Below are 125176 nucleotides of genomic sequence, written 5' to 3'. Positions count from 1 at the left end.
CACGTGGTGAGGTCAGTTCCCCCCTCCCCCTCCTGTACCAGAAAAAAGTTCTATTTGTCGCCTGAGGAGAGGCCATGCCAGAGTGGAGGGTCCCTGGAGCAAAGGGCCAGCCCCACAACCCCAAGGCGGGAGCAGAGCTGGAGAAGGTGACAAGGATGTTGCCAGGAGCTGGAGCGCTAGAGGTTGGTCTCGCAGCCTGGGGACCAGGGATTGGCTTAAGGCTCTGGTCTTTTGGTTTGTTAACCTTTGTTTTAAGAGCATAGACTGGCTGGCCTGGGCCTGGGCATGGCAGCATGTTTGGGACAGCAGTGGTGGCCCACCCCTAACTGCCAATCCAGCATGCCATGCAAAGGCCATACCAAGCATGAGTCAGCAAGGCGATGCTGAAGTCAACGAGTTTGCAGGTCCTGGGTCTTAACTTATCTGAGATACTGTCTGTTTGCAGGCTCTGGCCTGAGGTGGGTTTTACCGCACATCCTGCCAGAGTGAAAGCCGGAGGTGTTCGAATAATGCCCCCCGTCACCCCGATGCGTAAGGAGGAAGAAATTGCAGCCTGGATCCTCTCCCACATCTTCTGCAGCCGCGCAGAGGAGTGGTGGGCCGAGCACAGAGGGAGGAGCTGCCAGCTCCCCCAGTCTCTTCCTGACTGCAGCCCTATGATAGGACAGGCAGTTCAAACGTGTGGCCCAACCAGCCCCTCTCAAGGGGCAGGCCTGCTGTGCTGAGACTCCTGGAGGTGGAAGTACCTGCTCAGGAGGTGGTATGTCACCTGTGCACTCTTCCATGCAGGGGGAAATCCCAGCCAGCAGAGGAGGGGAGCCTCTGCCCCGTTTGTGCCCCTCATGGGTGAGGATGTGCTCCTTCCTGTGCCAGCTTATGGTGCTCAACTCTCACTGGCTCCTGGCAGCATAACGTTGCTCTTCCTGGACATCTATCTAGGTCAGATACATACATGGCCCCAGGACCGAAGTGTCTGAGTGTCTCACTCTTTTAATGTGTTTATCTTCACAGCCCTCAGTGAGGCAGAGCAGTGCTGATATCACCATTGCACAGAAGAGGAACAGAGACCTAGAAGGGCTAAGTGACCTGCTGACAGCCACAGCCGGCCCGGGGGCCTGGCTCCCCGCCCCCAGAAGGGGTGGGGTTAGGGCAGTCAGCTCTGGACCTCCCCATGCTCCCTCAGAACCACATGTGGAACAGTGACACACTGCTCCACAGCATTTCAAAGAGGTCTCTGGGCAAACTGACCCTGCCCCATCGGCAGGCCGGCTTGCTCAAGGTCACGCACGAAGGCTGTAGCAGAGCAGGGATTTGTGGCCAGGTTTCTCAAATCCCAGATTACTCATCCCTGGGACAGACCTGCTATAATTTACCTGCACAAGCCCTTGCAATATTTACAGGTTGAACCTCTCTTGTCCGGCACCGTCAGCACCTGACTGGTGCCAGACGAGAGAATTCGCCGGACAACAGGAAGTCAATATTGTCTAGCAACATTACCAACACTTCCACTGCTTACTGGGCTCTTAGAAGACATTTAGGAGTAAATTACAGCTAAATAACAGCATAGAACACAGGACTGGTGGCGGGAAACAAATTTTATGGGACTATGGGAAATTTGGCCACACCCATGATTAGTGATCATCTGGCTCACTGAAATCATGCTGGATTATGGAGTTTGCTGGATGAGAGAGTTCCAGATTAGAGAGGTTCAACCTGTGCCACTACTTCAGCGCCTTCTGAAAAATGAGAAAGCCCTTCTAGCTAGGACACGTAAAGATGGTAGTGAAATTTTGGGTCTTAAAAATCTTGAATGTGTCTGATATTCATTCCTGTAATGGGCTTCTAGTTAGCATGTTGGTTTCTGCCCAGGTGGCATTTATTGCATCTCCTGTCATTGGGAGTTCCAACCAAAGCTCCAGTATATGCCATGTTAGTAACAGCACAGTGTGATTTTAACTAATTCAGCCAGCCTACAGGAACTCTGACTCCCCATAAGTGATTTACTGGTGTAAATTCAGGTCTAAAGAGAGTGGGTGTGAGGGTAGAGATGGAAGGGAACAAGCTGTGTGTAGCGCAGTGACTGGCACTCGGACAACCCACAGGTGGGGCTTTCACAGAGTCTCCAGAATTGTAAGTCACTTTGTTACTCTTCAGCCTCAGCAAGAATGATATTTGCTGCTGCTAAATTACATTAGCTCCCTGCCACTCCAGATGGTTAGCCAGCCAGCGAATTCTTCAGGATTCGCCTAGCCCTTTCTTGTCTTGCAGGTGCCTTGAGTTCCTGAACCCCACTGGAAGAGGCAGCATCCAGGCCCCCTTGCTAGAGACATGGGAATCACCAATTCTGCTGTCTCCAAAGAGAGAGAACGCACATCAGGTGGCTGGCTCAGCTGCGGACGGCCATGTTGCTCTGATATAACCACACCGAGATGAATTCATAATAAAGCTAGTTTAGTTTGTTAATCAACAGATTTAAGTGATATCCAGCAGAGCTGGTGGAAACAGAAAATGGTTACAAAGAGAACAAAAGTATAATCTGCTTCTAAGGGCTCCCTAGAGCCCTTGCATGAGCCACACTTGGTCTAAAGCACTTTTCACCCCTACAGTTTTGCTTCAGCGTTACCAGTCCATATGCACGGGGAACTCACTTTTCAGAGGGCAAAGCTGGCTGGTCTCTGCTGACTCAATGTTGGAGGCTCAAATGGTCTTTTCCTCCTTATATTTTCCAAAACTCATTTTTGTCCCCAGAGACAGGATGGCACCACCCCCGCTCACCCCCCAACCCCACTGCAGTTCTTCTCTTCCTCCTCACTCCTTTGTAAATGGGGTTTCCAGTGTTTTGGGTGCACAGTATTTAATTTATGGCACAAACAGGGAGACAGCTGCCTGCTCTTCTGCAGCCAGGATGACCTGTTTCTCCCTTTGTTTGTTCATAGACTTTCATGCATAATGTCCTTAAGTAGCCAGAATGCATCAGATCATGCTGACACCTTCTCGCTGGTTACGCTTTTATAAGACAACAATATTGTATGCAATCAGTCAATTCAATTGCTTGTCCTCTGGGGTTCAGACCCCTGCTCTCTCCGTGCAGTATATGGCGCCTAATTGTCACAACTCCCTTGTAAGTCTGAGGCTGAAGTTTTGGCCACTGGCCGTGATGCTTCACCTCTGCCCTGTCTTTTCTAGACAGGGCATCAACTACCTCCTTCTGCAGTCTCACAATTGGTTTAATGACATCAGAAATTATCACCTTAAACCAAGGGCTACTAAAGGGCATCGTTCTCCCACTTCCACATCCTGACTTCCCCAGCAGCTGTGTCCAACCCACCTGAGTCACTCAGGGTTCAGCCAGCTCTCTTATGAGCCCTTCCTTACTTCCAGTGAAGTTCTGGGCCACAGCATCTTCTAGGTGTGCCTGATCCCTCCCTTAGACTTGTAAAGGGTCCTATCTCTCCCATAAGGTGTGAAGCCAGATCTTGTTCCTCTCAGAATCCGCCCTGCTCCCAGCAGAGTCCACAGCTTTATTAGCTAAAATTCGGCACATTAACACGTGGTTTAAACCAGGACGGGAACTTTCTGAGTCACTATAGGGGCTTGTCTGCATACTTGGTTTAATCTAATTCTTGACCTCCCCCCCACCCCTCCACTCTCTGAGTTGTTCACCTTGATTATCTTTTTCTGATTTGTCCTCCTTGCTTACTGTTTTTGGTTTTCTGTGCCTTAAATATTGAGTCTGTTCTGGTCTGGCTGTGGTCTGAAGAAGTGGGTCTGTCCCACGAAAGCTCACCTAATAAACTATTTTGCTAGTCTTTAAAGTGCTACTTGACTGCTTTTTGTTTTGCTGGTGTATAGACTAGCACGGCTTCCTCTCTGTAGCTTTATTAGCTATATCAGTAACTCCCTGCACCCAGCAGCCCACTCAGAGCAGGGAAGGCTGCTGGAAGCAGTGAGATGCTGTCGCAGCTGGGAAAGCTGTGAGCTAGCATGCCACTGAGAACTGGGCAAGTGAGGCACAGATGGCCAGGGCTGCAGTCCAGAATTTGCTGTGTCATCACTCAGTGCATTTTTGAGCAGTCGGTTCCTGATTCTGTTGAACGGGGATGCTGAAAAATAACCAGGTGAGAAAATTGCTTTGGGCCAAGCTTGGACCAACGTCATGCTTCTGATTTATTTGTAAACATGTTCTATTTCTATCCTCTCAGCTTGGCATCACATAAATCTCTGCTTTTTGTTTACAGACTTATTCTTGTTGTAGTATAAATCCCTCTCACTGTCATTACATTCAAATGAGATGCCCATCCTTAGCTGAGCCAGGTGGCTGGTGTGCGTTCTGTCTCTTTGGAGGCCATAGGCTTTTTAATTTTGGAGAGTGTCCAGTGAGTGGGGCTAGAGGGATGAATGCTCTTCCACCAGGGATGACACCTGGAAGAACCCCCAGTTACCCACAAAGCAAAGCTTGGACTGGCAGAGTCACAAAGGGTTCGTTTGGCTGGCTAGTAGACATGGGCAGCTGGGAGCTATTTTAACCCATAAACCTATGTAGGATTACCTGTCCCATGTGTAGTACCTACACCACTTTGCAGAGGAAGAGTAATTGTCCTCTACAGCCTGTGCTGTGAGCCTGTTGGCCTTTAGCTCAAGCTGCAGAGATGCCTGCTCTGAGCTCTAAAAGTCACAGGTTCAAGTCTACCCATGGGCTGTTACACTTTCAGCATGGTGTACAAGCAGGCCTCTTGCTGAGGCAGAGGGGTGACAAGGTGGCTTACAGCTCAGGACTGGAGGAGAAGCCTCTCACATGGGAACACCAGGAAGAGGCAAGCTTGTGTTCTTTGATAACACTTGTTGTGCCTGATCTGACATCAATGAAAACACTCCTGCTGACCCCTGAACTGGATACTGACCAGGGCCAGAATGCTGTAAACCCTGCTGTTGATACTAGAAATAGTGAGTTTCAAGGAGAGGAGAAACACACCAGCCCTGGGCTTGGCTGTGAGGGGTAGCGGAAGAGGGACTCAGCATAGGTGCTTAGGCTGCACTGCATCCAGAACCATCCTGAAGAATGCAGGGCCACACTGGTGTTTCCTGGCAACCTGTGAGGTTTGGGTATTTGTTTTTGCTGCACTTGGTAAGAGAACACCCGCTCAGAAGGCTGCATGAAAACAGGGCTTTTGTCCCAATAGACCTGAGCATTTTGGGAGGCAAAGGGCCCACCACACCCTCTGTTGAGGTTCAAGTCCCTGCACTCCCCGCCTCAGAGCCACGGAATTTGTCCCAGCCCACGAGAGAATGCGTCTGTTTTTCTGCTCACTCTTCCCCCAGCAGCTTGGCCCGTGAGTCCCAGTGCCTGGGAGCCAGTGGCCCCTGTATACGCGAATCTCTAGGGGAATGGAACCCTTCTAAATGCCCGGTCTTTGGAGACTCTCTCTTGTCTGATGGCTTACTGTGGTTGTCAAGTCTGTTTGAAACGCTACCATCGCCTTGCTCCCATGGCAGCGGAAGAAGAGCATGGCCACAAAAAACCCAAATGGCAGCAGGATGGGAATTCCCCTCCTTTAGCTCGTACTCACTGAGCCTGGCTTCCCGTTGCCCTGAACCTTGTGCAGCCATTGACAGTGGAGCAAAGGAGGTGTCAGGCTGCGATTCATTCCCTGCCCTCAGCTTTGACAGAGCCGCAGCTGGACCATGTCTGGTTCTGGGCACTGCCTTCAGGGAAGGCGTGGACAGACTTGGAAAGCCAATAAGAGAGCAGCGAAAAGGCCTGAAGGTCACGAAAACACGGGAGCTGAGAACAGAACTCCTTACTCATGGACTGAACAGGACAGCCTGCAGGCTCCCATTCAGAAGAGAGTTCAACCCTACATCTACTCTGTCACTCTCTGTGCAGCTTGTAAGTTCTCTGGGACAGGATCTGGTCCTATTTCATGTCTATTAAACCTCTGTCATTCCTTGAGGGTGTAATGGGCCTGATCCAAAACCTGTACAAATGAGTAGGAAACCCCCATTAGCCTTTAGCTGAGACCTAGCACAAATACATATACAATAGGAGATAGTTTCTGTTTCCTGTGGAAGGTGGTGCTGCATTTACAGCTCTGCTGCAGGGTTTGTTTTGGGGATTTTTAAGCCTATGTTACAACTGCTTCCACCAGTCATCCACAGAAAGTGAGTCTGCTTCCCCACTAGCTTTACACTTCCCAGGGCCTATTTCTTAGTGCTTTTGTCATTTGTATTTCTGCAGTGCCTGGAGCTCCCAGCCATAAACTGCAGCCTCGGTTGTGGAATGAGTTGTACAAACACGTAACTAAACAGTCCTGGTACCAAAGCTCTCAGTGCTACCTACAGCCGTCAGAGCTGGCACATTTAAACTGCTACTCAGCTGACATTTTCCCCATTCATTGATGTTATCAGTCTTGTGGGGTTTTCCACCCATATTTGGCAAGGCCATGCACCAGCAATGCTAAAATTCCTTTGAGTATTTCTTCCTCCTCTTTCCGCTCACTCTCATGGATCCCATTGTCCCACTGTAAGCATTCTGGCTCTCGCAGGTGGCTTTGGTTTCCAGACAGTTTAACAAACTGATCAAAATGAGGGTGATAATGCAGGAATGAAAATTAAGAGAGATGGGCACCAAGACGTATCCACTCTGCAAGGTGTTGGGAGCAGATGTCACCACCTCCCCACGCATTTGCATAGAATATTGTAAGGGAAGTGGTGCTCTTTGGATTTGACCTTTTGGATCTAGCCCTTACAAAGAACTGTTAGGTTGAAATTTTAGTTTTCTGGTATTCAAGATGGCTTCCAAGTTGTCCTCCATTTTGGAAGGGGTGCGACTGCCTCTTCATCCCCTTGGAAGAGGCGGGAAGTTTTGGTGCCGAGTTAAGGCAGGAATCAGTAGAAATCTGCCTAGCAACCAGAGGGCATATAAAGGGGTGGCGCCTACCCCTCAGGGACCCCCGCTCTCTCTCTGTCCTGTCCTCAACTTAGAAGCTCTCCGAGGAGAATTCTCTAAGGCCCCTTGTCAGAGATGAGCAGCTAAGGCACAGTGCGTAGCTGTTAAGCCTCGTAGGCTGCCTTGGCGGGGAGTTAGGGAATTCGGGCCAGCTGATAGCTCAATAACAGCAGTGTAGTCACTGATCGGCTTTGTAGGTCAGCTGAGCTGTTTTGTTTTATTTTGAGTTATAGATCTATACCATCCACACCTGCACATACCACCACAGGTCATTTTTCTAGGTATTCCACGCTCAGGACGGCGGGTCAAGAATAGAAGACAGAAGAACCGAAGAAAAGGAGATCTACGCACCCAACTGTTTCTGTTAACTGCCTGAAACATCTCTGCAGTGATTCACAGACTGTTCCAACTTCGGATATGGTATTATCGGTTCTGTTGATTTGTGGTGATTTCTTTTAATTTTGACTGTCTGGGCTAACATCCGAGCCATCTAAACATTTGTGTATATAGTTGGGAGTCCTATTCTTAGTGTTATCTGGTAATATAGTTTGATAAATGTTATTTCGGCTTTATCTCAATGTGTTATAAAACCTATGCACTTGCCGTTGATGGACGCGGGAGGGAGATGGATCCTGCAGACCAGCCCATCTTCTGGAATGTGTAATAACTTCATTTAGTTTAGTCCATCTCGGGCTAACAGAACTCTGTGAGTGTTGCCATATTAATTCTTGACTTTCAGAGCCTGTTATAACTGTGATGGGACAAGGTGGCAACAACAGCTGCAGACAGTACCTTTGTGCCTGAGCAGTGGCACTTTCAACCCGTCTTCATCCCAGGTCTTTAGGCTCTTTTAGATGTCCTGGGTCCATGCCACAGAGTGCCTTGATCACAGCATGTTCACTAGACTTGCTATCAGCTGTTGCAGTTGATATGGGATATTGTCCCATAACACCGTTGACTGCGGTAGAGACCTGGTGAAAGTTCCTGCTTCAGTACCTTGATCTTCTGCCCTGAGGGATCTGCTGTTCATTCTCACTGAACCCTTTTCACTGGGGTCTCGAGTTCTACGACCACACGAAATGCATTTAACCCCCCACTTTAGTTTCCATTGCACTAAATAGCCCATCTCGGTTTTTTGCTTTCGTTTTTTAATTTTAATATTGGTTGTTGAATTGGGGAGGGAAGTACAAGAGGGGCAAAGCAGGGCTGGCAAACAATTAGAGTGGGAGCAGCTGGGGAGGAAGCCGCCCTGGGTCAATTGGAGGCAGTTGGTCCCACTCAAGAATGCCTTTAAAAACCCCTTTGCCCAGTGGGAGGGGAGGGTGATAGAGGAGAGTATAGGAAAGGAGAGAGGGGAGGGGAGTTTTCTGGAAGCAGCAGAGGAGGGGAGGAGTACTCAGCAGCAAGGGGCTAAGTCCTCTAACTGGCTGATGGTGGCTGGTGCATATATTTGCACAGTTATTGCAGAGTCAGTGTTCAATTAAGATTCCTAGGATCAGTCATTGTGAAGAGAATTTTTAAGCAGGAGTAGGAGAACTGTAGCTAGGTATGCATTTGCACTGTGATTGGCTGAGATACTATCACTTTACCACTTACATTTGATGAAGTGATTTTTTTGCAGCAGGAGAAAGTTTAAGCAAAAGGAAGAGCTGAGAGGAAACTCGGACAGAGCCACAGGAACGACGTGGATAAAACAACCAGTGGCATATTCTGAGCAGCAACAGAAAAAAAGTGCAAACCCCTGTCAAACTGCAAGAGTACATATAACGTTGAGTGTCATGACTTCTGTTAGGAAGACAGATACAGTATGCGGCGGCATAAGCACTCAGAGACGTGAGAAATGTTCAACAGTACAGAACCATGCACCAGACCCAAAACCAGAGTGAGAGGCTCCGACATTCTATTTTTTTAAAAATGCAACTGCACTAAAATGCCGTGTTACTTTTTTTAACTTAGAAAGGGCATGTCCTTTGTAATACGACAGCGTGCAGAACTCTACACCACTAGTAGCGAGACCACAAATTAGCTGAGCTCTGGGATGTATAAGCAACGTGGTACTTCCTGTTAAGTTCAGAACTCAAACTCAGTAGTGAGGAACCAACAGCGCCGCACAAATATCACAACAATCATGTTTATTCCTTGCCTGCGGTCTGGTTTTTTTTTCTCTTTTTTCAATGCAGCTTTGAGTTGTTTTCTCCCTTTGTCTGTGACTCTAATACAGCTTTAATTAAATAAATAATTTGCACACAATGCCACGAACAAGAACGTTTCCCTGACTCCACTCTCTAATAACGTTACGCCAACAACACTGTACATTAAAATATTGTAAAATGAGACTGGCAGAGTCTGAGCAGGCCTCCTATTGACATCAGTGGGTGTAGCGTCAAGCCTTAAATCCAGAAACATTGGTATTGGAAGGTTCTGTGTATAAAGACTATTGCTTTCTGACCCAGTACTGGCTGCGTATTGATGATGGAGCAAGAGATGGTGGTATATTATATGGGCGAATCTGGCACTGTTTAGTCAGGTAAAAATCCTCTGTTCCAAGCCTGCAACCCTTTATTTTATTTACTTTATTGGGGTTTCTTCCATGAGTGAGTGCTACTTGAGTGATTCAGGGTTCCAGGATCAGGCCCCTGAAAAGTCTCTTGGAATTTTGGACCTTTGGGTGCTTTGTAAATTTATTAGGGCCCAGATTAGCCTCCCACAGAGTCCATGACAGGAAGGACTCCCCAAGGACATCCCCATATTGCCCATTGTTCCCACATGGAAAAGGCTCTGGGGCCTATCCATAGAGATATGGTCCCTCTGCACCAGGTATAGCCCCAGTGACTCCTGTGGAGCCACTCTGCCAGGATATACTCTGGCTGTGGTAGCCCCAAGGTGCCCAGGGGGACTACATCATAGATAATATAGCTTGGAGGTGTGTCGTAGGGCTGGATCCTGCGTGGTCCAGCTTTCTGTCCTCTCAGTCCTTCTCCCAGTGTGGAACAAGAGTCCATGGAGGAGGGTTGTCCAGGAGGTGAGGAGAGAAGGCATAGTGGTGTGGGGAGGGTGCCTGAGGTCCCCTCCACGTGGGTGGGTGTTGTTCCATGAACAGTACCCCCTCTGCTCACAAATCTACACAGGACTGTCTAGGCTTGTGGATGAAGTTCACCCTGGGGCAGAGGCCTATTTATACCTCACTGAAGCCCTGTTCTGAAGACATGAGTGACGCATGAGCCTCATCCAGGCCCTTCTCTGAAGTGACTTTCACTCAGAGTGAACAAGCCTCAGCAAATCTCACAGGATTATAAAAGGTACAAGGCTCTGCTGTCTGCATGTTGCACATACAGCGAGAGTTAAAAAGGGAAACTTCAGGTGACAATTTAAATGATAAACAGGCATCTTTGGCAGTTCCTGCTTAAGGACAGCAATGGGCTGATTGCTTTTTTCCTAGAGAAGATACTTCTGAATCTTTAAAGATTTGCCATTGTTATTTTATAAGCAGATTGAAAAAGAGGTATATCTACTCTATCTGTCTGGAGTCCCCTGAAAGATACATAACGTTGTTTGGAAAGAAACACTCATATTATGTTCTACTAAATAAGCATATCCACTGTGCTGGACAAGTATCAGCACACACGGCATGGAAGGCTTAAATACATATGATACAGATGTGTATGGACATTCCACAATGCAAAGGGGAGAACAAAGTGCACGCAAGTAACAGCTCCAAACTTTGTTCTGTTTCTCTTCTAAGGGCCCGTTCTGGCCCCCTTTCCATTAATAAATAACAAAATATACAGAACTAGATACAAGAAAACTAAAGATACAGAGGGACATAAATATCGGAAATCAGGAAAAGTCACTTTGTTCCACAAAGCTGGGCCTCCTGCAGCTCCATCCTTCACAGCAGGTCACGTCTCAGTAGAGTTTAAACATACCAAAGTACGTGTTTCCAGGGTCATAGTTCACTTTCGTCGAATCTGTCACGTTCACAAACACCATGTCGCCTTGCCGGAGTTCAAACACTCCTCCCAGGTGAGTGGATTGGAGGGCACAGTAAGCGCTGGATGTACTGTGTGTGTCCTGCCCCTTTAATAGGAGCCGATCAAATTCCGACGGCAGGTTCAAATAAATAAACACAGTATATGGCGCTCCAGGAGCTGGCGTGGTGCAGAAGCTGACCTGAGAGTAGATGTAGTAGCGCCCTGCTTCATTCACCTTCAATTTCCCGCCTGTGTAGGATATCAGGTTACTCCTAGGGGCGTACCCCGTTTCCTGCCAGTGTAAAACTGTGGAGGGAAAAACATCATTATGGAGTTGAATGAATCAGCAATCACATTACTACAACAAAGTACCCTTTGAAAGTTTCATGTGAATATACTCATTCCCACCTTGCGTCGCTCTTGTCTGTGCAGACCCCAAGAGGATCTGAGGGCTCAGGCTACAGGGCCATTTCATGGTTGTGGTGAGTCTAAACTCAGCCTGGAACCTAGGTCCTGGGAGATGAGCTTGGAAGCCTAAACAGCAATGAAACAGCCCTGCAGCCCAAGCCCCATGAGCCAAAGCTGGTCCAGATGCTGTGTAGACGTACCATTGAGGGGAGGGGTTCTCTGAGGGCCTGATCCTGTGCCCATTGAAGTCAATTACAAAAGTCTGATTGACTCCTCTAATGTAGAATCAAATCCTATTGAAGATCACTGCACATTTTGAATCTTGCACTAAAAAGAGTCTTAAGAGTAGTAATCAGATATGGACGCACAAAATAAGGGACTAAGATTTTTGGAAGCTTGCTAGACCCAATGGAGTCCTGAGAATGCCATTATCCCGGAGACTAGAATGTAAACAGCCACAGGCTGAACTCATTTGGGGACACAAAATGAATCCCACTGAAGGCTTAGGCCCTATGACTGCTCCAGAGTAAGCTATGTGTTGAGTGACCAGAAAAGAGGAGAGAATGAACACCAGCCTGGTACGTTAATATGAAAATAATATCCACCATCACTGTTTCTAATGATCTAACAAAGAATCCTACCCTGCATAAACAAGAAAAAAACATTCACTGCAATGGGAGCAGAATGGTTATCTTCTCCTTTGATAGCAAGTTCTGTTAGTAATAATAATAACAAGGAATAATCCAACACGTGCAAGTTAGTCTTGTTTTCTGAATCGAGTTCCAGACAAACTAGTTAATTTCTAGTGTTAGTTAGTTTGCATCAATAGAATTACGAGAATTTTTAACATAGTAACTTCTTACCACTGTGATTTTTTTCTGTTTCAAGCTTTCCCCAAGCCTATAGGTTGAGTTATAAAGTGGAATAATGTCTGCGTGAGCTGTAGCGTCAGAAATGGAAACAGCAACGACTGTTTACTGGTAGTTACTCCAGAGTATAATGAAATATGCTTAGGGTTACAGATTTTTACCAGATTACAGGTCTGAGCTCACCAACTCTTACTCATGTACCTTGGCTCTTGCAGGATGTCTCCTTGGCTACAGATACACTAGGAAATTTAACTATTCTTAATTTAGCCAAACCAATGCTGAAAATAGTATAACTGCAAGTACAGGCAGGACCATGATGTCCTCTGCACAGTTTCAGAAAACTGCTAGAGGTAAAGATAATTGAGAAGGTACAGACCATATCTCAGGGCTATCTACATTGTCATTACAGAGACTAAGGGTATGTCTACATGGCAGTTACACATCCCGTGGCTGGCCTGTGCCAGCTGACTCAGGTTTGCAGCACACAGGTTAAGGGGACTCAGTAACTCTCCCCACCTTGCAGGCCTGGCTCCAGCATGAGCCCAAAACATCTTCACAGCTGTGGGGCTTTAACTGCAGTGCAGCCATATCCTTTAAAGCCAGTGATCAGCTCCTTAACTAATGAGCGCTCTCACTGTTGGTCTCAAGGGTGGGAATAAGTAGAGACAGCCCTTTGAAGGGTGAGATGCTTTGAATGAGTGAAGACTGCACGAAGGGTTTGCAGGATTAGACCTTATTTTGCTCTTACAACGTAGCAAAGGGTATTTCAGAGTCTTCACATGATGAACATTACTCCTCTCTTCAACCAGCCCTGGCTCTTGCCATTCACAGTCCCTTGATAGGATGCGATTCTTCATTGAGCTGTTTTTCTTATAAAAATGACCAGCCAAAATAACCCTAGGAAAAGTGCGTGCATGTATTCTACACACCCGTACACCCCCAGCACACTGGCTGGGGAAAGGCACCCAGTTCTGCACTCCTTCCAAGGGCATGACATGCCCGCAAGATCAGATGTGTTTCAACCAGGCTTCAGCAGCAGGAGGGTGGTTCTTTTTGAAAACAATGGCATTATTTCCTTTTCTTCAAGACCATCCAACATTTGTTTCTAGGAAATATGTTATTTAAAAAAATAACCCCAGAAAACAACCCGTAATGAAACAAAAGGAAAAAGATTCACGGGGCAGTGCTGTTTATGCTGCAGTTATTGCCTTCTGATTCATTGTAGCCCTTCCATTACACTCACATCGGACCAAACTCAGCCCACCTTACTCGAGTGCACTGTTACATTGGAATCCAGTGGGTGGATGAGTATGAGCAAGGCAAGAAGGAGTTAGCTAGATGCACTACCATCAAGAACAACACTCGACGTCAGTGTTTCCCAAACTTAGAACATTTGTGTACCCCTCTTGGGACTTCGGCCTTATTGGCGTATCCCCTCTCCCAGTGCTCTCCCAGTGCATATCTCCTGATTTTTAGTCATTTATTTTCTGCTGTGTAACCCTTGAAATCCTTTCTTGTTCCACCAGTGTCTGCGTACCACATTTTGGGAAACACCGCTCTATGTAGTTACTGCTGAGTTTGATTCCCTGAAGAGTAAAACCCCAAAGAGGAAAATGGGTGCCCAATGGTTAGAGCAGAGGACTGGGATTCAGGAGAACTGATGCCATTCCTGGCTCTGCCTTTGGCCAGCTAGGTGACCCTTGACAACTCACATCAATTCTTCATACCTCAGTTTCCCTGTCTGTAAAGTGGGGATAATGCTCCTTTCCTGCTTTACAAAGTGTTTTGACCTCTATAGAAAAAAGCACTACAAAAGAGCTAAATATTACAGAATCATGGATATGGAGGGTAGAAGAGAACTAAAGAAGACTTTGTAAACCTAGACTATCCCATAGGTATTGGTCCAGCCTGTTCTTAAATGCCAATGACAGAGATTCCACAACATTCCTTGGAAGCTTGTTCTGAACTCAAATTGCTTTACAGTTAGAAAGTTTTCCTAACCTCTAATCTGCATCTCCCTTGCTGCAGATTAACTCCATTATTTATTATCCTACTGCCAGTGGACATGGAAAACAATTGGTTACAGTTCTATTCTTAACTTGTTTGAAGATTTTTCTCAGGACCCCTTTAGTCTTCTTTTCTCAAGACTAAACATGCCTAGTTTTTTAAACCTTTCCTCATAGATCAGGTTACCTAAACCTTTTATCATGTCTGTTGCTGTCTTCTGGAGTCTCTACAGTTTATACACATGTTTCCTGAAGCATGCCAGCCCAAATTAGGACATAGTACTCAAGCTGAAAATGACTGGATGATTACTTCCCGCATCTTAACACACTGCACTCCTGTTAATATGCACCAGAATATTAGCCTGTTTCATAACTGCATAACGTTGTTGACTTATACTCAAGTTGTGACCCAGTGTAACTCCAAAATCAGGATTTGGGTACTACCACTACCTGGCCAGTTATTCTCCATTTTCTACTTGTGCATTTTCTAGGTGTGCATTTAATTTGTCCTTCCTAAATCCATTACATTTGTCTTTACTGAATTTCATCTTATTAATTTCACACCAATTCTCAAATCTGGATACACCCTCCCCCTTACTCTAATTATTATGATTATTCCACCACTTATAAATCCCATTCCCCTCTCCTTCTCCATCCTCCCCAGTTGGTGAATAGGGTCTGGCAAAGCTGGGTTACTCACCTGATACTGGCTTAGTGCTGTTCTTCAAACCCACCAGATGAGCTGAAATTGGTTGGTGCCTGTCATCTACAATTAAACAAAGCCCGTGATTTATTGCTGTATTTATCCTTATTTGTTACCATAAACAATACAGTGACTGCACTATGTAATAATATTAAAGTGTGTGTAATAATAGCACAGTGCAGAAGAACCAGAGAATCATCAGAACTGATTTTGAAAAGGTCCATCCCCCACAGAAAACTTGCCTATGCAATAGAGTCAAAGCCCCCGATGCTGCAATGAGCCCCATGGAAACAGACCCCAGTGAACATGCTGTCAGTGTTCCCTCTAATTTGTTCCATCCAAGGGCAGACTAAATTTTGTTTATGTGCACCAAGGGAGGTGCAGGTGTGCACCACCATAGAAACATGCTGGCAGCTGAGGGTGCTGTGGTAATCCGCTGGGTGGCACCTTAATCTCTTCTGGGTGGCTGCCCAAAAACTCAGCCTACAACGAACACAGGTTGCTGGTTGGTGGCACAGCACAAAGGTGTTATGTGCTCATAGAAAACAACAGTGGGCTGATGTGTTCTGCAGGGACTAACCACTTCAATAACCCTTTCCCTGCCCACCCCAACCAGGGTGTGTCAGGGTTTGTTTTCAGTGCAGAGACAGCCCAGAAATGGCCCCTAGCTCCCCTCCCATCCACACCCAAAACACTCTCACCCAAGTTGGGTGGGGCCTAACTTTGGCCCCAGGTTAGCTGGGCTGGCCGTGATGATTAGAGAGCCTGGGTTCCACTTTCACTCAGGCTGGTAATACTCCCACTTCGCAGAGAGGATGTAGGCTAAGCTTGATATTCCTCCAATGCCCTTTCCATCGCTTCTCATATGCCCAGAAGGACAAACCTTCCCACAACTTATTGAGAAAGGAGTATAGGGTGGCTCAATGGATTGCCGTGCCACGCGTTATGCAACGGACCTCGGAAACCCTAGAGACACCCACGGGTGAGTGTGGCACAAGTGAGGATGCAGGAATACAGGCACCGCTTTGCTATGTGGCTGCTCACACCTGCAGTAGCCTAACCTAGACACCCGGACGCTGGTGCTAATCGCCTGCCTAACTGCAGAGAAGACATTCCCTGACAGTCAAAGAATACGACAAATGCACCGGAGACAATGCACCACCAGGACTGTAAAGTTCACACCACCAATAAGTATTTGCACCGTCTCCTGAATGGGTTGTGTTTCAATCCTCCCTGAGGCTGCAGGTGCGGCACTGCCATGACTTCGGAAAGCTTGGCTTTGACGTACTGGCTTTAATCCACAGCAGGATCTCTTTAGTTTGTCTGGTACAAACACTGACCTTACCGAGATGGTGGGCAGAGAATACGTAAGAAATTGCATGGGGTAAAACAGTCTCTGCCTGTGCCACCTGGGTACCTAACAGGGAGATATCTCTTTAACAGGCTGGGAGGGGTAGCAGTGAGTTGGGTGGGGGGTCATTGTTGCTAGGCAGATTTAGCATTCCACAGCCAGAAGGGATTGGGCAGGGTAGTTATGGGGTCTGCCCTCATAGACTCTGTCTCTGGGATCAGACTCCAGTAGGGTCAGTGGCACTAACAGCTGCTGCAGGCCCTGGGGCAAGGTGGTGGAGGGCTGGGCTCATCCCCTCAGAAGGGGCAGGCCCAAAGCGGGGGGGCCTAGGGCGGTCAGCCCCTTGCACCCCTGGGACCATGGTGCTGGCCCTGCTTCCCTGCACTTCTCAGCTATGTTCAGCAGCGCTGTTATGGCCTGTGAAAGGGGCCTGGGGCAACAACCCCCACTGCCCCCCTCTCCTCCGACTTCAGCAGGTCTAATGAGGCCAAGCAGCCAGGGCAGCTGCTCTTCTAAGGCCAGGTGTCCTGGGTGAGTGGGGAGCATTTAAGCTCAGCAGCAGGCCGGTGTCCCTCCCTGCAGAGCACTTTTCAGCAGGTTAGTGCTGTTACTACCCTCAAAACAGGAACATGGGCAGTGTGCGTGATAGCAAAGGGAAACCTGGAGGGAAAAATACCTTTTCCTGTTTTACTTGTATGCTTTGAATGTTGCTTTGATTTTTAGCCAAATGAGTCTAGTTAATTTGACCAGCGAGTGTGATTCACTTTTCTTTAAATGTAGAAATGTGGGAAGCGTCATTTCTATTTTGTTGTTCTCTGTTTTTGTATTTTCTTGTAACAGGGTTTCCTCACAGGGCTTTCTTTAACTCTATAGCTTGTGACTTAACTGAGTGACTAGCTAACCGGTTAGCTGGTTGGCAAGTACAGATCCACAGCGGAGGAAGAGTCTGCCTGGATTCCAGATGGGGAAGTGCATGGAGGGAAGATGTTTCAGCCTCAACAAATTGGGCAGATTTGGCAATCAAAGATGCTAACTGAGACCAATATTCTCTGTAAATTTAGTGCTTGGGTGGCCACCCAGGAGAGACTCAGGTGCCATCCAGCTGATTACCAGAGCACCAGCAGTGGGCAGCCTGTGTTTCTATGGTGATGCAGATCTGCCTGTCTTTTGGAGCAGATAACAAAACTTATTCTGCCCATGGATGGGGAAGAAATCAGAGGGAACAGTGACTGAGACTTAGGTGAACTAAACCTAAGCTTTTGGGGTGTCCGTTTCTTCTTATTGAGTTCAGTTTGGACTGATCCGTTCACATTTAATTTTGGTGTTCTTTGCTATTTGTGTTTGTAGTAACTTTGAAGAATGTCTGTGGGCTATAAAATAGTTAAGCTGTGATGCAAAGTTAGATTTGTGTTTTCATCATAAGCTTTTGTAAAGTTGCTTAATTAAATCCATGTATTTAGTTCCTTTTTGTGACTTGAATGGGAGGAGGCTGACCCTGGCCAACCCTGGCTGAAAATCTGTAGAGGCTTAAGGCTCTCCAGCTACTTTTCTACGAGAGTTGATTTTTTTTATTTTTTATTTTTTTTTTTTTTCTTCCTTAAGGCACTAGCGAGAGGCAATGAAGTGAAGCCTGGCCCATCCCAGGCTACACCTGTATAAACTAAAGACTTAGCAGCATTGAGACACTGGCACAACGGTGCTTCCCTTGTGATTGCTTTCCCGGCAAACACTTCCATGGCATCCTAATTCTTCTCACGTTTGTAGAGATGTTCTGCTGTCTCTACTAACAGGGCATAATAGCACTAAAAGAGCTGGATGCAGAGAAGAGGAAACCTCAAATCTCTTTCCAAAAATGACACACACAAGCTAAAGGATTGTCATAAGTATTAAGAAACTAACTCTAGATGCTCTGGAACGTCATGAGGAACAAAACCCCTTCTGCCTGGGAAAGTTGCTATGGACTTCTCTGGGAGTAAGATCAGGCTCCCAGCATGGTGCAGGTTGTCAATAGACTTCCTCGGTTACCTATGGTGTATTCAACAATGCAAAGAAAATAGCCTCTTGATAGAGCTAATTTCCCCTTTATTTTTCCAGAATATTAAAAAATGTACCTTTTTGCATTTCAAATGTTGCAGAATCCTTGCTGACTTCTGCATCCTAAAATCAGAACATTTAAAAAGTTTATTCATAGATCCATAAATTTTAAAATCACATGTAGTTTTCCAAATGTAGCACTTCTCATCCTACACTGAGTGATAACCAGGGCCCCATCAAATCTACACTCCATTTTGATTAGTTTCTTCGTGATAGGATTTTAAAAATTACAACTGTCATGATTTCAGTTATTTAAATCCAAAATTTCACTGTTGTAATTGTAGGAGTACTGAACCAAAAAGAATGGGGGAGGTGCCACAAAGTTATTCTAAGGAGGGGTGTGGTACAGCTATTTTTAATACTGTGCTGCTGCTGGCAGCAGGCTGGGCAGCTGGAGAGCAGTGGCTGCTGGCTAGGAACCCAGCTCTGAAGGCAGAGCTGCTGCCAGCAGCAGCGCAGAAGTAAGGATGATAGGTATGCTACTGCCACCTTTACTTCTGGGCTGCCACCTTCAGAACTGGGCCTTCAGTCAACAACTGCTACTCTCCAGCTGCCCAGCTCTGACTGAAGCACAGAAGTAAGAGTGGCAAAAGTCCAACCGCGCCCCCCCCCCAACTTAACCTTGCAACTCCCCTGCAATTCCCTTTTGTGTCAGGACCACCCCCGCCTGCAGTTTGAGAAACGCTGATCCTCCCCGTGAAATCTGTATATCGGAGAGTAAAAATGCACAAAAGACCACATTTCATGAGGGGGTAGGCGGGGAACAGATTTCATGGTATGTGATGCATTTTTCATGGTCATGAATTTGGTAAGGCCCTAGTGACAAACAGAGGTATCGGAATCTTACCCTTGAAGTTATCTGTGATCCTATAATGTTGTTCTAGTAAAGAGCATCAGCACAACTGAGAACAGAGTTTGACCCACAATATTGTAGATTGATGTGAAACTTGCCATCCTAGGATTGCAGGGACGTACAAAAGGAAATTCAGCCAACCTGGAGTACTAAAGGCTGGGACGGCTACCAACGTGGGAACAATACGTTATATGCTAATTGGTGTTTGATTCCACCATGAGTGCAGGGGACCGGACTTGAGCTTTCAAGGTCCCTCCCAGTTCTGTAACTCTATAGCTCTATGATTATATGATGATAGTGACAGGGTGGAGATGTAAATATCCATACAGAGCAAAACAGTTTGACCACCCTGAAGGCTAACCCATATTAAACTGCATGTATTTCCTTTTATCTGACAGGAGGGCAATGAGCTGCTCACATTGAAATCTGATGTTTAGAACACTACAGCATCTACCACCTACAAGCCTTGTTATACAGTAAAAATTGAAGAATAAATCCCTCGGTTCTTGTTCTTTCTGCAAATCGTCCTGACTTGGCATCAGTAGAATCAATACAAAAACAAAGCATAGCACACATCGGAATATAATACCGTTCTTCTTCAAAACAGACACTCTTCTAGTGACGCTGGCTTGAATAAAAGAAATGGACAGCTCATCATGGAGAGCAAACAAATATTTGAGGAAGCAGAAAGAAATATGCCACAAAGTTCCCATTTCGTCACTTGTGTTGTGAGATATTTTCTTCCCTGCAGTGCAGCCCATTGAAGGTCATTTTTTTGGTAAGTAATAGTTTTTCATTACTTTGGTACAACAGACAATTTAGGCTGAATACTGACTTCATTTATTCCTGTTCCCCAGCACTGGATTCAAAAGGGTTTAATGAGGTTACAATCTGGCCCTGAGAGCTCTATTGGCTTTTGGGTTTGGGATACCCATTGCCACGTAAATTGTGAAAACGGCACTGCTGAGGTCACACTCAGCAGAGGTTTGACTTGATGGTTGTAGCTCACAGTTTAAAGAGACTTTATTTTAGGTTTTATCATTAAAATCTTGTAATGGGGCATGCAGCTTTACTGCTGGACTCCTCCTACCCATGCACATAGGAGGTATTGATGAGGCTGGTTAATTTCACACAAGATTTGTTTTCAGTTAGAGTTTGATTGAAAACCTTCTGAAGGACTTCTGCTTGACTTTGATGGCTTTTAGTTAGGCCCTATGTGTGTGTGCCACCAGAATCCATTTAACGTAGGTAGGAAATGCCAGTTTGTTATGGCTACGGAACAGAATAAATGCTGCTAATTAATTATTCCAAGGGGGCAGCAGATTAAGGTCATCTTCTCTTAGCCTGACACAAATTGAGAGTTCATTAGCTTGTTCTCTTCACTAGGAAATTCCAGAAGGAACTTACTGACTACACATAATGGATCCTAGTTAGTGCTTCATGAATGAGCTCATTGTTATAAAAGAATACAAAAAAAGTGTCCATGCAGCTGGTCTCCAACATCTGGAGCCATGTGCTATCTTAGCTGTATGCATGAAACTCTCATTAACATTAATGGCATGCCACTTTCATGTGCAAACCAAGAACTGTGCAACATCAAGAATCCATGCCAGCTCAACTTTTAGTCTCCAACACTGCTCTCATGCATTGCAAATAAACTGCTGCCTTGCTTCCCTGAGAACAGCAGACTTTTTTTTTTTTTGTCATGCCTCGGATGTTGCACCTCAGCCTCAATCAAAATGAGCACAGTGTCTGGGCTCAGTTCTCAAGCACAGTGCAACTTGTGTAGTCATTGATACCTATCAAGTGTGGGTGTAAAAATGCTACCAAATTTCACACTGGTGGCAGCATTTTGCTCACACCTTCCAGAGGCATTATTACTGCACAAGGCAGAAGACAGAGGAGAATCAGACCTTCTGTGCTAATCAGTACACAGGGTCAGATCTCACCAGCCACCCACAAACCGAGGTGCCTGCACAGTTCTGCATGAAAACTCACAGCAGAGCAATGTTCATAAATCATAGAACTGGAAGGGATCTTGAGGTCATCTTGGCTAATCCCCTGCCCTCGTAGCAGGGCCGAATATTCTTGAGACCATCCCTGACACATTTGTCTAGCCTACTCTTAAAATCTCTAGTCATGCAAATTCAACAACCTTCTTAAATAAGTATCAGAGAGAGCTGTGTTGGTCTGTATCTTTGAGAACAACAAGAAGTCCTGTGGTACCTTATAGACGAACCGATATTTTTGGAGCATAAGCTTTCATGGGCAAAGACCCACTTTATTAGATGTGTCTGAAGTGGGTCTTTGCCCACAAAAGCTTATGCTCCAGAATATCTGTTCGTCTACAAGGTGCCACAGGACTTCTTGTTGTTCTCTTTTTAGATGTTGTTCCATTGGTAAATCACCCTGACAGGAAGTTTTTTCTAGTGTCCGACATAAGCAGCCCTTCCCACAGTTTAAGACCATTGTTTCTTGTCCTATCTTTAGAGGTGAAGGGAATAATTTTTTTTGCCTTGGATACAATCCAAGATCAACTTGCCGGGCTGCAATTCCATTGTTCCAATTAAGCCAAGGAACATTTGGGTGTCAGTCCTGACTCCTGTACTGAGAAGACAAGCTCTTGTGTGCACTTTTGTAACTGCTGTCTTGTCTGTTAAATAATGGGTGGGATTTTTGTTATACAGTGTAACTCATTTTAAGGTAAAAAAAGAGCAAATATTGAGAAGGGCTTAGAGTGCCCCAGTTTTTGGTTGTTTATATTTTTCCTGCTTGGTGCATTGTAAATACTGTTATGGATAATTTGTCCCTCCTGTGTAGTAATTATGTTGTATGCCAGTGGCACTAAATTCTGTGCCCCAGGGTACTGGAACTAGTGGTGCTGGGGACTGCATCACCATGCCCTGACATAACTTGGTTTTTATCACCTACAGGACTTAGTTTTGTTCAATGACTTTCAGCATCCTCACTGCAAAAACTTTTCCAGCACCGCTGCCATGCACTAAATTTCATGTGGAAGAGATGTGATCTGAGCCCTCTGGAGCCAATGTGCTAAACAGACACAATAACTGAACTCCGGTGTAAAATGGCCTTTCCTATAACTTTGGCTTCAGCACATGATAAATACTTACATTTCATTTTATCCCATGTCTGCTAAAAGTTTCATTCAGTGCATATGATCCTGAAACTTTTTCCTTGACAAACATTATATTGTCAACTGGGGCAGACTGTGCAAGCCCAAACTCAGGTTAATAATTTTACTGGCACAACCAGCCTCTATAACATTTGTGTTGGAGGACCAGATTTAGATACACTTATATTAGAAACAACAAGAAGTCCTGTGGCACCTTATAGACTAACAGTTATTTTGGAGCATAAGCTTTTGTGGGCAAAGACCCTCTTCATCAGATGAAGTGGGTCTTTGCCCATGAAAGCTTATGCTCCAAAATATCTGTTAGTCTATAAGGTGCCACAGGACTACTACTTGTTGTTGAAGATACTGACACAGCTACCTCTCTGATGCTTATATTAGAAGAATTTCATTTACTTCTATGGAGTTATCATGAATTTAACTCTCATTTTAAATAGGACTGGCATCTGGTCCAACTTGTGGAAGTATACAACTGTTACTTTCTAAATATGGCTTTGCAATTTTGTGTGTATACATATGTACACGGCACTGCAAATCTTTACCAGCAGCTTTGTTTACTTAACAACATCTTACCTTGACTAGCAGATCCTGGAATCTCTTTATGATCTCTTTACAGTCCAATAATGAGGCACCTGCACCTTCTGGTTTCTGACATTTCTGTAGTCTTCTGAGGAACAAATAATCTTCCTGTAAGCTCAGCTCCTGCTCCAGCTGTCCAGGAGATAAGAGTGGGTAAACAGAATGCTAGTGGTCAAGTGGCAAAGGCAAATAAGCTCACTGCATTATGAAACCATGTCTCATGAGACAGTAGATCTCTACACCATCCCTTAAGGGCCAAATCCTGAAGACCACACTTAAGCAAAGCTCCCACTAACTTCAGCTGGAATTCTGCCCAATAAATGCCTGTGGGGTTAGAAGGAATAAATTTTAAGTGCAACAAGGCACGTGCAGATTTGCACCATCAATAGAAATGCATGAGCTGCCAGTTGTGGGCAACTGTGGGCTCTTTGCTAATCAGCTGGGCGGCACCTGAATCTCTCCTGTCTAGCCGCCAAGCACTCTGCTCACAGGGAACAGTGGATAGTAACCCACCTCAGATGTGTTTTTGCATAAAATAAGTAACACAAAGGATCTGAGAGCAAGCTTCAATTCTATTTAATTTACGTCTTTTCCCCCTTTTCCAAAGGCAGAAGGAGGTAAGACTGCATCATTTGCTACAGTGTGTGAGCTTGATTTCTACTGCCCTTACTCCTGTGGAACAGAATCTTGACTGGCTAAGAAGTCCCACTGAAATCACTGAGGCTGGAGTTAGATGGAAGAACAGCCTCCTGTGTCCAATCCACATTCCAGTGACCCAAGTAGACTTATTCATGGTCCAGGCTAGTGGATCCAAATGCAGTGTCAAACCTTCAGGACCTTTCCGTCATGAGTAAGGGTGGCAGACTCAAACTCTCTCTGGTGTACACTTGCATTTCATCTTCTTTTAGACCAAAACAGTAACATAAGGGGGAGAAGGAACATTTTGTTGCAATAACAAATCAATACATTCAGTGAGATAAGAGTGTGATGCCTTGTTTCTTTTGAGCAGCACCCTACTACATTCCATTCAGATCAATAGGACTATTGTATAGTAAGGTGCCTTTAAAGGAGAGTAAAGAATTCAGACAGATCCATTGCATGCAAATTAACTCAGTCTTAATCTTCCAATCTGTTTTTGCCTCTTGTATTTTACCATCTAGAGCCCTGTTATTCATTCAATTACTAGGGATCAGGATTAGCTCGTTTAAATGTAAATTATAAATATGCAAAAATGTGTGATTTCAATGAGAAACTAGTGTGTTCTGCTTAAGGAGAATACACTTCATCCTATTCTAAACCCGGTTAGTTTTACTTGATGTATGAAACGCAGCAGGCTCGCTTATTGTATATCTTTTATTTGACAAAAATTAGCTTTAGTCAAGTGACTTCAAGCATATGGTAGCCTGGCAGTAGTTTGAATATGAGCAAACTTTTTGAAAATTGCTTTGAAATTTTGAATTCTTTAAAATATTGTTAGAAGCATGAAGCAGAATGATTTGATTATGCTTATTTAAAAAACTCCACTCCCCTCAATTGAAATTTATTCTAAATTTATCACAGTCAGATATTACTTAAAAAGCTTCCAAAATCTTTTCCTCTTGCTAGGTGTTATTGTGAAGCTCAATACTAATGAATCTAAAATACCATAAAGAAAATATTTCACGTTAGTGCCAACAAACAGCACAAAATAGTCATCAAACTATTCAAACCAACCCAACAATATATCGTACTACAGTCACTGTGTTTCATCAGACTGAATAAGCAACTTGGCTTGATTAATGTACGCTGCCCTTTCCTACTCTATCATGTTGTGAATTAAAGGTGAAAACTGTTTGACAATGTGTCTTTCATCAAGTGCAAAATGAAGACATAAACACATACTACTTGCATTATTGTGCCTCAATTTCCATCACTGTTAATCAGTTTTCTTTGTACTAAATGTAAAATCATTGTTAGGACCAGTTATTTCCAACCTTACCTTATCCAGCTTCATCTGAAGATATAAAGAATAAAGTACAGTCCCAATAGTCTGTGCTATAATTAATACGGTAAGAAAACACATAAAAATTTTCATGATGTTAGGTGAGCTGGTACTGATAGGTCGTGGGGTTGTTGGGCTGTAAGGTTCATTCATTCTGTGTTCAGGTGGCTGTGGCCGTCTCTTCAAAAGCTGAGTGCAGGAGCAGCATGAGAACTAAGTTGTTAGCAGACTACTCAAGATAGTTAAGGGACAGATAGATGTGACAGCCCACACTTCCTGGAAAAAACCCCATCGTAGTGGGTAGGTTTGTTCATTGCCATCTCCCACAACAAAAAGTGACTTGAACTTTCTTCTGTCGTTGACTTCCATAATTTTTCCTATTTTTCTGTCTGAAGTCAGTTGAATGTTCTTATTCCATGTATTCATATTTGCCTCGCAACTCTCCAGAAGCTAACTCAGTACTTTTTCTGACGGAGGACAAACATTTCGTGGCTGATGGCTTCAAAGACATGAGGAGAACAAATCCACAAGCAAAGCTGTTGAATTTCACCCTGAAAAGTAAAAGATTGGGAACGAGTCAAAACCACCAACAACAAAAGACTTACTTGAATTTTTGTTTTCCTCAGTGAGGAAGGACGATTTTGTAGTTAAGAGCCTAGACAGGACGCGGGAGATAGGAGTTCAGTTCCTGACTTTATCACAGTCTCTCCCTTTGCAACTGTAGCAAATTGTGTAATTTCTGTATGCCTGACTTTGCCGTATGTGAAAAACGGGGGTGGTAATATTTCTTGTCTCCTTTGATGGCCTCTCTTTAGGGCCAGGAATGTCTCTTACCATGTGTTCGTTCAGCATCTGGCACAATGGGACACTAGTCTTGGGTGGGACCCTTTTGTGGCCTGGGCGTTGGGTGCTACATTGTCCAATATCAATTTGCTTTTACAGCCAAGTTTTCAGTGAACCTTTTGACTTGCTGGGACGGCAGAGCTGGTTTTAGGGAAGATCACGTCTCTGGATCCCCACTCCTTCCATCACTCCACGGCCTCCCTTTCCATTTCCCAGAACTTACTTCTACTGCCTCGGATCCAATACCCACCCCACCACTTGTCTCTTGAACTTGTTATCCCCTGACTATGGCATTCTGGTTGGTTACCCACATTTACCTCCCCCCCCCCCCCAGCCACCTCATGTAAAAAAGTATCCACCCCATAACAGGCCTAAGAGGCCAAAAAATTTCAGTCACCCCAGAGGGTGTGCCTGGAGTAAAGCCATCATGTGCTAAGGCCTAACTGTTTGGCCTAAGAAGATGAATTGATGGTGGAAGATCTGGGTGGGGTTTATAGAGACAAGAAGTTGGCAGCAGAAGAGCGCTGCAGAGATGAAGTCTGGGAGGAGGAAGGTGTTTGAGGTCTACAGAGCTAAGTAGCCTGTGGTGGCTCCTGGGAGGAGGGAGTTTGGGCTGGTATGCCTAGAGCAGGGAGAGCCGGAAGGCAGAGCTAAGAATTGGATAGTAGTCCATAGAAACAGCAAGATCGTCTGAGAGTGACCGCACAGGCCAGCATTACTGGAGAGTGAGTCCCTGGACTGGACTGTCTAGTGGAGGGTGGGCCTGAGTTCCCCTTCCATCCACAGAAGGAGTGTCAGTGAAGGGAAGGCTGCCATTTTTATAAGGAAGGACTTAATACTGAGAAGAGGTGGAGTTTATTGACTTGGTTGGAGGGCTGAGCCGCAAAGGGCCATCCTGAATTCCATTGGAAGGGAGAGGCCATTGGGCAAGGAACTCTCAGAAGGGGCTATCAGAGCTGGAACCAGGAGGAGGCGCTCCAGTGTGAGTGGACATGGGACATTTGTGCAATTAAGCTACAATCCTGTGCACATTGAAGACCGTGGAAGTTAAATAACTGAATTCAGTAAGGCCTGGTCTTGAGAGACAGCGGAAATTTAGTCCCAAATATTCAGTCATCTGAGGGCCAAACCCTGGACACTCTGCTCAGGCAAAACTCCCCAGGCTTTTCACTGGGATCTCCAAGAAAAGAGAACCTCCTTCCCCTAGGTTTGAAGAAGTTATCTGTGAATATCGCCCTTTCACTCCTGCTGTCTTGGGAATGAAAGCACTGAAAATTGACCAATTGTTGCAGACTTGTTGGCCATACTCTCCTCCTTCCTCACCCCACAGCCCTTGGTTTGCGCTGATATGGAGAGAACTGTCATAGAGCTGAGACTCTTGGTGTCCAGGTCCACGCCGTGTCCTTTTTGTGGCTTGACCCTTTTGGAGAGCAAACTGAGCTCATGAGCCCCAGCAGATGGGGGAGTGGGTGGGATCAGCATGAACAGTGAATAGCAGCCCCCTCTGTTAGGAGAGAGGAAAGTTGATCTAATGGTAAATGCATTGGCCTGAGATGCAGGAAATCTGCATTCGTTTCTTGGCTCTGCAAAAGCTTGTCCTGTGACCTTGGACATGTAGCTCTAAATGTCACTTCATTGTTCCGAGCCTCACTTCCCCTCACTTCCCCATCTCTGACAAGGAAATTATACCCTTAATTTGTCCGCCCTGTTCATTTAGACTCAAACGATGGTGTCCAGTAGGAAGATTGCCACGCTTGTGGTTATCGTCTTTCCATATTCCCCCCATTATTTGCACTCGCAGCCGCCCCCCCCCCAAATACATGCCCTTCCCCTCCTCCAGAGCCAGGCCTGTACACCCCCCGAAACTCCCCCTTCTAATTCAATGTCGGCGACTCACCAGAGCCACTGGAGCCTCCACCAAAGCTGCCAGCATTGCCACCACGTGCTTCTCCCACTACGTGGTGGGGCGTGTGTGCAGAGCGTGCATTCGGCACTCCCCCTGGGCAGCTCTCAGGAGGAGCCACGTTTAAAGCTACAAGAGCTGCCTGTGGCTTGAGATCCACGTTGGCTACAACAAGGTGTCCTATTCGCCAGAAGTGGCGAAATATATTGGACACTGCGGGACTAGAGGCTCTTCCAGGTAGAGACTGATACCTGTTTGTGTCGCATTCAGGCCAGCAAGGCTTTGGGCTGAGTTGAGGCCTCTTGGCTCTGCTGTAGCAAAATCATGGGAATCCTGTGGCTCTTAAACCACTAGCAACTGATGGGCGGGAGTGCTTGGATTTTATGTGGCAGCTGACAGTAGATCACACCGCACACGGAGCTAGGTCTGCAGTAGCTGTCAGGTGGGATTAGATGTTTGCAATGTAAATCAAAGGGTTAGGTCTCTGGTTCAGAAAGTGATCAGCCCTATCGTGTCAAGTTGTTTTGAAAGGAATATGTTAAATGAAACAATCTTATCTGATGTGCACATGGCAATTAAAGAGCCAGATCCTGGAGTTTGAGTATCAGCTGTAAAGGGCTGAGTGCTGCTCCACTCCCATGGACTGTAATGGGAGTTGAGGATGCTCAGTGCCTTGCAGGGGTGCTCAGCAACTTGCAGAATTGAGCCGGTAGCTTGCTGCAGCTATACACCCACTCTCCAGCATCCTGTCTTGTGTGGTTGGGGAGCTGTCAGCTGCATCTGCAAACACTGCTAAGCACCAGCACCACCTACCTTGGTTTGACCTTGGAAAGGCCAATGAACATTTCTGTACCTAAATTTAGGATCATTAAAAACGATGTCCTATTACTGCCTGAGGGCTCTCTATTCTGAATGCAATAGAATAGCAGCGGAAGGCTGGATGGCCTTATGGTTACAGCACTAGCTGCTCTGCACAGATTGACCCCAGGCAAGTCCCTTATGTAAGGATTCTCCATCAGTGAAATGGGCATTGTTATCCTTGTCTATTTAGATCATGGTAATGTGAGTTCTTCTGTAGCTCAGGAGTTTTTACGGTGAAGGGAAGCTCCCCTGTTGGCCAACCCTCCTCTATTCTGATGGGGAAAAGTTTAATTTGAAATGGGATGACTTGAGTCACATGGCAACAGAGAAGCAAGCATGAAGAATGTGGGTAGCCCAGTGGACTGAAAGGCACGGGATGTACTAACTGCTCCTGAGATCCTAAGAGCTTTCGGGCTGGGACCATCTTGCTACTATATAGACACATGGAGCTCCTGGAACAATATTGCTCTTTTCTGAGCTTGGGCCTCTCAGCATACCCAGGACACAAAAACCAGCACCCCTGAACTCCTTTCTGAAAACCCAGGGAGAGCCTGGAGGGTGGCAGCAGAAGGGCCAAAACTAACCATACTTGGTTCGGCAAACTTCCTTGCTCAGGACCGGTGAGGTCCTGAGGGTGCTGGACCAGGAAGGATTAACCAGTATTGTCAGTGAGTCTGACTGTTCATAGCCCATTGAAGTCAGTGGAACGATTACCATTTCCTTTGGATTCAGCCCATTGGTTCCAACTGAGTCCAAGGCCCCACTTGGCTAGGCATTGTACATGCACATTGGGGGTAGCTGGAGACCAGTATTTTGTTCCTGTTAAATCCAAGTTGACTAAAACCTTTGCAAATGCTGATCTAGACACTCGGCAAAAATTTGTGCCAGAACACAAATGTTTGCGCCTGTTTTAGACATGCTGTGAGCTAGTGACTGCCCCCAAGAGTTTACCATCTACACAAACAAAGCCCCACAGAACCTGCTTTCTGTCTGCAATCTCCATTTTACAGGTGGGGAGCTGGGCTCCCAGAGATTAAGGGATTTGGTCGCACTGGGAGGCTGTGGCTAGTCCCTGAGTCCCAGTTCGGTGCTTTCACTACAAGGGCGTCCTTCCCCTTGAAGCCCATTGACAATAAATTCAATTTTCCTGACTTCTTTGAAGTTTCTTCTGATTTTTGAGACTAGTTTTCAGGGGAACTGTTTAAATGAGAGAAAAAAAAAAAAGTGTTATGTTAAGTCATTAGTTAATACTTTCCCCGAATCCTTCAGTGTTAATAATGTGTGAAACCACAGCGAAGCATTGTGTAAAGAATAGCTGTTGAGGTTTTGCACAGATATTCCTAAACCCTGGCTGTCACCTGCAGATGAAACTTATTCAAGTCAGCTTTTGGATAAGTACCAGCAGCTATTTCACCGAAATGAGCACAGCCTCTGAATAACACCGGAAGCTTTTAGAGCCCTTCACATGTACTTTATGGAGTAGAGAAGGTACTTTCTAGAACTTAGCTCAAAGCGGTCAGGTTTTCAAAAGTGGTTTAGGGTGCCTTCTATTTTGGGTTGCCCAATATGAGACCCTTATAAACTAACTGAGGTAGGTATTCAGTCCTTTCTGAAACCAGGCCCCTTTTGGTGTTGCTCGAGGCGTGCCCGGAATCACTAGTCACTTTTGAAAGTCTTGGCATTAAGTCACAAGAACGGAAGAGTGGCACATCTAGGATTTGTTAGTGTGGCAGCAAACATCAGTGGCCCCCATTAAGAGAAGGAAGGTCGACAACTTCTCTTAAGGAAGCATGGCCATTGCTCGCTTTGAATTGGCAGTCTGGCCAGTCACCATCCTGTATCTCATCTGCCTTTCCTGATTAAGATTTTTCGAAAAGCTGGTGGCAAAGCACCTCTGAGTTTCTAGCAGTCTCAGGTCTTGGACTGTTGTAGGGTTAGGGCCAGAGACTGCTCAGGCAACAACACTCCTGTTAAGGAATTAACAGGAGTGTTGAGAGCAAAACACAAGAAGTAATTCTTCCACTCTACACTGCACTGATCAGGCCTCAACTGGAGTTTTGCATCCTGTTCTGGGCCACTCATCTCAGTAAAGATGTGGAGAAATTGGAAAGGGTCCAGAGAAGAACAACTAAAATGATTAAAGGTCTAGAAAATATGACCCATGAGGGAAGATTAAAAGAACTGGGTTTGTTTAGTTTTGAAAAAAGAAGGTTGAGAGGGGACATGACAGCAGCTTTCAAGTAACTAAAAGTGTTTTACAAGAAGGAGGGAGAAAAATTTATTCTCCTTGGCCTCTGATAATGGGACAAGAAGCAATGGATTTGAATTGCAGCAAGGGAGGTTTAGGGTGGATGGTAGGAAAAAATTTCTAATTGTCAGAGTGGTTAAGCCCTGGAATAAATTTTCTAGGGTGGTTGTAGGCTCTCCATAATTAGAGAAATTTAAGAACAATTTAGGTAAATGTCTAACAGGCATGATCTAGATGGTACTTGGTCCTGCTGTGACTGCAGGGACTGGACTTAATGACCTCTTGAGGTCCCTTCCAGTTCTAGTGTTCTATGACTCTGTGTTGTCAGTAGGTGATGCCAGCAGTGGGTCTGCTAGCTGGCTGACGCTGGTGACCATGAGGTGGTGGTGTCTCTTTTGTGGCCTTCAATGGGACTGGGCATAGCTGCTCCTGGGAGTCTCCATCCTTTTCTGATGGACAATTCCCAAAAGCTGCTGTGCTCCCGCGACCTGTGGGAGCTCTCCTGGGATGTTCCAGAAGTCTCCACCTTGTCACAAGCAGGCCGCTGGGGAAGAGGCGGAGGATGTGGTGGTTTCAGTGTGCAGTTTATATCCGTCTGATGGTTCCTTCCCACTGCGGTCTGCCAAAGCGTTCAGTTCCCAAGCCCAATGTTTGATGAAATCAGGGCAACAGAGAGTAGGAAGAGGTATGTCCTGTCCCCTCAGGGCCATCTAGGAGGTAGAAAGCCAGGCTGCATACCTCTCCAACCATGCTTGGGGGAAGAAGTCACCCAGCCATATGGAAGTCCAGGTGGATGTAACAGATGGGCCCTTGGGCCTTGTGGATGGGTTAGTTGTTGAAGGGGGAAGCGCCTTGGGAGCACAGAGAGGGCAAGGGAAGGTTTAATTGTTTAGGGGTCCCCATGGGAATTTAAATCTGTCAAGATGGAACCCATCAGTGCAAACCTGCAGGGGTTGGGGCATGAAGTCGGACAGAATCCTAGGGCCCAAATAACAACCCTGCTCTGGCACCAAAGCGGGCAGGGTTCTCTCAGCCAGATCACCACCTGCTGTGTGACACGATGGGAAAGTGTGATCCATCGCTTGGATGCTGAGTGACCTACTTAGGGTATTTCCACTGATCAGCACAATGTCACAGTTATGGTTAGAGCATGCAGCTTTGTTTACTAAGAAAATATCCGGCAGCCTCCTCTGGTGTTCTGGCAATGCTCTTGTGTTCTGCCTCAGATCCCTGAGTATGTTAATGAAGGCTCATGCATTTGAAGGCCTTAGGTTTAACAATATATTTGGAAAACTAGGTATTAGCCCCAAATTTCTAGATGGTCTCTGCAAACAGGACAAATATAGCCAGAAACCAACAAAATGCTATCAGCACAAAGATAAATGTAATGTTTGACTCTCCCTAAGTATAACCATAGAAAGTTATAGCGGACCCACATTAGCAAAAGAAAGGACATTCAGGAGTGATTGTAAAAGGGTCTGATGCTCAGAGCTCTATGGGCTTTTTTTATTTGGAAGGTTTAATTGTCATGGTAATGCTAGGCACAAACCAAGAATTGCACTTACAAACTGCCATTTGAACATGGGAGCCCATAATTTGTGCATGCAGTTATAAAATTGTAACAGCCCTTCAGCAAGACTGAAACCTCCACCTGCAGTGCTTCAGCAGAGACCTCTGCCACTTGACCTAAAGAAGTAACTTCGCTGGCTAGCAGCAGTTGTAGGTTTCTGCTTTAAGGGAACACAGCACAGACTCTGCCAATATGGTACATATTGCAGCCCTGTCTGTTGGTCCCAGTGTTAGCTCCACATTTTAAAGCAGGTGGGCTGAGGTCTGGAGAAACACTCCCTCCGTCACCAACTGGAGTTGCCGAAAGTGACTGAAAAAGAACTGCAGAGTGACGTGCAGACACCACAGCATCAGAACTTTGCTCCCCGAGGTCTTTTGTAACTAAGTTTCCCACAATTGCCTATTCTTTCCTGCCCCTCTTCTGACTCTGTCCCTCTTTCCTTCCACCCTTTCTTACTCTGCACCCTGTCTGCCTGGAGGGACTGCGCCTGCAGGCTGTTTACTCAGCCCTGCTTCCAGGGAGTCGTGGGGAGTGTGAGGATGGCCCCCAAATGGTGACTTGGTCTCTAACCAAAACCAGGCACAGAAACGGTGCTCAGGCCATGCATCTGGCTTTGAAGACAGCAGAAGGTGGGCCCCCAAAGGCTCAGGACATGGCTTTGATGCTGCTGTCTGAGTTTCTTGCTTACAGGAGTAAACCTACCATCTTTGCACCATGAAAGCACCTTAGACCTTAACCAGCACAAAAGTGATGCCGAATCCCACTGCACCTGCCGAGACAAAAATAGCATCAGAAACTGCTCACTGAGATGACTGTACCTAATGCTCCCTGCTTCCTAAAAATAGACCCTGGAAAAGCTCTCCTCTGCAACGTGAGCCTTGCCAAACAAGCCTTGCGGTCTGAGTCACAGCGGAAGAACCCATCAGGCAGAGGCTCCCCAAGCAGTGCATGGCCAGGCTTAGCCTGTGCTGAAAGCAACTTTCACCAGCACTGTTTTCAGAGGCTTGCGCGCATCAAAGCTGAAGTGAAACATGCAAGTGGGGCTCTGCTCTTTTATCTTGTGACAGAAAAGAGTAGGTGTGTGGAAGAGCAAAAGCTCCTGGAGGCCTCTGGCCTTGCACAGTGCCAACACTGTCTTCCTACAGTGCGGCTCTGCAAGGTGGGTGGGGAGGGTCCCAGCATGACACAGGAACTCCTACTCCCAGGCCTCTCCTACTCCTAGGCCTCTATTGAAATAGAGACATGACAGGGCTCTTATCTCTGCCTTGCTAACCAGCAAAACAAAAACAGACAGAGACTGAAAACACAAGCTCGGGTGCAGCTGCCACAACCTGGCAGTGACTAGGTGTGCCCCTTCTCCAGAGACGGGGGTCAGGCATGGTGTATTTAGAACTGTGGTCTGTTGTGGCCCCCATCACCAGTGCCTGAGGTTGTCATGCTGGAAATGACATTCAAAAGGCCAGGGTTGTTTACCCCCTGCCTCATGCCCTGTGTAGTGATTTATGCTTGCTGCAAAGTGGGTGTAAAATGCTACCAGGTCAGAATTTTCCACTTGTTGACATGGTGGGAGCTCTTTACATCCACTTTACACTGGGTTTTCTTGTGACATAAGGGGCAGAGCAGGGCAGGATAAGACTTAAGAATGTGGGAAAGGTTTGTGTGCTGGTGTGGTGGGCAAGACACAAAGCCAATAAGGGCTCCACCTTGTGAGACCCCGAACGTCCCCCAAGCCCCATTGTCTTCAACGTCAGGTGTGAAAGCAGGAACTGTGTGAATGCAGATTCTGCAGATTCAATGGGAATCTGTACAGGTTTCTGTACTGGGACTGGTCCTATCCAATGTATTCATAGATGATCTGGGGAAAGAGTGAGGGGGCAGAATGTGCAGATGATATAAAACTACTCAAGATATTGAAGCCCCAAGCAGACTACAAGGAGCTCCAAAGGGATTTCACACAACAGGGGGACTGAGCAACCAAAGGGCATGGAAAAAGTGCAAAGTGATGCACGCTAGATAATATAATCTTGCTATACATCTCGAATGATGGGGTCCAAATTAGCTGTTACTGCTTAGGAAGGAGATCTTGCTATCACTCTGGATAGTTCTCAGAAAACATCTTCTCAGTGTGCAGCGGCAGTGAAAACAGCAAACAGAATGTTTCCAATTATTAAGAAAGGAATAGAAAATAAGACAGAAAATTTCATATTGCCTTTATAAAATGAATTGTATGCCCACGTTTTGAATAATGTGTGCTGTCCTGATCACCCCATCTCCAAACAAGATATTTTAGAATGGGAAAAGGTTCAGAAAACGGCAACAACAATGATCAGAGGTATGGAACAGCTTCCATATGAAGAGAAATTAGCAAGTGGGGATTCTTCATTTTGGAAAAGAGACGGCTAAGGGGGCACCGTGATTGAGGTCTATAAACGCATGATTGGTGTGGAGAAAGGAAACAAAGAAGTGGTGTTTATTCCTTTTCGTAACATGAGAACTAGGGGTCACCAAATAAAATTAATAGGCAACAGGTTTTTAAAAAAGGAAGTATTTTCCACACAACGCAGAGTCAACCTGTGGAACTCTTTGCCAGCAGATGTTGGAAAGGCCAATACTCCAGCTGTAACACAGGAATAATATCTCCTTTGTGTACTTCATCCATATAAAGTGCAAATTCCTCACAGCAGGAACAGGTGAGGTCGGTGCTTCTGAAGGGAGGAAGGATGGTGCGAGGCTTAGGAAGGCAGCCTGGGATTCAGAAGTCCGGAATTTAATTCCCTGATCCACCGTAGACTAGAGTTATATAGAAAGCAAGTCACATCGGCCCAGATCCTCAGTGGTATTTAGGTGCCTTGCCCCCATGGAAGTGAGGCAGCTAAATACCTTTGAGGACTGGGTCTTAGTCTCTCATTGCCTCTGTTCCCCATCTATACAATGGGGCTGATTGTACTGCCCTGCCTCCCCAGGAGTTGAGGGTGACTGTATTAAAGATCAGGAAGTATTCAGATACTACAGTGTGCGGGACAAGATAAGCACCCCCGGCAAAGAGAGTAATAAGAACGAGGAGGGACAATAAAAAAGTCTGTGTGGTGAATGGTTTTCCAGTGGAGAGGCCACCACAGAAGAGGCTCCCCTGAACAGGACTAGCCCTGACTCTGAGAGAACCTGTTAACTGTGGAGTCAGGAATGGGAGGGGAACTGCACCGAGCAAGGACACCGAGGGAGCTGAGTCTGTGCAACCAGCTGCTCCTAAAAGCTGTTTCCACCTGGAGACTGTTCTGGCATCCCTGTGATATGAACCTGCCGCTTCACCCCACCTTCTGGTGGGCAGATTTCCACGCAATGAGAATTACTCTCACTGTCAGCCACGCTTCAGCAGAGTGGCTAAGGACCAGCTGAGCCCTTTATGCCAAAATATCCTGTGAGCTCTGAACAGCTCATCCACGTGAGGGGCCAAACATGCTGGTCCGCTGAGGAAGGGACGCAGTTTTGTGAAGAGACAATTGCTCTCAGTAATTGCACCAACACCCTTTCATTTCTTATTACTCCTATTTCAAACTTGCACATTGGCACAGGTTGAACCTCTCTAGTCTGGAACTCTCTCATGTGGCACCATCTGTAATCTGGCATGATTTTAATTATCTGGATGACCACTTATCATGGGTGTGGCCAAGTTTTCCAAGGCCCCATAAAGTTTGTTTGCAGCCACCAGTCCTGGCTCTCGGTGTTCTGTGCTGTTATTTAGCTGTGATTTACCCCTAAATGTCTTCTAAGAGCCCAGTAAGCAGTGGAAGAGTTGGTAATGTGCTAGACAATATTGACCTCCCATGGTTCAGCAAATTCTATTGTTCGGCATCGGTCAGGTCCCACGGGGGCCAGATGAGAGAGGTTAAACCTTTAGGTGCAGCAATGTTTAGATCAGGGGTCAGCAAGCACTGGCATGAATGCCACTCATGGCAAGTGAGCTGATTTAGGGCAGCATGCCAGTAGGAACTCAGCCCCACCCCTCCCATCCCCCATGCATCGGGGAGGGGGCTGGCACTCCAGACAGAGCACAGGGTCATCTGGAGCCCCAGCTGCAGAACCACCACAGCAGCAGTCTCAATAGTTGTGGACTATTATTAGAGTATCATGCACCATATTTGTTTTGCCCCAGCATTGTCTTGCAAGTGGTCCTGTGAAAAAGGAGCATTAGCTTTGACTCAGATCGTGCTTGGGTTGTGAGGTAAATTTTCACGTTAGTGCAGTGATCCCATCCACCTCCATATTAATCCTCATGTTGAGTCACAGGCAGGTGGTGTGGCTTTTATGGAGTGGCTTAGTTGGGTAGGATGGTTCTCCAACATCTTTGTGACCAGGGTCTATTAGAATATAACAGAAGAATGTAAGTAGGGCCACACTGGGTCAGACCAAAGGTCCATTTAGCCCAGTATCTTGTCTTCTGACGGAGACCAATGCCAGATATCCCAGAGGAATGAACAGACCAGGGAATCATCAAACAGTCCCTCCCTTGTCACACCCTTTCCCAGCTTCTGACAAAAAAAACCTTGGGACACCATTCATACCCATGCTGGCTAATGGCCATTAATGGACCTATCCTCCGTGAACATATCTAGCTCTTTTTTGAGCCTTGTTAAAGTCCTGGTCTTCACAACGTTCTCTAGCAAGGAGTTCCACAGGTTGACTGCATGTTGTATGAAGAAATAGTTCCGTTTGTCTGTTTTAAACCTTCCACCTATTAATTTCATTTGGTGAGCCCTAGTTCTTGGATTATGGGAACAAGTAAATAACTTTTCGTTGTTTATTTTCTCTGCACCAGTCATGGTTGTACAGACCTTGCTCACATCTCCCCTTAGTCTGCTCTTTTCTAAGCTGAAAAGACCCCGTGTTTTCAATCTCTTCTCATATGGCAGCTGTTCCAACCCCCTAGTCATCATTTTTGTTGCCCTTTTCTGAACTTTTTCCAATGCCAAGATACCTTTTTTCAGATGAGGAGACCACATCTCCATGCCGTATTCAAGATGTGGGCATATCATGGATTTATACAGAGGCAATAAGAGTCTCTGTGTTATTTTCAATCTCCTTTTTAATGATTCCTAACACTCCATTTGTTTTTGACTGCTGCCGTACATTGAGTGGATGATTTCAGAGAAATTCCACCTCTGGTGCTAAATTGCACTGACCCATTGATTTCCCACCTTTTCTGGTGGGCTGAGTTACCTTTTTAAATTCAGGAACATCTCATGTTCGTGGAAGTGTTCTGTATTAGAGAGATTCAACCTATACTACTGCCACAACTTAATCCCTGCATGCTCTTTCCAGCTCATCTGGTTTGCCGCCGGCTGTCACTGAGAGCCTGCCTGCTCAGCCAAAGCTGGCCATTAGCCCCTCATTTTCCTTTGCCTTCAGAAAGTGATTCTAACAGAGATCCCTTGTAGAGATGCTTGACTGCAAATGTTGAATCACAAGCAGCACCTCAGCTTCCAGCTCAGCTCTGCCACCTGCCGACTCATAATGCGCCCATACATCCAGCTCATACTCAGCTACACATTGCCTGGTGGGAAAAGAGGTTGCTGAAAAGAAATCAATAGTGCAGTGACTGTGGTGCACCTGTATTGGAGAGGTAGCCATGTTAGTCTGTATCTTTCAAGAACAATAAGAAGTCCTTTGGCACCTTAAAGACTAACAGATATTTTGGAGCATAAGCATCTGATGAAGTGGGTCTTTGCCCACGAAAGCTTATGCTCCAAAATATCTGTTAGTCTATAAGGTGCCACAGGACCTCTTGTTGTGGTGCACCAGGTGACGCTGGGGAAGACTGTAAAGGAGGACACACGAGTAAACTCATTTTCCAAAGGCTGTCTAAAGAGGACTCTCAGGAGTACACTAGAAAAAGAGTGCTGCAAGGGGCTCTGTTGAGAGGCAAATGTAATAATGCTGCATTATGACACATGCTGCTACAGGCAAAACCACTTTTTGCTCCTCAGTCCAGAGGTTAAGTGACCCTTCAAGCAGATCTCAGATCTCCGCCATCACTACGTCCAGGAGAGTTTCTGGTGCTCTGCACATTTCAGAATGTGCCCCTTGGAGCTGTCTGAGGCCCAGTCCTGTGAGGCTAAGTATACTGAGATTGAGGATTACCCAGCATATGACAGAATCAGGGCCAAATGAGCATTCCCCAGATGGTGCGGCAGTGTCCCGCAGAAAACATGTTAAAGGTCGTTGAGAGGGTTTGCAGGGATTCCACCGTTTTCTCTCCTTTACTTCCTTCTGCCATCTTCACAGCCTCTTGTGGAAGGCCCCTGGCCAACTCGGTAGCAGACAAGGGGCTTTAGCCCCTGGCTGTGCTATTGCAAAGGCTGGCAATGAGAGGAGGTAAAGGTTGGAATCTCAGGAGAGCAGCACCCAGGCGTTCACTCCACAAGGAGCTAAGAGGCCTGTGATCCCACCGATAAGTGGACTCTTGGCTGGCAGAATAGTCCCTGGGTGAAGGAAACTCATCCAGACTGAGCATCTCCCCACCACATTGACTCTAGCAAGGCTGACTGAAGTGTTTGGCTGTCGATCTGACCACATCTGTGCTGGGGGTTAGGGCAGCATCACTGCAGGGCTTGGGGATGTGGCTTTAAGTCCAGATTTATGTAGATTCTATACATTAAGTGTAGAAGGAGCCTCACTATGCTTTGAGTTGTGTGAACTGCTCCAGTCAGCACAGGGAGGTGTTAACTCAGGGGCCCCAGGAAGATAATGTAAATGCTGGGGGTGGAGGGTGTCACGGAACTGTGCAATTTCTTATGAATGTCATCTCTCTCAGAGCCAGCTGTGCGAGACGGCGTCCAGCCCATGCTGGGGTGTAAATGTAGCAAGGCAGAGAGCACGGGGAAGATCTCTCTGCACAGTGTGGGACTTGGTCACAGTGGCAGCCTTAGCAGGGAGCTGAAGAATTCAGGAAGCTACTTCCATTGTTCACATGGGCCTGATCCAAAGCCCATGAAATCACTGGGACATTGATTTCAAGGGGTTATGGATCAGGCTTCATGTTCAGAGTGGAGCTGACACAGCATCCTGTTCCAAGACATCACAGTAGCTCCCATCCTCCCCCTACTTTACTTCTCTTTGCTGAAGAGCTGCGTGGCCCCAACACCACTTGCTTGCAGGATGAGTAATATTGCAAAGCAAACAAACGCCTTGCCCTAGCCGCAGCGCGCTCTTTGGATGATGAGGTCTTCAGCCAAGTGGAGCTGGGGAAGTATCTGCCCAATGCTTCAGAAGCTGCCCTGCCTCCTCCGAAGCCAACGTGAGCAGTGATCAACATACTGGCAAGAGTTTTAGTGGGTGGGATTTTCTCCCATTTCTCTGGTTTACACAGAGGACTGGGCAAGGGACAGGCCCTTCAATCCACATCCTTTTTCGCTGGCACTTGAACCTTTATTAGGCACATTCAGAGGTGATACAAATCCCAGCTCCTGGAGGTGGTCAGAAGGAGCTTTTCCAGTGTGCCACGCCGCTCCTCCCATGAAGCATTATTATGACAGAAGCTCTGTAGTGTAGGGAACCAATGCCACTGGGTGAAGTTCTCTCTATTATGTGAAGTAAATGTAAGTCTTAGATGGTATGTAATAAAATACAAAGGGAAAGATGAGGTAAAGGCTGAATTTAACTTTATTAATATTAAAAAAAAATCAACAAGCTCTTGCAGCATTGGAAATAAAAAAATAGAGAATAAAGCGCTCAGCCTTTGTGCTATGAATACCAGAATGCTGCTTCTGGGAGGGCGATTTTTCCAAGCTTAAGTATTATCCATCAGTGGATTCATCCCACACCTCCAACATTCAGCTCAAACTGTGTGTTGTAATGTATGCTGATGAGCTGTGTGTAATAGAAATGTTATGTACACACCCACACTCAGCTGTGTACACAGAGTTTCTTTTTCCAAGTTCTTTTCCTCCCCTCTTCTTCTTTATATGTGCCCACTGTAAAAATCCAAGAGTTTGTAAACTTAGAGGTGGGTTGTTTTTTTTTTTGATCCTGGTCTTTCTTTGATATAGTTACATTAATCATGAGGAAAATGTCATAGACTGCAACCTTAAATGTAGCAAAGGATTTGTTGAGGATTCCGGAGAAGAGAACTGCCTTAGTCCATTTTTCAGAGGGGTCACCATATTAGTCTGGTTTAGAAAAAACAACAAGGAGTCCCGGGGTACTGTAAAGACCAAGAAACTTATTTGGACCTAAGCTTTCATGGGCTGGAGCCCACTTCATGAGATGCATGAAGGGGAAAATACAGTTTGGCAGAGATATATACATAGGGTGACCATATTCCCCTAGGTTAAATACGAGACACCCTGCAGGGGACTGTCTGAGCCAAAACGGGACAGATGGTCACCCTGAGTCAGGTGGTGACTGCCCTGTGGGGGCTGCCACCCTGTTAGGTGGTGGGGTGCTCTGTGGCTGCAGGGGGCAGCTGTGGCTCCCATCTGCCCCCTGCCTTGGGGCACCAGGAATGGGCTGCAGCCCCGCGGGTGACCTCTCTGTGCCGGTGTTCCTGCCCACTCCCCAGAGCTGCAGGGAGCCGGGAAAGGGGCAGTAGCCTGCTGGTGTTCCTCCTGGCTTCCCCAGCTGTGCCAGTCTGGTTCCCAGCTCCTGACTCCCGCTAGTGGTGGGGAGCCAGGAGCCAGGTGCAGCCACACTGGACCAGTTCCTGGCTCTTGTGAGTGGTGGGGAGCTGGGAGCCAGGCACAGCGGTGTTGGTCCAGTTGTCAGTTCCTGACTCCTGCAAGTGGCGGGGAGCCAGGCGCCTGGTTCTGCCACGTGGTCCGGTTACTGGTTCCCAGCTCACACGAGCAGCAGGGAGCCAGGTGCAGCTGTGCTTGTCCAGTTACCGTCTCCCAGCTCCCACGAGTGGCAGGGAGCCAGGAGCCAAGCTCTGCAGCACCAGTCAGTTTCTCAGCTCCCCTGAGCTGCTGGGAGCCAGGTGGCAGCCACACCTGCGCACTCCCAGCTTCCAGCAGCCATGCAACTATGGGGCAGTTAGCCCCTTTGTTAAAATAAAATGGGACGCCTTCCTGGCACCCTGAATACAAGGCTGTCCTGCCCAAATTGGGATGGATGGTCGCCTTGTATATACACAGATGCAAGGATGGGAGTGTTCCATTACCACACCCAGCCTTCCACCTAGCAATGTAACACGCCAGTCTTTGTATCTGTGCTCAAATACCTGCTTCACTGTCATTTCCACGTCATGCATCTGATGAAGTGGGTTCCAGCCCACTAAAGTGTCTGACCTTATTCCGTGTGTAGTTTCAATCTGCCTTTCTGATTTCCCTACAGAGGTAAAGGACGGGGACTAGGCAGTCATGATACTGCTTCAGGATGTGAGCTTCCTACTGTTTGTACAGCTCAGGGAGTGAGGGGCTTTGAGAGATACCGGCCAAGAAGAAGGGCTTATGGTTCCACAGGAAAGTGAGAAGAGGGTACAAGCCCAAGGCCTAAGAAGCATGTAAGATGTTGGGGATCTCACTCAAAAGCAAAGTCATGCAGGGTCAGGCTCCCAGGACCTTCTTCTCAACTCCTCACCCCTGCCCAATTCTCAATGGAATTTTGACACAATGAGGGGGTTAAATTTGGTCTAACTTATTTGCCCTCTTACTTCCAGTCAGCCCCACTAGCTAGCATTCTCCTGTAGGGCTGGGGAGGGGATGAGGAATGTCCTCTGCCAGTGGGTGAATTTCACTCCTATTATATGACTTGTGGATATAAAGCTTGGACAAAGATTCTGTCCCTTCCCCAGCCATTTAGAATTACAGAACACTAGAACTGGAAGGGACCTTGAGAGGTCACTGAGTCCGGTCCCCTGCCCTCACGACAGGACCAAGCATTGTCTAGACCATCCCCAATAGATGTCTGTCTAACCTGCTCTTAGGTATCTCCAGTGATGGAGATTCCACCCCAGGGAATGAATAAAAAACAAACTACAAGCACTGAGTTCCTCAGCGTATCCAGATCTGCTGTGCAAGCAGCTTCCTCACGCAACCAGGCCCAGGGATGAAGATATTTTTCTCTCCCATGTAGCTGGATTAGGTCAACATCTAGCCCTTGGGCTCTTTCTGAGGAGATGAGCAGGTCACCCACACACTCACATTTTTATGCTGGTCTAAAATACAATTGATTTATTGGAGACCATGAGCATTTGGCCTGAGGAAGGACCTCAGGATGAGCCCCTACACTAACATCTGGTGGGGGTTCCTTCTCTGCCCGTAACGGGCTGATTCTGCTAAGAGAGGGGAAGTGTATTTACTGAGCTGATGGTTGTTGAAGCAGTACAGATTACAGAGGCATGATCAGGTGTCTAAAGGCGTGGTGGCCGCCCTGTCCATGCTAGCCTGTTTATGCGCACATGCACATTTATACCACAAATGCAGCATTTTATCAAGGTCAGAAATGTCCTTAACAACACCAGGCTTCACTGGGGTCAAAATTACAAGGGTGAAAGACACATTCAAAGGCTCATTCCTATCAGTAATTTTCTTTTCTTTTTTCCCTACTGGCCTAACAATTCGGGGAGGCGGGGAGAAGGGAGGCTGGGTGGGGGCGAGAGGGGAGTATGTTGCCAGGAAAGAGGTCTGATGCACAGCATTTACCATTTTGAGTCTGTTCATTTAAAATGTGTGCTTAAAAAAAGGATCAGAAGATGCTGGGAGGCCCATAGCACCATACTAAACTATTTCTGTAACACAGCCGCACCACACTGCCTGTGTCATGTGTGGAATCTTGTACTGAGCGCAGTGGGGCACTGCCACCCACCATGGGATTGCCACACGCTTTTTTCAGAGGCTGCATTTTCTTTGGTGGCTTCCGATCTCAAAGTGAGGCTGACAGCCTTCCATTGGCTAAGAATTTCTTATTTTGTTACTGCCAAGCCATGAGGGAAATGACACAGGCATGAGCTACAGTAGCTGGCTGAGGGGAAAGTCAGGAGCATCCTGCTCTTAGCAACTGCAGTGCCTGAGGGGTAAGAAATCACTTCTCCTGCAGGGTGTGGTGGACGAGGGTCAGGCTGGGTTACAAGCGGGTGAGGAACCGCACTGGGAATAGGTGGCTGTGCGTATGTTACAAGGCGATGTAGCTCAGGCAGACAAAGTGGTGGGGCACCCATTGCTGTGTCTTGGCTGGCTGGAAGCTTGGCGCCATATCCTGGGTGCAGGGAAGGAGGGCTGGGACAGTAGAGTGGGATGGGGCAGAGGATCCCAGGTGTGCTGCGAACAGAGGGCTGGAGGCGAGAATCCCAACTGAATTAACTCTCCTTCCTCGTGGCAATACTGCACCTTGTTCACAAACAAGAACAGAGAAGAGGGAAGGAGAAATCTTTTATCTTACTAGTGAGCATATGAGACTTTATGTGGCCTTTGAGGTTCTAACAGAAGCCTGACTCCGGAGCTGGAATATCCTATACTGCCCTCACCTCCAAACATACACAGGGCTGGGTTTGGCTGAAGGGCAGTGCAAGTGGCCTTGGCATTTAGTTAAGCATCTACATCCATAAGCCTTTGCTCAAATTCCCCGCCAGTGCTAGTTCAGTCTCAGACTTTGCAACCCTGATACAGACTCCAGGTCATCACAGATCTATCTGACCCAAAGCTTCAAATGCCAGCTGCTGCCTTGTAGAGGTACCGCTCACGGTTGCTACCACCTCTGGAACTGTGCAGCTGGGAACAGTGGAAGGAGAGAGAGACGGAGATGGTTAGCTCCCTTGGAGGGAGGGTCTTGTCCTGTGTACAGCAGCCAAGCACACCACTGACATTTTGACATTTGAGCTCTATAAAATAATACCAGACAAGCCATTCTTTCCTGTGTCCTAGCTTTTAAGGCCAGCAGGGATCATTATGCAGGAGATTGGTATAGTTTATCGTAACACTGGTACTATCACGCAGACTTTAACTCAGCGTATTTCTTGTCTGGCAAGGGAGGATGAAAACATTAAACCAAAAAACAGCCTCTGATTGCTTTTTAAGCTCTGACACACAACGCTGGGTGGCTCAGTTAAGCAATTGGTGTAGTGGAGTCACAAGCCTTTTGCTTAAAAAAACAGTTTGCATTTCTGCATTGACACTTAAGAATTGTGATTTGAGGGGCTGATAAGCAGTGCTCATGCATCTTCCGCTGTTAGGATTTCAAGCCCCGTGGTGCAGCATCTTTGTACGTGTCCAGGAACAAAATGCTGCCAGGTGAATAGAGACAAAGACACTAGAAATATGGATAGGGATTTTAAGAGCCTGTTTCTTGCTCTGTGACTAGGTACCATAGAAATCCCAGGGATTGCTCTCAGTTTACCATGCAACTGTGTCACTGGCCTAGAAGTATTTCCAGGAAAGATGATTTCAGCGCTCTTAAGGGCAATAACAGGTCATCTGCCATTCCAGAAATGATATAAAAAAAACCATTACAGAACATCCCTCACTTCTGAAGTAAAAGAGTCACAAACTTTTTGTTGATGTTTCTAGGTAGTTGTTGGTATTACCGGCAAAGGTGAAGTCTATTCCAGGAGCTTGCATACATGTGGTATTCTTACAATGTAAGATGTAGGGCATGCAAGCAGAAGTGTGAAAAGCTTCTAGCCAACAATCTCCAAGAGTGATCTTTGTTGCATCTGATTCTTCTTGGCAGGCATAAACCTAACATGGTTGAGTACCAAAAGTCCTGTGGCCCTCAGTGATGTGTATTCCATACACGTCATAATGTTTATTTCTGCTCGGAGTTGGAACAGTTTTGTATTGCTGGGCCAACACAGAGGTTGGATAGGGGGTTGTAAAAACTTTGTTTATAATGAACCACGAGAGTTTTCTGGGTGTTTGGACAGCCTTGAGGGTCATTTTTGCTCTGTTTTTCCATCAGCTGGCTTTGGAGACTGGGCATTCTCCATCACCCTGCCATCTACCACAAAGTTGTGGCTCTCTTTTGAATTGAGAATGTTTTCAGGATGTTGAAGGAATAGCCCACACTTTATTAAAGTGGCAAAACTCCTGTAGAACTAAAGAAAAAGAAAACCTGAAACGCAGGAATGTGTGTGCTAAAAACAGCCTTGAGCAGCACTTTAGAGATCACGTCACACAAACCTGAGAGAGGAATACACTTCATATCAACAATAGCTCCTTGTGCTTCATGGCTGAACCCACTCATTAATGTGTGTTATAGGACCCACTCTGCACCATCCATGAGAACATGACTGTGTTACAGCCCCACTTATATAGCCTGGCTTTTTAACTGAAGCTGTAGAGACCTATGATTTTAACTCTAGAAGTTCCCAGTTTAGTTCCCAGGGTCAGTCAATATGATGGCCACTCTCTTTTTAATTACTGCGTTGTTATCCAAATCAGCTGACAGAACATGAACTGTTTCAAAGTAGCACCCTCCAGGCTAAAGGGGGGAATGAATAATGAAGCTGAATATACAATGAAAGGAAGTGTCGCTGTGGAGGAACAATACTCCTCTACTCACAATAGAAAACTAAGTGCAGGCCCCAAGGCAGCCCCTCTCTGCCTATTAGGGGTTTTCCAACCCCTCTCGCCTATTAGGGTTCTTTTAACTTTGTTCATTGATATACATCTGTAAAGACTGATTTCCTTAAAGATGTTCAAAATTCTGTTTGAACTTCACTATCAAGCCACAGCTCAGTTCTGCATGAAGTCCAAGGAAAGAATATAGGTTGCTTGTTTGTAGGATCTACTTCCTTTGAGAGGAACTCTTCATAAACATAGGATTGAACAGATCCTCAGGCAGCCCGTTTATTAGGCTTCTGTCTCTGGTGCAAGGGCTGAAGATCCCTTCTCAAGGGAACCTCACCTGTCTTTCAACAGCTGTCCCCCAGTCTAGGAAATGCAGCAGGCTCTGGTGAAAGGATTACATATTGGACACAGACAGAGTTGACAGCAACAAGAACTGGCCATTTGCTGAAGAAAAAGTCCCCTGCATACAACCCCCCCATAAGTCACCTAAAACCAAAGAGGCCAATTTCTATCACTATTTAACAAGTGGGGGGAATCCTTCTGGGAGAGAGAGGGGCCATGTGCAGGGCTCAGACCTGGTACAATCATTGTGCTGACCCATAAAAACGCTGGACGAAGGAGCTGATCATCCTCGACAATGCAAGTTGGGATAAATGTGTTGTAGTAAATGGACCCAACTAGTGCATGCAAGTGGAGAATCTGCCCAAAGCATGGTCAGTTTTGCTCTCTAATACCCAGCTTCGTTCTCCCGGCCACCTTGGAATAGGTGAGAAACAGAACTGTGACAAGGGACAAGTTTATTTCTGGTTTCTCTGGTATAGTGGGTGGCAGCTGAGGGCTGGATGTCAGGTGCTGAGGTCTAAACTAATAGGGCAGACCAGCCTGCCATGCCAACAGCAGCTCCTGCCATCACCAAATGTGCCCCTGTCCATATCGGACCCTCCCTCAGTTATTAGCCGTGAAATGAAGGAGGGGAGTGGAATTTGGCAGGCGGTAGGTAAGCAGCATAGCCTAATTTGTGACCTTTATTTTGAGGTATAATAATATGTTGAGAATAAAGCTACACTCAGCTGGGCTGGAACACATTCCACACAGAGACGCACTTTCCCAGGGCACTAGCTGGTATCTGGGCACAGAGAGGCCCCCTCAGAGGTCCAGAGAGGCCCGGGCCACTTCCAGCCATAAGAAAGTGAGACACAATTTGAACATTTTCTAACATTTTCTGTGGAGATGCACTAATTCTTGAGTGAGGGGCTTAAAAATCAAGCTGCAAAACTTATCAAATGCCAACAAATTAACAAGTGTTTAAGCTGAGGCTCCCCTTTGAGCTTGAGGCCAGGCCAAATGGCCCTCCTGCCCCTGCCCCCCTCCCTGTTGGCTCTGGGTACTGTTATATCATTTGGAATCACCAAGTTTAGGAAGAAATTGCTTGAAAACCAATAGCTGCTTTTCCATTTATTCCATCCCACACTACAAACTAGACCTAACCAATACCAGCTGGGCTAACCCCCTAATGAAAAAGAGAAGTCCTGTCCGGTTACTATAACAACAGTCAGGGCTATCGCTGTGACAACCCCAATATATGACAGGTACTGATGGGATTTTGGCAAATTTTCCTTTAAATGGTTTGTAAAATATTTTAAAGCACTAAGCCAAAAAGGAAACATCCCTGCTTGTGCCTTGGACAAGCATACAGAAGAGGAGCAGTGGGTCCAAAGCAATCCCCCTGGCTAAATCTGTACACAAGGGTGTTCAATAGCCAATCTTCATCAGTCACCCCTGGGTTTAATCCTGGTCGGCAGTGAGAGGGAGAGAGGGAGAAAACTCAGCTCCAAGCCACCTTTAAGCCTCAGCTGATTCTCAGTCCAGTTTAACTTGCAAGCAGCCTGAGGCTTAGGTTTAAAGATTCTTAGGCCAGGTCTACACTAGGAGAGAATAGGTGCTCTTTCGAAATAAAATATTCCAGAATAGTTTATTTCGAAATAAAGCTGCTATGTAGACATAATATTTTGGATTAGAGCCTCTAATCCTAAATAGGTTCTATTTTGTGTGGACACGCTATTTTGGAATAAAGTTTGCTTATTTTGCGGCCTCCCTGTAGTGTAGTTGCCTTATTCTGGCATAGTTTATTTTGCAGTAATAATTCTGGAATAACTGTGCAGTTTTGACATACCCCTAGGCTACAGCTACACTGTAGCAGTAACTCAAAATAAGTGCCTATTTCGAACTTCCCACTACCCCTCTCACAATGAGGGGTAGCAGAAACGAAATACCGCACTCAAAAGAGCCCTGCTATTTCAAGGGTGGTGTTTAGCTGCGGCGTTTCTATTTTAGGAGACGTTTGTATCCCGAAATAGCAACCACAATGTAAACATAGCCCAATAGCGTTAAGTAGCTCTGAAGAATCACTCCTCATTTGCAAACAAGCAATATGTTTAGTACTGCAGTTGTGAGAACATAAATGTCTGCTCTGGCTTCCTGCTCAGAACTTTGGAATGACCATTGAAAAACAGATGCCAAATTTTAAACCACTCCCCTATTTTCACTGAGCTCATGGTCAGTGAATACCCATGGGGTGTAAATGTGTTCACGGAAGCACATAAATATATATTAAACTACTGAGCCTCAGTGCTTTGGTACAAGGATCTCCCAGTATCCACGGGCAGGTCACAAGCGGGGAGTAAAATTCTGAGGTCTTCTGCTCAAGCTGAATGGCCTGAGAACCCTTCAGCCCTGTCTTTCTTCTTTCCTTTCTTCAGCTCACGCAGACACTTCCTCTTCTGAAACTAAACTTGAACCTTCTTGTTGGTTTTAGTCTCATTTCCTCTGGACAATGCTCAATACAGTGCATTCTTCCACCACCCGACCCTCACTATAACTAAGGTGTCAGTGTGTATCCCTGTAGGAGCACTGGGATCTCTAAGGAAAATAATGAAAATTACCTTTCTTTACATAGTAAGCTCTTCAGGGCATGGACTGGCCTTCTATAAAGTTTGGACAACACCTAAGTTGTTGGGGGCACTACTGTGGTAAATTTTAGAATTGCTGGATACCGCTGGAAGCTCTCCTGAGTTCTATGTCTGTGAGACTGTCTTGCCAGTAAACAAAATGATACCAAAAGGTGCTTCTAGACATGTCCTTCTGTCTAGTCTCCAAGCACCATCTGTTGTCTTCTTGTCACTTGTCTGTGTTCTGTTTTAGTTAAGCTGTGGTGCTGATCAGAAGAGTGGAGTCTGCTGATCGTTCCCCCACTCCGTTACTTGCTGCATTACCACTTCTAAGTTCCATTTTTAGGTCTTGCTTCTGCTTGCTCTTTCAGCAACATTTTCCTTTTTCTGCTCATTTGAGTCACTCCATCCAGTGCCATAGAGAATCGTCTCTATTTATATCTCGGCCAAACCAATGTTTAGCAGGAGGGATGCTATATGCAATGCATCATCATTTCTCCAGATCATGCCAGTGCTGGGAAGGATTTGACTAGGCAAACAAGGAGACTGAGTATGATGCTACAAGTAATTACAGCCTCTCAGCATTCACCACACACTGCCTTTCACTGCAGCCCTTTCCCCTGCTTTTATCTGAGCATCCTCTATTCAGAAAGCATGTGGGGCCATACTCTGTCATATAAGCAAGTTTTTTCTGATCTGCCAGCAACTACCTGCCCTGAAAGCAGCTCAGATGACCACCAGGGGTTTGTCCCAACAAAGGGATATCTCTGACCAGAGGAGAGGCAGGTCTTCCAACATTCCCCTTCCCTGGCTGGGCCTCCCCAGGTGTCCTTGTCATCCCCAGTTGCCATGATGGCATCTCGGGGTCATTAGCAGCCAGCATGTGTGTTCTACCAGCTGTCAGGCTGCTGTCATGTGTACGTGAAAACTAGCCCACTACAGAAACACCCCAAGATCAGGAAATCAGAAATGTGGCTCTCACCCTCCACTGCAACCTGCACTGCTGACTTGCAGGGCGAACTGTGAATCAGGGTTAGAGAGCTGTAGACAAAGGGGAAATGGGAGGGACCATTCTATGGACCCTCTCAAAAAAAAAAAAAGGTTCAAAATGAGGACAGAAAGCTATGTGCCATATGTAACTGGAGAGCAAGTCAGCAGCATGAAAATTATTAGATTCCTCTTGGGTTACTTTTATTTCCAAGAACAATTTTTTTTTTTTTACACAAATGTGCAGTTGAATAAGAAAATGCACTTGTGTGCGATCCAGGACCAAGTGTGTTAGTCACAGACCGCTAATGCGTAATTGCACTGCATGCATCACCGGAGAAGGGGACAAAAGGGTTCCAACACAAGTCACACTTCCAGTTAAGGAGGATGCACAGAATAGGCAGTGGCAGTGCACGCTCCCCTGTAGGGACCCCAGTACTGTGTCCTACTTCCTAAAGATCACCTCCAAACTGGAAAGAGAGATGACGCATCCCTCAAGTAAACCATCGCTATGCTGCTGCAACTTGCATTTAAAGGAGTCCAACCATGAGACTGGGTGTTGCAGTAGTTCGTTAGAAAGGGACTAAGACATCCAAATGCATTTCAGACAGGTTGCCAGGCAAAGAGGTTACGTAGTGTTTAACGATAGCACTTACTTATCACAAATCTAATAGGATGGAGAAAAAGGATTCCAGAGAAAGGACAGACAAAGTGAAAATTTTCCCTGTTTGTTCAAGAGCACGTAGAGAACAGGCTTAATAAATATGCTTCTCTTTGCCAAAATAGATGGGACAGTGCTTACCGTTGGAGTGATTACTCCAGGCTTGCTGAATGTTGCAGTCAAGCTACTATCCCATATGGCATCCAGAAGAAGAGGTAGCAGGTAACCATGGATACCACCATAACAAGTATGTGGTGGTCCCTTTTCTGAACTGTTGTCGTATTAAACCTAGAAGCCTGCTAAAACAAAGACCTGCTTTATCAGACTCAGGAACTGGGGTGGGGGAGCAGTGCTCCCTCTAATCTTTTCCATCCAGGTGCAGAATAAATTTGTGCACCAAGGCCAGTGTGAGTGTGCACCACCAGCTGAAACACAAAACTGAGCTGTGGGCACTCTGCTAGTCAACTGCATTTGAATCCTTATTGAGTGGCTGCCCAAGCACTCGGCTTTCAGGGAACACTGATGGGGACGTGGGCAGCAGGTAGTAGAGGCAAGGGAAAGTACTGCCTTCCCAAAAAAGAGGGGGATGGCTCTTCCTCAGCACACTCCAGCCGGCTGGAAAGGCTGGGCCTCCATTTGTAACGTGACTGCCCAGACAGCCAGCTGGGGTTTCAGTGCATCTGCCTGGCTGCTTCTGAGACCAGGACTGTGGGGCAGGGACAGGGAGAAGCAAAGGTTGCCGGACATTAGGGGGAAGAGAAGGGATGTGATAGCCTGATGTGAGGTCGGGGACAGGATGGAGCCAGTGGCTACGATGGGGGCTGGGCTCTGGTGGGCACAGAAGGGGCTGTGCTGGAGCTTGCCTCCCAGTGCCCGGCCTTTACTCGCCACCCATGGATGGGGGTTATTTCATTCAACAAGTTTATAGGTGCCAAGGCATTATATGACACATGCCGATGATTTTGCTGTGTAAATATCCAGATGAATGCAAGGGGACAGCCCTCCAGTCACTGCTAGTTCTTATATGAGCAACACAAAAACTTCTGTAAAGAATTTCTGTTTCTCGTGCCATTTTTCCTTAGCACAGTGTGTAACAAGCCGAGGGCATACACAGCCAAAGAGCATAGAATACATGTAACGAAGGATCTCTACTGGAATAGGATGAACTTGTTTTGATGCAACAACTTTGCTCTAAATACCTGAAATAACTTTTTGGCTAAATGGAGAGGGAAGCTGATTTGGCAGTAAAGCTAAGGGCAATTCTTGTTAGGGTTATATATGGATGGTTAAGGGTCTGATTTGTATGTCATTTGTTACAGGTATATTTCCACATCTCTCCAGGACCCTGTCCTGAAAAGACACACTCGATGAATTAGTCCCTTTGCTTCAAAGGAATTGTCAACATCCATTGGGTTAGCAGGTCTGAGTCCATTCACTTTGACAGAGCTATGGCTATTTATACCCATTGTGCTTATTTATTGTTTCATTTTAGTGCCAGCTCTGTATGAGGTTGATAATGGCAAGACCCTTTCATCAAAACAGGCTCTTCTGCCACCATCAAGGGCCTGACTTACAGAACAGCACAGGTGGCAAATGGAATGTTTCAGTGTTATTGTCTATTGGGAGCATTTCTGTAGCCCATGCCCCTTTGTGAAGCAGGCAGGATGCCAAAATGGGTTGGAACTAAATGCATATTCTGTTTCCCCCTTGTCATAGGCTGATTAAGCTGCTAGTTTTGAAAGGGACTGCCCAGACCTGGTGGTCCTCATCTGAACTCACAAGCACCCCACGCAACAGAGGTGTGTTCTTCTTTAGATTGCTCTATTTTAGTTGGCTTCAATACAGTGGGAAGATGTCAGTAAAGCAGACGGATATTGGTTTTGGCAAACCTGTAACTGCAAGTGCTGCCTCTCTCTTTTTGGTAGGGTTCTGTGCCATCTAGTGGTGCATCTAGATATCTCTGACCCAAAAGCAGCTTGATCTCCTGCTGGTCCTCCATTGCTTCCAGTGGAATGACTCCTGACTTACACTGGTGGAAGAGCAGATTTAGGCCCAGTGTCTTATTGCATGAGTGAACTGGCAGCATAGTAGGCTAGAATTCTGTGTGCGCTCACTTGCTTTGTCAAAACAAAACAGCAGGCATGTAGCACTTGAAAGACTAACAAAATAACTTTTTAGGTGATTAGTAACAGAGAGGGAGCCATGTTAGTCTGTACTCCAACAAAACAAAACAGTGGAAATGTAGCACTTTAAAGACTAACAAAATGATTTATTTGGTGATGTACTTTAGTGGGACAGACCCACTTCATCAGATCAATCTCATTTCCAGTACAGACTGACATTTATAAGTACAGAGGACCAAAAAAAAAAAAAAAAAAAAGCAATAAAAACTGACAAATCAAATAATAAACCATTAACATCCCCAACCCCTCAGCCCCCTCCTACGTATTTGATTTGTCAGTTTTTATTGCAATTTTTTTTGTCCTCTGTACTTATAAGTGTCAGTCTGCGTTGGAAATGAGGTTGATCTGATGAAGAGTGGGTCTGTCCCACCAAAACTCATCACCTAATAAATTATTTCGTTAGTCTTTAAAGTGCTACACAACTGCTGCTTTGTTTTGTGAAGATAGACTAAAACGGCTAGCGCTCTGTGACTATTGCTTTGTCAAGTGCGTGCTATAGCACAAGTAGCCAAAATTAAAAGAAATGCTAGTCTGTTTATCGAAACAAAAAAGCAGTCCAGTAGCACTTTAGAGACTAACAAAATAATATATTAGGTGAGCTTTCAATATTGAGTCTGTTCTGGTCTGGCTATGGTTTGAAGAAGTGGGTCTGTCCCACAAAAGCTTACCTAATAAATTATTTTGTTAGTCTTTAAAGTGCTACTGGACTGCTTTTTTGTTTTGATAGTGTATAGACTAGTATGGCTCCCTCTCTGTTACTATGTTTATATGATTGACATGTAAATTTCAGCATGGGATTAACTGTACTGATTTGGAGGGGGATAGTAAGTGGGAATAAGAGGCAATTAATTTGCCCATACAGCCCCGGGTCAAAGTTTGCTTTTGCACCAATGGCACATGTTTTTACACATTTACATTTCCCCTTCTCCTTTAAACAATCAGCTTGTTTGGCTAGTAATGAGACTCTTTATCTGCACCTCCAGAAGGCAAGGTATTTTTAACACTAATAAGTGATTAGAAAATGGGGTGGAATAAGGAACCAGCTTCCTGCCACCCACGAAGTTATCACATTATACCAGCAGGAGCTGGAACGTAGCCATCTCACCAGTGAAGGAGTCAGAAGTCTGCTAGTCTACAAAGCAAGAGAAAAGTTAAGACTTTTTAGTAACATAGTCTGTTAATTTGATTGCTTGGTAAGAGTGCAGTGGCTCCCTATACAGCAATCACTGGGATTACATGTCAAACAGTGGTAATGAATTTAACATAATGCTTCAACTTGATGCCTGTTAATGGGACCAGAAGAACAGATCCCTTTTCCACTGTGTGTAAGGACTAGTCTGGAATACTTTGTCATGAGCCTTTCAAGAATTTGTAATAGTTACTTACACATGGAGCGGCAGAGCCATCAGCTGATTTTCACTCATCCCCATGGCTGCATCTACACTACGTTCCCTTTTTGAAAAGAGAATGCAAATGCGGCATGGATTTGCATATTCTCGCATGCTCTCACTTCTGGAAGAGCCTTTTCTGGAAGCAAAAACAGCTGTGTAGACGGGGTTCCTTCAAAAATAAACCCTGTTTTCAAAAGAACCCTTCTTCCTATTTTGTAAACTCTTTCATGTCTGGTAGCCCCACGACTGGGAGGTTGCTGGATGTTCAAATATCCCAGATAACAAAGTTCAGCACCCCGAGCGCTGTTCCCACTCAGTCACTCCCCCATTACCACATTGGTGTGGACGGCAGGAAGCCACTCGCAGGGGACATGTGGGGCTTACGCATGGCCACACCATGCAGGGAGCTGCTTGCAGGGCTCGCGCATGGCCATGCTGCACAGGGAGCCACTCTGGGAAGCAGGCAGCGGGTGGGAGAGCAGAGAAGCCACTGGCTGCACACATACTCAGCATAGAGGGTGTGAGGAGTCTGAGTTGTCTGTGACTTTGTAAGAGCTAACGCTGTCTTTGGAGATAGTATGGTATCCCCTCTGTCTTTTCCAACTCTGTTCTTCCCAAACAAGTTGTAACCAATAATTTTACCATTCCAGGCGTTTGACCCATTCCACCTAGTTTCAGTAATACCATCCATACCACAAGTCTTCTCATGTACGAGCATGTCCAAGTCAATGGCAATTAAACTTGTGGCCCTTCCATGCCACACCGTGCTTGAATTTGTCAAGCCCCCAGAGTGAGAAGAGGAAGTGGGGTTGATGGCTGGGGCAGGGCAGGACAAATGCTGGTTAACTGGAGAGTCTGGTTATTTAATTACCTGTTAAAACAGTTTCCCGTAATTCTTCAGCTTGGGGAAAGATATTCAGTGTCACAGCTAGGGTGGAAAAGATTAACCTGAAAGTCTTACTAGATGTTGTAATGCAAGACCATTCACGGTAAAGTGGGCAGCTAACACCTCTGCAGGTTACAAATTGTAAAAATCAATGATCCATTGTCCTTAGCAAGTCCATGTCTTTTAGTGTTTAGCAAAGTTATGGATTAAGCTCTTAGCCTGACGATACTGCACAGGTTTCTTTGAGGACAAATGGGAGAGGTCAGGAGTGATTTGTTTTGTGAACAACATTTGCCCATGGGCGATATGGTAATTTTGTCATTGCTTTTCTGCAGGCATTCATGCACAGAGCTAACTATTCTGGTTTCACCAACATAGTTTGGGGGGGGATTTGCTACACAGCATAAGGTTACCATACGTACATGGCACATACATGGATTATGGAAGGTGTGGTGCAGGGTAGGAAGGTGTATTGATCTTTGTAGCAGTGGCAATATGTCTAGACAGCAGAGTCCAGTGCCTCTCTGAATTGGTGGGGCCTTGTCAGGAGGTAGTGTCCTTCTGATGGAGATGTTGGTAGAAGGAGGCTCATGAAAGAAATCTCCAGTGTTCCCTCTGTTTTCCATCCATGAGCAGAAGGAGTTATGTGCAGTTGTACACCACCACTCGAAACACAGGCTGCTGGGTGTGGCTGACTATATGCGCTCTGCTAATCATCTAGGGGGCATCTGACTCTCTCCTGGACAGCCGCCCACATGCTCAGCTTACAGGGAGCGCTACCCATTGAACACCACCTATAATTATAACGGGCAATGTTAGCTACAAACAGAGGCAACTTCAGTTATGTCGCCATAAAGCAACGGCAGTAATTAACCCATTTTACAGGTCCACACTATGCGCTTGGTGTTGATGGTGCACCTCCTCTCCCAGAAGCATCTACACTGATTCAACTGTCAGTGTCAGATATTGTGGGGTGCAAGTCAACAGCTAGTGCCCCACTACTCAGAGATGATAGTCTGATGTAAGCAATAGTGTTCTCACTGGTGCTGCACCAGCCTAATTGCTATGCTTCTTGTGGTGGTGGTGATGAGTGTAATGGGCAACTGACAGCAGCAGAAGCAACAGGGTGGTATATATGTTTCCAGGCTGGTTGATGTAAGACAGATTACAAATTCTGCAGCATAGACCAAGCTCAAGCTTTCGTGAGCTCTCCTGTAGGGTGACAAAACGGCTCACCTGCCATGTCTCATATGGAGGGTCTCCTGTAGTGCTTCTCTGACTGGGTCAGTGTTTTAGTGCATATTCTGACCTGGAAAATTCACTTCCTTTGTAAACAGGAGGCTGCTCTTGAGACTGTGAGAGGAAGAAGTTATCCCGTGTTTAATGTCTTGAGACCGGTTTCATTTCCTACCCCTTATCCACTTTTCACCCCACCAAACAGTTTCTGAAGAGGAAGTAGAGGCTGCGCTTGGATTTCAGAAAACCAGAAGCCGTTGGCTGAGGTCCTTTATTAGCTAGGAGTGGCCATGTCTCCGTACTCTTCCCATCACCCTACTTCTTAATCCTTTGGAACTGATGTTGAAATGTGGAAAGCTCCAACTGGCAATATAATATTTTGTCAGGTCTTGGTTAGCAAGAGAACAGAGCGCCTGGGAGTGAAGGCAGATCAGTGCATAAGCAGAAGCAGAAATACAGTTGTGGAAGGAAAGTGGAAAGGAGCAACAAATGAGCAGGTGGATTTAGAAGTGGTAGGAGTCCTTAGAGCCCAAGGACAAGGCTTCACTAGTTTCCCTTGTGTAAATGAAATTGGACAACAATGGCAGGGCCAGAGTTATTTACTGGGAAGTGAATCACTTATTTACAAAATAACATATTAGCATGTGTAGTCACACAGTGGGCTGGTGACATACCACAGAACGGCTGTGATCAATTTCCTCCTGTTTCACAACTGCAAATTATGGGTGATAATAGAAAGAGCTCTCCAGGAATAAAGCAGAAATGTTGATTGGCTAAAAGTCTTGTCTTCTACTGTGAGACTGAATACCTGAAAAACACAGCAATATGAAAGGGGTCAGTATTCTGTGCAGCACAAACATACAGGCCTTCTTAGAACACAATTTGCTTTGGCACCTGGTGGTCATTTCACTGGGGCAATTTTAGTGCTGAGACAGATCAGATCATTGAAAGTTCACTGAAGCCAATTGACCAAAGCGACCCCCAAACATGGGGGACAAAGCAAACATGAGATACAGGCAAAAATAGCAGAAGCCTGAATGAGGTGGGAATTACTGCTCTACCAGCATTAACATTGTCGGTCACGGCTGGAGTCAGGTATGGTGTTTCTAACAGCTCTACTATAATAGGATGTAGGATGAAAGTCAATCTACCCTAGAGGTGGACAGTGGCGAAATAGATATGAAGTGTCCTGGCTAGTATAGCAAACCAGCGTCTCTGCAAAGAAAAATGACTGGTCCTAGACGTATGCAATACCCCATGGAACTAGACCTTGCTGAAGTTTACAGGAGCTCCTTCTAACTTCATTCACACTCATTTGTCCCTTCCATAAATTGGCTCAGTGTAGCCATCCTGGGCAGCAGGGAGGCCTGGTTCTAGCAGCAGGGGTCAAGTCTGCCCTTGTTACACTCACCAGAAGTGGTGGGAGCTGCAGGAAGTGGCATAACCCAGCAGCCTCCTCCACTCCAACCTCTCTCACCCAGCTTGTTCCATTTCACCGCAGTGAAGGGAAGTGAAGCGAAGCGAAGCAGCCACGACCTAGCCCACGCCCTTAACCTGAGCAACATGGCTAGGAGCCAGGCTTCTGTAACCCTACCTTCAGCACAGATAGTGCAGCACCGTTGCATAGCATCGTGCGCTTTATAAACACAAGTATCAGCAGTTCTAGAAAAAAAAGTCCATAATGCACTGAGAAGTATCCTCTTGGTTAGAGCCAAGAACCAGAGGTCAGAATTCCTGAGCCCTGTGCATAGACCATAAGGGGAGTAAGATGCACACATCTTAGGGCTATAATGTCTTGATGAACTTGAGCAAGAAATTTAATTTTTCTCTGCTGGAGATAGCTCATCTGCACTGTGGCATACTTCACAGGGCTGTAGGAGCTTGTCAAACATTATTAAAGACTCATGAGATCCCTAAATGAAAGACGGGCAGAGGAAAATGGGAAGCTGTTCTATCCCCAATGCTTCTCTCTTGACATTTTGAATAAGAACATAAGAACATAAGAACATAAGAATGGCCATACTGGGTCAGACCAAAGGTCCATCAAGCCCAGCATCCCATCCGCCGACGGTGGCCAATGCCAGGCGCCCCAGAGAAGGAGAACAGAAGACAAGTGATTTATCTCCTGCCATCCATCTCCTGCCCTTGTTATGAAGGCTAGGGCACCATACTTTATCCCTGGCTAATAGCCATTTATGGACCTGACCTGCAAAAATTTATCAAGCTCTTTTTTAAACCCTAATAGAGTCCTGGCCTTCACAGCCGCCTCGGGCAAGGAGTTCCACAGGTTGACTGTGCGCTGTGTGAAGAAAAATTTCCTTTTATTAGTTTTGAACCCACTACCCATCAATTTCATTTGGTGTCCCCTAGTTCTTGTATTATGGGAAAAGGTAAATAATTTTTCTATATTCACTTTCTCCACACCATTCATGATTTTATATACCTCTATCATATCGCCCCTCAATCGCCTCTTTTCCAAACTGAAAAGTCCCAGTCTCTCTAGCCTCTCCCCATATGGGACCCTTTCCAAGCCCCTAATCATCTTAGTCGCCCTTTTCTGAACCTTTTCTAATGCCAATATATCTTTTTTGAGGTGAGGAGACCACATCTGCACGCAGTACTCGAGATGTGGGCGTACCATAGTTTTATATAGGGGAAGTATGATATCTTTTGTCTTATTATCGATCCCTTTTTTAATAATTTCTAACATCCTATTTGCCTTACTAACTGCCGCTGCACACTGCGTGGATGTCTTCAGAGAACTATCCACTATAACTCCAAGATCCCTTTCCTGATCTGTCGTAGCTAAATTTGACCCCATCATGTAGTACGTGTAATTTGGGTTATTTTTTCCAACATGCATTACCTTACACTTACCCACATTAAATTTCATTTGCCATTTTGCTGCCCAATCACTCAGTTTGCTGAGATCTTTTTGTAGTTCTTCACAATCCCTTTTGGTTTTGACTGTCCTGAACAACTTGGTGTCATCTGCAAACTTTGCCACCTCACTGCTTACCTCATTTTCCAGATCATTGATGAACAAGTTGAACAGGATCGGTCCCAGGACTGAGCCCTGGGGAACACCACTAGTTACCCCCCTCCATTGTGAAAATTTACCATTTATTCCCACCCTTTGTTTTCTGTCTTTTAACCAATTCCCGATCCATGAAAGGACCTTTCCTCCTATCCCATGACCACCTAATTTACATAAAAGCCTTTGGTGTGGGACCGTGTCAAAGGCTTTCTGGAAATCTAGGTATATTATGTCCACTGGGTGCCCCTTGTCCGCATGTTTATTAACCCCTTCAAAGAATTCTAATAGATTAGACAGACACGACTTCCCTCTGCAGAAACCATGCTGACTTTTGCCCAACAATTCGTGCTCTTCTATGTGCCTTGCAATTTTACTCTTTACTAGTGTTTCTACTAATTTGCCTGGTACTGATGTTAAACTTATCGGTCTATAATTGCCAGGATCTCCTCTAGAGCCTTTTTTAAATATTGGTGTTATATTGGCCGTCTTCCAGTCATTTGGTACCAAAGTGGATTTAAAGGATAGGTTACAAACCACTGTTAATAACTCCGCAATTTCACATTTGAGTTCTTTCAGAACCCTTGGGTGAATGCCATCTGGTCCTGGGGACTTGTTACTATTCAGCTTATCAATTAATTCCAAAACCTCCTCTAATGTCACTTCAATCTGAGTGAGTTCCTCAGATTTGTCGCCTAAAAAGGCTGGCTCAGATTTAGGAATTTTAAAGTTTCAACTAACTCTGGTGTTACCTTCATTGCTTCTCTGTCCTGGTCCTATGCTCACTCACCCAAACTTCATGTAAATCTTCCTGTTAGTGCAACAGTGAGTTCCGCAGGCTCTGATACCCAGAGCCATGCTGCCAAACCCAGCCAGGCCTTAACAAGAGCCCGCAAAGTCCAGTGCACACCTTTAAAGCAGTAAGACCAACACTCAGGGTTTGCAAATGCTAACTCTTGCATGTGTTTCATGCTGTGAGGAGAAATCTACAAAATACACATGCCATGCAAACACAAAGCTAAATCCATCTAAAACAGGTCCAAAACAAAATCTCAGTAGCTGAAACGCTCTGTGTTTTCAGTAGAGGGCTGAGGAAAAAGAAGCATCCTCTGGAGTCCAAGTTGAGACTCTCCTTTTGCCTTTGCGGAGCGACTAATGTTGGAGATAAAGGAAGCCCTAGCAGTGAGGGGAGGACAGCCTGCCCAGGCGGGTTGGAGGCTGAGTGTTCTCCTGCTTTTAGCCCTGACAGGGTATTTTTAAAAACACCCTATAGTTTGTTGCTTTGTTGAGACATCACTGTGCCTTCCAGCTACAGACCACCAGCTGTGTGGCCCAGGTCAGATGTGCTCCCCTTTAAGGAATATTAAGAACTGTTTTCTTGTGATCTTAATGGTTGGGGAAGGGGGCCACATTGATAGCCCTGGTTCGAGAGGTCCTGTATTAAACCTGAGAACAGGGAACACATGGGCAGCAGGACTGCCAGCATCCCCACCAGTGTGCTCAGCCTGGCCTGGTGGGACAAGGTAGAGAGGAAGATTTAGTGTCCATGTCTGTCTATTCCCACAGGGTTCTGAGACTGACAATGGTGCCAAATAATTCCAACTACAGTGGCTGACTTAGTGATGTGGGCACCAGGGAACTGGACTAAACTCATCTCTCATGGGTCCCTTGCTCGTGATTATTTTAGTTGCAAGTTAGACTGTAAACTCTATGGGGTAAGGACCACCTGGTTCTGTGACTGGTGCCTGTCCAATGGGATCACCTCATACAACCGTGTTACAAATACCTACCAGGTTTTCCTATTGATTTTGTCTGAAACTATTGTGTCTTATGTCTCTGGCCCCATCACCAGAGTATTGAAGCACCTCACAGTCTAATGTATTTATTCTTGGGTCAACTCTGAGAACATGGCAGTGCTATCAATCCCATTTTACAGGACACACAGGAACACTGGCAGAGCAGGCACTTGACCCCAGTGTAACTGTCTGCGCAATGTCTCATGAGAATAGGTTTATGAATATTCATAAGAGTTTTATGCAAAACAGGCAATGCAACATAATTTTATAGGTACAATCTAGTAGTAGTAGTAGTAATAGTAGTAGCATCCTTCAGTCTATGTAGACTATGGATCGCGCCCTTCGTAGTTCCATTTGGAATCATCATTTGCAGCGTCGACTGTGACCGTGAAGGCCCACACGAGAGTGACAGTCCTTGCTGCATCTGTTGCATGTGTAATGGGTGTCTGGCAAGTCCTTACTGTGCTTTCTGTGGGCTTGCTTCTCCTCTGCAAGCTGTCCGAGCCTCATCTCACTCTCCTGAAGGCCCTTGTGTAGTTCCTGCCTCCATCTGCTGCGATCATTTGCCAGCTCCTCCCAACTGTCCAGCTCCATTTCTACCTCCCTGAGGTCCCTCTCGCAAACATCTTTGTAGCGCAGCTGGGGGGCAACCGGGAGGTCTTTTGCCAGAGGCTAGCCTGCCATACAGGAGGTCTTTTGGGATCCATCCTGTGGACGTGGCCAAGCCAGCGGAGTCGACGCTGCCTGAGGAGGGTGTGCATGGTTAGGATTCCAGCTTGCTCAAGGATGGCGGCGTTGGACACTCTGTTTTTCCATGATATTCCAAGGATGCACCTGAGGCAGCGCAAGTGGAAGACGTTCAGCCTCTTTTTCTGGTGGGCATACAGGGTCCAAGACTCACTGCCGTAAAGGAGGGTGCTGAGGATGCAGGCTCTGTAGACTTGCATTTTGGTGTGGGTGTACAACTTGATGTTCTTCCACACTCTCTCGCTGAGTCTGGACAGAGTTGTGGCTGCTTTTCCGATCCTCCTATTTAGCTCAGACTCTAATGACAGGGTGTCAGTGATGGTGGACCCGAGGTAAACGAACTCGTGGACGACCTCTAATGAATAGTTGTCAATGCTGATTGATGGAGGGTCAGCAACGTCCTGAGCAAGTACATTTGTCTTCTTTAGGCTGATGGAAAGCCCGAAGTCCTTGCATGCTTTGGAGAACCGATCCAGCAGTTTCTGAAGCTGGTCTTCTGTGTGTGACACTACAGCAGCATCACCTGCAAACAGCAAATCTCTGATGAGGACTTGCCACACCTTGGATTTGGCTTTCAGCCTTGCAGGATTAAACAGTTTCCCATCAGATCTTGTGTGCAAAAAGATGCCCTCTGTTGAAGATCCAAAGGCGTGCTTCAGGAGGAGTGCGAAGAAGATCCCGAACAATGTCGGAGCAAGGACGCATCCTTGTTTGACGCCGCTCCTGATGCTGAAAACATCTGATAATGTGCCGTCATATTGGATGGTTCCTCTCATGTCTTCATGGAAAGACTGGATCATCTTGAGTAACTGTGGTAGACAGCCTATCTCGTGGAGCAGTTTGAACAGTCCATCCCTGCTGACCAAGTCGAAGGCCTTGGTCAGGTTGATGAAGGCAATATAGAGTGGCTTCCTCTGCTCCCTGCATTTCTCCTGCAGCTGCCTCAGAGAGGAGACCATGTCAACGGTAGATCTCTCTGCGCGGAATCCGCACTGTGATTCAGGATACAGCCTCTCAGCAATCTTCTGGAGTCTGCTGAGGATGACGTGAGTGAACAGTTTACCAGTGATGCTTAGGAGGGAGATTCCACAGTAATTGTTGCAGTCTCTTCTTTCTCCTTTGTTCTTATACAAGGTTACGATGTTAGCGTCGCACGTATCCTGTGGAACCTCTCCCTCTCTCCAGCACAGGCACAGTAGTTCATGTAGGGGGATCCAGGAGGGTGTCTGTTGCACACTTGATTACCCCTGGTGGTATACCATCTTGGCCTGGGGCCTTTCCTACTGCAATGCTGTCGATGGCTTTCTTCAGTTTGTCCACAGTTGGTTCCTGATCCAGTTCATCCATTACTGGTAGGACCTCGACGGTATCGAGGGCTGTATCAGCCACAGTGTTCTCTCGTGAGTACAGTTCAGAGTAGTGCTCGACCCAGCGCTCCATCTGTTTGGCTTTGTCAGCAATGACTTCACCAATCTACAATAACTGTACAGTCTACAGGATCTGTATATCCTATTTTTGTACACGTATCATATGTGAAGTTAGAAATATGAAGTGTAGTGCATCTTCATCACCATGACCCTTCACCACGTTGATGGCAAGCTTCCAAATGGTGTGAAGATTGTCTATAGAATGAATGGGAAGCTTTTCAATCTCAGGAGCCTGAAGGCTAAAAGCAAGACCTCCACAACCTCAATCATGGAGCTCCAGTCCAAGTGTGGATCTGTTCTAGTTCTAAATGTGTTAAGAGGGCCGTTACTGGTGCTCTGGATGCTTAATGACACAGCTATCAACTCAACAATCTGTAGACAGCATGGTTTGTTCTGCAAGCCCAAATGTTGGTCCTAGAAGACATGTGACCATACCACCTCATACTGGAATCCATCTTGAACCTGGTAATTTCCCATGGGGGGTGGGAAATATAAAACAAAGGATTCTTTCCCTGTTTAAACAATGGGAGGTAATCAGCTCTTTGTCTTCAGCTGGCTGTTGAAACTACCTGGCACACCCTAAAAGGACACAACAGAACTTTGAAGATGGCTATAGACCCAATTCAAAGTTCTAATCTGATTTGAAGTGTATACCTAAAATAAGAACAGCTGGTTAGGGTAAGAATTTGCATGTCACAAGTTTCTTAGTGCATTAGAATTAGCTGTGTTTTCTCTATTGATTTGAAATTTAGTAATTTACTTTGATCGGACTGTTTTCACTTGCACCTACTTAAATTCTACTTTTTGTACTTAGTAAATGAATGCCCTCTTTTATTAATATGAGACTTTGTGGAAGTAGTCATGCTAAAGGCTGAGTTTTAATTAGAAGTTATTGGATCCAAGAAGCTAAGCCCAGGTCATTATTTTTGCAGTCTTTTGTGTGTGAGTGTCAGACAAATTACCCCAATGATATGGTACATCACAATTATAAAAGTAATTCAGCAATAAGGGGCTCTGGCAATTTGGTGACTATGCAGACTGCATTAATGCATAGGAATTAAATACTTGATGTTAATGAATAAAAACAATTTACGGAAATCCAGAGTGTCACATAAGGATGAGAGGTAGGTATTTATCTTATGTTCAGAGAAACTGATCAACTATGACTGCGTATTCTATACATCACGTAAAGGTGGAGTACAGAACAAGTTTCAGTCTAGGTCCCTAGTTTATGGGTTCTTTGGCTTCCTGAATTGGTGTCAAGTAACTCATGGCCTTAAGGAGTGCTCTCCGTGTATTCTTCTCTAAGTATTGTAAGAATGTACCCTATCATATAGCTTAAAAATAGTTGCTATGTACAAGGGTTTCTGCTCTGTGTGTGTGTGTGTGTGTGTGTGTGTGTGTGTGTGTGTGTGTGTGTGTGTGTGTGTGAGAGAGAGAGAGAGAGAGAGAGAGAGAGATGTATTTAAGTACAAGTCACTGGTGTTCCTCTGGAAAACTAGTGTGAACATGCACACACATCACATCTTCATTACATCCAGAAGTGAAAGCAGCTCTGCTTTTACTCAAGTCACTTTTTGGGTACATTTTTCACCTCTGCTTTTTGGAAGGAACCCATGACGACACCTGATAAGTATAAGTGGATGATTATTAACAGACAAGTGTTTAAAATATATAGTTTCTACTACGATTAGGCTTCAGAAAGAACTGGACTGAATGAGTCTTTTACCACCTTCTGGCCAAGATGTTTAGTTTTATTTAAAAGGGCAAATGAGAGTAAGAAGAGTAGTAAATATTTTCTTACCTCCCCCAGGAATTGAACTTCGGTTCTCATTTTGTAACCTACCTGATCCAGTAATACAGGCTGAGCCAGGGCTTGGCTTCATAGTAGATTGCTGGAGAGATGTTGGGCACCTTTCCTGTTGCAGCAGATCAAGAAAAGAACCATATTTCCCATCAGATATTGGCCCCTGCACCATATCAGGGTCAGGCCAGGAGCGAGGATAGCCTGAACTGGTAAGACTTGGATTATCCATTGAAGGAAAGTGCCACAAATCTGCAGGCTGAACAGTAGGACTTCGCAGAACTGATGCCTGATGGTGGTCAGTAGCAGCAGCCAACAAATTCAGATCAGAATTTGATGTGGTTGTGGCAGAAGGTGACTGATATGACTTGGTCCAATGAGAAGAGAAATTCCACTGATGGGGAGACCCACGGCTACCTAGTTTTAAAGAAAAAAGAGTGCTTTGAAACCTTATTGAAGTCCTTATTTACTTTTCCAAGACAAAATCCAGCCATTTTATGAGAAATTAACCTAAATTTATTTCAGACAAGAGCCTTAACATCACCCACCCCTCATCCCATTCCTCTTTCAGTTCATGTATTTGATTTGTCAGTTTTTATTGCAGTTTTTTTGAACCTCGATACTATGTATCTGGGTCTGGACTGGAAATCTATAGATCTGAAGAAGTGGGTCTGTCCCATGAAAGCTCATCACCTAATTAATAATTTTGTTAGTCTTCAAAGTGCTACATGACCGCTGTTTTGTTTTATTAGTATACAGACTAACAGGGCTACCTCTCTGTTACTAAATTAAAGGCCGCAAAATTTAGTCCAGATTACATAAAAGGAAACTAACAAAAATAGGTTTACTATTAGTTTTAAATAAAGCTACACTAAAATACACTAACCTACAAAGTCAGTACCACCTCTAAATGAATATGAAACATCTCAGGCACTTTCTCTTGAGAATGAGTAGCATAGTGTTCCACAAGGTCTGACATTTTTGGTCTTAAATCTTGCCACTACCTTGGTTAGGTTCCTTCTCTACCTGTCCACCTTTGGCAAAAATTTGCCAATCAGAGATTTCCCTAAAGGCAGGGCTGGAATTTGGGAAAAGGCTAGAGCTTGTGTCATGGCAAATCCTATTCGCCTCAGTTTAATTTTTCAAAAAGTATCTCAAATGATGCAATATATCTTGGTAAAGATGGAGATTTTTTCTTAAGGTGGGGCTCTGATCCTGCAGATTCATCGGGGAGCCACGAACGCCCAGTAGCTTTCCCATGAAATCCAAGGTACAAGATCAGGGCTTTGAAAGCCTAATTTTGCTCTTGAACAGAATTTTGACTGATTTGTGAAAGTGGGGATACAAAGTAGTACATGTGATAATTTGGTCCTCAGACTCTGAATGTCCCAGCAGGACGCCTCAGTGAGTTAGCAGCACTGCACTGAGATACACACTAGTGGAAAACTACTCACCATTCTTCAGGATAATATCCTCCCTCTTGTGCTTTGTGCTCAGATCTTGTGGGTTCTTGGCATTGCTTAGTGCTCTAGAAAAGTGCTCATCGATCACACTGTTAAGGTCCCCTTGAAAATAAGTAAGTACAACACTCTGAGAGCCCCACTCTGTTTTCACAGGCTGTTTGTTTTTACTCAGCTTTGGAGAGTTTTTCCTTACTGCATCCATCTTCGGGGACTAGTAGTGCCTATGAACAAAAACAAGGGTGACTTCTGAACCAAGGTTATATTGCCTCTGTTGGGTTTGATCATCTTGCCCCCTGAACCCTAGGGCTTGAAGGACCACTTGCAGTAGGAACACAGACAGCTCCTGTGTCTGGGCTCATTTTTGCTGACGCAGCCTCTCTCAACCAATTTACACGAGGTTCTGCTTGGACATAGCCGGTCGGTAGCTCAAATTAGATTTGGGCACATGGCTCTTTGTGCAGGCCGATGCCAACTTCCTGGTTTACTCTTTGCAGTAAAGTTTACAATCTGTAGATGCATAGAGTGGTATGGGACTGGATACATTTCTCTCTACCACCTAGTGTCTGTGCATGGGTAGGATCGAGGGCTGGAGCTGCCAGATAAGACTAAGAAAGGGTGGGGCGGGAGGGAACTGATGACACAAGCTTATGCACTGAGCTGTGCTCTCGTGGAAGGCGTTGTGCCAGATATGTCTGGCACGGTACCCTTAGGGTGACCACATTGCCCTATGGCAAATAAAGGAGAATGGCTTCTGGGGATGGGGGACTGCCGTTCCACGTCAGGGCTCCTCAGCGATGGGGGCAGCTTCCCCACAATGAGGCATCAGGGATGGGGGCTCTGCAGCTTCCAGATGAGGGGGAGTAGAAGATGGAGGTTCCACAGCCTCCCAACAGGGGAGTGCTATGGAATTGAGGCCACCCCATGGCAAAGCTCACTGGCAGTGGGGGGCTGCCTTCATGGGGTACCAGGGAATGGGGCAACCACACTATAGAGGAACTCCCTTGTAGCAGGGCCTGCTACCTTGACACACTGGCTGCCAGGGAACAGGAGCCCTGCAAAATATGGGACAGTTTCCCCATATTCTTAAGAAGGTGGGGTGCCTGTGAGACAGCTTAAATAAAGGACAGTCCTGGTAAAAACAGAACAGATGGTCACCCCAGGTATCCTCAAGTCATAAAATGGGAGTCAGATGTTCCACGGGAATTTGCTCTGGGAATGAAAGGGGTCCATCTGGCCAAACTGGCAAAAAGCATTAAGATGATCTTAGCCAGCTACCATGATGCTGGTCTCGCAGGCAGTGGCCTCTACAGGCCTGTGAGGGGCAACCTAGGCTAGTGAATGGGATGCACAAGTGGCCCTTCATCTCAGAGGACCACAAGGCACTCTCCCAAGATACCAGAACTATGCAAACTGCACTCGAATTTTGTTGGTTCTGCTTCCTGACAAAGTAGTTCTGTATGGGTTAGGGTTAGTTTGTAAGTCTGTAACATTCCTCAGACCAGAAGAGCCATCTAGAGCTCAACAGCTTGTCTCTTTTACCAGCAAAAAGAGAGTTTTGTAAATAAAACTTGTGGAGTGTCCACATTCCCAAGGTGCTCTTGGACAGTATTCTGATGCTCCCCCAGGAGACAAACGTAGGTCTTTATTAGATGTTGCTGATGCAGATGCAGAGCTCTGAAGGGCACTTTGATGCCTTAGGATGACCACTAATCTTAGAATTTACAGTCTTTACTTTCTGCTTTCAGTCTATTGTATCCACCTATTTTCATTAATACTTCACTTAATTACAAGTTCGTGGGAGCTCTTTGGGTTAGAGACCATCTTACCGTGTTTGTATGGTATCTTACAAAGTAGGGTCTCTTGCACTACAAATATTGAATACACAGGTTTGGAATTCAAAAAAGCTGCATCAAGGCATTAGTGCCACAGTGGTGGAGCGACTGTTTTAAAATCCTGTTAACTGTCTGTATTTTCAGATTGGAGGCTGGTATTTAACTATGAGGATCTTTTCAGGTTATTTTCAAGGAACCTTAAGCTCCCAGCTCTCTCACTTTCGAAATGGGACTTAGGTCCTTTTGAAAATTTTATCTTAAAATTCTCCTGTATAATTGCAGTAGCCCACTAGACCTGTCATAATTCAGTTTTCAGAGAAGATTGAAATGAAGAAAAGTGGTGAGTTGGTGATTTGCAGTTCAGGGAATGAGTCTAAGTACACTAGTAAAATATGTTTTGGGGCCAGAATCATGCAATATTAAAAGTAACTAAGGATAGAATAAGAAGCAATGGGCTTAAACTGCAGCAAGGGTGGTTTAGGTTGAACTTTAGGAAAAAGTTCCTAACTGTCAAAGTGGTCAAACACTGGAATAAATGGCCTAGGGAGGTTGTGGAATTTCTATCTCTGGAGATATTCAAGAAGAGGTTCGATAAATGTCTATCAGGGATGGTCAAGACAGTACGTGGTCCTGCCATGAGGGCAGGGGGCTGGACTTGATGCTCTCTCAAGGTCCCTTCCAGTTCTAGCCTTCTATGATTCAATACTTGAAGTTTGTAGGTGTGCCAAAAGGAGCCATTCAATTGGCAGCAGACAGAGTGCACAGATTCCATGAAGTTGTGTGCAATCAGCACGCAGCTCAAGACTCATGCTCTTGCTATATATGCACAGCACTTCTGTGATACTGGTAGGAAAAAAACCTAAGCAAATGAAAACCAGTTGAATCTGGTCTCTCTCTGCACAGGCAGTCGTACACAAAATGTCTCATGGGCCACACCTAGAATCCCAATCAGCTGAATATGAGCCTTGGGCTTCAGGTGCCCACTGCTGCTCTGTGTTGTCAAAATAACATTCAACAGTCTAATAACTTCTGTAACAGTTCTGTAGCACCTCTATGTAGTATCTTGAGTACCAAAGAGTCCATTTCAGGGATTCTCAACACTCTCCAATGTTTGTTGAAAACAGCAATTTCAAGCTTAGAGAGAAAAATTTTTGCTTGCCCATTGGAAAATAGGTGGATACGTGTGACAACTAAGCTATACTAGTGTCAGGAGTCTTTGCAGAAGCCCTAGGTTTACCAGTGCCTGTACCAGCTGAACAGCTGCAAGTTAAAATGTGTTTGCTTGGCGCACACTATTCATTTTCTATCATTTAAAACCAATGCTGGCAAGTGCTTGCTTAGCCTCAATTATTGTTCCTTCATAATTTTGGACAGACTGTATTACAAGAGCTATTCTTTGTAATTTCTCTAGGTGATAGCACGATCTAGTGTTTGGCGTAGGAACTCGGGAATGAAAACTACTGGGGTTCCATTATTGGCTGTTGCATACATACAGTTCCCATAGGACGTCAATGGGATGTCCACCATGCCACAAGTACAGAAATCAACGGCCTTGAGGAAAATAAAGTATTCCACAACCCATGACTGGCCCCAAAATTGTGAGAAATTTTTTTTTGTTCAGTCTTAATTCCTCTTGCAGTCTGATCGGCTACTCTTCCCCAGAACAGGGGCAGGTAAGGGAAGCAGCTAATCAAAAAAGGTTTTCCCTCCAGGACAAGCTGCCTACCTGTCAGTCATAGGAAAACAACTTCCAGTCCCAGATGAAAGCATGAGGGTTGGCAATACTCAGTGTAATTTGTCACTTGCACTGAAGTTTACTTCTTCTCTCTGTGAAATACAAGGTAATCTCCCAGCTCACAGAGCTAGTCAGAAAATGGAATTTCTATCCCACAGGAAATTTGACATACTGAAATTTCCTTTCATCCAAAACCAGGAAGTTATAGAATAATTTGATTTAGACACATCAGAATGACCTGGTCAAAACACTTTGTCCAATAAGGTTGAATCTTTATAAAATTAAATTTAAAAAGCTAATTTTTAAAAGTCCCAATGAAATGTCTGAATACTACACTTTGAATTTTTCCTTCAAATTTTGTCAAACACATTCTAAACAAATATCCTTAGTTTCAGAAACAGCCTTTTGCAATAGAAATGTTGATTTTTTTTTTGAGCAATCACTGTGAGGTATTAAGGTTGATCTATTAATGTTTGGAAATGTTGAGGACCTTTTAAGGAACAGATCTTAAAGAATGGCTACAGCATCAGTCTTGCTACCATTAACATGCTATGTTAGATGCTGCAGTTTTTTTCTTTCCCTCTTCCTCTTATGATTCCTCAGGTGGAGCTCAGAAATGTAGTTCCTTACATATCCAAGTTAAGCTAAGAAGGTAAGTGCTGTATACTTTAATGACAGTTGTTAGTATAACTTGGGGAGTGGGTAGTGAAACGAGCCTTGGCCCAGTTCTGATACTTCCAAAGCAAGGAATTCCCAAAGACTTTCAAATCCTGACTCAGGATTAAATCACATCTTGAACTTGAACATCTTTAACAACCTAAGCCTTTCCCCTATGAGAGGCAGCCTATTTTAGCTATGTGTAAATTACCATATGAGCAAATCCTTTCCTTCCCATATATTAGACTAAGGCAGTGATAGTGTGCATTTACTGCAGACTAGGACCAAAGTTTCCCAAACACATACTTAAAAAAAAAATGCTGGATCAATGTAAGCACTGATGACATTTGGCATCTGTTAAAATGTGCCTCATTAGCAAAGGGACCGTGTTTTGGAAATTGATGCTGAAAAAAACGGAGTCTGGTGAATAACCAACTCAACTCCTAATGTGATGCTGCAGTTAAAATTAAGATCTTTGGATGCAAAAGCAGAGGAGAAGCAAGTGGCAATACAGAGGTGGCATTACCTCTCCATAGAGCAAGGTGCAATCTTTGGGAAGATAATGGGTCCAGTTCTGAGGTTCACACTTTTAAAAGGATACTGATAAACTGGAAAGGGTTCAGGTTGGTGGTGTACCAACAGAGTAGGATTTAAGATGGGCTTTTATTTTTTAAAACTCACTGCAATACAAGGACAGATTTACTGGCTTAAAATGGCAGCCCAAACAGGGAGTCTCCCCACTACTGTGAGACTTGGTACAGGTAGTTATATAAAATTCATCTGTTCTTGGAGAGCAAAGGGCATGCTTAGGAGAGAGTGGCGAGTTATTGCATCTGACAAGGCTCTATGCTGGTTCTCAGACAGAATCTCATGGATCCAGCACTGTCTTCTCTTCTGCACTGTTTTACCATGCAGCACGTGAACAGCTCTGAAAAAGCCTCACCCTTTACCAAACACTTGTGGGGAGGAACTTAATATGAGTATTTATATGACAACAGGATTCTCTTACCTTTATTTTACTGCCTTCAGTTAAGCCACGCTGGGAGACTATGGATGCTCTCTACAGTCAGTCATGCTGCGATATGCACTGGAATCTGTGATCCTTTCCCAGCATGGACATACGTTCTTTGCAGGAGAATGCAGGGAGTGTGCATGAACTCCGTACCTGCCTTCTGCCCCTCTAGCTGTGACTGAACTAGGCGTTTCCTTCAACCTGGCTATTAAGTATGCATAAAATGCACTCCAACAAGTCAACCAGGTTAGGGGGTTACAGGAATGAGGAAAATAGACTCTTAAAAAATAGGATTTTGTTGACAATGAGTACACAAAGACACAATGTCTGCACAACAGTTCCTAGTAAAAAAAGAAACTTGGCAAAAGAATCACTTGGTACGTCACCACGGTCAAAAATGTCACCTTCCTACAGAAGGTCAGACATACTTCGTTATTATCTAGACTACTCAACACCAAAGAGGAAAGGCTGCTTACCTGCCACCTCCAGATGCCTATTTTCCATTTCTCCTACGCCTACCTTACATCTCTCTGCTTTCTGGTTCCACTACTGAAGAGATGGCTATAGCCAGGTATGCAGGTACACCATGAAAAATTGTTTACCTTACAGTAGTTAGGTTCAGCGCTTAACTTTCTCTGTGCTGAACACCTTCTACCTTATCATCTTGATCTGAGCTACTCAACAGAAACCACAGTATGAGAGAGTGAATGAAGTCTGGTTTCAGTCTGCCTTTACGTTTTCAGAACCTTTTACAGCCCAGAGAAAACAGAATGTGTAGAATTGTTAAGTAACCTGACCAGTGATACCAAAAAGTCTGCTTCTAATATATCAGCATACATTTACATATGGAGTAAAAGTACTATGCAGTCACAAGCTATAAATATTCCTTCACGCTGTCCTAACAAAAACCTTACAAATCAAATTAAATAAGGAATTAGTCTAAATATCCTGTTTCAAGAGTTGATCAGAGATGCAAAGACTGGCTAACTTATGCTTATTAAAAAGGTAGTATAAAACAACCCCTTTAAGAAACAACAAAAAAAACAAGACAATCAAGAGCTTCTTTGATTCTTTCACAGATCTAAAAAATAAGTAATATTTAAAAAAAAAAAAAGCTTTCCAGAATAAGAGAATTTTAAATTGTAAAAATCAATTTACCTCTGGGGGAAAACCAATTAAAAACCTCCGTTTATTGACAGGTTTGATCTTACAATATTACTACAGTAATATTTTACATAATGGGTCAGTTCAAAAAATGTTACAAAGCCATTTTTATATTCCTTTAATCATGAGAACACACTTCAGAATAACGTAATACCAAAAAAGTCAAGCCCTGCCTAATCCAGCACATACACACATCAACTTAACAAAACTTTAACATACAAAATTTGTGATTACAGCATATTTTTCTCCAATTCAGAAAAATAAAACTGATTTTGAGTCCAATGAAAAATGCAAAGCAGTGTGGTGTCTTACAATTTAGCCAGGTTGTAATGCAGAGTTTATGATCTGGATTCTGTTTCACTGTAGAATTCAAAGGTCAGTGTAATTTTATGAAGCATCTAATTACCTGTCCACATTAGTGAAACAGAACTAAATATTAAAAAAAATAGTTTAGTCTTGTAAATGAAACCTGGGACAAGTTTTAGGTAAAAATGCACTGCATTTAATACACTAACGATTTTAAGCAAATTGCAATCCCTGTACAAAATAAAACTTGTATTAAGGATTGAAATTCAATCAACTATATTTAGCTGTATTTTAAAAGGGAGAGTCTGCAGGAGCAGCAAACATTTTGATGCAAAATGAAACTAAATTATCCCTACCTCCCTTCTTCAGACACGTACATGAAAAACACTTAAATCTGCTCCTTTTGGTTCCCCCCCCGGCCTTTTCCAGTCTAACCTATGCATAGTACTTAATTGGTTTAGTTTTACCACCTCTTATGCATATAAGAATCATTATACTATTATTCAATTATAAAATGACAGATCAGTATGATTTGGCCCTTTAGCATGCAATACGATGAATAAGTAAGAACTTGGCAATATTATCCACACTTCATAAGTACAAACTATTCAATATTTTCCACTTCGTATGTATTTTAAATACATTCAGTGTTTTGCCACTATACATACCTATGAGCAGAATCTTCAAAAAAAACCAGCTCTTTCAACTAGAGCTACATTGATTACTGGCAAATCATTTCAACTTACAGAAGACCACAAGCAGTTGGTCTTTTCACAGGTCATTGTAATTTCTAAAAAGGATGGAGAGCTTCTTGAAACATTCACTTCCCTGACAAGACCTGTCTTCTCTGCTGACTGTAAGAACTTCATAATGGTATTTAAGCAGGAAGAGTACAGATCAGATTAGGAAAACTCTCTCAAAGCTAAAAGAGTTAGGCTCTGAAAGTATGCAGTATATTGACAGCAATTTAGAATGAAAAAGGAAAATTAGAAACCCACATTGAAGCCTGATCTTGCCAGTTTCACTGAATTGATGGGCTCATGAACTCAGTCCTATAAAACTAGTCATAAATATCTTCTTCAGTGCAACTGGTTATGCAAGGATTTTGTGAATTTCAGGCCATGTGACAAGACTTAAGTTGTCTGCTACTTTTGTGTTGTACCATATAACAAACTATTTTGGGGAGCAGATACCCTGTATTAGAAGTTTGTTACTACATAGTCACATGGAATAAAAACAATTTCCGGAAGACTTAATACAATTAGAAATGCATTCGCAAGTTTTGCTCATCTGCAGACAAGAATTCCACATTATCTGCTAGCTTACTGTTCTGTAATATTAGAATTCATAATTATGTGCTTCAAATTAACATTTTGTGATCGCGTGATTCACTATTACCACAAGGCAGGCTAATTTCCCTAGATGCTACTGAATTATGAACAATTTCATAATTGTATTCGGTTAAAAGGGAAACCACTATTTACATAAGCATCCCACTGGAAACTACAGTCATTTGGTTCAGTAACTGTTTTCCATTTCCACCACTCTTATATAGTTCATCCTAGTTATAAACAAAAAAAAATCCTCTCTTTACTGTCAAAACATAAAGGTAGGTAAAGAGGAATACCAGCTTGAGTGCAACATCTCATTTTACAGTTTGAATAAAGATGAAAACAAATGTTTCAGAATTTCAGGCAGTGTCATGAAAACAATTTCTATATTCTTAGCAAATATTTCAAAATGCCAGTAAAGCATTTTTTTTTTTAAAGTTTTTGCTGTTACATTGTTTCCAGTCTGGGGTAAATTTAAAATTATCCCGTTTCACTCATTATATAAATATCAGTACGTGCACAAGCCACTCAGATTTTTAAAATCAACTGAGAAGGAAGTTACACCAATTCCTTGATTTTACATTGTTTTAAGCACACAGTTTCAAGTAGTCCATCTTAAACTGTATTTGATTTAACACTAACTGATAAGGCATGGTAGTACCATACACATTCATTTTTCCAAGTATTCTCTACTGCAATTTAATTTCCTCTTTAATTGCTAAACTGAACTGCTGAGGATGTTTTAGATAATTATTTAGGACTTCTAGAAAGCTAGCAGTACCTGCTGGCTTGACAAAGGTCAAAACCTCAGGTTTGGGAGCTGAAACCAAATGTTCATATGAAGAGGCATGTTACATACAGAAGCTTTAAGCATTCACATGTGTGGTCATGAAAATGGTCAGTCCATACTGTACCAGTGGAAACACTGTGGCTGTCTACACTACAGAGATCTTTCAAAAGACGCTCTTCCGGAAGATCACTTCTGAAAGAGCTTCTCTCTTTCGAGTACGTTCGCACACAAAAAAGCAAATCAAGAGTGATCTGCTCTTTCGAAAGAACAGGACAGGGATTGAAAATGAAGACTGTTCTTTCGAAAAAAAGGCCCTGCAGAGTATCTACACACATCCTCTTTCTAAAGAAGCTTTCAAAAGGGGGCACTCTTCCTGGAACAGGAAAGGAGGAGTGATTTCAAAAAGAGCACTGCATTCTTCTCAATGTACTTTTGAAAACACACTTTTTGTGTAGACGCTCCATAGGCTCTTTCGAAAGATTCCCCCCTTCTTTCGAAAAATCTTTCAAAAGAACATACGCAGCCTGTATGGTTAGGGCTGCCTGAGATGGATGAAATTTGAATTTGACACTGTGCATAATTATATAGTAACCAATCAGGAACACTTATTTTTCTAACGTTTATATTTTAGGAATAACTGAAAGATGAAAACATCTATAGGGATAGTGAGAATTAAATGGTTTCTTCTCAATGGCATGATCAACTTAAAAAAAAAAATCCCAAAATGGTGTTTTATTCAAAATTAGAAAAAAACTGTCACACTAGTTTATAATAAATTAAAATATCCATCAATTTAATACAATCAAAGCTTACATATTGATAATTTTAACTACTATTCTCTTATCTAGGTTGCTCATAAGGAAGTTAGATATAACCACAAGGGCAGGTATTAATTTATACAAACTTATTGCCATAACCTACATAAATACAGATTTAAAAAAAAAAAAAAAAAAAAAAAAAGAAAAAACCCACACACACACACCACACCAAACACTTAACTACAGTGTAGCTGTCAAGACAAAACAAAATCAAAAAGATAAGGATAGTACAAATACAAATTAAAGACATGCAGTGTCTTCTATTGAGTGCTTCAAGTTGAAAACATGAGCATCAACACCCAGAATCTTTCCTTTTTTTCTAAAAGAACAAACAATATCAGTCTGAAATTTAAAAGGTGTCCTGAAAATGAACAAATAATCCACAGCCAATTTCAAATATTAACACAGGAACTAGGGACAAACTTTTCAATGGGGTGCCTAAAATAACGTTCTTCAAAAGTGCTCAGCATGAGTTGATCCACAGAAGTAACTTCTGAACTTTACCCACCTAAATGAGAACAGTAACTTTTTAGGCATAGTATTTAAAATATTTGACTAATTGAGCAAAAAATCAGTAAGTCAATTTAATGGCTAATAAAAAGAATAAGTAAATAAAAAGGGCAGCTAATACTTGGAAAACATGTTCTACAATATTCCTACCCTGCATGCCAACCTTGGGATTAAAGGTTAAAATCCTTCAAATTTTATGAAGTCTTTGGCGGAAGGGGTCCCTTGGGCAATGAACTAAACCAAAAGGGTTTATTCCCTATATGGTACATGCTGATTCCCCCACAGTACCGAAGACTGAAAAAGCATTAGATTTGTTAAGGCAAAAGAGCCCCCAAAAGCTACATATACAATATATAGTTTTTATATACTTTCAGCACATGGAAACAAATTCTGGTGGCAGAATGAAGTCAACTGAAAATTAGAGGTCAGTTTTATTTAGTGTTCCAGTGCTGAAGTGTTTACAGGTCCTAAGCACCTCAAAATACTCACAACTTGTCTACATCAACATTGAGGAGGCCCCTCTAAACTGAACATTTTGATTTTAAATTATCTTCACTTATCTGTGGCTCACTGTAGGCTATAGCAAGAATTTTCACTTTTGTAGACTGAGCAACAATTTCGTGTGCCATGATCTCTTATTTAAAATGCCCAATATGGCAATACATGTACAGGGTGAACATACTTTTGGGCCTTACTGCAACAACTGTTCTGTTAAAGCTTGAGCGCTTTTGACAGGTTTTTTTTTTTTTTTTTTAAACAGGAAAAAATCAAGTTCCAAAAGTCCAGGGAAACTAAAACAAACATTCAAATCTAGTTTAATATTTTGTACATTACTAAAATGTTTTCAACTGTGTAATTGTTCAAACTCTGGAGTTCACATACACTTCACAGTTATATAATTTAAACACTGACAAGCAAATGTCTGACACAAGAAGCCTCATCAGTTCTGCTGAACTCTTGGCAACTTGAGATATTTAGGTTGAACAACAGCCAATTAATAAGAAATTTTGTAGATCTTCATTAACTACACTTTTAATGAAAATTTCAAAGCATGAAGCTGATGACATCAAATATGCATATAAAACATGTGAACACTGTCTATAGTCACCCTGAAGCACAGGATAAGAGAAATCCAATCACCACCCTAAAAAGCATGCTTTTGTGAAACATTAGAAATGTTATGTTTCGGTTTCATCATCACTGCCTGCAAGGCTGCTGTCTGTTGACGGAGTGCCATCTTCATTAATGCCTTCACCATTATCCTCTCTCTTACAAGCTGCATCATTCACATCACCTTTAGATGTGCCATTATCTTTTGAAGGCTGATCTTCAGGTAGTTTTACACTACTAGCTGTAGACTCTGAGGCAGCTGCTGTTTTCTGCTTTTCTTCATTAGGCTCTTCTAAAAACGATCCCCATAGCTTGAGCCTTTCCTCTCTCTCTCTTGAGGTCTCTTCCACCTGTGTACAAATAAACCTTAATGAAAATTGCTACAAGAAATCCACCCTTTTCCTTTACTGAAAAAAGGCAGTTTGTACTCGGCAAAACTATGCAACAGTTTATTATATTCAACACTGACTGTATTAATACCGTAAGTTTTCATTAAGCTAATTAGACCCATTATGCTAGTTACAGAAATTGTTAACAATGAATTACTGAACAGTTTACCTGAAGCGTACAATCAAGATAATCAAGGTTTTTGCCAACTGTATCAAAAACAATTTTAACAAAACAAAAATAGGCCAGAGGGGACCCCACATAACTGACATCTCCAGGTAAGACAAGCTTTAAATTTGTCCTTTGAAAAAAATATTTAAATACCCAATTTTACAACAAAATTTAAAAAATATTTAAATACCCAATTTTACAACTCTCTTATGTCCTCTATATTAAAAATTAAAGAGTCACAGTTAAGTATGTTTCAAAATTAAAATTTAGTTTAAGACAAGGAAGGATTGCCTGATAATCTGTTGCACCATCCCATGTTTCAGCACTTAGCTGACGACCACCAAACCACCTTCCATTGAGAGTCTGTATGCACAGATCAGCTTCCTCTGGTTCTTTAAATGAAACGGAGGCCACGCCATCTGGGTGTCGCTGTAAGAAAAAGGAAAAACCCTATCGTATGTACACCTCTCTATTTTAAACAGGAATTAAATTTTGTTCCAGTGATTTTTACTCTGGCCTTCTAAAAAATCAGGCAGTTGTATTTGCAGACATATGCACAAGCCTGTCTGTGGCCATACACTTTTGAAATATATACCCTTCTCTTCTTTTCCAATTTTGAAACAGCACCATCTTTAATACTTTACAAGTAAGGTTTTCAATGCTATATTTTCAAGTAAAGTACTTCAGATCTTTTTTATACACCATCCCATGTTTAAAAAAAAGCTGATTTTAGCTATTTGCAATTGCATGGGTGCATCCTTTTCAACTTGCACTGCATATGCCCACAAAACTTTTGACAGGGTTGAATGCTGCATTTAGACAAAGGCAAGCTCACCCTGTAGAACTGAACATTTGAAATTCTGAATAATAAAATTTTAGGATTGCATGAAAAGAATTTCAGAGAACCAGAAATCTCACTCACAATTTGTAGAACACGAACATCTTGTATATTCAATCTGAACAGGTTATAGTAATTATACTCATACAGCTTAGTAAAAAAATACCTACATCAAATAGGAGGACCTTCTTTACTGTTCCAAACTTTTCACATTCTGTTCGTAGGTCTTCCCTGATCTCATTCAGTACTAAAGGATCTTCCTGCAAATAGATAAAAATTAGCTTAAACAAGAATTAAGCTGAAAATTCCATTAACTGTGTATAAACTGCAGACTGAAATTCACACTGGCTACGTCTACACTAGCCAAAAACTTCAAAATGGCCATGCAAATGGCCATTTCCAAGTTTACTAATGAAGCACTGAAATACATATTCAGCGCCTAACTAGCACGCGTGAAGACATGGCACTTCGAAATTGACACAGCTCGTCCAGACGGGGCTCCTTTTCGAAAGGACCTCAGCTACTTCGAAGTCCCTTTATTCCCATCTGATCATAGGAATAAGGGGACTTCAAAGTAGCCGGGGTCCTTTCGAAAAGGAGCCCTCTCTGGATGAGCCGCTCGGTGGCAAGACGTGCCAATTTCAAAGTGCCATGGCCGCCCACATGCTAATGAGGCACTGAATATGTATTTCAGCACTTCATTAGTAAACTCTGAAATGGCCATTTGCATGGCCATTTCAAAGTTTTTGGCTAGTGCAGACACGGCCATTAAGTCCTACAGTTTAAAGGATCAATACTGGCATAATTATTGTACAGCAAAAACAATGGGCACTTTCACTTACATAGCATGTTGCAAAAAAATCCAAATTCTTTGTATTAAACAAATTGTTTCCCTAAGTGATCTGCTAATATTGTAACTACTTTGATTTTTAGAGGTTGACTTCACTCAAATACAAAATTCTTTTCCAGATACCCAAAAAGCTTTATGAAACAGAGGAAGTTCAGAGAACAAACAAGTGATCAGGGATGAGTACAATGGTTTTAATGTTACCAGAGTTGAGATTCTGGATGTAAGATCTAGTTTTACTGAAATTGGGATGATTTCTCAATCCCAAGGATTTTTGGCTGTCCTTTTTTATTTCCAGTGTCCTACTGTGGGTACTTTAAAAAGCAGTGTTGTGAAAGGCTGCCTCTCAGTTACTGCTCAGCTGAGTGTAAATGAATGGTACAAGCATAAATCTATAAGCAATTGGAAACGAGAGAGATTTAATTTGTGAAATGGATAACAGCTGGGAATGAAGGCAAATTCAATATTGGTATCAGGGGAACTTCTTGACTGAAAGGACACAAATGGAATACCTAATGCTACCTTAAATATATTTCTAGAAAATAGTGAAAATATTCAAACCAAGCTTGGAGGAACTTTGGATAAAATATTTCCCAATCTATTTGAAAGTTGGGGACAAAGTGCTACATATTATTCTTCCATTTTTGTAAATGTACCCCTGTGAAAAAAGCTTTTCAAGTTTACTCACATTAAAAATGAAACAAAAATTGACTGGATGTCAAAAACAATTTGCATTGTGCACTTTCATCTTTCAAAGCTAGGATTTCCCAACTTGTGAAGAAAATACAGTGTAATCCTTCACATTAAGTTAATTTTGTTTCTGCTGTTTCTGATGTTAAATTACATTTTTATTAAATTTTTGGGCCACGAAAAACTAGCTGTGCTTATTTTGATTTTAAATAACATTTTTGTATCACATTTGTGTCTATTTTAAATAATGAATTTTTGGTTAAAAACGGGGTTGGATGATGGTAAAGAGGTGGGGGGCATAAAGATCTCAAAAATCAAAAGGGAGGACATGGTGCTGAAAAGTTTGGGAACCACTGCTTTAGAGCTTCTCCATGAAGTACTTAAACAACCTTCTCACCCCCAAATTAACAGGGCAACGCAATACCTTTCCCTAGATTTATACTTGGAAGTGGAGGAACCATTTTAACTGATGGTTTCAAAAAGCATTTAGCCTGAGGCAAACACTTAGCATGGAAGTATTCTGCCTGAACACACTTAACATTTGGCAATGTTATATGTAATTGAAAATACAGTCTTACAAGTGATGACCAATGTTGACTACTGCCAGCACTATCAACTTCACTTAATTTTTCACGTTATTCCTACCTCAAAATCCTTTGGATGGAACATGTTCCTGATGATAACAACACGCTCATGTCGCTTTCGAACTGTAGCATCTTTCTTCTCAGGCCTCCAATCCAACTGTCTAATGAAACAAAGCAATAGTAAGGAGATATTGTTGTGCCTCTCAGTTTCTACAAGTATTTGCTGAAAAAAAAAATCGTTAATTTGACGCACAGATTTCAACAGCGCTAGTTACTTTGGTTCAAAATTATTTAAATCTTCTAGAAAATGGAACAGAAAGGCGAGCTGTAAGTCACTGTTCCTCTTATGAAGTGGCTTCAAAAACCAGAAACACGCACAATGGCACATAATACAGATAAACCAAATTTAACATCAGTAGTCAGTGTAGTCTACTGAACATTCACAAATACTCTGTGGACTGCAACTGAACTAGAACCTAGGATAAGAAGAGGAAGCAGAGAAACATAACTGGGCTATTAAATGCCTTGAACAATTTAGGACAAAATATTTGAAGTCACCACTGTCATTTCAGACTAGGAGTAATTTTTAAAAAAAGTTAAAACTGGGTATGCTGTAAAGTACAAACATATAAAAGATTCCCAAAAAGGTCTTGGAAAATTTTTGACATGACACTGTCTTGCAGTAAAATTTTACTGCTTGCATTTCAAGTACTTCATCTTTATAACACATTTCAAAATTATCATGCCGTGATATACACCTTTGCCAAACCTCAAATTTTGCTCTTAATGTATGTTTTGTGAATTCTCATTTTGATTAGCACTTGTAGAAATTGTACCTCCCGTAATATTCTGAAACTGAGCTTGATTCCATTAATATCAATGTCAGAAAAGTCTGATTGAGTGAAATTGCTTATTTCTGCTGCTTCTGGTGAAGAGTTCTTGGATTTTTATGAAGGTTGCTATGCAAGCTATTTAGGTTTTCAATTTAAAGGAACACGAGTCATTTAAAAGAAAGTTAAAGTATTTTCATGCACTGATTTTTAAGTAACATGTAAGAGCAAAGGGGAAAGTATATTGTTTACTTTTTGCTCGATATAGGGGAAGGCAAAATATGGCTCATGGATTCCCTTTCTGCCCAGCCCCTGCACACTGCTCAGATTGGCCGGCTGGCTGCAAGGGGGAGGAGGAAGGGAAGGAAGGGGGCTGATATGTGTGAGAATACTGGCAGGGGGAAAAGAGAGTGTGCTACCCTATCCCCAGCACAAAGTCAGCCCCCAGTGCCCAGAAACTGGCCAGAGGGAGCTGCCTGTTTCCAGGGCCAGCAGTGTGTAAAAGTACCCACCCTCCAGGGCTTGTGGCATTACGAGCAGCAGTTAGCCACTGCACCCAGCCATCCTGAGCAGCGTGTAGGGGCCTGAGAGACAGAGAACCTGCCTGAAGGGACTGCTGGCCAACAGCCAATTAGGCATTCACCTCCTGGCCACAGCCCGCCTCTGGCACCCCAGCCCCTCTCTGCACCTCTAAGTAAACCAAACACTCTGTGTGCACGCACGCACGCACCCACCCACCCCACATTCCTACACCCCTTCCCAGACTCTTGAGCCCAATGTTACAACCCAAATCCCCACACCCTGCAAGTCAGAATCCTCTTCAGCACCCATATTCCCTCCCAGACCCTGCACCCCAAAACTCCGCCCCCAGGTTGCAACCTCCTCCTCTACCAAAACTCCCTTCCAGATCCCACATGCCCTCTACCTCCAGTTCCCTACCCTGAGCTCCCTTCTGCACCCAATCTCCATCCCAGATCCCAAAAGAGTGCAGCCCTTCACCACTTACCAAATTCTTGGAGTGACCTCCCCCAATCCACCTCACCTCCATCAAAAATTATTGCCTACCCCAACTTGACAGAACCACCTTCATAGGTTCACTATTTCCCATGCCTAGCCCGTTTCTCCTAGGGACAGAGAAACCACTGTAAAAATAGACAAGAAAGCCCAGAGGTGGGTATATCTCACATCTAGCTAACTTTAAAAAAAGGTACTAACAGTAAAGTAATGCCTTTATTCCTCGAAGAAAAACAGAATCCAGAAATTTTATAATACTGAATATTCCAACCTATGCATTATCAAAATAAGTTTTTATATGGAATTTTCTTGGTTCCAACAACAAGAATTGCTTAATTCTTTAGGGTCACATGTAATTTCACTCTACTTAAGAATTTTTATAAAATAAAAGCACCTGAATGCTGAAAGCATGTGTCAGCATATAAACAAGCAAAAACAGAAAGCAGTGTGTGTCTCCAGATACTAACTGGGAATTCATGCTAATTGTTCTAATATATTTGTAAGTTTAACCAATGACAACATGCATGAAGCTGAAAGATGCTGTCTCCTTTTATGATCAATCACAAGAGATTAAACTGAGTCTTCAGAGTTCTGCAAATTCAAGAACTCCCACCATATTTAAAAACACTAAAAGAATCTACATTGTAACACTCTAAGCTAATCTTTGATCTTTAGTTATTGGTATAACAAATTATTATGAGAAACTGTTTTAGCCAAGACATTTAGAAAAAACACATTATACTGAAAAAAGTTACAAACTTTTGTTGTTGAGACAGCTTCTTCTTGTAGTCTTTGCATTTCTTCTTCTTTTTGCTTGCATCATACTCCCCCTTTAGTTGAAACTTTGCTACTTCAACATGCAATTTGTAGCCTCTAATCTCATCTTCATCCAGAAGTCTTAAGGCAAGCTCAACTGATTCCCGCTATTTAAACATAAATTATAGTAAGCCTGGAAATAAGCATCAATGTGAAGAGTTCGATTTAAAAAAATTAAATTTAAATTCTCTGTACCTCTCAAACATAGTTGGAACCTGCTTACAAAAATAATGTCAGATTTAGTTACTTTTAACATTGGATGACTCTGGTCCCAGAACACACATTTTACTAGTGTACTTAGACTCATTCCCTGATTGCAAAATTACCAACTCACCACTTTTCTTCATTCCAATCTTCTCTAAAAACTGAATTATGACAGGTCTAGTAAGCTACTACAATTATACAGGAGAATTTTAAAAGATAAAATTTTCAAAAGGACCTAAGTCCCATTTCAAAAGTGAGAGAGTTGGGAGCTTAAGCCTCCTTGAAAATAACCTGAAAAGACCCTCATAGTTAAATACCAGCCTGCAATCTGAAAATACAGACCGTTAACAGAATTTTAAAACACTGTCACTCCACCACTGGGGCAATAGTGCTTTGATGCAGCTTTTTTGAATTCTGAACCTGTGTATTTAATATTCGTAGTGCAAGAGACCCTACTTTGTAAGATACCATACAAACACGGTAAGATGGTCTCTAACCCAAAGAGCTCCCACGAGCTTGCAGTTAACTGAAATAATAGCGAAAAAGGGTGGATACAATAGACTGTGAAAGCACAAGGTAAAGACTGTAAGTTCTAAGATTAGTGGTCATCCTAAGGCATCAAAGTGCCCTTCAGAGATTAGCACCTGCATCAGCACCATCTAATAAAGACCAACATTAGTCTCATGGGGGAGCACCAGAATGCTGTCAACCAAAGTGCCACATTCTGTTGATTTACTCTCCAAGAATGCCTTGGGAATATGGACACTCCATGGGTTTTATTTACAAAACTCTCTAGTGTGGACACAGCCTTAGAGAGGTTAGTGACGTATCTTTTATTGGGCCAACTTTTGCTGGTAAAAGAGATAAGCTTTTGAGCTCTAGACAGCTCTTCTGGTCTGAAAAAAGTTAGACTTACAAACTAACCCTAACCCATACAGAACTACTTTGTCAGGAAGTAGAACCAACAAAAAAAAGTAATACACTGAGTGCACCACTGACCTTGAGATAACAACAGAGGCCATCTCCTTTCAGATTTCCTTGCTTGTCTTTATAAAGTTTAATTTTATGTTCTTCTGTCTGAGGATCTCGCATAATGATACCACACTTTGACATAACCTGTATAAATTCATCCTTTGTAATGTCTGGAGGCAAACCTACAAAATAAATTCAACCATATAAATCTAGAATGTAGTCATACAGTGAATTCCAAATCCAGTTTTTCAATACCACTAAGCCCATTTTTAAAAATGAAACAATGAATCAATTACTAATGAAAAATACTTAATGCATTGTTCTGGGTAATGTTTGACATGTATGCAAATAAATGTGTTTGTCAACTGTAACTTAGTTTTGAGCATGTTAGATTTCTGGTAATTGAATGTTTCATAATCTTTCAGCTTTTGAAATAAGTGACACGTGGAAGTGTTATGGTTTCTATGGTGACAACTTCTGAGTTTTCTGTTCTCTGGACATAAAGTCTGTATTGCATTAAGTGGTTTTGGATTTAATTTCCTTAATATCCAAAAAACAATGATGTAATTAACACATCAACCTATGTGCCAGTAACTACATTTACCAATGCAGTTTTTCACTGTGCATACCTTTAGAAATCTATAATTTCATTGGGACAAAGTTAGACACTACACAGCCAGCAGTCTTATCATTCTTACCGCTTTTCCCCCCTAATTTAGCAAAACATGCCCTTTAAGACTTCGTACATACTGAAGTTTGACATTTTGAACTGTGTTGAGTGAAATATTTTTGCATTATGAAAAACTCCTAAGTAGCCAAACCTAGAAAAAGGAGAGTCCATGTTTTCAGATATGCTGCTTCAGGTGAATGTTTTGCTTGTGTTCATGTAACTCAAAAACCAGCCAGTTGTATTTCCTTTTTAAACAAATTCATATTTGGGCTAAGAACAAGCACGAGAGTGCAAAAGGTGTTGTCATGAATATTATAAGCACATGAAAACAGAAATTCATAAGGAGAACACAAAAGGTGAACTACAGAAATACTGGTTTAAAATACATTCAAGATCTCTCAATCAAGTTGTCTCCTCACTTTCCTTGCTCTTCTCTAGTGGTATTTTCCCCTATCTCCAACTCAACTATTTTTAAAAATCAGACAATATTAATAAGACATACAAGAACAAATATACACAAGAAGCATGTATAAACCCATGAAACCAAATTTTCTTGCTCTAAAACTGTCTTCCCTTCCCCTATTTATTCTGGGTTTTGCCTCAATCTAGGCCACAGGTTCTCAGTTTCTCTCTTCTGAGGCCTTCACAACATGCTGTAAAATATTATGGCCAAACTGTGCTACAACAAATTTTCTATGTAAGCAATTGCTGTAGTTGTCATAGGGATGTTATACAATTAAATCTGAGCAGGAATTAGCCCATAAAATTATGGCTCCTTCTCTCATTCAATTAGACAATGCCTCAAAATGTGATGCACGTTATTGAGTGTGCGCTCTGGAGAGGAGATGATGTGGTTTATTTAAGCTGCCTAACAAACCTTTGAAACTCTCTTTTTTTTAAATGTGATGACTTACCTGTCACATACACATTTGTGTTTTTGTCTTCTTCAACATGAAACCATCCTAAAAACAAAATACTGTGTGAACAAGTTGTGCTAAAAAACACTAAAAACACAACTAAGTTTAACATTAAGCTGTCATTTGTCAGTTTTAATAACTATATTTCCAAGCTTCCACTTACCCTGAGCAACTTGATTTCACATTAGAAATAAGGTTTTTGGAACCTAAGTGCTATACAATTTCAGAAGCATTTCAAGAATTCAGAATAGATTCCTGAGCATCTCTACTGTGCATAATACTAACTCACATTTACATTTGCTCATTCATTTTTTTCTTAACTATTGCATATTTTTGGCTTATGCAAAATGGAGACCCTTGCCTGCTTCAAGTTTTCTTTTTTCTCCTTTTTGTTTAGGATCAGTCTGTTGGGATGCTTTTCTATTTGTTGACTGCTGTGCTCCTGCTGTCCTAGAATCCACAGCTAGTTTACTTTCGGTTTTTGAAGCAGAAGAACTGTCTAAACTATCTGTAGGGAAGCCATAGTTAGCATGGTATGTTGCCAGGAAGTCTTCAGTCACCTAAAAAAGGAAATGTTAAACATTAACTTATAATGAAGTTCAAGTAATTGTGCCCTGGGGCTTATTTCTGAGTTTACTGGTGGTGAATTTCTGAAGACAACTACTAATACAGTAATCCAGCTGTCTTCCCTTAGAGTGGAAAATTTAAGGACTCGTATAGACACATCAATTGAAAATGTACAAATACTGAGAAGTCCTGTGGCACCTTACAGACTAACAGATAATTTGGAGCATAAGCTTTTGTGGGCAAAGAACCGATTAATCAGATGCGTGGGGGAGGGGTGGCTCAGAAGAGGGTATAAAGAGGGAGCGTCAGTCAAAGGGAGGGCCAAAGTTGACAAGGTCTGTTCAGACATGGAGGACATGGCCCATTATCAGTGGTTCATGTGGAGTTGTGAACATCAAGAGAGGAGAAATCAAGTCAGTTCAGTCACAGTGGAGGTGGCCCATTATCAGTAGTTAATGTGAAGATGTGACCATCAAGAGCAAAGAAACTGCTTTTGTAATGGGCCAACCACTCCCAGTCTCTGTTCCATCCTTAGTTGATAGAGTCAAATTTGCAAATGAATTACAGGTCTGAAGTCTCTCTCTGGAGTTTATTTTTGAAGTTTTTTTTGCTGTAGGACTGCTACTTTTAAATGTGTTACTGAGTGTCCATGGAGATAGAAGTTTTCTCCTACAGTTTTTGTATGTTACTGTTCCTGATGTCACATTTATGTCCAGTTATTCTTTTATGTAGAGACTGTCCAGTTTGGCCAATTAAATTGCAGTGGGGCATTGCTGGCACATGATGGCATATATATTAGTACATGTGCAGGTGACAAAGCCCCTGATGGTGTGGTTCATGTGGTTAGGTCCTGTGATGACATCACTGGTATAGATATGGAGCAGAGTTGGCACCGAGGTTTGTTGCAGGGATTGGTTTCAGGTTTAGAGTTATTGTGCTGTGGTCTATAGTTGCTGGTGAGAATTTAAGGTTGGCAGGTTATCTGTAGGCAAGGACAGGCCTGCCTCCCAAGGTCTGAGAGTGAGGGATCATTGTCCAGGATGGGATGTAGATCACTGATCACATGCTGGAGAGGCTTTAGCTGGGGGCTGTATGAGATGGCCAGTGGTGTTCTCTTGTTTTCCTTGTTGGACCTGTCTTGTAGCAGGTGGCTTCTGGGTACATAACTGGCTCTGTCAATCTGTTTCTTTACTTCCTTAGGTGGGTATTGTAGTTTCAGGAAAGCTTGGTAAAGGTCTTGTAGATGTTTGTCTCTGTCTGAGGGACTGGAGCAAATGCAGGTTTACCTTAGTGCCTGACTGTATACAAAGGATCTACTGATAATGGGCCACATCCTCCCTGACTGAACTGACTTGATTTCTCCTGATGTTCACAACTCCACATAAACCACTGACAATGGGCCATATCCTCTGTGACTAAACAGACCTTGTCAACTCTGGCTCTCCCCTTGACTGAGACTCCCTCTTTACACCCTCTTCTGAACCTCCTCCCCCCATCATGCACCTGACAAAGCGGTTCTTTGCTCACAAAAGCTTATGCTCCAAATTATGTTAGTCTACAAGGTGCCACAGGACTTGTTGTTTTTGAAGATACAGACTAACTTGGCTACCTCTCCGATACTTGTACAAAGAATGGGTATTAGGAAAGCTTTACTGAGTAGTTTGTACACACTGTTCAGGAATGCTCTGTTCCGTATTGTAAATGAACTTAAGTTTTAATAATGTCCCTTTTCCAAGGTAAAACATTTGCTTACTGAGTCTGAGTTGTCTGATGGAGAGAGAACCATAATTATGAAGGACAGAACTCAATTCCTCTTGACCATGAGAAATGATATTGACAGGCAGCCAAGAACCAAAATATTGACTTTCCTACTGACTGACACTTGTGGGTCTCTGTCATCTTCACAAACATTTTCAAGATTAGTGTTAATAGATTAAAAAACTATTATTTCTCCCACACAAAAAAGTTTTCTGGAGTTTAGTAATTTGTGAAATTACAGCAGATCCATAATAGTGTGTGTTTATAAATCACCGGTATGTTACAAGTGTAAGAGTTTGGTTACTCAGCAGAAAAGAGATCTACCCCAAAAGGCCCAAGACTAATTTAAGAGGGATGCACTGACCTCTGAAAAATCTTATGTTATGGTAATCTGCACTATATTTGGCTCCAGCCAATCTCAGCAGCTCATTACTTTCATGGGTGCTGAATTTCATCTTAAAGGGTTTTATATTGTTTGGAATTTTTCATTGAATAGTGTTAATAATTTTGTTTATCAAACAAACTTAATAAATCCATAAGTAAACACTTCTAACTAGTTGTCTTGCAGCAGCATTATTTTTAGATTTGAGTGGGAAGAAAAATATTCCAACAATATGTATTTACAATCACTTCTCAACACATTATCAAACTTTGTTTTATTTCTTGAAAGTGGGCTGATTTCTATATATATGTATTTTGTTAAAGGGATATTAAAAACAAAACAAAAATCCTCAGCAGACATAGTATTCCAAAACAGGAAGATAAAGGGAGAACAACTGTTGCTGGGAGTGACCTTTTGGAAGATTAAGTGGACAACTTTATTATACAGTAGTACCAGCCAGGAAACACAATATCAGCTACCATACTTTTCAAAAGTTTTCAAAATTGTGAAAGGTTGCAGTCAAAGCATGAAAAACCTAAGTCCTCTCTGTCCACAGGCAAGTGCAAGTTCTCAGACAATTGGACATACACATCTCTCAGAATGGGAAGGGACCTCTGGACACCATCACAAACGTCAGAGATCATGATTTCACTGCATATTTAATCATCAGGCTAATTTATATGATGCAAAAATCATGAATAAAAAGATTACTGCAAGATATACTTGTTACCTCTTAAGTACCCAAGCTCAAAATGATTAGATACAACCCACAAATGCAAAAAATAGGAAGAGCATCACAGACATCTACCTGTGGTTACATCATGGCTACAGAGAAAACCCCATATGCAGTGACCTATGAAAGGGGTGGAAAATTGGTTTGCAAATTACTGACCCACCATTTAACTCCAGTACCCTAATGTCTGCATTTGTTCAGCAGCTACAGAAATCCTGAGATGAGTGTGAATTCAGCCTGTTACTGAAGCCAAAGGATTAACAAAATCTCTATATTTAATTCGCTCTCAATGCTATCTTCCGACTGCTCGTTGGGAAGATTTATCCCAAAGTGGACAAGATAACACATTACTCCATGAATTTCAGGAGCTTGTAGAAAAACCTGGTTGCAGATCCCGAGACGAAAATCACCTGCAAAGGCAGACTCCAAGGAAGAGCTGAGACCTTTAAGGGCCTTCCCTCCCACCTACAACTTTACTTATCACCCAGACACCAAAGCAAACAGCCCCACTGTCGTGCCAGAAAGTACCACGGCGAGGAGTCACCCGGGACCCAGTAAGGCCGAGACCTCCGGCGAAAGAGACGAAGTCTGCAACGAGACACAGCTCCTAAGACGCCAATGGCTTCAAGCCATGAGCCCCCTCCGCCGCGACTCTGGCGCGCCAGGGCCTGCAGTCGGGGCTGCATGGGGCGCTGAGCGCCGTTCCTGACCCGCAATTGCAACGCAACGGCTCAAAACACCGAGGCAACAAGGGTCTCAGAGGCTGCCCCTTGCTCGCGCGCTGCGCCCCGCCCCAGCCCCCCCCCCGGGAGACCAGGCCGCTCCCCCCGGCCCACCTCACCTTGGGGAACCAGGCTTTCTTCTCTCGGTCCCACTCGTAGGCCGTCCCATCCGCCGGGTCCACATACGTGAAGGGGTCGGGCTCCCCCTCGCCGCTGCGGCGGGCCTCGTCCAGCTGCTGGAGCCGCAGCTGCTGGTAGAACTCCTCGTTCCCGTCCGAGCCGCCGCTCATCGTGCCGGCGGGCCTGGGCAACACGCCGCAACGCGGACGCTCCTCAGAAGCTGCTGCCCGCCGGCGCGTGCCAGGCCCGGGCCTCCCCTCAGGGAAGCAGCCGCTACCCACTGACTCCTGTTTGTTTGCCGCCCGGGCCGGCCTGGTTCTCGCTGCGCAAGAGCGGAAGTGATCTCTCCGCCACCAGCCCGCCCCACGGCGGAAGGAAAGGGGTTGGGCGGAACCATTCCGGAAGAGCGTAAGTGCGCGTGCCTTGGGAATGGACCTTCTCGACGGGACCCGCGGGATGAGCACGTGGTCAGCAACGGGCCAATGGGAGGCACAGAGAGCGCGATGCCCCGCCCCTCCCCGGGCGCGGGCAGATTGTGGCTTCTTTTTCCCGCCTGGGGCGTGGCCTAGCTCAGTACCTCCTCCCAGGGAGGAGGGGCTGGGAAGGTTCCAGACTAGTTCGGGTCTGTCCCGTTGCTGCGGCTCGCGGGGGTCTGAGGGAGGCAGCCCGCCCGCCCGCCCGCCCGCCTAGTGGCCACCTGTGCTGGGTAGCGAGTCGTGGGGCTGCTGCTGTGGGGGGAGCGCTCTGTTCCGGCCTTTCCGTGCGGCGTGGAGGCTGTGTATGGGCTAGGGGCATGAAACAAGGCAAAGGACGGCTGGGGGTTGCCTTAGTATAAAGATGTGATAGCGCTGGCCCGGCATCCTGTTCCAGTTAGCCGTGGAGAAGGCAGGTCCTTGCCCCAGGAGCCTCACCACAGAATGGGCTCAGTAGTTTGCTTGGGGCCTACTCCCCAGAGCCTGGCTTGTCACAGGGCCTTTTATGCATTGTGTCTTCTTTGTCACCTTGAGCCCCTTCAGTGCAGAGTGCAGCCCAGCAGCCCATTGGTCTGGCAGTGTTGTTCCCCTCAGGCATGTGGTGACATCCTGGTGTTCTTGAGGTGCCATCATGTTACTCTCAAGCCTCTTGTGCCGACATGCTGTTTATCTTGTCCATGGTGTATGTTGGTTTCCAGAAATAGCTAGGGTAATGCATTGCAAAGCTTTTCTGACCAATTGCACCAGCTCACTGGCCTGCTAGCAGTTACCCAACAGAAATAATCAGATAATAGGAACACATGCAATTATGCAGCTGGTTTAGTTCAAGGGACTGCAGGTAGTCCTATCAAAGATTCAGCTTGCAATGTCTCCCATTCCCTCTATCGAAGGTTAATGTCAAAGCATAACGGAGGACATCTCAGTGCTCAAATTCAGTTTCTTATTGGCGTATGTTTATGCTCAATAGAGGTGTGTTCAGTATATACTGTCATTTTATGCAGAAAATCTCAGTGCATCCTAATTAGTTCATTGCTATATATGGTACCTACGCTCAGCAAAAGATTAAAAACTTAATCTGGAACCCAATGGACATTAACAATGGAAGTTGAGTTTAAAGTACCTATTCCAACAACTTGGTAGAAGAAGATATTCCCTTTTTCTTTGTATTGTGCCTTTGGGAGTTCCTGAGCTGTGGGCCTTGTACCTACTGTTAATTTCTCTCAGATATTTCAAGCTACTTTCCATTCATTTTCGCTAGATTTAAGCAGCTCGGATTCTAGACAGGCCTTTACAAATGCACCTTTGAGTGTATCATTAAGAATGTAAGAATGGCTGTAGTGGGCAGAGCACTGGTGTATCTTGCTGACTCTCCTGTTGTCCAACAGTGGCCACTGCCAGATACTTAGAGGAAATGAACAAGGTAATTAGAAGTGATCTGTTCCCTGTCATCCAGTCTCAGCTTGCAGCACTGAGTTTAGGGATATATAGAGGATGAGTTGTGTTTCTGACCATTTTGACTAAGAGCCACTCAAGGATGTAATAGTCATTGATCAGTCATTGAAGAATACAAAAATATACTTGAACAAAAATAAACAGGCCTGTAGCACCTTAGAGACTAACAAATTTATTAGGTCACAGTCTATTGTAGCTAAGACCCACTTCTTCACATTGTCCAGTTGTCCTGCTTGTTTTTTTGTGATGCTACAGACTTAACATTGCTACCCCTCTGAGACTAGAACAATAATTCATACTTCTGCTGTTGGCTGCAATTTTTTTCTCTGAGGAGACAGACATATTTCTTTGGACAATAAGCCCATTTTCATAACATTTGATTGTCGGGAATAAACAAAAATGAAACTATACACTGGCATTGTTTCAAAATATTGTGTTGCCTCAGGTGTTGGAGTAGAGGATGTGACCCTCTTCAGACATGTTCACTACTGTAACATCTAAAATATTTCTATTGTCTCTAAAATCTCTGCTTTCTAGAAATAACGGGATGGTAAACATTATTCATATCAGGAAATTCTGGAAAATTTATTTTAGGCTTACTGTTCAAAAAGCTATACAGGTGCTATGCAAATTACTAAATTTGTACTTAGAATTTTAAATTCTTTCCAACAGAAGGATACTATCTTAATGACTAGCAGAAACTGACTCAGATGGATAATTAGTTAATTCTTCCCTATTGTATTTTAATTCCATTTGTCATGTTCTCGGTGCATTGGTGGAGGATCTGGGCACGCTACATCAGTATTATAGTTATTGTTGTAGTTCCGTAGACATTTACTTAATAGATTAACACAATATTTAATGGTAAAGTTCTTAATGCATCCTTCCAGGATTACTATGTATAAGTGTGGTTATTGTGAACTAAAGCTGATGTGAATTTACAACCACAGAAAAACAAGCCCCTTTATGGAATTTGAAGAACTGACTTCTACCACACCTGCTTCTGGAGTTAGTGATCTTTGGTAAGCTGATTAGAATGCGTATGGACTCTTCTGTTTTTTGTAAGCTTGCTTTTTTTTCCTTACTGTTCTCTCACCTGGAAAATAAATGTGTTTGCTTAGAAATTGCTGCATGGAAAATTCTCATTGACAGCAATTATACTGTTTGTAGCCTCTGAAGAGAGAGTATAGCACAGACTCTGGCCTGTTCAGGCAGTCTGGGTTGCTAGAATAGCACAATATAGGCCAGGAAGTGAACAGCCCCTGATAGAGGGAAGAGAGAGACAAGTCTCCATCCCAGAGAGGTTACAGCGAGTGCCAGAAACATAAAAGTGAGTGCCCTTCCTAGATGCTGGAGGAGGAATATTGGCACAGTTTCCCTGACTGTGGTAGAATTATCTAGTAAGTTTCAGAAGTGATCAGGAGACTTTGAGTGGTGAATATGTTATTTGCAAAATAAAAAATAGGAATGGAAGGCTTTGTTTTTGCGTACCCTATAAACATATTTTGTACACTTTCGTCATATGAATTTTGACCTAAGACTATAAAATTGAAATATTTAAACAACTTATTTTGGCTGTTCTTCTAAATAAAATCTTAGTTGAACAGATCCACTCAGATTGGCAACTACTGGTTGCTGTCATTGCAAAGCAAACTTGTTACCCTATAATGGGAAGGATATGCAGTCTAGAAGCTTTCTGGAAATCAATATTCTAGGAGCAAATATATCTTTACTGTCATACACACTGGAATGGTAGTAAAATCAAAGTAAAGCTTTGAGGAGAGGCAGAGATCACTTACCTTACCAGTCAACAGGCTATCATATAAGATTACTACAGATATAAATAGAGACTTTCAGTAATCTCTAGCTGGTATACAAAGAACATCCAGTGTAGTTAGTGACATCATCTTTCAGTTTTCAAGAATTTTCTTTTGGCAGACCTATGATGATAGTGGTCCAAAGATTGTTTTACAGTTATTTACAGACAGCTTGAGGAAGATTTGAGACACTTTTGTTTCATAGCTGCCAAAATTAACATCAGGTTTTTCATTAACTCATTTTTATTTCCATATCTTTAAATTAAAACATAAACACATATGCCCAGAAAAGCAGTGTCCATGGAGTTTTGTTTTAATGCAGGAAGCGTAATGCATCCTAAATTAGTGATTTGAAGGAAGAAGTATAGTGATCCAATTAAGGGAATTTGATATCTAGATTCTGACTTCAGTTAAACTGGTGAAAATGAAGGGTGAGATCAAATTATTGTGAGCATTTATAAAAATTCATTTTGATGTTTGTTTGGAGGCAGAGGTGAGACAACACTGATACTAAATAATGTCTCTGAATGGTCTCAAGAGTATACAACTTACATTTTATAGTGCTTTGGTTGTTTTGTCAGATCTATGTATAACAGAGTTTCCCAGATCCATTTCTTTAGCAATTCAATTAGAAGAAGCGCTCAATCACTTGGTAAGTGGTAATGGCTTAATAGCTCTCCACACGACTACACGAAACCATATCTGAGTCTCAGAGGCACTGAGCGATGTGCTTTGTTGATACTCAGCATTTCGTAAAGTCTGGCACTACATGTTCAGAAGTTATCATCTTGTGATTGTTGGATGGTCTGTTTAGCGGTGTCAGTTCAGTTTCCAATACCGAAATGCTCACATCAAATACCACTCCACATTTAAAACTAATTAGCACCAATGTTGACAGTTTCAAAATAGAGACCAAGCATTAAATAAGTTTGGAATATACACTGTCAAGTTTCAGAGGGGTAGCCGTATTTGTATGTTTCAGCAAAAATAATGGAGGATCGTATGGCACCTTTAAGACTAACAGATTTGTATGGAGATAAGATTTTGTGGGCTGGAGGCCACTTTGCCAGATTCATGAAATGTAAACAACAGTTAGAGAGGGATATGTACATGTGCAAATATGGAAGTGTTAGATTAGTTCATGTTTCCACTTCATTCACCTGAGGAAGTGGACTCCTGCCCACAAAAGTTTATGTCCAGATAAGCTTGTTGGTGTTTAAGGTGCCACAGGACCCCTTGTTATCCTTTCACACATAAACATAGTTCCTCTAGTCTAGGCTGAGGCTTAGGCCTACTCATAGGGCACTGAGGAATGCTTGCCCTGCTTTCTTTGATGTACCTGATCAATGACTCATTAAAGGACTTTAGTCTCTAGCCCTAAAAGTACATTTTTATGAGCATTGTACATGAAATTTTAAATTCTCCCTCATCTGTTACTCAGTACAGACTTCTGTTTATTGTCTTTGTTAATTTATCTTGCATTCAGTTCTGGCTTTCTAGCACTGAATTCCTTGCTGTTTATTAATTGGACAAAATAGACAGCAGAATAGTATCGATTGTCCAGCACTCTCTAGTCCAGTAACATCCCTTGACTGGCAGGACCATGGATGTTGCTGAACCAGAGAGCTTCAGCTGTGTGGGGTGGAGCAGAGCCCTGCTGGTCATGGGGAGCCCCGCTGGCAGCCTGCTCTGGGGACAGCCCTGGGGCAGGGAACCAGGCCAGGGAACCCCACTACCGGGAGCCCGGCTGAGGTGAGGGAGCCCAGCCCCAATTGGGAGCCCCACAGCGAGGAGGCAGCTGGGGTGGGGAGCCCTGCTGACAGCCCCGTGGCAGCGGGGAACCCAGCCAGGGAGTGGAAGCCTGGCAGCCCCACAGGGGAGCCCTGCAGGATTGGGCCCCCTCACCTCAGGCAGCCTGGAGCGTGACCTCCCCTCATCCGGAAAATCACCTCATTTGGGACCACTCAGATCCCATGGGTGCCAGACAAGGAAGGTACAACCTGTAGCTCCTTTCAGCTGAAACTACAGTCAGCAAATAACGTAGCCAGCATAAAGCAGGTATAAGCAAGAAATATGCATTTTTGTTCCTGTTTTAATCATATATGACTGTCCGTTTAAAAAATTAAATACAGTCTAGGATTGACCATCTGACTGGTATGTAGCACAGTATTTTGCTGTTATGATTAAAGCATTTTATGTGTGGATTGCTTCTGGAAAAATGGTCTGAGAAAAGTAGGATGAAGTTCATTGCAAAGTACTCCACTTACAGAGGAACAATCAGTTTCACAAAATGGGGAGTGATTCTCTAGGATGGAGTACTGCAGAAAGGGATCAAGGGGTTACAGTGGACCACAAGCAGAGTATGAGTCAACAGTGTGACACTGGTGTAAAAAACCCAAACATATTCTGGGATGCAATAATAGGTCACTCTACTTTGTGCTGATTAGGACTCAGATGGAATACTGTGTTCAGTTCTGAGCACCACATTTTAGGACAGATTTGGAGAAGGTTCAGAGAAGAGCAACTAAAATGATTAAAGATCTAGAAAATACGACCTGTGAGAGAAGATTAAAAGAATTGGGTTTGTTTAGTTTGGAAAAGAGAAGACTGAAAGTGTACATGGTAGCAGCTTTCAAGTACCTAAAAGGGTGTTACATGGATGAGGGAGAGAAATTATTTTTGTTAGCCTCTGATGACAGGAGAAGAAGCAGTGGGCTTAAATTGCAGCAAGGAAGGTTTAGGTTTGGTATTAGGAAGACATTCCTAACTATCAGGGTGGGTATGTACTGAAATAAATTGCCTAGGGTGGTTATAAACTCTCCATCATTGAAGATATTAAGAACAGGTTGGATAAATATCCAACAGAGTTGATATAGGTGGTGCTTGGTCCTGCCTTGAGGGCAAGGGACTGGACTTGGTGACCTTCTGAGATCCTTTCCGGTTCTAGTATTCTGTGATTCTATGATTCTCAAGGAAATATAAGCCAGAACACAACTGATTTTTCAGCTGGATATGCTGTGTCAAAAACTTGTCCTGTTCCTTCATGTATTTTGTGTGATTAAATTCCACTCAGTTGTCTGCTACCGTGTGTGTTCTAAGAGAATCAAACCATTTGTGATTTGGTAGTAACTTCTGCTGAGCTGGATTATTTAGCAAATTCGGGATATTATCCCCATCTTATCTGTTACAGTAGTAGAACATCTGTATGCGCACCATATGTGGTGACGATGTCCAATAATGATATATTACAGGACTATGCGATAAATTGACTGAGAGTGTAACCATAACTAGGTCCAATAATCTGTTTATCCAGAGATTATTTCTAACACTTTATTATTATTACAGATTATTTCTAACCTCACAGCAATTCAAAGAGATATAATTTAATTTTTTTTTCTTTTCTCATACATGGATTTCTCCACTCCTGGTCTGGATCATGACACAGGGGACACTATTAGGTTTCAGAACAATGATGGGTTTAAAATCCAATATTGTGAATCATTAGAGATAGTTTATACTGGAACACAGTACTTTATAGTAGCTCATGAAATAGCAGATTGCAGATGCTACGTTATTATATATAGAAAAGTTATTTTAGAGGTGTCAGAAATCTGTTATAAATTTTTCCTTCTCATAGAGTGCTGCACAGTTGGATGTATTATGCTAATGGAGTTTGGCTTTTTAGGCAGAAATATTTAAAATAGTATCAAATTGCTTTAAAAATTTTCTAAAATAATTTCTCTGTAAAATCTGTGGTATTAAACAATATGCATAAGTATGTGCTGTGATATAAGGTTTGATTTTTGGATGTCTTCAATAATTGATTTGTAATTACTGTAGCTATCCCAAACTCATCCAGGTAAAACTTTAACAAAACACCGTATATTTAGGTGTATACATACATATATATGTTGTATATGACATACAGGCTGAACCTCTTTAGTCTAGCATTTTCTGGTCCAGCAACATCCATGGTTTGGTTAGACAGATGACCACTTATCATGGGTATGGCCAAGTTTCACACAGTCCCATAAAGTTTGTTCCCAGCTGCCAGTCCTGGCTCTCAGTGTTCTGTCCTGTTATTTAGCTCTAATTTACCCCTAAATGTGTTCTGAGACAATACTGACCTCCCGTGGTTCGGCAAATTCTCTGGTTCAGCACTGGTCAGGTCCCAAGGGTGTTGGACTAGGTAAATTCAACCTGTACAATGATTAATTTATATACCAAATGTTCACCAGAAGAGATCAGATGTCTTTGTGTGCGAACTTTTGCATTTCCATCTTTTGATTAGATGACAACAGCCAAAGGTGGAGTGAAGAGAGAGGGAGAAATTTTTATATTAGAGGGAGTTTCAAAGAGCATGCACATCTTACGACAATATTTCCATTGTTGTGTTACATCACTGTGTGATGAGGCTTTGTCATCTCAGAGCAGCAGCATGAGGTAAATAATACAAAGCAATGTTAGAATTTTGCACCATGATTATTTTGCAGCAGTCTGTTCATTGATAAAAGGGGATTTCCAGCCCTTCGGTATTAAGTATTAGCGCTCTGAATGTGACAGTAAAAATATTATGTGAAATCCTAGCTTCAGAGAAGCGAATGGGAATTCTGTCATTTACTTCAGTAGCACCACAGGATTTCATTGTAGTAATCAGAAAATTCAGAAGATAAAGGAAAATCCCACTGGACAAATCTAAATGTTGTTCCTGAATTTGCACAGAGGTTTCTCTTGGTTTGTGCCTTATGCTAGGGCTCGTCTCTTAGTCCTTATGCACCTAAGATTGAAATTACAGTCAGTGGTAGTCTGAGCTGCATAAAAATGAAAAGATTGGGTTCAGTGTGTTAAAAATTCAGGCCAATACTGCCCATAATGAAAATGAATCTCATGAAATAGCTTACATTTCTCTTGAATAAAGCATCTGCTGCAAAGCCAAAAATCAGCCACTCTTTGTAGCCTGTATTCTTTCTAATAAGTACCACCAATTGAAATGTACAATTCCTTTAGCTATGTGCAACCTTAGTTTATTCTTTAATTGTACTATGCTTAGCAGAAATACATTACTGTCAGCATGCAGCCCATATTAAATTATTTACAATAACATAAAACTCTTTATTCAGAAGCATAAATGGAAAACAAGTGGGTGATTCTTATGAAATAGTATTAGCATTTCTATTTATCAGAGCTTCAGCATGTTACACTGTGTGCATGATTTGATATGATTTGCTTTGCTTTTCTGATTGAAAAATGATTTCAGTCCCAAACAAGTATCTAACATTATGGAAATCAAAAACTAAAATATTGATAATATTCATGTTAGCAACAGTTCTTTTAACAATGTTTACACTTTTGCTCATTCAAGCAGGTAAAATGTACAAAACCTAAAAAGCAGCCATATTGTAACGATTGTCATTTTTAAAACTTGTTGGTTTGAACACTTACATATATTTTAAAAATATGTCAACATTTTTAAATGATGCAAATGCACCAAACATGTTCCACAAAACTGAAAGTCAGGATCTGGAGCCAAACATCATTTAACTAAGGAACCACTTGATAAGTGAAGAGACTCTGGAATTATTTTCCTGGAGGTTAGGAATGCTTTAAATTCAGACAAATAATATTATTCAGCCTGAAGAGAGACTTTGGCCCTGATTTAGCAAAAGCATCTAAGAATGTTCTTTAATCCCACTAAGTCCTATTCTGGTGCGCAGCCTTTATAATTAACAGGGCTATTGAGTGTGCACAAAATGTGCACAAGCAAATAAAAACAGCATTAAATAACATTATATGTTGCATGCAAAAGAAAACAACCTGCGGGTTGATCTCATTTACAAAATACAGGGTCCCACCCTCCAAGCCCTCATGTACATGAGTAATACTTGCACAAGTAAGGTTGTGCAGGATTGAACCTCTAGTTTTCAAATTTTTTTTGGTTTTTACATATTTTATATATTTTAGTCTTTATCTCAATATGAATTTAAATTATAAATCCAGACTTCGTCAGGTCCTAGCCCTTTTCTAAATCACATTCAGTACTGGTAAAAATGGGCATCACAACCTTAAATTGAGTAGATTTAGATCTGCATTACCCAGAGCTGAATTTCACTTATATTCTGCTTTATAAAAAGAAACATTGAGAAAAGATTGCCAAAGAAACCTTAACCCTTTTTCCCTACATCTGATGTTGGTGGGCTAAAGATTACATATGTATTGCTGTGTGGTTCTGAGCTGTGTGGTTCATATTGCTCAGGTAAAGTTAATGTTACCCCATAAAGCACGTTGGTACAATGTATTATGAGTACAAACATAACCATTGCTGAAAAAGATAGACCTATAAAACCAGGTAGTATGTTATATTATGGTATCAAGAATCTAGGGCTGCAGCAGAGCAAATCTCTAGGCAACCTATTGGGTGTAGATGGTCTGTAGCAGACCACGTAATTGGCTTACACGGCCTGAATGTGGAGAGGAGTTCACAGATCAGCTCTTAAGTACAGCAGTTTGGTGGCTACTCAGATCATTCGTCTATCACTGATAGCATGTGCCTCAGACCGGGCCTTGCTCCTGGTTTGCCTCCAGGTGACCTGTTTCTGATGGTTGGCACCAATTTCTGACTTTCACATTGACCCTTGGCACTTGCATCAGGCCTCAGTCTCTGTTTCTGACCCTAGCTGTTGACTCCTGCTCTAACTATTAGGCATGACTCCTATTTCAAGCACTGGGCACAACTGTCTATATCCTAGTCAGTGACAGATGAAATGAATAGGTCCTGTCATGGCTTGCATCATAGTTGATCCACATACATTTATAACAATATGTAATAGCAACAAGTTAGCTCACGAACAACAGATACAGAAGGCAAAAATAACTACAGGCAAAGCAAGAAAAATGGTGAATTTTAGAAGCTGCCATTTCTAGAGGCATATTGAGGAGTACCCGAAGTTATATACTGTAGCTTTCAGCAGAGAACATGTTTAAAGTTTAGAAACACATGGTAGATTCACTTTTCAGATGCCCTTCATAGAGGGGCTATGAAACTATGGAATTTAAGAACAAACTCTAGCTAAGGAAACAATGCTTTCTTTTGTTTAAAGTTCCCATATTCAGCTCCATGAATATAAAAGCATGTTCATATATGTGTGGTTTTATTTATCTGTTGTAGGCCTGTTCTGTAGCCCTATTAGAGGCAAAAGGAAGAGGCATTTTTCTAAATGTTGTTCAAGGTACATGCGGCCTGACTCTTTGCTCCAACTGAGTTATGCTTGGTACAGGACTAGGAGGGTCCACAAACATGACTTGAAGCCACTTTTATGTTCCCCTTATATTGGGGCTGTCCAGGGCCCAGTCCAGTCCAGAGGTGCTCTGACATTCAGGAATTTCCTGGCAAGTGAGGGTCACTGAGGTTCAGGAGTGCCTTGATCTTGACCCCTTTTTCCAGAAATGCCTCCTCCCCCCACATAGGAAGGAAGCTGATTCTACACAGAGGAATGTGCTGTTTCAGGACAGAGGGGGTAAGAGAACGTTATGCATATTTAGTATTCATCAAATTGCAATTTTATGATACAGGTTGAACCTCTCTTGTCCATCACCCTCGGGATGTGACCAGTACCGAATGAGAGAATTTGCTGGACTATGGGAGGTCAAAATTGTCTAGCAGCATTACCAACACTTCCACCACTTACTGGACTCCTAGTAGTCATTTAGGGGTAAGTTAAAGCTAAATAACAGCACAGAACATTGAGAGACAGTACTGGTGGCTCTAAATAACTTTATGGGAGCACAAGACACTTGGCCACATCCATGATAACTGCTAACTAGAGTTGTGCCAGATTACGGATGTTGCCAGATGAGAGTGTGTCAGATTAGAGAGGTTCAACAAGTAGCATATTCCTATTGATTTCAGTAATGTTACAATGTTGTAAACCTCGTATAACAGAACTGTGAATTAGACCCTTAGTAGACACATGGAAGTTACTGCTTGAAGGCTCCAGACTGAAGCATGCAAAATTACAATGTAAAAAAGCCAGGTTTGATGGGTTTAAATGCATAGTCATTGAACTACATGAAGACAACCAAAAGGGGGTCATTAAAATGATTTTAGGATTTGTTCAGTTTGGTGTTGCTGTTCTGTATTAGGGAGATCAGCAGAGAGAGAGGGAGAGAGAACATGTATATGCATTGCCTACACCAGGGGTCAGCAACCTTTCCCAGGCAGAGTGCCAAAATTTGACCTTTTGACCTCATTTTGACCTTATTCCTCATTTTTTTTCTGGAATAAGAGTTCTTTTGAAAACATGTTTGTTTGGGTTTTTTTTGTTTTTTTCCCAAAAAAACCCTGTCTACATGGCTGCTTTTTGTTTTCAGAAGTGTCTCTTCCAGAAATGCATTTGTGTGAGATTATGCAAATGAAGTACAAGGTTTGTAAATCAGCATTTCATTTGCATTTTCTATCTCCCTTATTTGCATTCCTCCTCTGGAAGAGGAATGTAGTGTAGGCATAGCCAGTGAGAACAATGGGATCTCCTGCACAAGGCTGAGGATCTATAAAATCCCTCTATTTTGTCTGAAGTTCTGCTTCTTATCTCTGGAGGATCTTCACTGTGAACAGAGTTCTGAACAAAGGACTGGTGACCCATCCAGTGCCAATGTACTCCAGAGACTTGATTTAAGTGAGCACTTTTAATTCATCACTGCTACAAGCCTGAACCAAGAACTTTGCAAATATTGTAGGTATTTAATTGCCTCAACAATTTCAGCTCTAACCCTTTTTGTCCTTCTTACGTTTTCACCTGTATATCTCAAAGTACTTTACGAAGGTGGGTAAGCACGATGTGAGTGCCTGCTGCTCCCACCGACTTAATTAGGAAGGTCGGAGCTCTGACCTCCTAACATCAGGCCATACAGTAGGCAATTTGTACAGAATCACACAGCAAGTCAATGAATAGGAATAGGATCTAGAGCTTCTGACTGTTAAGGCTTGTTTCTACTTACAGTGCTGCGGCTGTGCCACCTTAGCGTTTATTGGCAACACTATGTATGCCAACAGGAGAGTTTCTCCCCTTGGTGTAAGTACTCCACCTCCCTGTGATGCGGCAGCTGTGTGGACAGGAAAAGCCCTCCTGACAACATAATGCTGTCTACACTTGGAGCTAGGTCAGAATAATTGTGTTGCTCAGAGGTGTTGAAAATCCACACACACACTCTCTCCCACACAACACGTATAGTGACACTGTTTGGAGTGTAGAACACAGCTTAGTGCTGTCTCACCATGATTCTACCACTTTCAGCATACTTGAAGTTTAGTTTATGAAAAATAATAACCTCCCCTTAACCTATCGCTCCACAGTTTTGACTGTTGCTTAATATATGGTGTAAGGAAAGTGACAAAACAAGGTACCTCTCTGGTTTGGCAGGCTAGAAGAGGTGCTTCTATGTTTAAGAACATCAAAGGCCATGTAAGTGCTCAACAAAAGGCAGTGCTCGTTTTCACTGTTCTGTGGCCAAGATCATAAGAACAATGCTAATTCTTTGCACACAGAGCCAGGACAAAAGCATTCCTGCAGCTCAAGTAAGTTTCACTATATTTGACTGAGTTTAACTTTGTCAGCTTGGTGCAGAAACCTCAGGCATATGGAAATGATGCCAAGCATTTTCTGGGCATAGGCAGTATCCTCTTGACTGAACTTGCATCAGCTGTGTTTCCTCTTTTCCCCATGCACACCAGTGTGATTTCTCCATTGTGTAATTTAGGATGGTAAGAATGCTTGCTGAAGGTGCTTTCACAGACGGTATCAAGGATGCATTGTTTTGTTGACTTGCAGCTCCAAGCAGGGTTCAGGTGCACTAGAATCTTGGGAAATGCATGAGCTTAGCACTTCTCCATGACTGAAGAACTAAACACTCTCCTCCTCTTTTGTAATGCTATAATCTGTTAGCAAAGTGACACTGATTTCAGAGCCATTTGTGCTGCCTGTTGCTGAAAAAGCTCTGGTAGGAGTGTTGCCGGGGGGCCGTGCAGGAAGCCTTGCCTTGCAACACAGGATTTGCTTTTTAAAATGTTGTCGGAAACTTTTACTCAGCCAGTAAAGAGCAAAGGGATTGACACAGGAATTGCTGAAGGCCAGAGCCCTGGAGAAAATGGTGACTATAAGATGAAAGGCAGAGGCATCTATGGAAGAGTGGTAGGTGAAAGAGCGATACAGATAGAGAATGTGGTTAGGCAGCCAGCAGAAGGCAAACAAACCAACCAGCACCAGCACAGTTTTTGCCACTCTCTTGCGGGATTCAATCTAGGGAAAAAATAATTGCATATCTAGTATTAATAATACATATGTGTTATGCTACTCCCTGAAGGGCACTGTGACCCTTAATGAAAAAATCAAGTCTACAGAGGATACATTATCAAAAAGGCAGCATGGAAACAAAACAGAAGCTAAAGCATTTTCACCCTTAGATTTTTGTGACTGTGGGTAAAGTGTTTTCAGTTGGGAGCATCTGACTGTAAAACCAGCCTGTGGGCTCACAGAACCCACTGAAGTCTTGTCTAGAGGAAGATTTAAAGGCATGATGTTAACATGTTAGCTAATGTGTTCTAATGTAGGCCCTGTCCCTCCATGTTCAGAATTTAGTGAAAGGTGCCATGACTCCTAAATTCAGCTGTGATCCTGATTCAAGAAAGCAGAATCCATCACTATGCAGCAAAGCATTTAAGCACATACTTAAATCAGTGGGATTTAAGCATGTGCTTAAGTACCTGGCTGACTTCGGGGTACTGCTATGGGTATATACAAGATGTGCTTTATATAGGCTTGTTACTTGTCTATTGTGTATCTACTGCAGGTTGGACCTCCCTTGTCTGGTACCTTCAGGACGTGACTGGTCCTGAACAAGCAGATTTGCCAGACCAGGGGAGGTCCCCAGCCACTGGCTCCCATCCTGCCATGGCTCTGATTTTGGCCTTCCTACTTCTGGCCTCAATGCCAGCTGTTGCAGCCCCCCTGCTGCTGGTCCTGGGTCTGATCCTAGTGCCTCCAGCCGCAGGCTCTAGCACCAGCTGTGGCTCTGATGCTGAGGGCTCCAGCCTCAGCACCGCCCCCCCTCCGAAGGCTCTGGCCTGGCTGTGTCCCCTGTGGCCCTGCTGAGGACTCTAGCCTCAGTCGCCTCTGCCACTGCAGAGGGCTCCATCCCTGGCCACAGCCCCTTCATCTCTGCTGAAGGTTCCAGCCTTTGCTGCCACAGAGAGCACCAGCCATGGCCTCTGTGGCCCCACCAAGGCCTCCAGCCCCCAAAGCCACAGCCCCTGCTGCAGCCCCACTACCACAGGCTCCAGCCCAGAGCCTGCCGGATCCCAGGTGTTGCCAGACCAGAGAATCCTGGTTTTAGAGGTCCACCTGAGATAGTTTGTGTGTCTGTTTGTGTGTTTGTCTGTTTGTTCAAGAACTCCTGCTAAACAGTAGAGCCAGGACCACCACATTCGGTATGCAGCATCCTCTTGTCATAGCTTAAAGCAGGGCCAGGGTTTGGCTGTGCTGAGAGAATGGGCTGTGCCTGGAATTGGATTGCTTCTCATAACCCATACAGAAAAGAGACAGACTCACCTGCCAGGTGAAAGGGGCTGGCTAGAGATGCGCCCTCTTCCCCCCACAAGTCTGAGACTGCCTCAGCCCTAAGTTGCGCACCCCCAGGTGCCTTTCAAGGTGCGGGGAGGGAGGGTAAGCTGAAGCTCTCCCAAATTCCTGTGGGAACATGGCTGGCTGTTCCCCTTTGTCTGGGAGCCAGGGAAAGAACACAGTTTGCTGCATTCCTCACTCTGGCTGGGCAGCGCAGGGGGCAGATGAACCTGGACCTGCCCCAGCTGGGAGACATGCACCCCACCTCCCCCATCAGTGCCCACTGGAGTTGCAGAGGCCATGGAGAGGTGCTTCTCACCTGGCTCCAAGCTGCTGCAATGAGAGAGGCCTGGGGTAGTCCTCTTTCCCTGGAGCAGCTGCATACTGAACCCCTCCTCCCCAGTCCCACCCCAGGGCAATGATTTAAATGAAACATGCATATTTGCAATTTATTTTTCAAAAAACAAAGGTTAATTGAGTTAAGGATCTGAGCAGCGTGGGGTATATCTTCCAGGACTGTATAGTTACAATATTTGCACTCAAATTGAATTAAGATTTCAATCAGTATGCTTGGACTTCTAACACTGGGCACTTGAGTTGGTGATTCTTACCTGTTTCCGGGCATGGCCGTGTTCTTCTGCTGGCATGTTGCATGTACTTTTGTACAATGTTTTGGCAATAAGAAAATAATAGACAGAAATGACAGCTAGCGGTATAATATAGAACAGCAAGAAGCACACCAGAGAGTGAACTTCTTGGAGTATCTTCTCAGATACAGGATAAGGGGCACATGCTTCAAAAGATATATTTTTTTCAGGATTGCTGAATGAATATAAATCCGAAAACACAGCCTCTGGGATAGCAAACATCATGGAGACGATCCACACACAACCAGCTTTACAACAGGTCTTCAGAACTGCATCTGATGTTTGTAGTTCCAAGGGCTTAACAATAGCTCTGTACCTAGAAACACAAACAACATCATAGTGTTAAAAACGTAGCAACATTAGTCTTGTGTTACTAACAATTTACATTTGGGGGGACAAATTCATGTTTGATACATGTCCAGTCAGGTGAACCTCATTGTCTTGAGAATTTAAAGGAGGAAATTTGGTCTGTTTTAGTTTTTAAAATGCTAAATATATAAATACTCTACACACATTTGTTCTTGTGCGTTTTGAAGAGCGACAATGAGGGCAAAAGCTCACAGATGAACTTTAAGCATGTACTTAAATCCTATTGACTTTAGTTGTCTTGAAACTTTTCTTCCCCCCCCCCAATGATTTTATCTCCCACATAGACTGGTCTGCCAACTCCAAATTCAGCTTGCTTTGTACTCCATGTAGAGTAAAGCGGGTGTGTAGTGTTCGGGGGGGTTTTGTATGGAGGAGAATAAGGAGGAGGAAGAGTTGTATATTCTGTACTGGTATACAAAAGGAGGTAAATGAGGACTTCACAAATATAGGAAATGTACAGCACACACCCCACATCACAGGTAAGCAGAAAAGGCTCATAATTATGAAATTCTGTTGAGGCAGATGTAGCAAAAAAAGACAGAGGAGAGCACCTGAAGGAGAGATGGAACTCTCCTTCCCTATCTAGTTCAGCCTCGAATGAGGAGCAGGAAGCTCTCAGTCCCAGACTTGGAATGGATGGGGAGAGGGAAACTGACCATTTTGCTGTCTCAGATGGGCATTCTGCTCACAAGAGGCTCCATAAGTTCAGGGTTGGCTGGTTGCTTGGTGAATGAAGCAAGCCATTCCGTGGTTGCTGCTGGTTTGTTCTTGTTTTTGGGCCAGGTGACAGAAAACCTGGGCACTGAGGCCTTCTACAAAATGATCTGTGCTGATGTGCATGGGACTTGCAGTGACAGGATACAGTGTAATGCCTACTTCCTGCTGTGTTCCTGTGACCACAGCCCCGCTCAGATTCAAATGGGGAAGTTAACACAGCCCAAGATTTAAAATAGCTAGAGGGCCTATTGCAGCTGCATTTGCAAGCGGAAGTTAGGCTGGAAGAAAGATCTAGACAGAAACCTGTTGTAATACACATCCAAAGTGGATGGGCCAGGCCCTGCACTGGCCGGTGGGGGAGCTCTACTAAGGGGATGGTCTGGGCCACACACTGGCTCAGGGAGGCGCTGGGGCTGAGGCTGGCAAGGTGAGAGGGGCCCCATTGGTGGGACTGGGCTGGGCCCTGTGCTGAGTAGGGGAGGGGCTGGCATGGTGCAGTGGGGGGCTCCATCGGGAGCTGGGCTGGCCCCATGCTGGCCCAGGGAGGGGCTGGGGCTGGCACAGTGCATCGGGGAGAAACATGGTAGAACGTTGACCGGACGGACGGACGGACGGACAGACACAGCAAAAATAACGTACATGATGACATGTAGACACGTTTCAAGTGACCTCCTGTAGATTCCTGGCTATACTGCTGCAATAAATGGATTGAACCAGACATGGGGGAAATGTCTGGACCGGGGTAGATGTGTTGGGGCAGGAGAGTGTGCAGAGGGAAGGCAGACAGGAGGGCAAGCGACCAGGAGGGAGGACAGGCCATAGGGAACCAGGGAGCATGTGAAACCACACTCCCTGCTCTCAGACAGAAGGAGCTCGGGGTTAGGCAGATGGCGGAGTCCGTGGAAGTCAGTGATGGGAAGGAGAAGAGTGATAAGGTGCACAGAGTAGTATGGATAGAAGGCAGAGCTTTCAAGGGAGTGTGCTGATTTCTACCAGGTAAGGGTCTGGTTCTCTGTTCTACTCCAGGCCACATTACACATATTACTGCACGCTAGATGAGTGATAGCTTTTTACTGACTGCAGACCCTTGTTTCCAATCAGAACACAGTAGTGCACAGTGCTATAATTAACATATGTTCTGAACTTTTATAATAATTTAAACTACATAATTATTGCATTAAAATCTTGTGCAAGGCCATTATTCAGTGAAACTCAGGTATTTACCTCACCTAGTTGCTATGAACTATTTTTTCCAGTTACATTTGAAAACCCTTTCCTTCTTTTAACCTTGAGAATTCATTGTGGTGTTTGATGCTTATGATTATGATAATTCATGCTCATTGGGCTGGTGTTTTGTATTTGTTTTTATTCAATCAGAAACAAAGAACATTGTAAATGCTTCTTGAGGAAAATGGACTATCAGACTCACTCGAGAAGTCAGTGAGATGGAGGCACATATGTGCTTGAATAATAAGGTATTCAAATTAGTCTAAGTTTAATTTGAGGCCCTGTGAAGAAAAATGTCAGTGGAAAAGCTACAGTAACTAGATGTACAATAGCAATTAAAATATTGAAATAATGCCATATTGCATCTCAGTCATAGGGAGCACTTATCATTCTTAAAATTAGTATTATATTGCAATATCCTCCAAATTGTAAGGAGTCTGAAAAGTAATTTGAACTAACGGGTTTCTTTGTATTTTGTCCCTAAATGACAGTCAATTTAGTTTTCAAGTTTTGAGGCCTGATCTAAAGCCCATGAAAGTGGATGGAAGGATTCGCATTACCCTTTCTCATTTTCACATGAGGATGTGTTGTCGACTACTTCTGTATACCACTAGGTAGCACCAATATACAGATTATCTTCTCATTGCCATAAGCCTTTTATCTTTCCTGATTCAGTAAAGGGAAAAATGTCTTTCTTAAATCACTTTAAACTCATAAACAATCAGTTATTTTAAAAATGTTTTAAAATTCCCTTCATTCCTCTTTTATACTTTCAGAGAATATTGATCTCTTAACTTAAACAAATTGGAGTTGATTTTTAATAATTGTTGGCAAAAATCATCTAGCTTTCCCTGGAAACATTTACATCATATTAAATCTATCCAAAGATTAAGTATTACAGTTTAGTTCAAAATGCTATCACATCTATCATAATACACAAGCACACCCTGAGCAAACAAATTGCTACAGACCTACCTGTCAGCACTGAGAACAGTTAAAGTGAAAACTGATACTCCCACTGAAGTTAGCTGGATAAAAGATAACAGCTTGCAGCCAATTCTTCCAAAGAGCCAGGTATCCCCAATATAACGTGTGGCATCTACTGGCACGCAGGTTAACAAAAGCAGCAGGTCTCCAAAAGCTAAACTGGTTATGAAAATGTTGGGAACTGTCTGCATTGATTTGATCTTGAAAAAGACTTTGATGAGTATAGCATTTCCGAGGAGACCCACTGAAATGATAACGGCATATGTAACGTAAATTGTGCACAGTATTTCTAATCCTGGAAAGGAGTCTTCAGTCCATCCTTGATCCGCAATGTTATTGTCAGTGATAGAGCTCAGTTGTTCTGTAACATTGACCGATGCTTGTGAAGTCTGATTAGCTGAACTCAAGTGTGCCAGAGACATCTCTTTAAATGTGTCTTCTACCCAGGCTGGGTTGAAATTGATGAGAAATATTTAATTCTCAACCTGTACAATGCCAGCAAGAAAGACCATTTAAAAGGCGTAAAACTGTGCTTGAAATTGATTCCTTAGTACATTAACTAATTTCTTTCACCACTCCTAAGTTCCAAAGTATGATAGGGATAATGCGCACCGATCCAGCACTTAAGTGTGTGGGAGGTGGAGAATTCTTTTATTGGCTTTTCATCCATTGGAGGTGGGGTAGGAGGAGGAAGAGAAAAGCAAAGCAAATGGGATCTGAAAGGTATTATCTGCAGTCATTTTTTTTTCTCATTAAGGTACTTGTGAACAGGTGTGTTTTAAAACTTATTTTTATTCCAGCAACTGTTTGCCTATTACATAGTAAATAGTTTGTAAAACGTCATGAAAATATTTTAACAAAAGAAATGTTCTTGTACTATTTACATAGAAAACCTTTCCGGTTTTCCAAAGATTATAGGTATGTGTAAAGTCTGCTCATTAATAGAGTGGTCCACAGTATGCGTTAATATTGGATAAAAACATACTGAAACACAGGTAATGAATAGCTATAGGAAAAGAAACAGAGTTGTGAAGCTGTGTTTATTTAATTCTGAATTATATTGTTCAGATCAGTGCCCTGCAAAAATGTGGACAAATTCAGGTATAGCACAGTAATCCAATAGGCTGCCTCAGGACAATTTAAGACAGCAAACTATGCCTCCAATGCTGCCTATGCTTAATTTGACTGACCTGAAGAATCCCAGTGACTTTGTTGGGATGACTCTTGGATAACGTTAAGCAGATATATAAGTGATTGCAGAATTGAGGCCTGTTATCTTGTTATATCCATCAGATGTGACTGGTAGGACTGATAAAATAGATCTTTTGGCAAATAGTTATATAAAATGTTGTAATTCCCTTTAAAGGAGGAATCTGCCTTCAAACATTAGGAACCAGTTGTTTTAATTATTTTTAATTCACTGGACAACAAATGCAATCTACAAACTGTCAAAGGTATAAATGGTAGAACTGATTACTCAGATTACATGACAGAACAGTAACTTACTAGCTTTATGTATCAGAGGGGTAGCCGTGTTAGTCTGGATCTGTAACAGCAACGAAGGGTCCTGTGGCAACTTATAGACTAACAGAAAAGTTTTGAGCATGAGCTTTCATGAGCACAGACTCACTTCATCAGATGCTGGTCTTGGAAATCTGAAGGGCCAGGTATAAATAAGCCAGAGCAAGGGTGGGGATAACAAGTTTGTTAGTCTATAAGGTGCCACAGGACCCTTCGTTGATATTCAGATGCGACACATTAACACGTGGTGTGAACATAGACATCAACTACCTCATGCATTACAAGAACTGCCTCCCTTTCTTTGTTCCTTGTAATTATCTCAGACAGGACACTTAACATCCCCCCACGTCTCACCCCTTTCCTTCAATCCTATTTGGTTTGTCAGTTTTTATTGCAATTATTTTTCTTTTTGGTCCTCTGTACTTATAAATGTCAGTCTGTTTTGGAAATAATAGTGCTCTGATGAAGTGGGTCTGTTCCTCATCACTGAATAAATCATTTTGTTAGTCTTTAAAGTGCTACATTTCTGCTGCTTTGGTTTGTTGGAGTACAGACTAACATGGCTCCCTCTCTGTTACTATTGTCTGTTTCTGAGCCTGTGAAAAAAAGAGGTCATGAGTATGTAAAAAGGCGTTAGTCAAAAATTCAAATAAGGACCTTTTATTTGGTTCTTTTTAGTAGTCAAGTTCTTATCACGATCAGCCCTCCTCTGTCTCACTGTACAATGTGTAGGATGCTCACAAATTTAGGTGCCTTTGAGGATGGCCTGATTATATTGTCCACCCACACCAGCATAAATGTGCATATTTTGCTTAATATGGAGTTCTGCAACTGTAGTGCATTGTGACAGCTTAATGTCACATAGTTCTGTAAAATGTTTAGATTTCCTGTAAGGGAGAAGTAGGCATCTCCAAACACTGGGAACTAATTACTTTCATTATTTTTATTCACTGGGGGACAAATACAATCCACAAACTGTTGAGTGTTTACTAGAATAGCACTGAGAATAAAACACCAGATGTGTGTGCTTGAAACTGGGATTTAGCTGACATAAACTTGAACATCGCTTTGGGATTGTAGTCAAAATTGGCAGACTGCAATGAATCCAGATGTGAACTTCCCCCAAGTCTCAAGATATTCAGACTAAACTGGAGTGACTGGAGTTGGCAAAATGAAATCGAGTTGACGACTGGCATCACGTTATTGGGGGACGCTGGACCAAAGCTGACGTAGCTAGCTCTGGGAAGTTCATTTCTGTGTCAGGGATCTTCTGATACAATGGAGGCTCCTAAAGTACCAGGTCTTCCAGCAGCATGGGCACAGGGTAGTGTAGGCAAGGGAAAGCACTGTCTTACTAAAACTGCCTAAGTTACCCAGCTGCCCAGGGACAACTTGGGTTGCAGTGCTGCAGCCTGGCTACTGGGGAGGGCTGGGGCTGGCACAGCTTCCCAACTGCCCAGGGAAGGCAGGGGCCACAGCACACCTGCCCAGGCCAATGGCGGCAGCCTGGATGCCCAGGGAGGACTCGGGTCAGGGCTGGAGCTACAGCATCCTGTATGCACAAGGAGGACCAGGACTGGGGAGAGCTGGGTCTGGGGCTTTCTGGCTACCCGAGGAGGGCTGGGGCCAGGGCCAGGACCAAGGCTGTCTAGCCTTCCAGCCAGCAGGCGCTATGGCTGGCCAGGAAGGGTGGGCCTATGCCATCCCCTGGGATGTGGAACTAAGGGGTCAGGAACTGGGGAGCAATAACCTGGGGTGGGGAGTGGGTTTGGGTCTGCAGCACATGGTAGTGGCAGAAGGGGTGGAGCTTGGACCTGCCTTCTGCAGGTGGGTCGTCACCCACTGCCCATGTCCAGCCACTAATGTAGGGGGCATGGGCTGTGTAAAGAGGATTTTTTTATTCAGGAAGATGGAGCACAAGGAAGGTTTAAAGACCCCTTTTCACACACTCCCAATGTGTATCACACACTCCTCAGTCAAAGCCAACGATCTGGACTCTGGATGTGACTCCGGTTGTCACAGGTTGGGGGAGAGGTTCCGATGCAGAATTTATGATCCGTCCAATTCCCTAATATTTACACATTAAAAAGATGATGTTACCTGGGAATATGGGCATGAAGTTAGCCTGTTCTTATTTAGGTCGAACATATGGTAGTTGCACACTACAACTCTCCACTCCCGTTGACATGAGCAAGCAAAACTTTCAGGTAGTAGTTTTCAGGTTGAGGTGTGTTCTTTCTACACACAGCTGACATATTTACCAGCTTTGCACCTTCTCAGAGAGAGCTGTCAAGGAGTGGCTTGCCTGCCTCTCACTGATCCTTCCTAGGGAGGATTGAAAGCTGTTTGCATTTCTGATGGAGATATTGTTGGAATGTGAGAGGGCCCTGGCTGCAGATTTACAAGCCACCCAGGCACCGATTTACAGAACAGAGAATATTGTTCACAGCCAAATTTCAAGTAGATTGAAAGTTCACTCTCAAAAAATAAAACTTCCCTAGATTGTAGGGAATCCATCAAGATATATGAAAAGTAACTAAATCCAAAAAATATGCAAACTGGTCAGGATTATATATCTCTACCAGTCAGACCTCATATTGTATTGAGCTTCAAAGAAAATAGTATGTTCTTCAAGTGCTTGTTCATGTCTCTTCCTACTAGCTACACGCACACACAATGTGTACAATCACTGAAAGGTTGTCCCATGTGGAACCTGTTGCATCGGCCACAGAGCCCCTTGGAGTGATGCATTCGTGGCCATATGTATAGGCTCCTGCCGAACCACTGCTTGTTCAGTTTGTTCTTACCGCCAGTGATGATCCTTGCTGCAGTTCTGTCTCATTCTCAGCCCTTCCCTAGTGGACTTTTCCTATCGCTCTTGTTGATAGTAGTAGTGAAGTCAGTATAGTTTGTATTACAGTTAGTGAGCTTACATTGGGGACCCTCCCTTTGTGGTTTTTTGCTGGGGGACAGTGGGGAGTGCCCTTTCTCAGGGCTTTAAGCCATGTGATTGGTGCTTTTAGCCTATGCCTGGAGGGTACCCACAGAGCTCCTGCCTTCAGTGCCTGGGTGAAGGTCATTGGGCAGACAGATGCCAGATTTGCAGTAGTGCGCACAAGGGGTGACGCACACCCCCAAGTGCCCAAACTCCCGCCCTGCGCTCACTGCTCAGCACCACACCACGATGCGTCCAGTGAGTGCGAGGCAGTCCGGCCCCTCCCCTGGCGTGGCACCGCCCAAGAGCAGTATGAGCTAGAGCAGCTCACACTTCTGTCAGGCCCAGCTGCTCCAGGAGTAGGAAGGGACTATCCCTGCACTCAACAGGTGTGGTGTGGTGCTTCCAGAGAAAGAGGTTCTGAGCAAGGGAGGGGAGGGGCTTGGGGCAGAGGAAGGGGGGCCCTTGGCCAGTATCCCCCTGGAATTTTCTCACCAGTTGCCACTGGCTTTTCCCCCAGTAAATCACAGTGTGAGACGACCAGTGGGGTGTTTCCCACATTGGGACACCCAGTAGCTGGCCCTTAAAAGCCAGCACTGTTGACTCCAGCCTCACAGTGAAGTGCATTGAGTCCAGGGCTGGTGGAGGTGTTCGGGAGGAGTTGGAGAAAGACTTTGATTTCCCCTTCCCACCAGACACATTTGAAGTGGCATGGGATTGGATTGCCACAATGGCACACTCCCTGGCCCCACGGACCAGCACCAGCACCAGCACACTGGCATGGATGCAAGCTCCAGCACTGATGACGACAACGATGGCTGCACTGTCTCCAGCCTGACACTGGGGCAAGTCAACAATTCTGCAGCACCGCTCCCCATGGCCATGGCATTGCCCTTCAGCACTGTTGGGATCGTCTCTATTTCCCCGAGTTGGAAGTGCAGCCCCATGTGTCCTGGTGAAGCCAGTATCTTTCCTGACCCGGTAGTGATCCCAGCACTGCCGCAGGCGAGTTGAAGGGCAATGAGTGCCAGTTGTGTCTATGCCATCTCCGTGTTGGGGTGTGGTCCAGTTACCTTTTTGGATAAGATGGGCCAACCGCCTGGGCCCAGGTTCCAGAGCCATGTAACAGCTTCAGTCATCCATGGTCCTCCTTTGTCTACCCCAGTCTCCTGTGGGGTACTGGGTTCTTAGGAAGGGTAATGTTCTGGCACCATCAGGAACAGCCACAGGAACCAACACTGCCATCACCCAGTACCTGTTTCAGCACTTGCCACAGAGGCGTTTGACATTCGCCAGCAGCCATCAGGGAGCCATAGGGACAGGACAACCCAGTCCTGCCTTGGGTGATGAAACAATTGGGGCACATGGTGGTATGCACCTATGCAGTTCAGCATCTGGAACTACGACCTCATCCTCTCTAGGCTTGATTGGCACACGTGTGCAGGCCCAGCCAGGACTCTGACGGCAGGTTAGTCACACTCCCACCGCAAGTTCTTGAGCCCCTTTGCTGGTGGCTGCTGTCACACCTCTCCACAGATGCTTTATGAAAATGGGCTTATGAACACGAATATGCATTACTCAAATACAAGGTGTCCATCCATCCCGTCTTTGCTGGGACAGCCCCATATTTCAGGCACTAGGAAGGCTTCCTGATTTATTTTTAAAGAAGAGCTAATTGCCCCATATTTGGGGGAGCTGGGAACACACCCATGTGGCTGATCCCCGGTTTGTGGGAGCCGAGAGCTGGACCAGCACGGCTGCCACCTGGCTCCCTGCACCTCAGGGGAGCCTGGAACTGGACCGGTGCAGCTGCTGCCTGGCTCCCAGCTCTGTGCACCTGCGGGGAGCTGGGAGGAGCACTGGTGCGGCTGCTGCCTCCTTCCGAGCGCCCCGAGCCATGGGGCAGCCAGGGAGGTCCCCCAGGGTGGCAGCCCTTGGCAGCTACAGCAAGGCAGCCACCCCCTACACTCCCCCATCCTGTATTCGGGATGGGGTGTATGGTCACCCTACTCAAAGAGGCTTTAGGCAAAATGCATCATGTGATGTATTTTTAAAGTTACAATCTGCTGAATGTGAATAATTCTGTGTACATTATTCTTGTATGTGAAGTTCTAAATATTAAGTGTGGATCTGTTTATAATTCTAGATGTGCTAATGAGGGCCATTAGTAATACTATGGAGACATAATGGCCAGGTGCTCAAAATAATGATCTGTAACTGGGCTTGTTTTTCCTGTAAGACCAAACTATGGCTAATCCTAGAAAGATATGCGGCCAGGCTATCTCATGGTGGAACTCATTCTGAATCTTGTACTTTTCTACTCAAGGTGAAAACAGTTTGAACTGAACACAAATAATTCCTGCCTTAGGCAAAAGGGATAGAAAGATGGTAAACCAAATAATGGGGGAGCCTGTCAATGCCAGGAGACCCCCACCTACCACCCAAGATGCTTCCTTTAACCATCTAAGACTGAACTGGAGGAAAGATTGGGCCCAATCTAGGGTGCTGCCTGGCTGCTGAAAGAGAGGATTAGAACAAATATTAGGGAAGAATTTAAATGTAACCAGTGTATTAGTATGTTAGGGTTAGCTGGCATATTTTATTTAAGTTGCCTTAAGAACTTCTTCTGATTTGGCTATTATCACTTAAAATTACTTAAATCCTACCTTTTATACGTAATAAAAATACTTTTTTATTATCAAACCCAGTTAAATAAATGGTTGTTACATGGAGGAGGGGGAGCAACCTCTGTGCCTATCTTCCATTGATAAAGGGGGCTGACCTTATGAGTTTTCTCTGTGTAACATTTTTTACAAAGGAAAACCAATCTGTTTGGGGTTTAGGTCCTCTTTGGGGCTGTGTTCCTGTAAGCGGTCAATGGCCATATAGCCCTCCCAGAGTGGAGCTGGTTCAGCCTCTGTGTTGCTCTGCTGGGGGCTGTTACTCCAAGTCTGTGCCTTTTCTGAGGGAGACCAGAACTTCTGGCTCCCAAGGAAGAGTCTTGGAGCACACCAGAGGGCAGCTAGGCACACTCAGCGATATGATCAGCCCAACAGGTGACAGTCTCAAGGGGATCTCTGTGACCAAACCCATCACAGAGGCCCTCCTGGGAAGTAAAGCCCTCCAAGTAGCCCACTTATACGGCAGAGTGGAAGCAGTTCTCTATCTGGTCTGTGCAGGGAGGTACCCCTCCGCAGCAATCTTCATTTCCCTTTATTGTGGGCTGCTATATGAACCTGAAGCAGCAGAGGCTGGTGATCTCATCTATCAAAGTGTGCCCGGCTGCTAGTTCAGCCTTCTGTCCAAGAGAGGTGGGTAGGTCAGTCGTTGGGAACCCCATCATAGGCTGCTTTCTCAAGGGGTTAGGCAGTTTGTACCTTTAGGTGTGACATCCCGTTCCCCTGTGGGACTTCAGCCTCGTCTTCTCCAGACTCTTTGGATGCCCCCCTTGGAGCCCACAGTGATCAGCTCTCTAGTCTACCACTCCTGGAAGGCAGCATTCCTTGTGGCCATGACTTCGGACTGGAGGGTCTCTGAGCTCAAGCTGCTAACATCTGAGCCCCACTACATTGTCTTCTATAAAGACAACATGCAGTTGTGCCCACATTGGGCATGTCTACCTGTGGTTTTCTCCCAATTTCATGTGAATCAGGACATCTTCCTTAGCTATGTTCTTCCTGAAACTGACGGCCAGTAACCTGGAGCATATGCTGCATTCTCTGGACAGTAGACATGCCCAGGCCTTCTACTCAGAGCAGACACAGCCATTTTGAAAGTTGCTGCAGCTCTTCAATGCAATTGCCAAGAGGCTTCAGGGGCTTCCCATGTCTTCCCAGTGCATTTTGTTGTGGAGTATGTCCTGCGTCAGAACATGCTGTGACGTGGCTAAGATTTCAGCCATGGTGTTGACATCACGCTCAACAAGAGTGCAAGCTTCATCCGTTGTATTCCTCACATGGATCCCCATTTGGGCCATACATGAGGCAGTGACATGGCCTTTCATCCTATACTGGGGCCCAACCAGCTAGAGATGATGTAGCTTTTGACAGGGCTGTACTGCATTCTACATCCCAGTATACTTTGACCCCCTCCTCCGAGGAAGCTGCTTGGGAATCACCTATTTGGAATGAACACAAGCAAACACTCAAAGAAGGAAAAAGTTACCTACCTTTGATAATAGTTCTTTCAGATGCATTTGCCCATGCCCTTTCCAAATTCCCCTTACTTCCCCTCTGCTGGAGTATTCAAAAAGAACAGGTGGTGGGTCAGGCAGAGATCTATATACATTGCCATGAAAGCACCACTCCAGTGGGTTCCACAGCCAACTCAGTGGATACTGCTAGGGAAAAGCTTCCAACAATTTTGCACACAGCATGTACATCTCAAAGAGCATCAGTAATGAAAACTAGGAGGCCTTTTTCCTTCCAGTCTGAATTTAGGCAAAATAACTTTTTAAAAAATTAAAGGAGAGGCCAGTGAATTTCATTTGTGAAAATGCAAGCTGGAAAAGGCAGAAGAGAATGACTTTATTACCCTGAACAGTAAGCAGCAAGAACAGGCTATTTTAAACTGTATCCTGAGATGTTAAGAGAAAATCACTTTGGGGAATTCTGACTCTCGTTCTTAAAGTACAGTGCTTTACAGAAATTGAAACTGCCTGCTGCAAGATTACAGGTATAAACCACTTCAGAGTGCTTCATTTAGCTGTTTCTCTGAATGAAAATGTTCTGTTTTAATGCAGCATGAATGCCGTCTTTTAAGTAATTTCCATGTACTGTGCAGGAATACCCACTTTGGAAAATGCCTGTCAGAGCCCTATGCACTGTAACAAACCAGCCACTAAGAGAACAGCCAAGGTTATAATTTCTACAAAAGGACTAACTCATCTGATGTGTACTTATTCTGTTTAGTATACTTGAACTGCCTTTTTATTGTTTCATTGGACAGGCAGGGCTGATTGTTATTTATCTGAAATACATTAAAAAGATTCACAACTAAACTGGCAGGTATAGAGATGTTTTTGGACAGGGAAATGCCATGTGGCATAACCAGCCTATGCCATTAATTTTAAGTCAGTTTGCTAATTAGTAATGGTAGCCTGTGCTCTCTTTTGGGCCTTGTGATAAAAGTCAGATTTCGTTGACAAAACAGTGGAGGTGTACACACTGCACTGCTGCTTATGCCAGCAAAACAAAACCACCTGAATGAGAGGAGTAGAACTTTTTATGGCAAAGTTCTAACAAATTGTTAATGTTGACACCATAGTTGGTTATGTTGCTGTAAATGGCCTCCTAGAGGTATCCCACAATGCCCGTCCTGGCTGCTCTAGTCTGCAATACGATACCTGCTGTTCTGCACTCATGTACACAGACATTTGCCCCACCCCTTAAAGCCTTGTGAATTTTGTCTCCAATAGGTAGTAACTACCACTGGTAGTAATACATAGTTCTAATTCAATCTTTTCCTGACTATGAATTCTATTTAGAAATCACCACCATTTTCATGGAGGGTGACAAATTAACAAAACATGGTAGAGCACTGTATAGGAAGACTCGTTACTGTTGATTACTGGCAAAATATCTTAAAGCCTCCCGTTTCCAAAGCCTTCCAAGCCAATATCTCAATGGTCCCATATTTTGCCCTTCTAATAGCTTAAATATCTGACTGCTCAAAATCAGCCACCATATGATCTGCCTCTTCACTCTACTCCAGAGGAAACTTTTCACCCTTAGTCTCACAAATCTTATGGAGTGTGCAGCAGGCTGCTATGACTTTAGGGATGTTTTTCTCTTTTAGGTCTAACCTGCCATAAAGGTCATTCCAGTATACTTTTACTCTGCCAAAGGCACATTCTAAAGTCATTCTGCACCCTCTCAGTCTATTGTTGAAGCTCTCCTTGCTACTTTACAGATTCCTCATATAAGGTTTAATGAGCCCTGGGTGTAAGGGGAATCCCCAGGATCACTATGGGGATTTCAGCATCCTCACAAGAATCATCTGGTCTGGAGACAAACTCTCTCCATGGAGCTTTCCACACAGGTTAGTGTTCCTAAGATGCTTGAGATGCACCTTCCCAGACCACCCAGGGCTGATGTCAGTGAAATACCCTTGACAATCCAAAAGTGCCTGTAGTACCAAAGAGAACTATCCATTCCTATAGTAGTACTCTGTCAGAAGATGGTCTGGAGCCAAAGTTGGGCTATATCTGCTATCTGTCATCCCACCACAGACAGGGAATACCATTGCTACAAAGCCGTCCAATATTCCATGCACATTGCCAAGAGTCACTATCCTTTTTTAGCAGGATGCAATAATGAACCTGCACATCTGCATTGCCACCGCCCCAGTGGTTGATTTCCTGACTCCAAGCTGATTCATAACTCAACGGTAGCCATCTGAAATCACTGGCTTCCACATAGCAATTGACACATTCTTCTCTACCATGTGAGCAGCTCTCATTTTGCTGTCCTCGCACCACAGTGCTGGGGGGAGCTGGGCACACACTTCTAGGGAGGTGATGTGTTGTGGAGCTTATCCTGCCAACGGTCTGTCCAGCACAAAGCTGTGTAGTGCATTGGGGTATAATGCACATCCAGCACCTGAGCTGCAGCTTCACTAAGTTACGTTTAACTGCAAGTCCTTACTAGTATGATCAATTATGCAAACAAATTTCACTGAGTTAAATATGGCTCAGGTCATTAATAATAAGACAATTGTCTGATTGTTGTTGAGTTGTGTGCAGGTGGGGAAGCATGCCCCACAGTGGGCCAGAAAGGGTTAACACCACACTCTGGGTGGAGGAAGTCTTGCCCCTCCTGCTGCACTGAGTATGCTTGAAGTGCGGGCTCAGTATAAAAGGAAGCAGCTCAGCACAGTCTGGGAAGGACACTGGAGAGGGAGGATATGTGGTGAAAGCTCCTACTGAGAACCACCAGTGGGCCCTCCCTGCAGGAGCTGAGGAGCCAGGAGCACAGACGAAGCCTCTACAGCTGACAAAGCACCGGGGAGCAGTTTGCACTGCGGAACCTGAGACTTTTTGGACCGATCCAGCACTGGCTACAGTAGGAGGCAACCCAGGGTGGGTGGGTGAGTAGTACCTCCCACCTGGGTAAGTTCAGCATGTTTTAGTGGGATCCCCTGCTGAGCCAGTTATCACCTGCTCTTCCACTGCCAGAGCACTAGCTGCTAACCCTCTCTTGGAGGTCCTTATTGATGCTGGCTGCTAGGCCACGCTGCCCTGTAGGGAGGGTGGCTGTGCTGATTCTGGCTACTTGCCCACACTGCCCCAAGGCAATTACCTTAATCCTAGACCTTGGACTTTGAGGGCTGTCAGGCCTGAAAGCCACCTGTAGAGGTAACTGCAGTGTTCAGGCAACTCCTCGCCGTGCCCAAACAGGACGGGATGCGCATACATTGTGACAAGTGACCTATGTGATTTACGTGGTCGTTTCCTGGCCATATTGTAGCAGACAAATGGGTAAGTATATCACAGAAAAATCTTGTCACAATAACCACAACTCTTTAGGCAACATAATCGGGGAGGCCAGAGATTGCATGTGTGTGGAGAGTAAACGCTCCTGTCAGAGGCAGAGCAGAGCACGAGCAGTCCAGAGTTGGTGTCTGTTTTCAGCTCCATCTCTGACTTACTGGGTGACCTTGGCAGAATCACTTAACTGCTGCAAGCCTATGTTCTCTTCTGCTGCAAGCCTATGTTCTCTTCTGCTGCAAGCCTATGTTCTCTTCTCTTTGAAATGGGGGTAGCGATATTGTCCCATCTCTTCATGTGCTGTGAAACAATTATTAGTTGTCCTGATTGTCTGTGCGAGTCGCGTCAGTCACATTGTCAGGGAACTATGCACTCTACTGCCTGTGCTGTTCCTTTCAAAGGGATAACAACAGAGTTCTGTTCCTAGGACTGGCAATCTGATACTACTCACCACTGAAAAATAAAAGGGTGCAAAGCTGTCTTCACAACTTCCATTTTAATCATTTCCAGTTAATCATTGGCCCATCTCTGTGGAGAGTTCGTAGTCTCCATCAGTAGGGCACAACCCATATTCTGAGCCATCAAAATGGGCGACTGTTGTTGAGATACCTCAAACAATCTTTTTCTTGGCACTGCATGATTCTGAGCAGCTTCTGGTCTCTAATAATTATGGGAGGCAATCTCTTTATGAGAAAAACACATGGAATTAGTATTGGATCTGTTAGACTAGCTAGTACTTAGAACCTCATTGAAACTCACATGTTGTGAAGAAGATGTGGGCATTGGCAGACTTTGAGATCAAGATACAAGCACTCACAGTACCATCTGATCAGAAATGAGATTTGGAAGTAAACAAGTTATTCAATTCTCCTTTCTAATAGTGGAGCATTTATCAGCATCTCCAGAAGCAGAAATAACACCTTCCCACTCCTTTTGTGATGCAAGAGGCAGGTCGAAGGCCAACTCTGACGAGCTGTCAGAATCATTGTTTGGCAACACAGCACTGAGAATGATAGATTGTTGGTTAAAGCCTAAGAGAATGGTCTCCAAACTTGTTCGACGATGGAGCCCCAAACTGTTCAGCAGAGGAGCTGGTGGAATTTAATTTGCTTTGTAATATTTGACAAGGAATGAAAGGCATTTACTAATCATTAGCTTGAAACCCCTCCTGTCCTCCACCACCACTCTTACGTCACATCATCCCAGCTTTCTTGACAGCTCCTAAGAATCGCTGACTAGTTGCAGTGTCAGAAAGGTCAGAATCTGTTTTTATGTTGGTTTGTTAAAGCAATTTCTTTGGTTTCATTTCTCTGCAGAGAAGAAAATGAGCACAAGAAATCTCTTAATTTCTGCTCGGTGAAATAACCCATCCGGAGTAATTCTTACAGGCATCTTTAAAATATTAACTGTGTGTTTAATTTGGATCCAGGAGCTTTCAATTCTACACTAAACACTCTGATGTTTGAAAGCTTTCAGTATTGTTCATTAAGAATGAACTCTATTATGCAACTGATAATGAGTCTATACAGTGTTTTGTTTTATCATGCAAGTAGGTTTTTCTTAATGGTTTGCCTTTCAATTACCAAATAACAGTCTAAGATCTAAAGAGACTGCACATCCAGGAAGATCCCTGTAATTGCAAACATTACTAAATTCCGAGTGGATATCAAAGGATAATTTATACATTGATATGGAAGTTTAGCAGTCGGGTGGTAATGTACCTACCTGCTGCACAGTTGTTAATATGCTTTAAATACGTTGGGCTAGAATGTGACTTGGACTCCATGGCCATGTAGAGGAGTGAGAACCACTGTACATCCCCATGTGAGCTACATGGAACTTTTGCCTCCATGCTGAGGAGTAAGCAGGTGCTGGATGCCCATTTAGTCTCCCTTGGGGAAGGTGGGTGGGGAGGGTGAGGAATGGTCCATGTCTTGGCTCCACCTCTCCCAGTGCATCCCTCTGTGTACTTGCTGTGGCATGGTGGGAGAGTGTTGTGATGCCGATCCAGATGGGTGCAAATAACAAAGTGGGGAGGTGCTGCCAGTGCTTAGGAGAACCACAATTTCATACAAAAGGCTCTGCATGATCTTGAAAGCTGAAGGAATAGAAATGGGATGGAATGTAATGCTGTAAAGTGCACGGCCACAGGGACTAACAAGAAGAAGTTTTGCTATAAACAGAGCTTAGCAATTGGAAGAAACAGAGGAGCAGAGACTTCCATGTGTTGGTTGATCACAGGACGCCCATGCACTGTGAATGCGATATGGCTGGGGAAAAAACGCTACTGCGATCCTCGAAGTGTTAGACAAGTTCTTTCCAGTGGAGATAGGGAAGTGGTGGTACCAGCACCGGTGAGACCTCATATGGCATACTGTGCGCCTTTCTGGTCTACTGCGTTTAAGGAAGATGAATTCAAATGGGAGCAGGTGAAGACAAGAGCAATTAGGATGACGAGAGAAAAGGAAGCCCTATTTTATGACAGGCGATTCAAAGAGCTTGGCTTGTTCAGCCTAACCAAATAAAGGCTGTGGAATAGATTATTGCTGTCTGTAAATACATCAAAGGGATGAGCAGTTGTTAAGCTAAGCACCAGTATTGATGCAGAAAGAAACAGCTATAAACTCTCCATGAATAAGTTTTGGCCTGAAATTTGACAAAGGTTCTAGCCGTCTATCGGGGGTGGCTTGTTCCAATCTCCCCACTCCCCTCACCTTTTCCAGGGCAGCGTAAGCTTGCAGCCAGCAAGCGCGTCTGGCAGGGCGGGACGGCCTAGCAGCCAGCGTCTATACAGCAAGGCCCCATGGGTCAGGGTTTGGAAAGGTTGTAGGGGGGTCTGGGCCCTCCCTGCTCCCTTGGGCCCCAGCCCAGGGCCCTACCAGTGCCAGGGACTCCCACCCAAACATGCCAAGTTAGCAGGGTGCATTCCTCTCCTTGGGCTGCTTCCTACCTGCCTTTCTGGCTGAGCTCTGTAGTGTCCCTCTGTGGCTTGCAGACATCTCTGGTAATCCCTGACAGACTGGCCTCTGTGGTCTGGTCTGCAGGCC

At 44.0% G+C, this 125176-nt stretch overlaps 4 protein-coding genes across 4 annotated transcripts; all 4 read right to left on the bottom strand.

Annotated features, from left to right (window-relative positions):
• Nucleotides 1-10512: 10512 nt before the first annotated feature.
• Nucleotides 10513-25065, bottom strand: CD40LG (CD40 ligand). The gene is made up of 5 exons (XM_075007948.1): nt 24910-25065; nt 22926-23063; nt 18366-18411; nt 14901-14966; nt 10513-11223 (listed from the first exon to the last, which is right to left on the bottom strand). Exons 1-5 carry the CDS (start codon nt 25063-25065, stop codon nt 10853-10855), a joined length of 777 nt encoding a protein of 258 aa, XP_074864049.1. The 3' UTR covers nt 10513-10852.
• A 31646-nt stretch (nt 25066-56711) lies between these two features.
• On the bottom strand, nt 56712-71830 carry VGLL1 (vestigial like family member 1). Its single transcript, XM_075007894.1, has 4 exons — nt 71633-71830; nt 66391-66620; nt 64979-65353; nt 56712-56936 (listed from the first exon to the last, which is right to left on the bottom strand). Exons 2-4 carry the CDS (start codon nt 66599-66601, stop codon nt 56902-56904), a joined length of 621 nt encoding a protein of 206 aa, XP_074863995.1. The 5' UTR covers nt 66602-66620; nt 71633-71830; the 3' UTR covers nt 56712-56901.
• A 1072-nt stretch (nt 71831-72902) lies between these two features.
• HTATSF1 (HIV-1 Tat specific factor 1) lies at nt 72903-91215 on the bottom strand. Its single transcript, XM_075007794.1, has 9 exons — nt 90886-91215; nt 86966-87164; nt 86602-86649; nt 85045-85199; nt 83785-83948; nt 81243-81342; nt 79231-79320; nt 78514-78651; nt 72903-78014 (listed from the first exon to the last, which is right to left on the bottom strand). Exons 1-9 carry the CDS (start codon nt 91054-91056, stop codon nt 77733-77735), a joined length of 1347 nt encoding a protein of 448 aa, XP_074863895.1. The 5' UTR covers nt 91057-91215; the 3' UTR covers nt 72903-77732.
• A 13309-nt stretch (nt 91216-104524) lies between these two features.
• Nucleotides 104525-110609, bottom strand: BRS3 (bombesin receptor subtype 3). The gene is made up of 3 exons (XM_075007980.1): nt 110176-110609; nt 106852-107203; nt 104525-104920 (listed from the first exon to the last, which is right to left on the bottom strand). The coding sequence occupies exons 1-3, from the start codon at nt 110607-110609 to the stop codon at nt 104525-104527; spliced, it is 1182 nt and encodes a 393-aa protein (XP_074864081.1).
• Between the last annotated feature and the right edge of the window lie 14567 nt (nt 110610-125176).

This window comes from Carettochelys insculpta, chromosome 13 (genome assembly GCF_033958435.1).
Source record: "Carettochelys insculpta isolate YL-2023 chromosome 13, ASM3395843v1, whole genome shotgun sequence".
Lineage (NCBI taxonomy): Eukaryota > Metazoa > Chordata > Testudines > Carettochelyidae > Carettochelys > Carettochelys insculpta.
Note: the sequence above shows the minus strand (reverse complement) of the source record. Positions and strands in the feature narration are given on the sequence as shown.

Coding starts and splice junctions, on each gene's coding strand:
- CD40LG (XM_075007948.1), bottom strand. CDS start 25,065: ATGAATGAACCTTACAGCCCAACAACCCCACGACCTATCAGTACCAGC. Junction 23,064..24,909: donor TTCAGATGAAGCTGGATAAG/GTAAGGTTGGAA, acceptor TCTCCTGGACAG/CTGGAGCAGGAGCTGAGCTT. Junction 18,412..22,925: donor TCCAGGATCTGCTAGTCAAG/GTAAGATGTTGT, acceptor TTCTGATTTTAG/GATGCAGAAGTCAGCAAGGA.
- VGLL1 (XM_075007894.1), bottom strand. CDS start 66,601: ATGGATGCAGTAAGGAAAAACTCTCCAAAGCTGAGTAAAAACAAACAG. Junction 65,354..66,390: donor GGATATTATCCTGAAGAATG/GTGAGTAGTTTT, acceptor CTTTAAAACTAG/GTAGCCGTGGGTCTCCCCAT. Junction 56,937..64,978: donor AGCCTGTATTACTGGATCAG/GTAGGTTACAAA, acceptor TGTGTTTTTCAG/GTATTCAGTCTCACAGTAGA.
- HTATSF1 (XM_075007794.1), bottom strand. CDS start 91,056: ATGAGCGGCGGCTCGGACGGGAACGAGGAGTTCTACCAGCAGCTGCGG. Junction 87,165..90,885: donor AGAAAGCCTGGTTCCCCAAG/GTGAGGTGGGCC, acceptor TTCCTTTTTTAG/GTGACTGAAGACTTCCTGGC. Junction 85,200..86,601: donor CACAAATGTGTATGTGACAG/GTAAGTCATCAC, acceptor TTTATTTTGTAG/GTTTGCCTCCAGACATTACA.
- BRS3 (XM_075007980.1), bottom strand. CDS start 110,609: ATGTCTCTGGCACACTTGAGTTCAGCTAATCAGACTTCACAAGCATCG. Junction 107,204..110,175: donor ACTGTTCTCAGTGCTGACAG/GTAGGTCTGTAG, acceptor TTGTGTTTCTAG/GTACAGAGCTATTGTTAAGC. Junction 104,921..106,851: donor ACGGCCATGCCCGGAAACAG/GTAAGAATCACC, acceptor TTTTTTCCCTAG/ATTGAATCCCGCAAGAGAGT.